This window comes from Urocitellus parryii, chromosome 3, assembly GCF_045843805.1.
Source record: "Urocitellus parryii isolate mUroPar1 chromosome 3, mUroPar1.hap1, whole genome shotgun sequence".
In the NCBI taxonomy this organism is placed as follows: domain Eukaryota; kingdom Metazoa; phylum Chordata; class Mammalia; order Rodentia; family Sciuridae; genus Urocitellus; species Urocitellus parryii.
Window position 1 is genome coordinate 198,451,009 of NC_135533.1, and position 140,493 is coordinate 198,591,501.

General features: G+C 46.0%; 5 protein-coding genes, 1 long non-coding RNA gene and 1 pseudogene across 13 annotated transcripts in view; 3 read left to right on the plus strand and 4 right to left on the minus strand.

Moving 5' to 3' along the window:
• Positions 1–1,014: 1,014 nt before the first annotated feature.
• On the plus strand, positions 1,015–46,313 carry Nktr (natural killer cell triggering receptor). Of its 4 annotated transcripts, none has more exons than XM_026408073.2 (17): positions 1,015–1,923; positions 2,087–2,164; positions 16,607–16,681; positions 17,897–18,004; positions 18,517–18,561; positions 20,289–20,376; positions 29,594–29,623; positions 30,157–30,302; positions 31,311–31,533; positions 31,963–32,118; positions 34,436–34,523; positions 35,028–35,173; positions 36,993–39,887; positions 42,222–42,317; positions 43,332–43,388; positions 44,341–44,445; positions 46,224–46,313. In XM_026408073.2, the coding sequence occupies exons 2-17, from the start codon at positions 2,107–2,109 to the stop codon at positions 46,309–46,311; spliced, it is 4,404 nt and encodes a 1,467-aa protein (XP_026263858.1). In that variant the 5' UTR covers positions 1,015–1,923; positions 2,087–2,106; the 3' UTR covers positions 46,312–46,313. The 4 variants fall into 4 exon arrangements, with proteins under 4 accessions (XP_026263858.1, XP_026263859.1, XP_077652409.1 ...); XM_026408074.2 differs by having other exon boundaries at positions 44,344–44,445; XM_026408076.2 differs by lacking the exons at positions 1,015–1,923; positions 2,087–2,164; positions 16,607–16,681 and adding an exon at positions 18,867–18,894 and having other exon boundaries at positions 17,965–18,004.
• On the minus strand, positions 13,789–15,079 carry LOC113196266 (high mobility group protein B1 pseudogene; annotated as a pseudogene).
• LOC113196276 (uncharacterized) lies at positions 31,327–54,639 on the minus strand. 2 transcript variants are annotated; one of them, XR_003302536.2, is made up of 4 exons: positions 54,211–54,639; positions 46,770–46,889; positions 35,041–35,142; positions 31,327–31,391 (listed from the first exon to the last, which is right to left on the minus strand). It is a non-coding gene; the product is annotated as an uncharacterized LOC113196276 (long non-coding RNA). The 2 variants fall into 2 exon arrangements; XR_003302537.2 differs by having other exon boundaries at positions 34,919–35,142.
• Positions 54,640–54,785: 146 nt separating this feature from the next.
• On the plus strand, positions 54,786–65,057 carry Zbtb47 (zinc finger and BTB domain containing 47). 3 transcript variants are annotated; one of them, XM_077796285.1, is made up of 7 exons: positions 54,786–54,958; positions 55,491–55,501; positions 57,965–59,536; positions 60,898–61,045; positions 62,135–62,250; positions 62,797–62,941; positions 63,233–65,057. In XM_077796285.1, the coding sequence occupies exons 1-7, from the start codon at positions 54,808–54,810 to the stop codon at positions 63,565–63,567; spliced, it is 2,478 nt and encodes an 825-aa protein (XP_077652411.1). In that variant the 5' UTR covers positions 54,786–54,807; the 3' UTR covers positions 63,568–65,057. The 3 variants fall into 3 exon arrangements, with proteins under 3 accessions (XP_077652411.1, XP_026263864.1, XP_077652410.1); XM_026408079.2 differs by lacking the exon at positions 55,491–55,501 and having other exon boundaries at positions 54,803–54,886; XM_077796284.1 differs by lacking the exons at positions 54,786–54,958; positions 55,491–55,501 and adding an exon at positions 57,434–57,452.
• Positions 65,058–82,778: 17,721 nt separating this feature from the next.
• Klhl40 (kelch like family member 40) lies at positions 82,779–89,433 on the plus strand. Its single transcript, XM_026408067.2, has 6 exons — positions 82,779–83,998; positions 85,258–85,418; positions 85,678–85,785; positions 85,972–86,157; positions 87,885–88,031; positions 88,890–89,433. Exons 1-6 carry the CDS (start codon positions 82,841–82,843, stop codon positions 88,999–89,001), a joined length of 1,872 nt encoding a protein of 623 aa, XP_026263852.2. The 5' UTR covers positions 82,779–82,840; the 3' UTR covers positions 89,002–89,433.
• Positions 89,434–89,663: 230 nt separating this feature from the next.
• Positions 89,664–98,601, minus strand: Hhatl (hedgehog acyltransferase like). 2 transcript variants are annotated; one of them, XM_026408068.2, is made up of 12 exons: positions 98,359–98,601; positions 96,557–96,675; positions 96,124–96,191; positions 95,486–95,599; positions 95,171–95,365; positions 94,607–94,816; positions 94,035–94,206; positions 93,521–93,665; positions 93,344–93,379; positions 90,604–90,805; positions 90,048–90,189; positions 89,664–89,869 (listed from the first exon to the last, which is right to left on the minus strand). In XM_026408068.2, exons 2-12 carry the CDS (start codon positions 96,660–96,662, stop codon positions 89,745–89,747), a joined length of 1,515 nt encoding a protein of 504 aa, XP_026263853.1. In that variant the 5' UTR covers positions 96,663–96,675; positions 98,359–98,601; the 3' UTR covers positions 89,664–89,744. The 2 variants fall into 2 exon arrangements, with proteins under 2 accessions (XP_026263853.1, XP_026263855.1); XM_026408070.2 differs by lacking the exons at positions 96,124–96,191; positions 98,359–98,601 and having other exon boundaries at positions 96,557–96,672.
• Positions 98,602–104,882: 6,281 nt separating this feature from the next.
• Ccdc13 (coiled-coil domain containing 13) overlaps positions 104,883–140,493 on the minus strand; it is a 37,781-nt gene continuing 2,170 nt past the window's right edge. Inside the window, exons 2-15 of the mRNA XM_026408107.2 lie at positions 140,485–140,493; positions 135,782–135,924; positions 134,020–134,109; positions 129,928–130,044; positions 128,577–128,681; positions 126,244–126,405; positions 123,086–123,262; positions 121,432–121,638; positions 119,117–119,256; positions 118,491–118,574; positions 116,247–116,369; positions 106,526–106,680; positions 105,602–105,716; positions 104,883–105,042 (exon numbers count right to left, since the gene is read on the minus strand). The exon at positions 140,485–140,493 is cut by the window's right edge and continues 140 nt beyond it. Of these exons, the coding sequence (XP_026263892.2) occupies positions 104,883–105,042; positions 105,602–105,716; positions 106,526–106,680; positions 116,247–116,369; positions 118,491–118,574; positions 119,117–119,256; positions 121,432–121,638; positions 123,086–123,262; positions 126,244–126,405; positions 128,577–128,681; positions 129,928–130,044; positions 134,020–134,109; positions 135,782–135,924; positions 140,485–140,493 (1,787 nt within the window). The remainder of the gene's footprint in view (positions 105,043–105,601; positions 105,717–106,525; positions 106,681–116,246; positions 116,370–118,490; positions 118,575–119,116; positions 119,257–121,431; positions 121,639–123,085; positions 123,263–126,243; positions 126,406–128,576; positions 128,682–129,927; positions 130,045–134,019; positions 134,110–135,781; positions 135,925–140,484) is intronic.

Consider the following 140,493-nt stretch of genomic DNA (forward strand, 5'->3'; position numbering starts at 1 on the left):
TGGTATATAAACACAATAACCTCAAAAACTGGAATTTTTACATGTAGCAACATATATGAAATTTGAAGACGTTTTGCTAAATGAAATCAGCCAGTCACAAAAGAAAAGTTCTGTATGATTCTACTCATTTGAGGTAATTATAGTAGTCAAATTTATAGACAGAAAATAGAAGGGTGTTTGCAAGGAGCTGGGGAGGGGGAGGTGTTTAATGGTACAGAGCTTCAATTCTGCAACGTGGTGGTGGTAATGGTTGCACACGTGAATGTACATAACACCACTGAATTATACACTTAAAAATGGTTAAAATGCTAAAATTTCTGTAATGCATACTTTACAATTTTAAAAAGCAATTTTACAAAAATAATGTGACACTGATATAGACACATGAATCTATGGAAGAGTCAAGAAATAGATACACCACAAGTCAAGGTGTTCAATGTATAAATAAAATTCAATGTATAAATAAAAGAAAGCTTTTTCTTTTCTTTTGTTACTGGGGATTGAACCCAGGGAGGCTTTGCCATTAAGTTACATTTCAGCCTTTTCTTGAGACAGGATCTCACTAAATTTCTAAGATGGCTTCAAACTTGCAATCCTCCTGCCTCAACCTCCCGAGTGGTAGGGATTAAAAAATATAGCCCTTTCAATAATTGTATATCCCTCCAGGAAAATGTGAACTCCAAATCCTGACACCATAAGAAAGATTAATTCTAAGGACTGGGTATGGGACTCAGTGGAAGAGTGTGCTTGCACAGCATGCGTGTGGTACTGGGATTGATCCTCAGCACCCAAACAAAAAATTTCAGCCGGGCACAGCGGCACATGCCTGTAATTCCAACCACTGGGAAGGATGAGGCAGGAACAGGATCGCCAAGTTCCAGACTAGCCTTGGCAACTTAGTGAGACCCTGTTTTAAAATTAAAAAATGAAACGGGGTGGGGATAAAGCGTCCCTGGGTTTAAATCTCAGTACCCGGGTCGGGTAGGGGTGGGGTGGGGAGGCAGCAGACTTAAACAAAAAGTAAAACTGAAATTTCCACATGAAAACAGGAGAAAATAATCTTCGTAAACTTGGGACAGGCAGAATTCTGAGCACAAAAAGAGCACAAACAACAAAAGAAAAGCAACTAAACTAAAAGCTTAAAGTCAAAATAATGGGAGAAAGTATTAGCAATCATGTGTCCAACAAAAGATTTGTATCTGGAACATACATATATCCACCTGATAAAACATTTGTGTTTAGAATTTTTACACTCAATAGGAAGACGAAGAGATAGATTTTTTAAAAAATGGGCAAAAGACTGGAATTGACCATTCACAAAAGCTGCAGAATTCTCAGTGAGCGTACGGCCAGGAACTACCCCCGACAGGCCAGAAATGAACGCACTCCTCAGTTGAAAGGCCTTTAAAGTGGGCCGGTCGACCTAACAGTACCATATAGTTATAACTACTACTCGCGAAAAAAGAAAACCGGCCACAATGCCACCTGCTTCATTAAACTTCATCGATTTTCTCCGCACATTCACAGAACTCTACCACCAGGAAGTCTCGCGATGTTAGGGAAAGCGCAGCCGCTCCCCCAGAGTAAGGAGCAGTAAAGAGCGCCGGCGCGTCCAAGCCTCCCAGATTGGCCGACTGGTTCCAAAGGGTGGGGCAGAAAGGATCCACGCAAATACTGGAGAGCCCACTAAAGCCTTCCGAAGCGCTCCCGCTACGCCCAGTACGGAACCGCCTCCGGCTGCCCCGTACGGTTATCCACCCACTTCTCGCGGTATTTTTTCCGTTTCTCGCGGGGTTTGGCGTGGCACTGGGAGGCCGGCCCGGGGTAGGGAGGCGGCGTTCCGTTAGTGGCGTTGGGGTCTGGCGGCGGCGGCAGTATTTTCTCCTTTGCTGACGCGGAGTGGTTCAGCCTGGAGCCAGCCAGGTGACGAGCCTATGAGCGCGCTCCTGGGAACTGGGAGGCTGGGGCTGGAGGGCCGATCTGGCCTCCGCGCGGTCGCGACCGGCCCGCGCGAGGCGACCGTGGCGCGGCTCCGCCCCGCCCCGCCCCGGCGCCCGCCCTGACTGCTCTCCTCCCCTCTCTCCAGCTCTTGCCGCCGCCGTCGTGATGGGGGCTCAGGACCGGCCGCAGTGCCACTTCGACATCGAGATCAACCGTGAGCCGGGTGAGCCGGCCGCCGTGGCCTTGCTGGCTAGCGCAAGGGGAGGGTCAGCCTCACCAGCCCTCGCCCAGGCCTTTTGGGGAGCGGGGAGCGCAATCAACTTTCCCTTTTCTCTTGCAAGAAAATGAAAGGAGAGGAGTCTAGCCCCGCTCAGCACACAGCCTCCAGCTCGGAGTTCGGGCCTCTTTCTCCTAAACCCCACGCCCCCTGCTCCTCCGGATCTAGTCCTCATACCCAGCCTGCCGCCCAAAATAGAAAATTTCTGCTTCCAAGTGACTCCAGGGGGCAAGCCTTGCAGATTCCGATTTGGGGTAGTTTGCTCTGTACTCGGAAGTTTGGACTCTTTTTATTCTGTATTACCTAGCGATTATATATCATTAATTCGTTAACTCCCCTTCTATTTCCCTTTAAGAATCTTTATACCTAGAGTTTCTTAGTTTCTGGAAAGATGGCTCAGGGATCGTTTTGTGTGATAAGCCAGCGAAATTGCAGCATGGAGGTGCTTAGCATTAATATTTTTTGTCTTTAGGAATACACCCATTCATTAGGTTTTTCTTTTTTAAAGTATTTTCGTTTAAAAGGTAGTCATTTTCATTCTAAGTAGCAGAGCGTGCAGGGTTCTAAACCGTTTTCTTCGCTCTTTTTGATTTCTGCCAGGTTTTGATTGGAGGCATGTATGCCATCGTTGTGCAACATCTTGTTCTGCACATTCTTATGAGATCCTGTTCCTGTTCTAGACTATTTAGAGATAGCAGTGAATAAAACAAAGGCATTTTCTTTTATAGTTTGTTTTCTGTTGAGGTCAGAGACAATAAACTAGGGGGAAGATACATGACTAGTAAAAGGGGTACTGAGATGTGAGATAAGGCCATTTTGGGAAGATAACATTTAAACAGATGAGGAAGTGAACCATCTGGATATCTTTAAGAAGAGCATTCCTGGTAGAGGGAAACAGTTCAGGCCCTGAGGAGGAGTGTACTTGGCCTTTTAAAGGAATAGCAAGGAGCTCAGTGTGACTGGAGAATAGGGAAGAGTTAGTAGGAAAAGACCTGTAGGACCTTAACCCTGTGAGATGGGAAGATTAAAAGTTTGGAGCAAAGGAATAATCTCAGAAATTTTGTTATCCCCTGCCTTTGCTAGAGATGGAACCCAGGGCCATCCTATGCATACTAGGCAAGAGCTCTACCACTGACCTACACCCCCAGCCCTACTTCTCTTTTTCTTTTCAAATATTTTGAGCCTTGCAGGATCTTTTTTTTGTTTATAGTGAATCCATGCTCCAGGTAACAGTGTTCTTTTTAAGAATTAAAAATAGCAGAACTCGGGCTGGGGATGTGGCTCAAGCGGTAGCGCGCTCGCCTGGCATGCGTTCGGCCCGGGTTCGATCCTCAGCACCACATACAAACAAGGATGTTGTGTCCGCCGAAAACTAAAAAATAAATATTAAAAAAATTCCCTCTCTCTCTCTCTCCCTCCCTCCCTCTCTCACTCTCTCTTTAAAAAAAAAAAATAGCAGAACTCTGGGGCTGGAGTTGTGGCTCAGTGGTAGAGCTCTTGCCTGGCATATGTGAGGCACCACATATAAATAAACCACATATAAATAAATAAATATTTCTTCTTGAGTGAGTTTTAGTAGTTTGGCTTTTAAGAAATTGGTGCATTTTATCTAAGTTGTTGAATTTATGTCCATAGTGTCCATAGAGTGGTTCTGCACAGCTGTACTGATATTTCCTTTTTCATTCTTAATATTGATAATTTGTACCTGTTTTGTCTTTTATCCTTGTTAATTTGCCTAGAACTTACCAGTTTTTATATTCAGATTTTGATTTTAACATTTTTTGTGTATTTCAATTTCATCAACTTCTGTTTTTTATCATTTCCTTTCTAATACTTACTTTATTTTGTTTTTTTTCTAGTTTAAGTGAAAACTTAGATCATTGACTTGATACTTTGCATTCTAATATATTTAATTGTACAATTATAGAAGAAAATTTAGATGCAACCCACAAATTTTGATATGTTCTAAATTCTCTTTGATACTTAGTCTTTGACTAACGAATTATAAATAAGTGTTTTAATTTCTTTTCTTTTTGCTACTAGGGATTGAACCCAAGGGTGCTCTATCACCCAGCTACATCCCCAGATTGTTTTTTATTTAGAAACAGGGTCTTGCTAAATTGCTCAAGCCAGCCTCAAATTTGTGATGCCTCAGCCTGCCAAGTCACTGGGATTACAGGCATCTACCATAATGAAAGGGTCGTTTCTTTAAAGAACTTTGACTTTGGAATTTCTTTTCTTTATATAGGTCTGAGAGTAATATCATAATTTCCTCAAAGTTTATCAAAATAGATGAAAATGGGAAGACAGTTGAATATAGTTTTTACTTTACTAAAACTCACAGACTCAAAATGTGCACTTAGTAAACATTGTAAAGTATTTGGAAATGATTCCAAGAAATTGGTTTTAAAAGGTAATATAGTAGTCAGGAATGTTTTAGTACCACTTGTATTTGACCTTGGTTGAGCCAGTTAACCTCCTTGTAAAATGGAAGTACTATATACTTTTGTCTTCATTGATTCTAAAGATAGCAGTAGGGCAGTTTACAATTACCCTTTAACCTTTAGACTCACATTGAAAATAGTTAAGATTTTGTAGGAGGCTTATAGAATCTGATTTGTACCAAAGGAACAAGAGAAATGCATTTCCCTGTCCAAACTTACCTTGGGTTATAAGTTTATGAATAGTGGATGTGATGGACTTGTATTATTATATTTAAATGACCTCCCACGGTTCTATATGCTCATGAGTTAAATAGAATTTCTATGTAATAATAGTGTCTATATAATTAAGTTGTTGAGAAGAGTTATTATTATTTTTTTTTTAAAGAGAGAGTGAGAGAGGGGAGAGAGAGAGAGAATTTTTAATATTTATTTTTTAGTTTTCGGTGGACACAACATCTTTGTTTGTATGTGGTGCTGAGGATTGAACCCCGGCCGCACGCATGCCAGGCGACCGCGCTACTGCTTGAGCCACATCCCCAGCCCATTTGAGGTTTTTTTTAATGGGATTTATTAACTAAGGAGCACAATTTTAATTAAGCAAATTATTATATAACACAATCAGATACCCATATGGGATACTAATGGCATGAGAAGAGAATGGCAGTTGGACAGCCCTGTCATTCTTACCCAGACGGCAATTTGAAGGCCACTATGCTTGCTAATGACCATGAGAGGAAAGGAGGCACACACAAGTGAGATGCAGTCAATTGTAGGACTTTCCTAGTAGTGTTCAGATTTTATAACATACACCTATAGCTAAAAACATGCCTTTATTACTGATATTCCTAATGAGAAATAATTCTTACTGTAACTTGAAATTCCCTTATCTTCCCCAACTTCCATTTTCCCATGGATATACTCAATTGTATATATGACTTTTGATAATGCAGCATTTCTTAAAATTCTGATTTCATACTCTTGCAAAGATACTGTTTGTATAAAGTACCTGAGCACAATATCTGATTTTTTTAAAGTTTTTTGACTTTTTTTCCAAAAATTGCTTCAATTATTGCATATTCACTGAGTCAGTGAAGGGCTTTTCTATGCAGTTAGACCCTTGTTGATTAAGCTGTTTCTTCACGTTAAGCAGAGGCTTGTTTTAGGTTTCTGTAAGAGAGAGTTTTAAAAAATTTTATTTTTTTAAAGAATCTGGCTTGGAGAGATGGGTATTGTAGGCAAACACATTAGTTTTTTACTGGAATTTTGAAAGGGGAAAGTTTATTCTTAATACCTTCCTTTTTCTTTCCCCTTTCTTTTTCAAGACTCCAAGAAATGTATAGTCAAAGATTTCTCTCCATTTCTACCTTTAATATAAAATGCCTGCTTTTCTTTATTTGACTCCCTGTGCTTTTATTTTTTGACAAAGATTGGTATTCATCTGTCAGGATTGTTGCAAAGGGAATTATGGCTTTAGTGATGCAGACTTTCTAATATGGTTCCTTATAGGAATTGTACATCATTTTGTAAGAGTTTGAGGAGAATGAAAACCAAGGTTTGTCTTGTTCTGGAGAGTCTTAAAGCATTCCAGAGTGTACAGTTCAGCCTGAATTCTTGGTAGACCTCAGTACTTACACAGATGGTCAGGTGTTTAGCAAATACTTAATCTACTGGGAATAAAAGCAGATTGAAACTAAAAAGATTTCTTTAAATATGTAGAAAGAGATCAGGCTAGAGGGGGAAAGATTTATTACTGACAAAGTTGTCTAGATCTGAGGAATACTTTAAAAATTATGTCAAAACTTGCATTCAAAATCCCTAATTGTGAATGCCTCCTGTGTAAGCCCTGTTACATATAGATCCCAACTTTAAGATTATATTTTTAAGATAATATCTTGAAGTTCAAGAGACTAATTGCTACAGAATAAAACCTTAAATTCCGTTTTTCCACCTTAACTATGTATACTTGCACAATTGAGGCCTGATTCATAATTAAGCGATGTTTATAATCAAACATAAATTAGGTATCATATAACCACTTTTATTAGCTTTGTAGCATAAGAAGGTACCTGGAGGATAGGGTTGATTGCTAACATGAAGACGAAATGTCACTGACTTAAACTAGATGCAAGTGTTAACTTTTCTCTGAAATAGCACTCACTCAGCATATCAGGGTTGTCGATGGACCCAGACTCTTTGCTTCTTGGTTAATCTTGACATGAAGCAGATGGGTGGTGAGTTTTTTGTTGTTGTTGTTGTTGTTTTTTGGTACCAGGGATTAAACCCAGGGGCTCCTGACCACATCCCCAGCCCTTTTTCTTTTTTATATTTTATTTAGAGACAGGGTCTCATTGAATTACATAGTGCCTTGCTAAGTTGCTAAGGTTGCCTTTTTGAAATCACCTCCCGGGCCGCTGGGATTACAGGTGTGGGCCACCTGCCCAGCTATTAGGTGGTGTTCTTAATAGATTTCAAGATGGATAAATATAGAAGAAATGATGGAATCAGAAGAATCATTATTTTGCAACCCCAAGTGTAATCATTAGTTCAGAAAAGGATCATCAGTGAAAAGCTTTTTTGGAATGTAACACCATTTGGTGAATAGTTATTTGGAATATAACGTGCTCATAGGTTGAAAGTATTATCCCACAGAGTAGTTTAAAAATGGTGTGAATACCTTTACAACTAGGACTTGGCTAATATTTTAACATTACATAATGGGTCAGACTGATATGGGCTTTCCTGATGGGGTGCAAAAAAATAGATGGAGATGGGGGACTATTTTAGATTAAGAGTCCAAAGCATGTAAATTAAATTAAAATGTAATGGTTGATCAGATTGCTGGATTTTAAAAGTAGTTGTAGAAGGGAGTGGGGGTACTGGTGGTAGAGTGCTTTGCTTGCCTGCATGCATAAAGGCCTTGGTTTGATCCGTAGCGTCCCCCCACAAAAAAGTATAAATAAATAAAAAGTAAAAAAACCTAGAAGAAACTCAAGTGCTAATCAAGTGAGGGTTGGTTGAAAATTCAGTTTAGCCAAACAATAAAATTCATTCAACCATTTAAAAAAAATGAGAAGGTTAAAACAAAAAGAAAAAAGATATAAAGGCCATTGTGGAGGGAGTTGGGTAAATTTGAATGTGGACTACAGTGAGTTTTTTCCTATAGCAATGAGTTCTTTAGTCCTCTAACACCAACAGTTCAATTTAATTCTGACGTTCTCTACCTAGAGTTGAAAGACTCATTCCCACAAGACTTCAGATGCCAGTGCCAAGTTCTGGGCGGCACATAGCTTATGGCCAACTAGCTGTAAATCAAGGAATCTTAACAACCCTCTGCTTGGATTTGATAATCTGCTACAGCAGGTCACAACTCAGCCTACTCCAACAACCAAATAGGTTGTTACTTGTACAACTCAGAAGCAATTTCCAAATAGGAGAGATACACATGGTGAAGTATGGGGGTAGGGAGTGTGTGGACCTTTTATGCCTTCTCTTTGAAGACCTCACTGAGCTCACCAACCTGGAAACTGCAAACTCTTATTTAGGTGTTTTAATGGAGGTTTCATCAAATAGATCAATAAATTATTACTTAATCTTGAACCCCTGTCCTTTCTTGATGGTTGGGAGTGGGGCTAAAAGTTATGGGTCTGTGGCGTAATCTTTATGGTAACCAGTAACCCTCCTAATGCTCCTGAAGCTGTGCCAAGAGTTGCCTCTATAGACCAAAAGATGCTTCTATCACCCAGAAAATTCCAAGGGATTTTGAAGCTCTTTATCAGAAACTGGAGAGAAAGACCAAATTATGAGGGTTTTAGGAGCACTTGGTCAGGAACCAGGGAAAACCCCAATACTTTATTCCTAATAATGCTACAACATGTGTTAGACTATATTGTGATTAGCATTTCTTGGACGTGATTATAGCATTGAGGTTAAGTAGGAGAATACCTTTCTACCTTTCTTTCTTTCTTTCTTTTTCACACAATATCTTTATTTCATTTTTATGTGATGCTGAGGATCGAACCCAGTACACCATGCATGCTAGGCAAGCACTCTACCACTGAGCCACAACCCCAGCCCAAGAGAATACCTATATTTTTTAGGACTATATGCTAAAGTAATTAAGGATGAATGTTGTGTCTTTAACCTTTGGTTTATTTCAGAAAAAAAAAAAGTATGTGTAGAAAGGGAGAAATAAAGTAAATATGGTGAAACATTTTTGTAGATTTAAAATTTTCAAAATAAAAAGTTCAAAAAGAAGGGGGCTGGGCTGGGTTGTGGCTCAGTGGTGGCGCGCTTGCCTAGTATGCGTGAGGCACTGGGTTCGATTCTCAGCACCACATACAAATAAATAAAATAAAGGTCCATAAACAATTAAAAAATATTTTTAAAAAATGTTCAAAAAGAAGGAAATTGCATGTTCATTTTTTCCCCCAAAGCTTTCAGAATAATTTTGTTAAGTTCCTCCAGAAATCTCATTAGTATTTTTGTAGGTTGTGATTAAATTAAAATGGGTTACTTTAGGGGGGTTTTGCCATACTTGCAATTTTGAGTCTTATCCAAGAAGAAGGTATTTCTTTTTTATTCAAATTGCCTTTAAAGCCTCTCAGTTGTTGTAATTTTGTCTTGTACTTTTATGTAACTAGAATGTTTTTTGTGGTTATAGAGGATGTGATTTTTTTTTTTATTCTGTTTTTTGATTAGTTCTTGTTGGTCTTAGGTTAAATAACAACTTCATTATCTCTTTTACTATTTCAATTGGTTCTTTTGAGTTTTCCAGGTATATAGTTAATATTCTTAAAATAATAACACAAATGCTTTTTAATTTGTATGTCAGTCACATTGTTCTTTTTTCTATTTATGTTGGCTAGAACTTCTAGAACATTAAATAATAGTATGCTAACAAGCACTTGTTCTTAACTTTAATAGAATTAATGCTAAACTAGTGTTTTACCAATAAATATGATGCTGGCTGATGATTTGAAGAGTATCTGAGAATGTGTGTTATACCCAGGAATGATTGTTGAATTTCATTAAATTCTGTTTTGGTTTATATCATAAGATTTTATAAAGTTTTTCCTTCATTTCAATTTTATTAATAGATTTCTTAATATAAATGGTATATCTTTTTAAATGAGATTAATATTTAGGGGGTTTTATTTTATTTTGGTACTGGGGATTGATCCCAGGGACTGTTACCACTGAGCTTCATTCCCGGCCCTTTTTATTTATTTATTTTCTAAATTTTGAGACGGTCTTGCTACATAGGGCCTCACTAAGTTGTTGAGGCTGGCACTGAACTTGTGATCCTCTTGCCTTAGCCACCCAAGTCTTAATTTGTTTTATAGATTGTCTTTGGTTTTAGTTCTTATTTTGTTTAATAAAATTTGTTAAGCTTTTCATCTTTTTCTATGCTCTGAAACAGTTACACTTTAGTGTTACTTGGAGATTAAAAATAGTTCAACGATTATCTGAAGTTATTTAACAGCACTCTTTTGAATAACAATTTTAATTTCTTTCTTGGGTTTCTTTTATAGTCTGTGTTAGCATGGAGTTGTAATCTGTGCTTTCGTATAATTCTTTCCCCAAATTTTGTTATTTCTCTTTATCTTCCTGAGTGATTAAATTTATCTTTAGTCTTATTTGCCAATGAAAATATTCTGGGCTTCTTGCACTGACTGGGACAAAGCAATGGTATTTACTGTCTCCTGAAACCTGGCAGCTCTAACATCTGCTCTTAATCCCTCACATCCTGGATCTTTAATTCTCTAATCTGCACAAATATCCTTGTTATCTAATTATGTGAGCCAATAATTTCTGAGTTTTTGTTTATATCATCTAAAAATACTTTTAAAGTCAGTATTGATTGACAAGTCATGAAAAAAGTTTAGTTGGCTGAATAATCACAGAGCTATTTTGGTCTTATTTCTTGTTTGTTTTCTTTTTTCCTTCATTTTATATAGGTTGGTTCCCCTTCTGTCATAGAAGCTGGAAAAATATGTAATATATTTTTAGTTCTAAAAGTAGTTACTTGTCTAAGTAAGTGTAATCTTTACTTACTCTGTCATCTTCAGCAAAGACTACCTGTTGAACTCCAGAAGTGTGAGATGGAGTTCAACAGGTAGTCTTTTTTCAAAAACTCAACCCCCTCTTGTTTTTTGACACTGTGAGTCCTTATTGCGTCCTTTCAATTTAACTTATTTTTTACATTGCAGATAAAAATAAGTTTTTCATGATTTATTATTAAGTAAATAAATTTATTTAAATTAAATTTATTATTAAATAAAACTTATTATATATGCGCTACTAAACAAGCTTTTTTTTAAAAGGAAGAAATACAAAAATAAATAATACTTTCTCGTGTATGAAAATAAACTGGAGGAAACACACATGAGATTAGTGAAAGCAAATACCTGTTTATGGGAATGGCAACAAGACTTCTCATTCTATATCCTTTTGGGTTGTTTGATTTTTATTATTTATTTATTTATGGCACCAGGGATTAAACCCACAGAGTCACATCCTTGGCCTAGTTTTTTAAAAAAATTGAGATGGGGTTTCACTAAGTTGTTTCGCTAAGTTGATGAGACTGACTTTGAACTTGGGATCCTCCTGCCTCAGCCTCCCAATCCTCTGGGATTTCAGGTATGTGCCACTGCGCCCAGCTGAACTGTTTGATTTTTTTTTTTTAATTTTTTTTTTTAGTTGTAATAATACCTTTATTTTTTGTGTGGTGCTGAGGATCGAACCCAGTGCCTCCCACATGCTAGGTGAGTGCTCTAACTCTGAGCCACAACCCCAGCCCTATATTTTTAGAATAATTTTCAGTTATTTAGGTTTAATTTGGTATTACAGTAGACTCAGTTCCCAATGGTACTCCTGTCCTATTAGTTCTTTCTTATTCATTAGTTCTTTGACTCATCTCAAAGTTACATATTCAAATATATTCTTTGAGATAAAATCTGATTATCATATTTCCTTTGCTAGTTATAAAATTATTGGTTCATAGCATATTCTTCCTTTGAAGATGGCAGATAGTGCTCTGTTGTCTCCAGCTTCTAATATAAAGTGTTTGAAACTGGCCTTACATTTTTTTTCTTTGCAAGCAATTTGATTCTACTGCCTAGATGTTAAAAAGATTCTTTCTTTTGTATCTCTGAAAATAAATAGCTTTATTAAGCCTTGTTTGGTGTTGCTCCACTTGTAATAATTTTCCTGGTAGTCAGTGATCTTTTTGATCTGTATATTTAAGTATTCCTTCATTTGTGAAAGTTTTATTTTATAAATCTCTGCCCTTGGGCTGGGGATGTGGCTCAAGCGGTAGCGCGCTCGCCTGGCACGCGTGTGGCCCGGGTTCGATCCTTAGCACCACATACAAACAAAGATGTTGTGTCTGCCGAGAACTAAAAAATAAAAAATAAATAAATATTAAAAAAAAATAAATCTCTGCCCTTGAATAATTTTGTTTCGAGTGTTATTCAAGTATTGAGTGGTAACTCAACACCCCCAAAAAAAATTTTTTAAAAAAGTGTATTTTCCATCCATGGTTGGTTGAATCTATGAATGCAGAAGGAAACTTTGTTCATCCCACTGATGGCTTGCCATGTTGTGTAGCAACTGTATTTCTATTTGTCATTCTTAGCTAAAATGTGAACTCCTTGGAATTTGGGTACTGTGTCTTGTATACTGTTGGAGTTTTTGAGATAACACAGAATTATTTGATCAACTGGCCTGATTTTATTGAAATGTTGCTCCTGTTTCTTAATTTCTTCCCTTTTTTTGCTCTTTGCCTAGCCAGTATGATCTTTTCCTACCTTTGCTCTTATCCTCAACCCTTGTTTGTAGTTAGTTGGGCAGTGTGCTTTTCTTGCCTTATATAATATGTCATGTCCTACAATATTTTCTTTTCTTTTGGATATACAATTTATTTAATAATTTGAAATAGTCTTGTATATCTTCAGTCATTCAAAATATTTATTTTTTTACATACTTTTACTCTAATAAAAATGAGAGATACATCTCAGATTGTAGAAAAGCAAATAATGTCTATTAATGTCTAGTAAGAACAGTATAGGCTCAACTAGTAAAGCATATGAGCCTTAGCTCTATCACTAAGCCATGTGATGTGACTACTATGATGTTTTCTAAACAATCCTTGTTATTCTAGAGTTGCTTGACTAGAAAAAAATATTGCAAGGTGATGTTCAGTTTTACTTGGTCTATGTACTTGCTGATTTTATTCCTGACACCTAGTGGTTGAATCAGGATTGACAACCTGACGTAGATGGATCTTGGTTTTTCCTGTCTTGTTTTGAGGATCTGCATTTTGGTAGTTTGTCATTGTTGTTTGTTTGTTTTTGAATTTAAAAATGGTGTTTACTTCAAAACATTCAGAATTTCAACAAAACTGTGACAACTTTTTTTTTTCAATTACAGAATGGTATTCATTTAATAAAAACAACACTATAAACTGTATCAAAGATACCTGAAGATGAAAAAGCTTCCCATACATAATTTGTTCTATGCTCCAACAAGAACGTGCTTTAAATTTCTATGCTAGTTTTTAACATGCATACTGTGCCAGACAAAGTTGGTGTCTATTGAAAATACCACCAGGAAGCTGGGTAGGGTGGCATGTGCCTATAATCCCAGTGACTGGGGAGGCTGATGCAGGAGGATCACAAGTTCAAGACCAGCCTCAGCATCTTAGCAAGACCATGTTTCAAAATAAAAAATAAAAAGAGCTGGGGATGTACCTCATTGGTAAAGCATCCCTGAGTTCAATCCCCAGAACCAAAAGAAAAAATACCACCAGGACAGGACTATCTAAAGACACATTTGGCAGTATGTATACAAAAAAGGACCCTGTATAGTTTTAACACAAACCTTATACAGCCCTACACTTTTAATTTTTTTCCTTAAAAAGAGTGACTTAGAGGCTAGGGTTGTGGCTCAGTGGTAGAGCACTCGCCTAGCATGCGCGAGGCCCTGGGTTCAAACCTAAACACCACATAAAAATAAACAAAATAAATGTATTGTGTACAACTAAAATTTTTAAAAAAAGGAGTGACTTATATACAGGGGGGTTAAATACTTTGTAGACAAGAAAAAAAAACCTGTACTAGAACCAACTTAGTCATATTCCTCTTTATACTCTTTATCTTCTTTGTCTACTGTTCTTCCTTCTTTCTCTTGCTTTTTTCAACCTGAAACACTCCCTTTTTTTTGCCCTGTCAGGTTTTCCTTTAGCTTGGTAGGCAGAAATATCCTTTTCATATTTTCCCCTCAATTTAGCAGCTCTCTTTTCATAGGGCTGCTTGTCATCTGCAACAATGTTATGCTACACCTCTTCCAATTTCTTTACGACATCAGTGGATAGACAGGCCAGGATGTTCTTCTTTGATTTTTAGGTGATACTTAGAACAAGAAAGCTGATGGAGATCTCTTGGATGCATTAGGATCCTTGAACTTTTTTGTCTCCCCTATAGGAGGGAAAAAGGTTTTCATTTCTCTTTCATAAAGGGCCTTGTCTGCCTTTACCACGTCTTCATATTTTTGTTTCGTCTTAGCAGATGTGGTCTTCCACCTCTCTGAGCACTTAGAAAACTCTGAGAAGTTGACTGCAGCATCTGGGTGCTGCTTCTTGTGCTCCTCCCGACATGTTTGCACAAAGAACGTGTATGATGAAATTTTGCCAGAGATTATAAGGATTGATGAAAATACTTTTGTTGGGCTGGGGTTGTGGCTCAGTGGTAGAGCACTTGCCTAGCATGGGCGAGGCACTGGGTTTAATTCTCAGCACCACATATAAATAAAATAAAGGTTCATTAACAATTAAAAAAATACTTTTGTTATACTGGTATAAAATATACATAAAAGTGATATTTAATATAGATACATAGATTTTTCAAGATTCTGACATGACTTTATATACATTATTCCTAACTTAAAAATTTTCCCCTTTTCCTCCGTTATTCAAGATCAGCTTCAAATTTTTGAAATTGCTTCAGACTTTGGCTTCATTAAAACTATAGGCTCAGAATGTTGACAGGAAAATCTTGTCATATGAAGTCATTTATGATACCACTTATCCATTAGAGATATTTGTTTTTTTTTAAGAGAGAGAGAGAGAGAGAGAGAATTTTTAATATTTATTTTTTAGTTCTCGGCGGACACAACATCTTTGTTGGTATGTGGTGCTGAGGATCGAACCTGGGCCGCAGGCATGCCAGGCGAGCACGCTACCACTTGAGCCACATCCCCAGCCCGTTTTAGAGATATTTGTAATGCAGTCTGTTTGTTTTGCCCTTAAAGTAACTGAATGAGATGGTCAGGAGTAAATTAAAACCATAATGATTCATAGAGTAAATCAAGTGATTTCGTGTCTGTACCAAATATGACTTATATTTGACCCACAGTTCATTCTGACTCTATTAAATCTGAATAAATAAAAATATTCATACAGAAAAAGATTTTGTTAAATAAGGGGGAAAGGGACTCCGAAGACTAATTATAAATTAAAACTCCTTTTCCAATTTTATTAAGACCCTTTCAAGTAAGTTTTTTAAAGTAAAACTTTTTATGTTAAGATAGTATTAGCTCTCATTCTCTCCCATTTTCTAGCAATCACACCACTTTTAACTTGTGGCATCACTGCTCTCACAGTGAATGGAATGTGTGCTTGTGTATTGTGTTCTAAACTTGTCTTGAGTTTTGGTGTATAATATGATAAATAGCATTGGACATAGTCTACATATACAGTCTCAACTGCTTTGAAGAGTTTAAAGGAGTACTTATTACTTCTCAGCCTTTGGGCTAAGATCCAAATGTAAGGGAGTCACTGAGATCAAATTTGTGACTTATTTCTCTGTGGCACGGTTAAATCAAAGTTGCAGACTTCTCATTTCTTAGTTATTGCAGAAAGTATTAGTTCTTCTGGGGAAACATGATCTGTTCTCTTTCTGCTTTTTTGGGGAATAGAATATGAATATTAAGTGTGGGTGGTACAGTTCAAGAAGCTGGTTCTGGGGATTGAATCCAAGGCCATTTAACCACTGAGCCACATCCCTAGCCCTTTATTCACTTTTTATTTTGAGACAGGGCCTTGGCAAGTTGCTGAGGCTGGCTTTGAACTTCAAGTTCTCCTGAGCTGCTGGAATTATAGGCTATGCAACTGTTAATTAACAATATTCTGGGAGCTGGAGTTGTAGCTTAGTGGTAGAGTGCTTGCCTAGCATGTGCGAGGCACTGAGTTCAATTCTCAGCACCACTAAATAAATAAATAAAGGAATTATGCCCATCTACAGCTAAAAATATTTTTAAAAAAGGAATATTCTACTGGTTGCAGTGGCACATGCCTCTAATCCCAGCAACTAGGGAGACTAAGGCAAGAGGATCATAAGTTCGAGACCAGCCTCAGCAACTTAGTGAGACCCTGTCCTGAAATAAAAGAAGGGCTGGGGTTTTGGCTCAGTGGTTAAGCTCCTCTGGGTTCAATCTCTGATACAAAAAAAAAAGATGGCTGTGGGGTATGGGTCACTAGTAGAATGCCTGCCCAGTATGCATGTGATCCTGGTTTCAGTCCCTGGCACAACCACCACAAAAAAGCCTTGAATATGGTTCATAGTTCAGGTAAGGTACTAAAAGGGATATGATATTCAGGGCCCCTGAAAAAGACACTTAACATTCTATAGTTTTAGGACTGGAACGATTTTGGCTTCATATTAATAAAAAGAGCAAATGGATTTGATCTCCAGCACCACAAACAAAAACAGTGGAACTCTTTTTACTTGGTATCTCTCAGTTAAATTCTTCCCCACTAACTCTTTAGAAATTAAAAAGAATTAGAAAAATGGACTTTCAAATTATTTATTTTCTTTCTCCTATATATAATTTGGTATATATAATCAATTTGCTTATTGGTTTTTCTTCCCCATGTGTTTTATTTCAGTTGGTCGCATTATGTTTCAGCTCTTCTCAGACATATGTCCAAAAACATGCAAAAACTTCCTTTGCCTATGCTCAGGTAAGTGAATTTTTAAATTATTTCTGATGAGAAGTCATGGCATGTAGTCTTACCTACCTTTCTTTCTTCCTTCCTTCCTTCCTTCCTTCCTTCCTTCCTTCCTTCCTTTCTTTCTTTCTCTTTCTCTCTTTCTCTCTTTCTCCCTTTCTCTCTCTCTCTCTTTCTCTTTCTCTCTTTCTCCCCCTCCCTCTCCCCTCCCCTCCCCCTCCCTCTCCCTCTCCTGGCATAGTATTACCTTTAACAGAATAGATATTTTCCTGAAAAAATACAGGTCTTTGGAAATGGCTTTTGCAACCAAAAACATAATCGTACTACCCTATGTGAGATTAAGAAAGCATTTCATAAGAGGGAAAAGAAAGAAATGGTCTTAAAAATGAAAAAGAAAGTAAGAATCTACTTCATGTGATGGAATCTTCTATACATTGTAGTTTATAAAATAATAGACACTTTAAAATTGATTTGTTTTGGTAGAACTTTACAAATTTTAGTATTTTACAAATTTAGCACTTCAGATTTCAGAAGCAGTATAGGGCTAGTCAAGTGTAATGGCATACACCTGTAATCCCAACTACTTAGGAGACTGAGGCAGAAGGATTGTAAATTTGAGGCCAGCCCTGGAAACTTAGTGAAACCTGCTTTAAATAAAGAGTAAAAAGAGTTGGAGATCTAGCTTAGTAATAGAATGAGCTCTCTGGATTCAATCCCTAGAAACATATACACAGAGAAAGAAAAGAAAAAAAACAAATTTAAGGCTAGAAGATGGAGAGGTAGAACATAATAAAATTGTTCTTTGTTGTGTATAACTGGATTTATGTCCTAAATAAGTAGAAAAATGGAGATAATATTAGTTTAAAATGAGAAATAGCAAACTAAAAATGTAAAATTCATACTTCTTCACACACACACACACACACACACACACACACACAATCTTTGCATCAACTTCCTTGATCCCATTCTTTTATAGAGAAATAAACATCCCCAGTTTTCTCTCTTGTAGCATGTAGAGTGTGAGCTAACAACTGCTTTGTATTGTTTACTTTGATTTGTGTGTATACGTATGTTTTTAAATTGTCACATCATTTATTTATTTTTTTTATCTCTTAAAATACCAACTACACAGGAGGGATTTGGCAGTGGAATAATTGGTTGGTTCTTTTCCTTGGAAGGATGGGTTTGTAGCTAAACTTCGATTTTTTTCTGTTTTCCCCCCAGGGGAGAAAGGCCTTGGGAAAACAACTGGGAAGAAGTTATGTTATAAAGGTTCTACATTCCACCGAGTGGTTAAAAACTTCATGATTCAGGGTGGGGATTTCAGTGAAGGTAGAGCTAAAAGTTATGTTCTCAATTCCATCTGTCAGTTTTTAAAGCATCTCATTATTGCTTTTTAATTGAAATATCTTATCACAGAATAATTGAAATGTTATATGGTTGGTGCATAGTTGTGGGATGGACAAATGCTATGGATCCAAAATGTATGAAAACATAAGATACTATGACATTTAACTTCTTTTTATGTAGTTTATTTTAGTAATATTACAATTATGTGATAAATACCCTTAAAATGAATGCCAAAGTACTGTCCAATTGAATTTACTCTAGAATTTTGTTGGTGTGATTAATGCTTGAAATAGTGGGTCCTAGAGTCATTTTTTAAAAATGATATTATAATATTTTAAAGATGAAGTTAATTGAGGACTCTTTAAGTTATGGTTATATGTACCACTTATAAAGTTCACGGTTTCCTTCAGCAAATTAAAACCATTCAAAATAATCTATATGTATTAGTACATTTTTAATTTTCAGGATGGCTTAATATAGCTCATTATTTACAGGTAATGGAAAAGGTGGAGAATCAATTTATGGTGGATATTTTAAAGGTAAGGCCTAATATTTTATGGTCTTTTGTTTCAGTTCTGATATTAAAGCAAGTTTGGTCATATACTTTTAATGAAAAGAGGTTTACTTATAGTTCACTTTTTGCATGAAACTAATGCTGCATGAAAATACTTTATCTGCATGAATTTGGGGATAAATTATATTGTAATATAACTTTTAATTGACAAGATTAATTAAGGCTAACTTTATGGTTAAACATGACTTTCAGCATGGAGGTTAGGCAACTATATTCATGAAAACTCCTATCTTCCTGCCTAAAACTGTCAACATATTCTTTTGTTTATAGAGAATGTGGTCTTTTGCAAAATGAAAAGGTAAGAGAACAAAGCTCAGTAACACAAACTCCAATTCTGTTCCCTTGCACCCTTCCTAATAAATTTATGGACAGTCTGGGTCAGGTTGTGGCTGGATTTCTATATTGCTTGAAGACTTGGAAAATAATTTTATGTTATTTCATAAGTGTATGTGTATCTTTTTTTTCCTTTCCCAATGAGTTATTTGTTCTATATCAGGGGAAAGAATCTAGCTGGTTTTTTCCCCCTAAGCCAAGCAATTTCTTTGAATAAAAATTGGTATTTTCTTCTTTCTCAAAGGTTTGTATGTTTTCTTTTGTATACTAGAAATATATGATGGTATTTTATTCCTACAGTAGTAGCATTTGCATAAATCTAACTATTGCACTTGCCCCAAAAAGCCTTAGAAAAGTCAGTTGCAGAAATTTATAATGGGATCCAATTTTACTAGGTTTTAATGCTATAAAAGCTTCAGTGTTATAATAGTCTTTTATATTTCCTTTGGGAGAAAATGGATTACTACTCTTTTTCAGAAGCCTGTTCCCAAGGTAATCATGTTTTAAAGTTTTCTATGTTTCTGTTTGTTCTAAAGAAAGATTTGTTTGTATGAATGTCAGAAGGAATTTTAAGTTAATAAGGGTGTTTCTGCTGGAATTAATATGATCTCTAAGTGATCTTTATGGTGATTTTTTTTCCTCTGAATTAGTAAGAAACAGCTCTTTAGCTGGTTCTATCTGCATTTAGCAATTTAAATTTAATGCTGTAGGCCACTTTAATGTGGTTGTTCCTGTGGCAGATACTTTTATATCTTAAAATTGTATTTTGCCATTTCAATTTTTATTTTTACAAAAGTTAATTCCTTAGATAATTTTGTGATCTGATTGATAATGCACATACTTAATTTAGACATGTCCTTAAAACTTAAAATATCTAATTCTTTTTGCTTTTATAATATAACTTCAACTCAGTTGAATAATAATTTACCATATGAAAATTAAACAAATAAAAGGATTATTAAACACCCATATATAGTACATTTGGCAGGCTAATTGGAAATTTTGGAAGAAATGAATTTTACTGTAGAGATTTATCTAAAAATTTCCTTATTAGTTTTTCCTGCAAGTTAACAGCTTATGTACTGCTTAGCCAAGTATGTTACTACAAAAAGTGACTATTCTAAGGCTGTTTGTATAAAATATTAAATATATGTTCTTTTCTTTAAGGCTTTCATTAGTATCTTTTGGCATTTTTATGCTCTTTTTTGATTAGTTGAAAAATTTTTTCCTAAATATTGTCAAGTATCTGTACTGACCAGAAGAGGAATTTCATCCTTTGCTTTCTATTTATTACTTGAGCATTACTTTAAAAGTGTCTTATAATTGGGAGACTGACGTATTTGTGTTTTCTTCAAACAGATGAAAACTTTATTCTCAAACATGACAGAGCGTTCCTTTTGTCAATGGCAAATCGAGGGAAACATACCAATGGTTCCCAGTTTTTCATGTGAGTAGGCATAATTCAGAGATGAGCTTTTCCTAAACAGAGAAGCGCTGTTCATGAGAAAGATGGTATAGTTAAAGCAACTTTAATGCTAAAATTCTGTCAGCTTGGGTTTTATTATTAATTTCTAATGTTATATAGTAACTGGTAATCTTTAACAACCACCTCAGCATTCAGCATATATCCTGGATTTGAAGAATGGAACTTAAAAAATGTAACTTAAAGATATATATTATTTATGCTGTTGATGTGAGAAAATAAATTGGCTTTGGCCCTTACCAAATTTGAGAACTTGGTTTATGAAAACTGGATTGGAATATAAACTATTGATGCACATTTAAAAATTCTTCATAGTATAGGACCAGATAGATGTACCCTCAGCATGGAAAGCAGTTGGTTTTAGTAAACCATTGTATACCTGTTTTTCTCTCTTACTGTTGCTCTTTGAGCTAATTTTCAGAGAGGTACCATTATTTCCTGATGTCATATGGAAGTAGGTGATTTGCTGTTGAACCAGCATTTTAAAAAATTTAAATTTTTGTCTAAATGTATTCTAAAACCTATTTTTAATTACAGTCCCATCATATGGAATAAAGATAGTTGTGTGCAGCATGAGGTTTAATGCTTTTGATTGAAAGTAAATCTCACTTATCCTGTATACGTTGTAGAAATATTTTATTCATGGTTTATCAGAAAACATTTTCTTTGACATCTTTCTGAATGGATGAGTATGAAGGGCGCTTCCCTGTCTTTAAAGGACCAAATTATTCATATAAACTCATATTTTAAATTTGTCTAAAAAAATAGATTTTCAACATGATCTGATAATGTTCAGATAAGGGACATTCTATTCCTAAGAATGTCCTAAAAATGGAAAGCTGATAAAAGACGATTATGCTTGAAGTTATACAGGAAAAAATCCTAAGACAGTTGTTCCTGTATCTTGTTTTGATCCCATAGCTTATTAGTTATAATATGTGTTTATTAGAGTAGTTTTTTATTCTTAACATTCTTAAGGGCCAATAAAAAATAGAAATATTTTTAAAACTTTTTTGTAATGACTTAATGTATAAACTGTTTACTCTGAGGTTTCCCATTTCCATTTTTAAGCTTATCTGAACTCTGAACATGAAAAACTATTCATTGGTCAAGAAGCTACCATCTGAGGGCTCTAAAGTTTCTTTTAGATTTCCTTTTTTTATATTTTTACATTTAGAATTTGATTTATCAGGTAGCAGCAGCTTCTTGCCATTATCACAACATGTAGATGAGTTTGTCTACAAAGTGAATTAAAGATGCTGTACTTCACATAATAATTAAGACATAGTCTGCGAGATTCTCTTCAAAAAACACAGAAGTATCTTATTTTTGTGTTATTTAGTTAATAACTCTTTTCTAGGAATGTTTAGTAAAAACCATTACTATTTTCAGTATGGCCTACTTTTATATTGGATTGCTATTTTTGAAGAGGACTGTCAAATATTTAACATCAATAAGTTAGGATTAAAAATTGTAAACTCATTTTCATGTGGCACTATGAACTTGTGATCAAAAGAAAATTTTCACTGGGTACAGTGGTACAAGCCTGTAATCCCAGCAACCCGGGAGACCAACCGGGCAACTTAGCCCTGTTGCAAAAATTTAAAAAAAAAAAAAAAATGCTGGGGATAGAGCTCAGTGGTAAAGTGCACCTGGGTTCCTCCACTACCATTAAAAAAATTAAAAACGAAAAAAGAAGAAGAAAGAAAAGAAAATTTTCTCCTTATTATTATCTCATGAAAATTCAGGCTGAAGTTTATTTCTGGAAAAAAGTTTGACAGTTAAGAGTAATTTTGTACATGTGTACACAAAATCCTCATCCACCTTTTTTTTTTTTTTTTAAGAAACTTATGCTTGGGCTCTTTCCTTATGATGGCTGAAAATACCAATATCATGAGTTGCAGGATAAAATCAAACTAACATTCATATTTCTGAATAAAACACATCTTTGCATTTGTGGAAAGAGTAGGTAAAGTGGATATGGTGACCCATAAAAAAACAAATCTTTGAAACTTCATGGTTCACAAGCCCAAATCCTTTTGGAGTTGAAAGTAGTAAAAAAGTATATGGTATAGTGTTTAAGTTGTGTTATGTTATCACAGATAATAGCTGTGATGGTCATAAAGCTAAGTGATGGTTTCCCACTGGCTTTTATCCTATTACCACACCCCTTCCTAGGGACACCTTTAGCAGCAGTTCTGAAATCTGAAAAAGAAAGGATAGCTAAAGAATCGATGTTAAAAAGGACTGCCTTTATAGTTCATGTTTTAATAGGCTTAATGAGGACTTTTCATATATTTTTGCTTAAGTGTAGCTTATGTTATAAACCTATTGTTCTGCATTTCCTACGGTCTAAATTTGGTGCTGTTAGTGTGATTCTTGGCACAATGTTGCACAAGGATTCATGTGCTTTGTGAATTCTTGTTTTACACAGTTAACAACTCCCCTTCTAAGGCATACGTCATTTTTATTCAACATAATTTTGCATATATTGCTTTCTTTGACTGGGATAATTGTACATGTGATGAAAGTCAGATTTTCTTCTATAAAGCTATTTGTATATTTTATAATAACTGCTTATATCTGCTGCTGGTTAGTCTTAATGACTTTTGCTTTTGGGGGCTTATTTAGAAGAAAACGAATTCTTTTTGGAATAGTTCTCAAACATGAAATAAGTGGTATATGCCACTGTCTCCACAAATCATTAAGGAAACAATGATTTGTTCATTTGAAGCATTTTTTAAAGGAATTCAAAGACCTCAAGCTAGGTGTATGACACATACCTATACCAAGCTGCTTGGGAAGCTGAAGCAAGAGGATTGCGAGTTAGAGGCCAGCCTGGGTATCTTAGTGAAATCTTGTCTCAAAACAAAATAGAAAGGGTTGGGCACTTAGCTCAGCAATAGAGTGCTTAATTAGCACGTGTAGGGCCCTGGGTTCAATCCCCAGCTCTGCAAAAATAAATAAATAAAAGCCATAGAATCATAGTCTTAGAGTAGAAATAGAATTAGAAATCATCTAAAACAACCTTTTCATTCTACAGGTAATGCTAAATAAGGAAGAAGAACCATGGAAAATCCAGATTATAGAAACTTTATTCATATTATGAAAGAAATTGTTAGGGAAAGAATGCTGCAAACTTTAAGCTACATAATTTTATTTATGTCTCTGTTCTGAATTTAGTTAAGTATTAGAGACAGCAAGCATTTTGCTCAGAAAGTGATATTTGGGGAAACCTTTTTCCTTTTTGCTGGTTAGTAATAATTATGGATCTAATTTTTACTGTTTTATATGCATTATTTGAAAAGGTAAAGATGTGGAATAAGACAGAATTAAGATTAGGTACATAGCTTATATTTTGTCATTAAATGACCTTTTTAAGATAGGACACTAGGTATCAAAAGCCTTGGTTATGTTTTGTTTCCTATATACCTTGAGTTCTTTTTTATCTTTTCTTTTTTGTTAAGTATCTGTCCCTACTTTTTAAAAGTAGGGTGGAAGTTGTCATAAAAAGAATAAATCCTTTGTAAAATGCTCCCAAGTTTCTGAATATGTGGAATGTTTATATGCAAACATTGTCTTGCCAGAAGGAAATGTTTATATTTGCCTAAGTTTCATCAGTCTGAAAGGTGTCTCAAAGAAGCTTAAGGCCCATCTTATCTAAATCAGGAACAGCAGTCCATGAGTTGCTTTAAGAATATTAGTCTGTGCAGGCTTTATGTTACAGCCATCGAGTAAAGAAACCTGCAGAACTTTAGAGAACAGTTCCTGTTGCTGGCTACTGTTAGTAGTCATGATAATTATAAAAATATAAGTAAACAAGATAATATAGAAAAGCCAAGCTTTGACCCTTAAACAGTTTGGGAGACAGGCAATATTGGGGATTGAAGCCAGAGCCTTGTGCATGCTAGGCATGTGTTCTAGTCCTGAACTACACCTCAGTCCTATTACATTTTATCCGTCACAAAACGAGAGAGAGAGAGAGAGAGAGAGAGAGAGAGAGAGAGAGAGAGCGAGCGAGCGCGCGTGCGCGCGCGCGCGCATATGTGTGCTGGGGCAGTGGAATTTGATGCTCTAGAATTGTTTGACATCATTTAAAAAACAGACTTGCAAGAGGCTACCCACCTGAATGAGAGGCGAGTGCTCATCATTTCAGGATACCAGAGCAAAGGGGGAGGTAAGGGCAGTTGGTTTTAAGGCATTTTTTAAAGCTATGTTAACATTTGGGGGTAGATTGAGGATAGAAATGTTGTTTTTACCCACTTATCATTAATTTATGTGAGGAAAAAAAATGCTAGTAAGTGTTAATAATCTGAGAAATTCTAACTTTTTAAACCTTCCTTTTTGGGGGTTGGGGATTAAACCTTTGCATGTTAATTTTGGAGTTTTCCATGAGCTAAGATGTGTGTGAATCTTTTTTTCCTTTTTTATTTGTCAGATGTGCATGAGTCTTAACCTATAAGCCAGCTTCTCTGATTATCAAATATCATCCCTAAAATTCAGGCTTAATATTACTTAGGGTTTATGTGGCACATGTATCAGCAACATGGAAGAAATTTTGTATCTAGTAGTTTTTATGGTTTTGATTACCTTAATACTAGTGCCGAATTTTAGAAAGCTCTTATATTTTGGTGACTTTGGGATACATAGGTAGAGCACTGTGAGGTGACTATGTTAGTTTCTGTTGCCATAATAAAAGCTTCATCATTAGATATAGTTTGGTTCCTCTTCTGTTCAGTGTCATAGTTTCAGGAATTGAAATAAGAGAATTGCATGTTAAAAGCTAAATTAGAAGTAGGTTATCTTTATTTCCTTTTTTTGTACTGTTTTATACGTGGAGTACTTATTTTTTACAGTATTCATGAAACCCCACATTCTTTCAAACATGTTCTTTTGACACTAATCCATGTGTCATTTACAAGAAATTAAAACTTATTTTTAAATATTTCAGGAGTTAATATGTCTAAAGCACCCATCAAGCTTTTTGTCCATGGCAGAATAGGGTTTTTTTTTAATCTAAGTAGTAGTAGTAGATACATTTACAGTTAAAATTGAGCAGTGTGTTTTCTTTGAAAAAGTCTTTATAATATGGAAAATCAGAGACTAGATAGGAAAACTATTTACTATAGCCAAGATTATAGTTTATATTATGGTGTTCAGTCTCCTTTCAGTACACTCTTATACTTTCTTTTTTTTTTTTTTTTTTAAATAAAGAGAGAGTGAGAGAGGAGAGAGAGAGAGAGAGAATTTTTTAATATTTATTTTTTAGTTCTCGGCGGACACAACATCTTTGTTGGTATGTGGTGCTGAGGATCGAACCCGGGCCGCCCGCATGCCAGGCGAGCGCGCTACCGCTGAGCCACATCTCCAGCCCCCACTCTTATACTTTCATCTCTCTTGCATTTTTATCCTCTGAGAAAATCCCTAAAATTCTAGTTATGCTGCTTTATTATTTTTTTTTGGTATGTTCAGTGACTTGACTTAAAAGTGTATGTTACCTTTACTCAACACCTCCTGAAAGTGGTCTGTTGTGATGTATGTATAACTGACAAAAAGGTCAAATTGTACAAACATGGTTGATTCTTTAATTATTAGAAGTGGATTAGTAAAAAGTTCCTTGAAACTTTATTTTGAATTATCTTAACTCAGTTTTTTCCAGTGAATTTTTTTTTTTTTTTAACTTTTGACTAGTGTTAATTGTTCCTGGGCATATTTATGCTTATACTCAGTAATTTTATTCTCATTTGAAGAAGATGTTAGTTGCCTTATTTAGTTTGGGGGACTTGTGAAAGGAAATGTAATGTTTTGTTAATCACTATTTATCTATCAGCACTTTTATGTTAGACTATTAATGATCTGAGCAGATTCCTACTTTAACCACAGTGCTTTTTTTTAAGCATAAATCATCTCTACATAAATATCCTTTGTGAAAGAAAATTTAGAGCCCTCCATTTTAAAAAGCTTTCTTGCTTTGCATTAAACTCTAAAATATTTAATTTCAAAGTTATATTGATATTAAAACATAGATTCAGTCTTGTCTTAAAAGTGTATTACAATTTATTTCTTGCCATTTTTGTGTAAAATTTACAGAAAGAGTGTTACACCGTGCGCTCCAAAGGTAATGTCTCATTACTCTAAGGCTCTCTCTTTCTCTTTCTTTGCCTTTATCTCTTTAAGCCTGTTGTTATGTGCTTTGAAACATTTTAAGAAAATAAAAATAAAAAAGCTTTCTACTTGTTCTGTAAAGCAGCATTACATGTACAACAAGTATGTTTTATAGCTCATGGTTAATCCTGGGAAGTGTATTTTAATATTGGTGGCTTGTCTACTCTGTTTCTACAACATCTTCTGGTGGGAGAGTAGAGGGATTATAGTTTATATTATGGTTTTCAGTCTCCTTTCAGTACAGAACTAGTAATTTCTATATAAGGTCAAACGATTCTCTAATAGTGTAAAAATGTAGATTGTTCTTTGGAGTAACAGTGATATTTTTTGATTTCTAGGATTTACAAGGTTTAAATGAACTCTTGCCATGTACATTTTTAAGTAAATTTTAAGTGACAGGAGAAAATGGAAATGTATATATGTTGAAAAAAGGTTTTATAACTGAAATGTTATTTGTGCTTGTTTCTCCCTTAGGTATGTTTTAATAAGCTTGTATAAACTTACACATTTATTATAGTCTCTGGCCTTCTTAAGGTTTTCACTTACTGAGTGTGTCACTACTACTTGGTTCTTTAAAGAGCTTTATAGTTTTGAAAGATGAATACAGTTAAGAGTTAGAGGGATGAAGACTGACGATGTGACCCAGTGGTAGTGCACTTGCCTAGCACTAGCATGTACATGGCCCTGGGTTCAATCCCTAGTGCCACAAACAACAACAACAACAAAAAGTTAATGGATAAGATCTCTTTGCCTGTTTTTGTAGTCTACACTGTACAAAATCATGTCCCCTGTCTTCTTATACCCCTTTTTTTGTAATTTAGTTAATGTTCTCAGTTCGTTCTTATAGACTTCAGCCCAATGCCAGTCAGCCTGCTTTACCTTGGGATTTCTACTCCTGGGATGTAGGCTTTAGAACCCTAGAAGGCTTCTTTTTGGTAATTCTTAATATGTAGTCCAGCCCAGTTAAAGTACACATTTACATTTCTGGATTCCAATTCTGGATCCCAGGTGCAGATGTGAGTAAATTAAATTATTTACATCACTTTAGGCACCATGGGCAGGCAGGCTGAAAGTTGTCTTCAAAAGAAAGAGGCAATTCTGTCTTTCTTTTCTTCACTACTACAAATAAAGTACCAAGTTTATTTATCCTTCAGTTTTCATTTGAATTGAAAACAAAACTTGGGACTGGGAGTATGGCTCAGTGGAATAGTGTGTGGAGGACCTGGGTGCAGTCCCCCCACACCAAAAAAAAAAAAAAAAAAACTTAAATGTCTTAATGATACGTATTCTATTCTCAAGTAGTATGTAACTGCATCACAGTAGTTTGCTAGGTTGTCTTATCTCACCAAAGGTTTGCCATAAGGTGGTTTTTTATTAGCCAAGATGGCAAATGGAATAGGACTTTGTGTGTTCTAGAAAAATCTGTAGGCTTTCCCCAATACTTGAATATCTGAACTATGAGAAAGGATCAAGTCAGGAAGAGGAACGTATCTAATCAACAATCCATTCATTGCTTTCATTTTTATGTATTTGAGACTGATCTCTTGAGAAATTTTTACATTTTTAGAAGCACTCTTTACACCTTTTATATATTGGAATCTGTCTAGCTTATGTAGTAGTCTCTTATTTTTAGTGTGCTTGGTAGAGTTTTATAATTATGGGAAGTACATTTCTATTATAAAATGATTATCCATTTTTAATGCTAGTTTAATGATTAATAATTTAGGCATTAGTGGCTCACAATTCACTAGATTTTCTTTTCTTTTTTTTTTTTGCTGCCTGTTTTCATTTTTATAATTACATGGGCTTGAATTTTTAAATTCTCATTCTTCTAAGGAATATTTGAGACTTTTAGTTTTAAAACTCAAGATTTCCTTTGAAAGTTTGAAACTTAATTTTGACATTTAAATTTTTAAAAAATAACTGTAGTCATCTTACAGAACTGAATATGCTTAATGTAAGTATAAGCATTAAAATTTCTTTTACAGTAAAGTTTGGCATTGTTGCAAAGGCTAAATTTGTGTTTTAATGTACTTAGATGTCTTACACTTCCTCAAAATGAACATAGAAGTTTATATGGATGCTTCTAGTACAATTCATTGCTTTAGTGCAGCCTGATATCCAGTGACCTCTCTCTCAGATATCTGCTTTTCATTCTTATAAACTAAGATACTTGTGGTATATAATTCTGATTATCTGCTTTTGGATTTTTGCACTGCAATTCAAGCAGTTTGAAGATTTGTGAAAATGCTATGGGAAATCAGCTTGGGTTTAAAGTTCCTTAACCAAATATACCCCGTAGACTGTCCAAGAAGTTTGTGACTGTAGAAGAAGCTGATTGAGTATTTTCTGAGCAATAGAAATTTAAGGTCTATAGTGTCCATCATGACTTTGCTATCAAAATTGTTAGATGAAGATTTTTCTCCCCATTGCATTTTCAGAGTTACTGTAAGTGGCAGAATCTCACCTTGTGTGAGGAAAGGGGCAGGAAGTTCTGAAAACAGGACTCTGCCTGCCTAAAAGCTGCAGACTGACTCAGTATGAGAAATAATAAATAGAAGAACTCATCTAAATTTGTGCGATAAGTGTTGATCCCACTTTGCAATCCATAGGGGACACGATAGGTGCTTTTCCTTAAAAGTTTTGAGGTTTTTTTAATGTTTGTTTTTTGTTGTTTTGGATTTGAAAGTATTTTTAATTTTAATATGTATTTATGTTAATATTTGTGGATATAACTCAGATGAAACTTATTTCATATGTTCTACATATGCATATTATCTAATAGGTATGATTTTATAATTCATTATAATCTTGCTTTGATTTTTTTTTTCTTAGTAAAGTGGCTATTATTGCTGGTTTGGGGTCTTTAAGGTTAGATATTTATTATGTTTAACTTTTTCTCCATCTTTTTATCTTTACTTCTTTGTTCTCTACATGCTGTGTTTAAACCCTTCTGCTCTCTTCACCGGAACACATCGTTTTTGACATCATCTTTGTGTTGATGTTTATTACACAGTACTACAAAACCTGCTCCACACCTGGATGGGTAAGAGTTACATTCTTATGATCTTGGTGGTGGTTAGGGTAGCCAGTCATAAGGACACATTAGACTCTAGGTGTGTCCTCTGTGGATACTCTTGATGCTTGGTTCATCTCTTATAACCTTGCTCTTCAAGCATCACAAGGTGCAGTAGTTTTGAGGCACTATGCCTCTTATGTCACGGAAGGAATCTTTAACCTGTGCCTGTGGATGGGCTTCTTAGCCATGCAGTATTGAATATCCTTGGAAAGACAGTGTCTCAGTATTAAGTGCAGACTTTTTACCCTAAAATGGTTAAGAGCCATTATTAGAAAAGGAGAAAAACCCAGACTCAGTTTAATTGAGGCCAAATTTTTTTGTTGTTTCCTTTTATGAAACAGATTTCAAGTTTTCTTCCCCTTCTGGTGGCTTCATGCATCAAATACTTTCATTTTATTTTCAGGTCTTTGGCTGTGTCATTTATTAACAAGTTATCTTGATTACTATTCATAGGTTAGCTGTCATCAAACCAACAATTTCTTGAATTTATATTGTGACAGGGTACATGTTGTCTTTGGACTGGTTATTTCTGGATTTGAAGTCATAGAACAAATTGAAAATCTGAAAACTGATGCTGCAAGCAGACCTTATGCAGATGTGCGAGTTATTGACTGTGGGGTGCTCGCCACAAAATCAACAAAAGATGGTAAGAGCTTTGGGGACTAGAAGAGACTAGGATGCAGTGAAGAACTATAAAGACTAATTTATTTAAAGATACCTCCTTGATTGAAGGAGTGGACAAAACATATGAGTGGCATAACAATAACACTTGAGGCCTCTATATCATACCCTATTCCAGTCCATTAGCAAATCCTATCAAGTCTTACCTCCTCTTATTACTTTCCTTTGTTGCCAGCCGGATCCAGACCACCACTGTCTCATGCTGGATTTATAGCAATGGCTTCCTAATCTTTCACCTTGCCTCTGTCTCCATGTTCTCCTGTAATCTTTTCTCAGCAGCACTACCCTAACTAGTCTCCTTGATTATATCCTTCTGTGGTTTGTTTGTAACAGCAACTAGAGTGATCCTTTTAACCACATTTCACATCCACGCCACTTTCACTCAGAACCCTCCAAAGGTTGCCTTCTCAGTTAACAGAACTGAAGTCTTTGCAGGGGTCTGTAAGGCTATGGACAATCTGCCTCTGCTGTCTTTTTGACCTCCTCATTCATTGCCTTTTAGCCACATTGACCTTTACTCAGACATGCTAATCACTCAAGGGTTTTGTGCTGGCTGTTCTCTCTGTCTAGAACACTCTTGGTTAAGATATGCACCACCCCTTCCCTTCCTTTAGTTCTGTTCAGATGTCATCTTAAATTCCCCCTACTCTCTGTATTCCTTTTACACTGCTTTTTTTTTTTCCTCAGTATTATCACTTGTTATAATACACAATTATTTATTTTCTTATCTCTCCTATTCTAATGTAGACTTCATGAGAATGAGGAACTTCATTACTTTAGAGTCTTGCAACCAATTGTATTATCAACTTATTAAAAAGTTTATTTAAATCTCTTTTTTAGTTTACTATACATAAAACAACTAGAATCGTATCTGATTTATTATAAACTATCATAATTTTACATAATCACATTTTTTACTCTTAAAGGTAGACAGGAATTCATTACTAATATTTTTGTTAATATTTATTAAAAGTTTTTGAGAAAAAAAGGAAGAAACCAACACATTCAGAAGACTCGGATTCCTCTTCCAGTTCCTCTTCATCTTCTGAATCATCTTCAGAAAGTGAAATTGAACATGGGAGAAGCAGAAGAAGGAAACATAAGAGGAGGCCAAAAGTTAAACATTCTAAAAGGAGAAGAAAGGAAGCAAGCAGCTCAGAAGAACCAAGGAGCAAACATATAATGAGCCCAAAAGGGTAAGTATGAAACACCAATTCAGTCTTAACTAAAACATCCGCTCACCCTGGAATGGGCAAAGTACATGTGACTATGTAAATCCAGTTTATTTCTAATGGATAACAAGGATAGCATTTTTTTTTAATTGTAACTAAATTGAAATCTGACATCTTGGAGGAGCATACGCGTTTATATTCAAGATTTGTGTTTTTCCAGGTGAAAATAATTCCCGAAACTTGTAAAAAGAAAAATAAGTTAAGATCATTCAATAATTTTATTGTCAAAATTGTATTTCTCTGGGTTGATGTTTTATATGTTAAATTATACTACCCTTTGAGACTTGTAAGCTGTCAGTAGTTTTGCCATTAATGTCTAGTTTTCTGTGCTTTTATTATTTTGAAATTCAAGCATGACTCATCTTATTTGGTGACTTGTTTGATCCTTGACAGTCACTCTGAGAGGAGTGATACAAATGAGAAAAGATCAGTTGATTCAAACGCTAAACGAGAAAAGCCTGTAGTCCGCCCAGAAGAGATTCCTCCAGTGCCTGAGAACAGATTTTTACTGAGAAGAGATATGCCTGTGGTCACTGTGGAGCCTGAACCGTAAGTAGGATGACTAACTTTTGTACTTTTATTTCTCTGATAGACAATTCTTTTTTTTTTTTCCCTCGCTTTTAACTCTTTATTCTTTTTAAATTTTTTTTATTTTTAAAATTTTATTTATATGTGACAGCAGAATGCATTACAATTCTTATTACACATATAGAGCATAGTTTTTCATATCTCTGGTTGTATACAAAGTATATTCATACCAATTCGTGTCTTCATACATGTACTTTGGATAATAATGTTCATCACATTCCATTATCATTTCTAACCCCATGCTCCCTTCCTTCTCTTCCCACTCTGATAGACAAATTTCCTAGGCATATTACAGTTTCACATTCATTGACTGAATATAATCCATGTTCAGAACACTTTGGAAGATACTATAGGAGAAGCCAGATTAATAAATGACATGTACCTCACCTTTTAGAATTCACATTTGATGGTGCTGGGGTTGTGGCTCAGTGGTAGAGTGGAGAGGTTTTATTGGAGGTCTAGAAAAGATTTTATTACTGATCTTTTACCTTGACCTTTCATTTAAAGGGATGAGGTTTTAGTTATCAGAATAGAGGGTTAGTTGGACTCTGGGTCCAACTGAGGGATGAAATGTATTTTAACTTTAATACTGCAAAAGTAATAACATGGTGATTGGAGATAAATTTAATATCAGGGGCCAGGGTTGTGGCTCAGTGGCAGAGCACTTGCCTAGCATGCATGAGGCACTGGGTTTGATCCCTGGCACCTCATAAAAATAAAAACAAATAAAAATGAAGGTATTGTGTCCATTTACAACTAAAAACAAACCAAAAATTATTAAAAAATTTAATATTTTGTTACAGTTGTTAAATTGGCTCATTGATAACTTGTCTGCATTATAAAAACTAATCTAAACTCTTTAGATTTGGTCTAAAAATACTAATGTATTTGTATATTAGGCTTGAATTAACAATTATTTAAAGAATTCATTGTATACAGAAATACATAATAGCTGGTGTAATTGATAAATTCTATATGAATAGTTATTTTGAAAGCCAAGAATGTATGTAAGCGACCCTGTTTGTAGTTAGGTCTTCACATAAGGTTATTGTTCCATTCCTTTAAAAAATTGCGGCAAGGGCTGAGGCTGAGGCTGTTGGCTCAGTGGTAGCCCACTTGCCTGGTATATGTGAGGTACTGGGTTTGATACTCAGCACCATATATAAATAAATAAAATAAGGTCTATCAAAAACTTAAAAAAAAAATGGGGCAGGAAGGGATGCTAGAGATTGAACTCAGGGGCCTCACACGTTATGCAAGTGCTCTACCACTGATCTATACCTCCTGCTCACCGCAAATGTTGTATCAACAAAATGCAAAATATAATATAAAAAAACTTAACATCTCCCCCGCACCGATTACTGGGGATTGAACCAAGGGCCTAGCACATGTTAGGTAAGCATTCTATCACTGAGCTATGTCCCCATTCCTTTTAATTTTATTATAAGATAGGGTCTCGCTAAATTGCTCAGGCTGCTCTTAAACATATGATCCTCCTGCCCCATTCTGCTAAGTACCTGGGATCACAGGAGTGCACCACCGTGGCTGGCCTGAGTATCATTCTTTTTTTTTTTTTTTTAAGGCAGGTCTTTTTTATGAGAAGAATAGAATTCTTTTGTGGGGGAGTGACTTCACTTAATTAGGGTCCAAAATTTCCTATTAAAGTAGATAATAGCATTCATCTGGTGATGCTGATTTGAAGTGAGATTTTGTACATTTCAACTTTGAAAACATTTTTCATAAACATGAGTGATAGGCATAGTACTTGAAATCCTATGATGTGTGTGTGTGTGTGTGTGTGTGTGTGTGTGTTTGTGTGTGTTTTGCTGGGGATTGAACCTAAGGCCTGTACATGCTAGACAACCACTCTATCACTGTGATATACCTCAGCCCTTTTTTTTTTTTTTTTTTTTTTTTTTTTGAGACAGGGTCTTGTAAGTTGCCCAACCTGGCCTCAAACTTGTTATCTTGTCATGTCAGCCTCCCTAGTAGTTGGGGTTACAGGTGCGCACCATTGCACCTAGCCTGACATACTCCTTGTAGCAGTGTAAAACAATGAGAGCACCACATTAGAAACAGCCTGAAAAAATAGGTGAAGAGATGGAAGTGGCTGTGTTTCAATAAATTTTTTTTATGAATATTAAAATCAGAATTTCAGGTGATTTTTCATGTTACAAAGTAATAGAAAACTGCACAAAAGCATAAATTCTGCATTGAAACATGGAGGGGGGAATGCCTAGCATTTGCTAATTTTTAATTTTCATAACTTCTTTTCTAGGAAGATTCCAGATGTTGCACCCATTGTAAGTGATCAAAAACCATCTGTATCAAAGTCTGGACGGAAGATTAAAGGAAGGGGTACAATTGTATGTGTGTTACGACTTTTCTTTTTTCAAATTACTTACCTAAACAGTAACTTTTTTTTAACCTATAAGTAAAATCCTAGCTTTGATTTTTGATTATAATACAAAAACCGTTCAAGGACTTAGTTGTAATTTCCATAGTTATGAGAAAGTACTGCTGTTGGGTCAAATTTTATGGCTGTGTTTGGATGAAACAATTAATTAAGGATGAAATGAACATGTGAAACAATTGTTGAGAATGTTGAGAAATCTTAGTATATTGAGTAATCTCAGGTAATGAATATAACTGTTAAGACTTTGAAGAGGAAGATTTCATATGGGTTTACAGGCAAACATCTGCCTTTCCCATCTCAAGGACTATGTCTGAAATAACTTCAGATCATTGTTTTAGTACTTACATGATTGCCTTTGAAGTAATCTAAGATTGGATCTTTTACATGTCTCTGTCCTATAGCAGATTGTAATTGAGAGGCATTTTAAAAATAGTTTCTCTTCTTTTGTTTAAAGCGCTATCACACACCTCCAAGATCAAGATCCTGTTCTGAGTCAGATAATGATGACAGCAGTGAAACTCCTCCTCACTGGAAAGAGGAAATGCAGAGATTGAGAGCCTACAGACCACCTAGTGGAGAAAAATGGAGTAAAGGAGATAAGTAAGAGCTTTGAGAATAAGCACAATCCAGTGTCTGCTTTATTTAAATGTTAAGGCAATTATAGGCCTAATCCTGGACTTTTCAGTAAGATTTGTAGTCAGAGTTATACTGTGACCAGAGGGTGAAAGTAGTGCTGTTAACTAGGTGAGATGAATGGCTTTGGGAGCTTTTAAATCAAAATTCTGACTTCTCTCTATTGAATGTTTAAAGAACCCTTACTCAATTTTAGAAGTTATCAGGACTTCAAAATTATATTAGCTGGGTGTGGTGGCACATGCCTATAATTCCAGCTGCTCAGGTGGCTGAGGCAGGAGGATCGCAAGTTCAAAGCTAGCCTCAGCAACTTAAGTGAAGCCCACAGCAAAAAAAAAAACAAAACAAAAACAAAAACATGTTCTTTCCTAGCCATGTGTTTTAGTCACTGATGAATTAATTGGTTGATGGGAAAACCTATACCCAGTGTGTGCATTAATTTCTGTCCCCAGAGATGGTTGCATCTTTAGGAGTATACTTATCTCTTCATCTCAGAGATAACATCACAGTGGAATATCTGTGTTAGAAATGAGGCTGGTCCTGTAATAGCTAATGAAAAAATATACTGGGCTGGGTGGGTTTGTGACTCAGAGGTGGAGCGCTCACCTAGCATGCGTGAGGCGCTAGGTTTGATCCTCAGCACCACATAAAAATAAAGGTATTGTGTCCACTACATCTAAATAAATATTTAGGGGGAAAAAATACACACACACACACACACACACACACACACACACACACACCCCAAGGGGGCCTATGTAGTTCTTTGTGGGAAATTCTCTTTTTATTTGCAAGCATCTGACAGAGTCGCTTGCATTGGTAGAAGTAGAAAAAGGCAAACACCTGCTATGTTGGAGCAACGCACTGGAGCTCAGAGCTCTCAATTTTAAGCCCTGACATTACCACTAAAATCGTAAAGCCTCTGTCAGTTTTCTTATAATTTTTTCTTAATTTTTGTCTTGCATAACTTAATTACAGTCTTAGGGGATAGTCTTGATTACCTTTGTGAGGTAGAGAAAAAGCAAGTCATGCTAGCTGCTTAAGAAAAAGAGTTTTCTCTTAAAAAAAAAAAAACTATAAGGGCTGGGTGTGTGACTCACTGAGTGGTAGAGGTCTTGCTGAACTGTGAGATCCAGGGGTCCCTCCCCAGTACCACACCAAAAAAATTAGATATCTTTCTGGTATCTGCAGAGACTCAACAAAATTGTTGGGGAACGTAGTTTGACTCTCCCTCAAAAATTGCTCTTAGTGCCCATGTTGGTGGTGCATCCCTATTATTCCGGTGATTTGGGAGACAGAGACAGAAAGATTGCAAGTTCAAGGTCAGCCGTAGCAATTAGCGAGACCCTGTCTCAAAAAGAGCCAAGGATATAGCTCAGTAGTAAAGTATCCCTGGTTTCATTCCCTAGTCCCCCCCCACTCCCCCAAAAAAAAACATTGCTCCCAGTGAAAGAGTAGTGTTGAGTAGATCGCAGCCAGGAGCTTGGTATGTCACCTCTGCTCCTATGGTTGGTTTGATGGTTTGATTTTCATAGACATTTTCTATCAAATAGGAAATTCCTTGCTTAGATTAAAAAAAAAAATTTGTAAGTGAATCTGTTAGTAGTTGTCATTTTTTTTCTCTGAAAGTATAAGGTCAAGACAAGGCCTGTAATTCTGATTCATGCTTTTACATGTGTTTAAAGTGTTGATGGAGTCAAGTACTTTGATGTCAACAGGAAATGTGTTTTAAAACATAGAAATATGCTTATAAATAACTACATGCATATTATGACCTTGTCTCTAGGTTAAGTGACCCCTGTTCAAGTCGATGGGATGAAAGAAGCTTGTCCCAGAGATCTAGATCATGGTCTTATAATGGATATTATTCAGATGTTAGTACAGCAAGACACTCTGATGGTCACCATAAGAAACGAAGAAAGGAAAAAAAGGTTAAGCATAAAAAGAAAGCAAAAAAGCAAAAACATTGCAGAAGACACAAACAGACTAAGAAGAGAAGAATTGTTGTACCTTCTGACATTGAATCCTCAAAATCTTCCACTCGACAAATGAAGTCCTCTTGTGATAGAGAAAGAAGATCTCGATCTTCCTCCTTTTCATCTCATCACTCATCTAAGAGGGACTGGTCTAAATCTGACAAGGATGACCAGAGCACTTCAACCCATTCCAGTAGAGATTCCTACAGATCCAAGTCTCATTCACGGTCTTATTCTAGAGGAAGCTCAAGATCAAGGACTGCATCAAAATCTTCATCACATTCTCAAAGTAGATCAAAGTCCAGGTCAAGTTCCAAGTCAGGGCGCCAAAGGACAGCATCAAAATCACCAAGAAGAACAGCTTCTCAGTTAAGTGAAAATAAACCAGTTAAAACAGAACCTTTAAGGGCAACAGTACCACAAAGTGAAAATGTAGTAGTACAGACAGTGGTAGCAGAAAATATTCCTGTAATACCGTTGAGTGACAGTCCCCCCCCTTCAAGGTGGAAACCTGGACAGAAACCCTGGAAGCCCTCTTATGAGCGAATTCAGGAAATGAAAGCAAAAGCAACCCATTTGTTGCCCATTCAAAGCACTTATAGTTCAGCAAACATTAAAGAGACTGGTGGTTCATCATCCTACCGTAAAAGAGAAAAAAATTCAGAAAGTGATCGGAGTGCTTATTCAAAATATAGTGATAGAAGTTCTGAAAGTTCACCAAGGTCAGGTAGCAGATCTTCTAGGAGTAGATCTTATTCTAGATCATATACAAGGTCACGTAGTCTAGCTAGTTCACGTTCAAGGTCTAGGTCTCCATCTTCTAGATCTCATTCACGAAGTAAGTACAGTGATCGTTCACCGTTCAGTAGATCATCTTCATACACTTCTGTTAGCAGTAATGATGAAAGACGAGCCAAGAGGAAATTCAGATCCAATGGGAAAAAAAATAATACTTCAAATAAAAGGCACAGCAGCAGCTCTGAAAAGACACTTCGCAGTAAATATGTCAAAGGTAGAGAGAAGTCTTCATGTCAGAGAAAGTATAGTGAAAGCAGGTCATCTTTAGATTATTCTTCAGACAGTGAACAGTCAAGTGTTCAGGTTACACAGTCAGTCCAAGAAAGAGAGAAGCAGGGCAAAATGGAAATAATGAACGACAAGCAGGAAAAAAGCAGAGATGAAGAGAAACCCAAGCCTGAACGGGAATGCCCTCGTACCAAAAAAAGAACTTTGAAAGAGAATCTTTCTGATCACTTTAGAAATGGCAGTAAGTCCAAAAGGAAGAATTATGCTGGGAGTAAATGGGACTCTGAGTCAAATTCAGAGCGAGAGAGAACTAAAAACAGTAAAGACGATTCCCGACGATCATCTGATAAGGAGGAAGGTGAGGCCACATCAGATTCTGAATCAGAGGTTAGTGAAAGTCACATCAGAGCAAAACCCAAGACAAAATCTTCAGCAAATACTTCACTGCCTGATGATACCAGTGCTTGGAAATCAAGTAAACGGCGGCCATCAACTTCTGATTCTGAGGGGTCCTGTTCCAACTCAGAAAACAATAAAGGAAAGCCACAGAAGCACAAACATGGGTCAAAGGAAAATCTTAGAAGGGAACACACTAAAAAAGCAAAAGAAAAACAGAAAGGGAAAAAGGAAAAAAAACACAAGGCTCCAAAACGAAAACAGGCATTTCACTGGCAGCCTCCACTAGAATTTGGTGAAGAGGAGGAGGAGGAGATTAATGAAAAGCAAGTTACTCAGGAATCAAAAGAAAAAACCCAAATTTCTGAAAACTGTGAAACCATAAAAGATCATATTCCAAAAACTGATAAATCCTGTGACGAGGGCAGCCTTTCAGGTAAACATAATACAATGACTACGTCATCGGGTCTTGACCAGCTTACTAAAGGTGATAGTAAACCCAGCACTTGTCCCACTGCTTTAAATGCTGAGGAAAATGCTGCCAGTCCACCCCCAAACACCCAGCAGATTGAAGAAGGTGTTCCAAGTGGAACAGAGGATGTGCTTCAAACAGATGATAACATGGAGATTTGCACTCCTGATAGGAATTCCCCAGCCAAGGTAGAAGGGTCTTCCCCTCTAGCAAATTCAAGGCTTGACATCCCAGAGATAAGTGTGGTTCTAAAGCAGGACATACATATAGAACATCCTGAAACAGAGGAGCCAAAACAAGAAGGTAGTGTGTCTGAAAACAAAACCTTAGGGGAAGTGGGGAAACAGGACGGCAACTCTGTCAGCTTGCCCAGTGCTGTAGAAAGTACTGGGAAGAAGGAGGTAGCTGAGAAGAGCCAGATCCACCTCACAGATAATAAATGGAAGCCTCTGCAAGGTGTGGGGAACCTGGCAGCACCTACAGCCACGACATCTAGTGCCATAGAAGTAAAGGCGTTGACTGCTGTACCTGAATTGAAACCTCAGGGCTTGAGAATAGAAATTAAAAGCAAAAATAAAGTTCGGCCTGGGTCTCTGTTTGATGAAGTAAGGAAGACAGCTCGCCTAAACCGGAGGCCAAGAAATCAGGAGAGTTCAAGTGATGAACAGACGCCTAGTCGGGATGGTGATAGTCAGTCCAGGAGTCCAAGTAGATCTCGAAGTAAATCTGAAACCAAATCACGACACAGAACAAGATCTGTCTCCTATAGTCACTCTAGAAGTCGATCAAGAAGTTCTACATCATCTTATCGGTAAGCAGTATTCTCTTTCCCTTTTTTTTCCCTTCCAAGGAAAAACGTAGCTGGGAAAAAAACGTAAGAGTTAGGGAAGAGATTACTATTTCCAAATATCTGAAAAGGAATAAGAAGTCTTATTTTGCAAGATCCATAGAATCTGGGACTTAGGGCATTTCAGAAGAAATCGGGGCTCAGTTTAAAACACTATTGTTATAGAAAACTATCAAAAGTGGAAATGAGTTGCCTAACTTCCACTTTACTGGCAAGGTGAGTGGGAAGGTGAGTGCCAGAGAGTCAAAAGTTATCTTACCAAGACATGCATCTTGGCATGTAGCATTTGTGGCAGTAGGGAAGAAGATGTCAAAATCATCTTTAGATTTTTTTCATCTTCTAGGTTGCTCTTACTTTTTGTCATTAGTGTAGACAGGAGAGAGCAGAGAAAGAGTTAAAAACAAAACAAAAAAAGAAAATTGGTGGTGGTAAGAGGTAATAAGTAGTTACATTGCATTTTCTTTTCCTTAGAAATATTTAATTGATTTACCTATTTTATTCATATCCCCTATTATATTGTGATTGCTTTGTATCATTTGTACTGAATTAATTTAATTTTTTTTTTGTAGTTGTAGATGGACGGAATACCTTTATTTTATTTTTATGTGGTGCTCAGGATCGAACCCAGTGCGTCACGCATGCTAGGCATCTGCTGTGCTGCTCAGCCCCAGCCTCAGCCCTGTACTGGTTTTTTGATCATTTTTTTTCCTTTTTTTTTTTTTCTGTATTCATCAGCTTTTCTTTTTCCTTTACTCACCCAGACTTCTTATAAAAGGAGCCACTACTTGCCATCTATAGTGACTTTCTCTACTTCACTCCTCCATTGCTTGCTTGCTGTCTTCTGTGCCTTCTCTCCACACTGTTCCCTGAACTCACTATTTCCCCACCTACTGGAAGCCCTGGGCCAGTTCTCCTCATTCTTCTCAGACCATTTCATCCTGTGTCACAGGCTCTCCCTCCTCCTGTCCCGACTCCTTCTAGGCCCAGAGAGCTGATGAATCCTGGCTTTTTCTCTCTGTGTTCTTATCACTGGATGGTGGCTGCCTGTTCAGCTACTCGAGCTTCCTGTTTGCTCATGATCAGCTTTGCCATTTTTACTTAGACACCTATGATCTATTGCTGATGCAAGCCATTCTTCTTCATTTGCCTTTCTACCCTTGACTTTGGAGTAGGTGGTATCTCATTTAATAAATGGAAACAATAGGCATAAAAATGCTAAGGAATTTGCTCAGTGGGTAGTAGACTGAGATGGTTAAGCCTGGGAACTGCCCTCCCTTCCTTTCTGGTTACCCACCTGGGCCTGGCCCCCCCAACTATGCTGTAAACTGCTTGAATTTGAAGACTATGTCTTAATTCTTTTTCAGTCACCTCATAGGATTTATCTGTAATTTTTGTTTGCATAAATTGACTAGAATCTCATTAGAACATACTACATTCATTCTCTTGCAGATAAACTGGAAGCAGGTCGTATATTCCAAAACATAAGTACATCATGAATAAAATCTATGGAGATATTGCATAAGTAGCTATACACACTATTCCTGAATGTCAGGTTTAAAGTAGATCAAGAAAGGTAGGGAACCAAGTGAATTCAGAGGAAAAGAACCGGGGTTCTTAAATATTTTATTAAATATTTAATATTAAAAATAAGACATGATTAAAGTATAAAAGTAATACAATGGATAACTTTGTACCTGTCATCTTGAAAAATAGAGCTCTGGGGTGCCAGTGCTGTACCATCCTCTGGTTGTTGCTGAGTTACAACCCCAGCCCCTCTTTTTTATTTATTTTGAGACAGGGTCTTGCTAAGTTGCTGAGGCTGGGCTTTTTTCCTCTCTCCTAGAGTTAACCATTATTCTAAGACTTGTGTTATTGTTTTATTTTTTCTCTTTACATTTTAATCACAGATGTTTTTATTCTCACACAGTGTTATTTTTATGTGTTCTAGAATTTTTTTATAAATAAAAGCCTTTTACACTTGTGGATATTCTATACTTGCCCTTTTCACTCAGTGTTGTAGTCCTGACCTGTATCTCTGTTGATACACATAACTGTAATGGAGATTTGGACCATCTCCTCTTTTGGTATTACAACTGGGGCTCCTATGAACACATCCATACCACCCTTTTATGGTTCATTTCCAGATTGTCCCATTAGCAGTGTCACTGTCATGTCCACTATGAAGAGTTTGTGAGAGACCTTTCTTCTTGTTTATATTCCTGTCCTTCCCCACCTGTAATTAATTTTAACATTATGAGTTAATATAATCGTGTGTTTTCTCACTTGTTTTAATTGTAGATCAAGAAGCTATTCTAGAAGTCGGAGCAGAGGATGGTACAGCAGAGGTCGAACTCGAAGCCGGAGCAGTTCCTATCGGAGTTACAAAAGTCACAGGTGAGTTTGTGGTCTTGCCCCACACTGTGGTCTCTATCAGGACTGCTTTTGAAGGGTTTGAGTGGGCAGAGTGGTGTAGCCATTAAGAAGAACCTTATCATTGCTGAACACCAGACTGGCCTATCGTCTCCTCTAGTTTTTTATTTATTTATTTATATTGTTTTAGTTGTAGGTGGGCACAGTGCTTTTATTTTATTTATTTATATTATGTGGTGCTGAGGATGAACCCAGTGCCTCACATATGCTAGGCAAGCCCTCTACCACTGAGCCACAACCCCAGCTCTCTTAGCTTTTTATTTTAAAGACTTATGGAATTCTTTTGGATAGTCCTCTGATGGGACCTTATCACAGTGAGGCATGAGAAGAAAAAAAAAAAGAAGCCTGTAACCACTACTTCTGCCTTCTCCAAATGCATCTCCTTAACTGTAGTCTCTAGCTATAATCACCCCTTGCCTTGGGTTAGCATTGTGATAGAATTATAGGGAGGGGGCCAAGAGGGAGAAGTCTGTGTTAGCCACATTTCTAATTGACCAGCTTCTGTCCCCCTTTGGACTCTGAGGTGTGCTCCACTGCTGTAACTTCATTTATGAGTGACCTATCTATTTGGACCTTTCCCCCTCCCCACCTAGTTCACAGACCCTCTCCAGTGACTTTATGTACATCTCATGGAAGAACTGTATAAACTTAATCTTTCTTCAGAAACCAATGGGCTTTTAAAGATTCTAGTGTACATGGATATAAAAAGAATATATAGTTGGGGTTGGGGTGGTGGCTCAGGGGTAGAGTGTTTGCCAAGTATGTGTGAGGCACTGGATTTGATCCCTGGCACCACATATAAAAAGTAAAATAAAGGTATCATGTCCATCTACAATTAAAAAAAAATATTTTAAAATATATAATTACAAGATGTTGCTGTATTTTCACTTTGATGGACAAAAAAAAAGTCTAGAATTTTTATATTGCCTGCCTTGCCCCGATCCACAAGGTGATGGTCTTTCCTGTGATTCATACTAGGACATCTAGCAGGAGCAGATCCAGGAGCAGCTCGTATGATCCCCACAGTCGGTCCAGGTAAGGACAGGAATTGGGTACCCACCCACAGGGGCAAATTGGAGAGGCTTCATTTTATAAACTCTCAGTTCAAAGTGTGGTGGACATTTTTTTTGTTTTGTTTTGTTGTGATTTTAGTGTCAGGGATTGAACCCAAGACTTCACACATGCTACTAAGCATATGCTCTACCACTGAACTGTACCCACCACCTAGCATGTTGTTGGTTTTTTTGTTCTTTGTTTTTTGTTTTTTACACTAGGGATTAAACCCAGGCACTTAACCACCGAGTTAAGTCCCCAACTGTTATTTATTTATTTATTTAAAAAATATTTTTGTTGTTGATGGACGTTTATTTTACTCACTTATTTATACATGGTGCTGAGCTACAACCCCAGCCACCCCCCCTTTTTTTTTTATTTATTTTGAGATAGGGTCTTGCTAAGTTGCCGAGGCTGGGCTTGAAATTAGTGATCTTCTGACCTCAGCCTGCCAAGTCACTGGGATTACAGGCACATATCACCATGCCCAGGTCACCTTGAATTTTTTATTGAAGAAGTTAAATGTATTTGTGTCTTCTGTAATCATACCATTTGTAAATGAGATCTTTTTGACAGTTTTTATCTGTCAGCCCATTATACTTCAGTGTCAGGATTATAACTAATATAAAATGGTAATACCAGGTGTTTGTTGAATATAATTGCCTAATAAGATCAATGAGATTCAGTCAAACTAACTCAGTGTTAATTTTGTAATATTTTTCAATGCAGAAAAGAAACATTTTTCTCTTTAACATGGTAAGTCTGATTTAGGGCAATTACTAAATGTTTCTAGTACTTGTTATACAACTGTGTCTTCACACTATCATTGAGTGCCTGTGTTCTAAGTTAAAACACTCTTAGAGACCTACAAAGAAATGGAAATCTCTGTGAATATTTGAATGGGAAAATTTAGTGTGTGTTGTTGCTGTTGAAGCAGGTCCTACACTTATGATAGCTACTACAGTAGGAGTCGGAGCCGAAGCCGGAGCCAGAGGAGTGACAGTTACCACCGAGGCAGAAGTTACAACAGGCGGTCCAGGTGGGTCCTTCCTTTAGAGCACATCAAGTTCTTAAGGGCACTTGGTGTGTAAGGTGATGGAAGAGGACAGAAATACTCCATTATCTTCTCAAATTTCCAGAATCCACAGGTAGCTAATAGAAGTAGCTTTGTTATTATGAGTCGTCAGGTAATATCTATTGGTGGTGGTTCATGTTTGAATCTAAACTGGGTTCTTTAAGTATTCACATATCATTGAACAAATACTCTTTTAGGAGTAAAGGGAAAAAACAACGAACCATGTCCTACTTCCTTAAGTTGGGTTACTTGCTAGAAATAGCCAATTTGTCATATTTTAAAACAAAGACATAAAATAAATGTTAATATCAAGCCAAGCATGTTGGCACATGCCTGTAATCCTAATGACTCTGGAGGCTGACAATCAGTCATTCAATCAACAGTCAGCAAAAAAGGGCTGGGGATGTAGCCCAGTGGTAAAGCACCTCTAGGTTCAATCTACTGGACACAAGGGAAAAAAAAGAAATGTTAATCATCATTTGTTCCAGCGGCAGAATGGAGGTTTAGAGTCAATTATTTAGTAAAATATATTTTTCATGCAAATACACACACACACACACACACATATAACATATATATGTAATGTATTTTGGCTACTGCAAAAGTCTTTATGGTGACTTTTGTAATGTTTCCTTACAGTGATCTGGACATTCTATTGCCTAAGATGGTTCAGGGACTCACTGCTGTCTTCAGTTAGGCTCAGGCTCCTTGTCATTGCATGCAAGGTTCCACCACTTATGAACACCATCTCTGACTCTTGATCCCGGTGTCTCTCCTTTGATGTGCTGAAACCTTTCCTTCTGCCTAGAGACATAAGTGCCCTCTCCACCATCCCCCATTTTGCCTCTTAAAATAACTAATCCCACCTACCCTGCAGGTCTCTACTGCAACTCCACTGCCCCTGGGAGTCAGGAAATACAGCCCCTCCAATGTGCCTCTGAAGCAGACTTTGCTTCCCTGGGGTTCTCATTGCCTCTAACTTAATTGCTTTGCACACTACTCTATATTATCCTTGAGCCCCAGAAACTATATTATAGTCACCTGCCCCACCTCCCCTTTGATGCCTACTGTGACAATATATTTTTTTAACTAACTGAAGGGTGACTGTGACCAGGTCCTCTTGAGTCAATATCCCAGTGGCCTCGTTCATGTGCAGATCCATTTCTGAACCCCATTGGGCCCAAATTTTGGTGTCCATTCCTTCAATGAAACTATTTATGCATCTTCCCCCTACTTACTTCCTTAGACTAGCTAATCAAATATTGATCATTTTGGGTAACACAGAAAATTATTTTGCTTCTCAGCATGAATGGATTTCAAGTAAATGTCACAAGCGTGAAGTTTTTTTGTTTTGAGTTTTGGTACTGGGGATTGAACTGAGGTATGCTTTACTACCGAGCCATGTCCCTAGGCCTTCCTTTTTAGTTTTTTGTGCTAAATTGTGAGACTGACTTTGAACTTGAAATCCATCTGCCTCAGCTTCCCAAGTGCTAGAATTATAGGCCTGTGCCATTGTGCCTAGTTCTTTATTTTTATCTTACTCTTGATATTGCTACCATATATCATTTTAAACATCCTGAAAAGTCCATAGTAAAAGCCATAGTCAGAACTGTACTTGTCTATCCCCTGTGCTTGCTGTAGCAATAGTGTATTAAAGTCACTCATATCAAAAAGGAAGCTCCAAGAGGAACTGAAAGGGTGGATAGTTAAAAGGTTTTCATATGTTTTGTTTTGTTATACAGGAGTTGTAGATCTTATGGCTCTGACAGTGAAAGTGACCGAAGTTACTCTCATCACCGAAGCCCCAGTGAAAGCAGCAGATATAGTTGAAAATGTCCTTTTTTGATACAAATTATATCGTATTTGTAAATATCTGATAACTTAAAAAAGTTTAAGAAACTTAATGGCAGTCTGTTGTTCTATTTCAGTATTAGAGATGAATTTCAAAGACAATTGTTATTCATTTACATGTGTAGAATAATTTAAAATACAGATGTCTCCTAGAAATATTTTTATGCCACATTTTACAGTAGCCAACTTTGGAATTTTCATTTTCTTGAATCAAGAAATTGTGAAATCTATGTAAGTATAATTTGCAATATTATTTTAGGTAGACTATTTCTTTCCATCTCATGTATTCCTAAGAATACAGACTCTTTTTGCCCATTTTTCAGGTTTTAGCATACATGCTGCCAAGCATAGAACTGTGAAGAAGAACTGTTAAAGGCGGCCAAATGTTTATATACCAGTTGTACAGTCTTATAAAAACAAACCACCCGAATCCATACCAATGGTAACCAGGAGCATAAGGCAGTGTGGCTCTGGGGTTCTTAATTCATACATTGCTTCTTTGCTGGCTCAATCAGGAAAGCAGTCATCATGCTGCCCACGGTCTGCATTATTTCAGGCTGGTGGACAAGGTTGAGAAGAGAAAATCAGCCTTAACTATAAATACCTGCACTGTCTCTAAGGAATTAGTACTTTGTGTGCTTTTTAATAAAAAACTATCAGAAGTTTAGATTATAAAAAACAATTCTATTCCAGTTCATGCTTTGGTGCTTGGTACCTTTTGGTGCCTCTCTAAGCATTATTCTTACATATTCCACATAATAATACTATGAGAGAGAATAAGGAATTTCTTTTTAAATCACTGGCACTGAAAATGGTTTCTTCTGAGCTGTCTTCACTTTGAATATTGGGGGGCTTCTCTCAAACATGTGTGGGTTGGGGGTCCCCTGGAGCAGGCAGGATTGGCAGTGGTGGGGATGGCCACTTAGGTCTACACATGTGTGTGCTTGTGGAAGAGTGGATTAGAAAGGGAACTTCAAGAATAACACTGGAACCTTAGCTGCCACCATCCTGGAGCCATTTTACAGGGTTTTACTTTGAAGTCTTTCAAGTAAAGAATGTACCACAGCGGCAGCAGAACAGTTCCAACAGCATGTTTTTCTCATTTGTGTTGCAACCCACTAGTTCAGTAAAGCCTTGCTTGACCTGAGTGAACCAGAAGAGAGGGCTGTAGAGTACTGTATGTCATATTTCCAAGGCTTTGGGTGTTCCTCCAAAAATAATTGGACCTGTGAAAACTAGTGTTGATTTTTTTTTTTGTTTGTTTTTTTTAATCTTCAATTTGAATTCCCCCCCAAGTGTACTTAATCACCTTAGTGCCAATTTAATCCAGTTATGCAGGACAAATTCATTTTGAATGTTGGTGTAGAAGTCTGTGCCATCCTGCCCCAGGCCTTGCCTGGTGTATTTGGGAAGTGGAAAAGAGCCCTCAGATGAGGGATATGACAACCCTGGATGGATGGGAGGGCTCACTCACCACATTGGAGGTACTGTAATTCTTATCCAAGGGTTGGGGAGTGTAGCTCAGGGGTGGAGCATGTGCTTAGCATGCCTCCTGAGTCCCAGGATTCAGTCCCCAGCACCAAAAAATATATACAGCTGTCAACCATGGGAAGTAGGTAAACCAGATTAGGTGGTCCATTGTTTATCAAGTCAGAAGATAGAAGTACATTAGGAAACAGAACTAAATAAAAAATCAGTACTTGATCACACATACAGAACAATGATTGATTCATATTAAGGATTTTCAAATATTGCCTTCAAAGGCGGATACTGTTTTAATAATACTAGTCGGTGGGGGAAAAATGCATTCAGAACCCAAAAAGAAACTACTAAATCTAATTAGGTTCAGAAAAGTTACTCTTGGGCAGTATATGAGTTGTTACTGTATGACAAATTCTTCCAAATTTAGTAGTTTAAAACAGCACCCATTTCTTTGGTTCATAATTCTGCAGCTTGCGGGTCCAGCATGTTATAGCTGGATTTTCAAGTCTCACGGACTGAAGTCAGGGGTGGGCAGGGCAACTTTCCTTTATGAAGACTCTGCTTCAGGCTTGTTCAGATTGTTAGCAGACAGAATACGTTTCTTGCTTGCCTCAGAAAGGGGCCTTTTGACTCCTTTAAGGCTGCCCACAAACCAGCAGTGGCCCTTCCAGTCCTCCTGCTTCTCATGCTACAAATCTACCTTCCTCGTGTTTTAAGTTCCAGGTGATGAGATCAAGCCCCAGATATAATCTCTTTTAAGGTCAATTGTGCCATAGAAATGATGTAATAAAAGGAGTGGTATCATATTCATAGGTTCTGGGGGCTGCTAGTGTATAGAAGGCAGAGAGGCAGTGACTTTGCCTACGCCTTAGTTGTGGGTTGGATTTTATCCTAAAAGGGTAGAAGCCTCGTGTGTTTTCTCTACAGACAAGGATGGCCCTCTGCTCAAGTGTTCAACTTGTGTGTTTACTGAAGTGAGCTACAGAAATAGCTTTTCTTCCTAAAAGGGGATTGTTCTGTATTTTGAAGTTATTTTTTAATAAAACTGAATTATGTCATATAATGTGCTTCCTAATAGAAAATCATTATTGGACTGGTTTTGTAACGTCCTGTTTACTGCAAAGGAAATAGCTGGTATTGTTCAAAAAATATAGAAAATACTTTTGTACATACTAGCAATGTCTAATTTGTATACACCTCAATTTCCCTAAAACTTGAAAGAGGGACCTTGTAGAAATTAAAATATATACTTAGTCTAAATCTGTCTGTGAATGTTTCATCTTTTTTTTAAGTATTAAGTTTTAGGTGGACACAATATATTTTACATTTATGTGGTGCTGAGGATCGAACCCAGTGCCTTGTGCATGCTAGGCGAGCGCCCTACCACTGAGCCACAACCCAGCCCCCCTGTTTCATCTTTCTTTACTCACCCAGATTTCAACTAGTTTGTCTGAAATGGGAAAAATAAACCACTGAGCATCTTGGCTGACCTAGCCAGTGAAGAGACCTTCTCTCTGTTTGCAGCTTACTGTCTTCTAGTTAGTGGTGGGGCAAGAAATGGAGCCAGGGAGAATGTTAGACAGAGCTGTTACCCTACAGAGATAGGCATCAATGGCACTTGCTCTCACTCTGGAAATTCCAGATTTCCTTTAGGCTTTGTCATCCAGCTGAAGTGACCTGCATACAGAGGTCTCTGCTGAGGAGGAAAGATGCCCAACCCATCTGTGATTTGCTGCCTAGGGACGGTCTGTGTACTTACGAACTCTCCATCCCCCTCCCCCTTCCCCAGTAGCAGTTTACCAGGCAGCCAGCAAGTGAGAGCGAGGGGCAGATTCTCACTCACCTCCAGAGACAGCATTCGTGGTGATATTTTTAACACACACATGAGAATTTCCCAGGCAAGTACAATTAACTTTCTCCTCAGAGCTCAAAGGAGTGTGTGTTTTCTTAGTGAATTAGCATAACTTTTCACTTGCAGATATCGAGTTTTCTAAATTAACACTGGACTCCCAAGTTCAACAACCAGAAATTGTCAAATCTGAATGTTTTGCTTTAAATTTTAAAGAAAATGGTAGAGTGTGTTAACTGTGGGGAAATCCCCTCAGGAAGTTCTTCATGGTCTTATTTTGCAGTGAGTTTTTATTTACATTCTGATATACTGATAAGCTTGATTAGTTGGGCCATATTGGGAAATGTGTCAGGGGCTTTGGTCTTGACTTCTGAATTAGCTAGGCATTAATTGGATGGAAAGAATTCAAGGAGAATTGGGGTTGTGGCTCAGTGGCAGAGTGCTTGCCTCTCACATGTGAGGCACCGGGTTCTATTCTTCACACCACACAAAAATAAACAAATTAGGGCTGGGATGTGGCTCAAGCGGTAGCGCGCTCGCCTGGCATGCGTGCAGCCCAGGTTCGATCCTCAGCACCGCATACAAAGATGTTGTGTCCGCTGAAAACTAAAAAATAAATATAAAAAAATAAACAAAATAAAGATATGTGTCCATTTGTAGGAGGGGGAAAAAAAGAATTCAAGGAAAATGCCCCTTTTTGCAGTCATAATACTGAAAGAGAAAGGAGGCTCTGCTTGGTATTAGACGCCTAGCAGCAAGTATTCAGCCTTGAATGACTTTTGTAAACTAGTGTGGCCAGGTGGCAGCCTTGGAAGCCATGCCTCACAGGGTGGCAGGGATTGGCTTCGGATTTCCAAAAGACACTGGTTTTAGCAGTTGGAATTGATTGCTGCTACTGCAGATGAGAGAGGTGAGAGCACACATTCCCAGGAGGGGCTTAAGAGTGAGCTGGCAAGAGTGCTGGGGGGACCTCAGCTAGGCACTGTGAAGGCTGGAGCCTCTTTAGTGTTGGGAGGGAGCTGGATACCCTGAAGACACCTGATCCCTGTATTGCTGAGAAGCTTCAGTGCCTGAAGGCACAGGCAAGAGCCTTTGTGGCCACACACAGGGACCAGGGCTTTCATGGTCTGTTTTCTTTCAGAGTTCTGACAGCACAGTGCCACCCTGCTGCAGCCTCCCCTCCTTGTGGGTCAGAGGCCCCCTGTGGGTGCTCACCTCTAGGGGTAGCAGCAATCAACACCAACTAAAAACCAGTGTGTTTTGGAAACCTGAAGCCAGTACTGCCACCTTGTGAGGTGTGGCTTCCAAACCATGCTAGTTTGTGGCCAAGTTAGGGGGCAGGGACAAGCACTCTGCCTCTTGGAAGGCCCAAACCCACTACTCACCATTTGTGGTCCATTGGGCTCCATTTAGCTCAGCTCTACAGCATGCAGGAAAGACCCAGGCCAGTGAGGGGGATCCCTTCAACCAGGCAGAGCCGCAAAAACATGGAGTGACCTGAGGTCTCAGGGACAAACTCCTGTACTCCGCATCTTGGGCCCTGACCCTGGGCCTCTGATTGCACGTTTGATCTGCGGTCAGTGGCCCTCTTAACTCATGAGCACTAAAAGGGTATGTGTGACTGGTACAACCAGATGTGATAGATAACTAAGGGTGCTCATCTCAGACCTGCCTCCCATTAGGCCAGGCCCAGAGTGTTTCAACAGCCCCAGGTCCCCCAGCAACTAAAGTCTACCACCAGGCCAGATTTCTAGGGGAAGCTGAAGTAAAACCCTACTGACCTCACATTTCATGCCTGCAGGATCTGTGGTGGATAAATGCTTAGAACTATTCATCTATCAAAGTGGCCCAGGGGTCACCACCTCTAGGAAGCGTGGAGTCCTACCACATTCATGGTGGATGGGCCAGGCTGAATCCCTAGTGAGAGTCTGGGATCTCCTCTTGAACCAGCAGGGCAGGAGAGGATTCTAGAAGCTGCCAGGAAGGCCTGGAATGCCAAGGTCTTGATGTTGATGCTAGGAAAGAGGACCAGGCAGGCTGCTGGTTTGCATTAGGCCCCACCCTGGGGCAGCTGTAGCCTATTAGTGCTGGGCCCAGACGATGCAGAACAACACAGGCACAACCCCACACCCAGGAGATCTAAGGCCCTGGGTCAGCTCCCAGTGGGTGGCTTTGAACTTTCCTGCCGCCCCTACCAGCCCCATGCTGTGTTCCTTCCTCCCTCAGCTCAGCTCCACACAGCTCCATGTCCTGGAGGGAGGCTGAGCCCTGCACTCTGCCCTCCCTATCCCAAACAGAACCTGTTCTTTCCAGGTTCTGGGGGGGGGGGGGTGAATCTAGCCAAGCCTGGGGATACTCCAAGCACAATCTGGGGCATGGAGCCTCATCATGAGAGAGAAGCTGAGGGCTAGGTACTTGGGAAGTTTCAAGAAATCCCAGGAGCTGTACTCCAGAGGCAGGGATATGGCTTTACTGACCACCACATTCAGCTCCAGGTGGCTTACTGAGCTCTGCCCTTGCCAATTCAGTGTTTCTGCAGACTCCGGACTCCCTGGGGCACACAGTTCTGGTCTAGGATCCTCCTCCCTGCAATTCAGTCCCACCCACCCCTTCAGGAGGTGAAGTTCCCTGTGTGTCCCTCACCAGGCCAAGAACGGTGCTGCCTGTCCGCCAGCCACATACTCCTACTCAAAGAGTGTGTTGACCCCGCTGCACCCATCTCTCCAGTTGCCTGCAGTGATACTCTGTTTCCTCCCAGGCTCTGCAGTAGTACAGCTGAGGGGAAGCAGCCCTTTGGGTCTACCAGACTCGGCTCACACGGCTTCTTGACAGGTCTGGTGTACCCAGGCACCAGTGTCCCACAGAGCTCAGGCTCTGCCTGGGGCTCCCCAGCGGATGACCTGCAGCCCCAAAAGCAAGAGGAGAACAGCTGGGGCCTTTGGGGACACTGAGCACTTCTATCTCCCTTCTCACCAACCTCCAGTCCCTCCTCCAGCCTGGTTGCCATAGCCAAGATTATTCTCAAAAGGACCAGCCTCCCTCCCTTGGTCACACTGGCCACTCTTGGCCAAGCTGTGGCTGGATATGGGTCTAGGAGTGTCCCACACAGCCCAGCTAGGCTCCTTCCAGCCCATAGGAGGTGGCACTCAGCCTTTTTCTTTTGTTTTGGTACCAGGGATTGAATCCTGCGGCACTTAACCACTGAGCCACATCCCCAGCCCTTTTTTGTATTTTTTTTTCTGTAGAGACAGGGTCTCCCTGAGTTGCTTAGGGCCTCTCTAAGTTGAGGCTGGCTTGGACTTGGAATCCTCCTACCTCTCATCCTCCCAAGTCTCTGGGATTACAGGTGTGCGCCACGGTGCCCAGCTCCCCAGCCCCACTTTTCTTTAGCTTCTGACTCTGATATCTGTCTGCTTGACTTATCTCACTCTGTGCCTCAGTGTCTACATCTAACCAAACAGTTCAAAGCCCCTTCCTTGCCATCTCACAGGTAATGCAAGGATCCACGTTGAATTGGATGAGGAAGCGGGTTGGGAGGGAAGAGACAATGTAGGCCAGGGGCCTCCTAGATGCCCAAGCTCCAGGGACATGTCCAGTTTGGGCCCCTTCCGTTCTGATCTCATCTCTTTCTACCCAGTGAGTGTGTCTTCTCATCTCCATTGACCATGTGCACTCCTCCCCTTATCCTGGGCATTCTATTGACCCCATCTCTGTCCCTGAGACATTTTCTCCTCCTCCTTCTTGAGGGTCTCCCCATTCTGGCCCTTGCTATCTTACAGGACAGACCATCAGGCTGTTTCACTGAGCCAGCCTAGGACTCTGCCTCTGCTCCATTCCCTCTCCCAACACCCAGAACAAATCATCCCGGAGCAGGCCCTAGATTCCCTGCTCACCCATGAGCAAGGTGGCAATCCCTGGGGATACTGCTGCAGCTGGCACAAGCCTGTCGGTGAACCAAATGCACTTGTGTGGGAGGGCTGGGGTGACCCAGGGTGGGGCAGCAGTCAGCTTGGGGTCAGGGTGGGGATGCAGACAGGCATTAGAGTGATGACATGGGGCAAAGGAGAAGCCCACAGAGGCCTCCTCTCCACAATGGTAGCCCCAGTCACCACCTGGACTCTGCCAGGCCAGTACCCCATGGTCCCCACCCTGCTGCCTGCTCAGTCTGGCTAGGTTCCTTTGCAGCCTCTGGCAGAACAGCCAGCCCCCTGCCCCCACGGGTGTCCGTGCCAGAGCAGCATTCCGCAAGGCTGGCTGCATCTCCCCAGCAGAGGCTGGGTAGGGAGGCCACTCAGCAGTGATCAGGTCACAAGGCTGGGGGGACACAGTGGGGCCTGGGCCTCTGGCCCCCACCTCTCTGGTCCCACCATCTCCTCCTGGTCCTGGGCCAGTCACTTTAAAGGATTTAATTACTGCAACTGTGCTTGGGGGTCTTACATCTGCTGCTTCCAGAGTAGGCCACCAGGTAGGTATGGATCAACGAGAGACAAGCCTTGGAGGCACACAGTAAAATGAGCCCTGGGCTGCCCTGGGGACCCAAGACTCACCCCCAAGTCAGTAGCCCAGGCCACAGGATGGGGGTGGCAAGCGAGGCTGGGGTGCGGGGCTCGGTCCCTCCGCGTAGGATCGCTCTGGGGGAGCAGGTGTAAGTCTTTTCAGCGGCGAGTTGGGGGCCAGGCGCGCCCAGCTTCCCGATTTCTAGGCAGCCTCCTACCCTGGCCCCGCCTCCGTGGTGCAGCTGGAGGGCATCGAGGTTAGATTCCGGGACGAACTTCCCGACACAAGGGGTGCTCGGCGCGGGAGGGTGAGCCGGGGTCAAGCTGCTCGAATAGGAACGGGGGGGGCTAGTTGGGGGCCGGCGGCCGAGGCAGAGGGGGCTGCGCGGGACGGCACCCACCACGCGCGTCCGCGCCCCCCGCTGGAGCGCAGGACGGCCTGGCCCTTTAAGCGTCCAGACGGCGGCCCCAGCTGACGCGCGGGCTCCAATCGGCGCCCCGCGCCCCCCGCCCGCCGCGCCCGAGGCTCCGGGCCGCAGCTGCTCGGCGTCCGACTCGCCGCGGCCCTGCGCCTCCGCCCGCCCGGCCGCGCCCCCGGGGCCATGGTCGCGGGGCCCTGCGCGGGGGCGGCCCCCAGCGCGGCGCTTCATGGAGCGGCCCCGGCCCGGCCGCCGGGGGCAGCGCGATCCCGCGGGGCCCTGTGAGCCCCCAGCGCCACGGCACCATGGTACGCAGGGCCCTGCCTGTCCCCCCGCTTATCCGCCCACCTGCCAGCTCTGCCTTCCCGAACGCACGGCCCGCGGGCTCGCGTGAAGGGCTGGAGCGATCTTGCCCCTCCCCCGGTCTTCCCGACCCCATCTGCCGGGTCCCCGCGGGCCGGAATGCAGCGCTACGGCGCCGCTCTTGGCGGGGAGGGGGTTAAATTCCTGGGGTGGGGGCACCGGCGGGAGAGGCAGAGGTCTTGCTAGGCACGGGCGGAGGGGGCGCTTCCCTGCGCCCGGGACGGCGCCGCCCTCCGGCTGGGTGATGGGGGGAAGGGGACTCGGATTCCCGCCCGGGCCCTGGGCCACGTGGGCGCTGGAGCCGCCCAGCCTGGGGATTGAGGGTGGCTCGGGCCAAGGGCTGGGGGTGCCCCTAGCTGCGGTCCAAACTCCTGTGTGACCTTGGGCCAGTCCCCCGCCCTCTCTGGTCTGCTTGCCAGGGGAGGAGGAGAGGCAAGGGCAAAGAAGACTGGCAGAGTCACCCCACATCCAAAAGCAGGATCCTAGAGGTCACCAGCTTGTGCCCCCTTGCTCAGCCTGGGCTCACCCACTGCTGCCCAGGGATGAAAGGGTGGACACCAGCTTAGGGGGGCACAGATGGATGCCCCAGGTGTCATTCCGGGGCCTTCCTGGAAGTGAGGCCAGTACCCCTCAGGTGTAGCTCTGCAGCTTCAGCAGGTGTCTTCTGACTTGGGAAGGGCTTGAGGGCATGAGATCCCCTGGCCCCAGGGTGCCTGACCACTCTCCTGGTCCTGCATCTTTGCCAGGAGAGTGGCCTGGGCTGGGGCTGGGGTGTGTGGCTGCATCTGGCACAGCCAGATGGGGAGGGGCATCCCCAGCTTCAGAGTACTGGCACATCTGGCTGGGGAGGCCAGCACAGCTGGTGGGCACTGCAGAGGAGGGGCCATACAGGGAGCAGCTGTGCCCTGCTGAGGGCTGCCACTCAGGGATTCCGGCAGCATCTCTGTGCCCAGGATGTGACTATCGTGACCGGGCGGGACAGCCTTAGGATGGAGTCACTGCCCTCCTCTCCCTCCTGAGGCCAGAGGGCTGGGGTGCACAGAAGGGTGTTTCATAATGGCCCAACAGAAGGAATGGAGCCTCCTGATCTGAAATGGGCTACCCCTAAATGGCCTGGCTGCTTTCCCTGGAGGCCCTAAGGAGACCCTGTCCCTGCCTAAGTGGTTCCCTGACCCTTCACTGACGTGTGGGGGCAGTGGCTCTGGGGAAGAGGTGGCAGGTGGAGGGTTGAGTGGAGTTTGGGAAAGTACCACTGGTCCCTGGCTGGGAGATACCTCCTCCTGCTTAGCCAGTCATCTGACCACAGGAAACAGTGCCCCGTCCAGCAAGGCAGACATGGCTTGGCCAAGCTGGGAGGCCAGGGCTCTGGACTGTGGACCCTGCCATTCTGAGCCTTGGTTTCCCCATCTGTGCAGTAGAGGTGGATCCCAGAAGATGAATCAGAATGAGTCAGAGGAGGGAGATGGGAGGGGCTTGGTGCCACGTCCCAGTTAGATTGGCCAGGCCTGGACAGGCCAGCAGGTCTAGGACAAAGGGGGGGCCGATGGTGGCTTCTTGGCTGGAGGAAAGGGTATGGTGGGAGAACTCAAGGAAGATGGTGTCCATGGCTTGGGGCCTGGCCAAACTAGGATCTGAGAGAGCGCAGCGTGGGTGCTGCCCTGGACTGTGGCTGCAGGGGGCAGGGTCCAGGGTTTGGCTAGAAGCAGGTGGCCCTTGCAAGCTTGTTAAGTTTCATCCCGAGGCTGTACTCATTCAGGTGACTGTGGAGTTGGGCTGGACATCACCATGCCTGCCCAGTCTGGGCCCACCCGCTGCTGCCCCAGACAAGGAAGGATGGCAGGAGGCAGGGTCCATCTCGGGTCCTCTAAGGAGGTGCTGGTTTTGTGGCTTTGGGGCAAAGTACCTCAAATGAGGGAGGCTCTGCCCAGCTGGGAAGGCCTGAGGCCAGTCAGAACCTAGAACCTGTGGGGTTGGTCTGTCCAGCAGGGAGTCAGCAGATACTAATGGAACATCTGCTGTGCACTGGAACTGGGCAGGCTGTCCGTCTGCACCCCCATCTTCTGGGGAGACAGTCTGCTAGTGTCGGGGCCACAGATGGTGGGTTGGCCCCTATTCAGGACAATTCATATGTTCTGGATATGGCTCCTGTGCCTCAGAGTCTGACCTATCAGACCTTGAGGGCCTCCCCAGGGCTCGCCACGTGGGTGGCCTCCAAGGTAGGGCCATCCTGGAGCCTCTGGGCCTGGGCTATCCCTGACTGGGTGAAAGCAGGGAGCTGCTGGGCCGTGGGCAAAGGGGCGTAGCAGAGCAATGAGTGAGCTCTGGAGCTCTCCAGCCTCCTTGGGAGGGCTGCAGGACCAGGGTGAGGGAGAGAAACGTCACAAAGTCTCCTCTTCTGCAGCCCTTGGGCCTGGGCCCACTACTGACGAGGGAAGGGGCCCTCGGTGCTGCCTGGTGGTCAGCAGAGGCCGGGCAGTGAGTGAGCAAGCTCGCCGGACTCCTGTTCTTGAGGTGCTTGGGTTGGGCCAGCTTTTCTCCCCATGTGTCAGTAGTTGAGGCGGAATCCACAAGGCTCAGGAAATGCTGAAGGGGTGGGTTGGAGGAAGAGGAAGGGCACAGTGAGCAGGAGCCTTCTAGGTTTGCCTGGGACTCTCCTGGTTCTAGCACTCAAAGTCCTGCCTCCCAGGACACCCCATCTGCCCTGCAAACCTGAATGGGTGTCACCAAAGTCACCTTTCCTCCTGTTCCCTTCCTATCCGACTCTTCCCATTCACAGAGGAAGAGCCCCCCAGGCCCAGGAAAGTTCCTGGCTGGCCCAGGAGCTCATCTTCAGCCTGGGGGGTCTGAGTTCTGCAGGCAGCTGGCCCAGGCTGGCACCAGCCCTCCACCTCCTTGCTCAGCTTGGACTCCTTCCTCGCAGGGTGGAGCCAGGAGATGGGCTGCCTCCCTCCCTGATAGCGGGCGCGGCTGTGGGTGGGCAGGGGCCGCTGCCCTTGACCTCTGCCATGCCTCTGCCTCCGCAGTTGCTGGTTGAGAAGACGACCGACTCACCAGCGGTGGAGTTCTCGCTGGTGGAGGACGTGGCGCTGCACTTCGCCTGCTTGATGGGCCGTCTGAACGAGCAGCGGCTCTTCCAGCCTGACCTCTGTGACGTGGACCTGGTGCTGGTGCCCCAGCGCAGCGTCTTCCCGGCGCACAAGGGCGTGCTGGCCGCCTACAGCCAGTTCTTCCACTCGCTCTTCACCCAGAACAAGCAGCTGCAGCGCGTGGAGCTGTCCCTGGAGGCGCTGGCGCCGGGCGGCCTGCAGCAGATCCTCAACTTCATCTACACGTCCAAGCTGCTGGTCAACGCCGCCAACGTCCACGAGGTGCTCAGTGCCGCCTCCTTGCTGCAGATGGCCGACATTGCCGCGTCCTGCCAGGAGCTGCTGGACGCCCGCTCCCTCGGACCCCCGGGCCAAGGCACCGTGGCTCTCGCCCAGCCGACGGCCAGCTGCACCCCGGCTACGCCACCCTACTACTGTGACATCAAGCAGGAGGCTGACACCCCAGGCCTGCCCAAGATCTATGCCCGTGAGGGCCCCGACCCGTACTCCGTGCGTGTGGAGGACGGGGCTGGGACCGCTGCTGGCACAGTACCGGCCACCATTGGGCCAGCCCAGCCTTTTTTCAAGGAGGAAAAAGAGGGAGGTACTGAAGAGGCCAGAGGGGCCCCGGCCAGCCTCTGCAAGCTGGAGGGTGGCGAGGAGCTGGAGGAGGAGCTCGGGGGCCCTGGCAGCTACAGTCGCCAGGAGCAGTCCCAGATCATCGTGGAGGTGAACCTTAACAACCAGACGCTGCACGTGTCCACAGGGCCAGAGGGGAAACCGGGCACTGGGGCAAACCCGGCCACCATGGTGCTGGGCCGGGAGGACGGGCTGCAGAGACACTCGGAGGAGGAGGAGGAGGCGGATGAGGAGGAGGCGGATGAGGAGGAAGAGGAGGGTGGTGGCAGTGGAGGGGGAGAGGAGGAGGAAGAGGAGGAGGAGGAGGAGGGTGGCAGCCAGGGAGAGGAGGAGGACGAGGAGGAAGAGGCGCACAGCGAGCCAGAGGAAGAAGAGGAGGAAGAGGAAGGGCACAGTGAACAGGATCCAGAGAGCTCAGAGGAGGAGGAGGAAGACGAGGAGGAGGAAGGAGAGGCCGAAGGTGGGCAGGGGCCAGTGGGGACTGGGGGGCGCCAGGGCAGCCGAGCAGACCCCCCTGCCCACAGTCGAATGGCCACGAGGTCCCGGGAGAATGCCCGGCGCCGGGGTGCCGCTGAGCCTGAGGAGGCTGGGCGGCGGGGTGGGAAGCGGCCGAAGCCCACTGGAGTGGCCCCTGCACCCGCCCGTGGGTCACCAGCCACCGACGGGCTGGGGGCCAAGGTGAAGCTGGAGGAGAAGCAGCACCACCCGTGCCAGAAGTGCCCACGGGTCTTCAACAACCGCTGGTACCTGGAGAAACACATGAACGTCACCCACAGCCGCATGCAGATCTGCGACCAGTGTGGCAAGCGCTTCCTGCTGGAGAGCGAGCTGCTGCTGCACCGGCAGACGGACTGTGAGCGCAACATCCAGGTGGGCCTCAGGGCGGGCTCCCACACCCCACCTTGCTGGCGGCACTGCCCAGGTGGTCTGCGGAGACCAGCCCAGGAAGGAAGGCAGGGCCCAGGTTCTCAGGGATAGCACTGGGAGTTTTCTGGGAGAGGTGGGTAGAGCTGGGCTCTAACATGGAGAGGACAGGCATAGACAGTACCCTTGGCCAGAGGAGCAAAGGTGAATGTGGACATGGGAGGATGTGAGCAGAGAACTGAGCACATGAGGCCATGGGACAGCCAAGTCTGAGGAGCATCAAGTCAGTGTTTTAATAAATCCTGAGGGCTGCAGAAAGGCCATCCGGGCCGTTTTGTATGGTTTCACAGGTTGTGCACTGCACACAAGTACACATGAAAGAAGGAGTGGTTTGTCCAGTAGAGCACTGTACAGATCAGGGGACAGACCAGCCAGGGATAACACCTGTACTCAGCTCCTCGGCTGAGGAAAAAGGGATTGATAAGAAGTTTGGGAAGAGCAAGGCCTGCTGGGGCCAAGCTGGAGAGCTGGGCTGGTTGCCAGGTCTTGTCCAGTATGAGTCTGTGCCAGTCTAATTCCTCAGGGTGGGTGTGGCACAGGGACAGCCCAGTTCCCCCCACGTGGCTTTTACCTTTTCTGGCGCAGAAGGGGGAGAGGAAGCAGTAGGTACTAATTGTCTGTGCTAATTGCTAATTGCAGTGCCCCGAGGAGACAGCACTGTTTGGGAGTTATGCTGGGACCTGGCCCTACTCCTATGCACCTGTTCCTACTTGCCTACCCCCGGGCTGCCCTTTGGCTCTACCTGCCACACACCTGAGCCCCCTCCCCACCTGGGGATCCTGACAGCCAGCATCCTGGCCTAGCCATGAGTGCTCTGGGTGCTTTGCAGGGATGGGTAGGGCAGGGTCCAGTGGAACGGCCCCTCTGTGGCCTGGTAGGACTTGGCGCCTCTGCCTCCGACAGGCCTCCCTGGCTGGCCCCCTAAGGACCCATCCCCTGGTGGATGGACCTCCATGGTGTCAGAGCCAGGTCCCAGCCAGGGCCAGCAGTGATCATGCCTCAGCTCTGTCGGGACGCATCCTGAGGGGCTTCCCCATGAGCTGTGGAGCTGCCCACCTCAGGCAGCCCTTCAGCCAGTGGGGTCTCGCCTCTGCAGAGAAGCTCTGTCCCCTGAGCACAGAGGGGTTCCTACTGGAAGAGGTGACTGAGGGAAGGAGGAGGGCCCGTGGGACCCTGGGGGTGTGAGCCGGCAGGTGGCAGGGGGTCGCCTCCCAGTTCTGGTGGGCTGCAGGCCAGAGAGGGACATCTTGTCTACCACCATAGGGTCCTGATAGGGACCCAGGGCCTAAAGTCCTCTCACCCTGCAGTGTGTGACGTGTGGCAAAGCTTTCAAAAAGCTCTGGTCCCTTCACGAGCACAACAAGATCGTGCATGGCTACGCGGAGAAGAAGTTCTCCTGTGAGATCTGTGAGAAGAAGTTCTACACCATGGCCCACGTGCGCAAGCACATGGTGGGTAAGTCCAGGCTGGTGAGGTGCAGGCTGTGGAGAGAGGAGGCTCAGCTACTAGGTGTGCTGGGCAGGACTTTCCATCCAGGTGGATGGGAGGACTCCAATTGGAGGATAATGTGAAGGGGTAAGGAGGTCCTTCTCAGCAGGAAGCTTGGGAGGCTGCTGTGACCTAGACAGGCTCTGGAGCCAGGGGTTTTATGTACAGTTGGCCAGGTTGCTTATTGCACAAGGATGGTTGGATAAAATGGCAGGTGAAAACTGGAATCCAGCTGGCATGCTGCTAACCAGGCTGTGTGTCCTGGCAGGGGGTTATGTCCACCCAAGGAAGGGAACACCTTTTTCTAAATTATACAAAGTGCCACATGATCGGGCACAGGTCCTCTCTCGGTTTCACAGCAGCTGTGCCTCTGATTTTTTTTCTCAACTTCTGGCCCTCACAGGGCTTCAGTCTTCTCTGAATGCAACCTCCCCCCAGGGCTCACACCTGGACACAGTAAGGAGGCTCCTTGGGTGTCTGTTGGCCACCCCATTGCCTTGGGAAAGGCTGCCCACTCCCTCTAGGTGGGCCTGGCTGGGTGCCTAGTGACCATATGGCCCTCCCTGCCTTGACCAGTCTGGGCCCAGGGTTTGAGGAAGGGTGGTCAAGGTGGAGCGCAGGTCTGTGGCCAGGCCCTGCTTCATTTCTCCACTGGAGAGTCCTGGGGGCCTTCCATTGTGAACTAAGGGAGGTACCCCTCACCCCCAGGGTCTAGGCCAGGAGCATGCTGGGTAACCCCGAGGCTTAGTGAGCTCTGAGCTCAGAGGGTGGGAATGGAGGCTCTTCTCTATCACCAGTTGCCTCCTCCCAGATCGTGTTGAAGGGTGTTTTGGACCTCATCCATCCACAGGTTTGGTGGGTTACTATTGAGGTCCAGAGGCGGGGGCCTTGATGCATGCCATCTCTGGTAAAGCCTGCGGTCCTTGGAGCTCAGTGCCACTGTCAGTCCCCAGGAATGGGTGGTGGTGCGGGATGCCCCAGGAAGTGGGGTGTGGCCCAATGTGGGGGTGCTCAGGCAGGCCCCTGAGATGTGACGGCCACGGTGCCCACCTCCAGCCCACACCAAGGACATGCCCTTCACCTGTGAGACCTGTGGGAAGTCCTTCAAGCGCAGCATGTCCCTCAAGGTGCACTCCCTGCAGCACTCGGGGGAGAAGCCCTTCAGATGTGAGGTGAGCACATGTCTCCTGCCTGTCCTGCCCAGGAACCATCCAGGAGGGTGGGGATCCCAGCAGCTTAATACCAGAGGTGTTTGTGGGGGGGACAGGAAATGGAATGCAGGAACCAGAGATGCCCCCCCACCCCTCTGATGGCAGGGCCCCTCCCCTGCTCCACCCACACCTTGCCTTTTCCCCACCCCGGCCCCGCCCACATTGGGGGTTGGAAGTCTGTGGGCTTGGAGGATAGGTGGGCAGGAGAGGTGGAGAAAGGAGCCTCCCTGCTGGGAGGACAGATGGAGATGCAGAGCTGCAGGTGGGATGAGGGGCTTTGGGCTTTAAGCTCAGGTCTTTATGGCTGGGCCCTCTGCTGTTTCTGACCCCCGATCTCAGCCCGACTCCTGCATGCCCTTGGCCTCCCCTAGTACTGCCTCAGCGCCTCACCTCCTTGCCCAGGAGCCCCTGCCCCATGTCTATCTTTGGCCCTGGGGCCAGGGGTAGCTGGTCCCTCCCTGAAGGCTGCTCTTCTCTGTCCCGGGCCTCACCCACCCCTACCCTCAGAACTGCAATGAGCGCTTCCAGTACAAATACCAGCTGCGGTCACACATGAGCATCCACATCGGCCACAAGCAGTTCATGTGCCAGTGGTGTGGCAAGGACTTCAACATGAAGCAGTACTTTGATGAGCACATGAAGACCCACACAGGTGAGGCCGCCCCCAGGGGTGGGCTGGACCTGCCCCCTTCTGGAGATGCCTGAGATGGCCTTGGCCGGGCTCCTCTCAACTCTGGGTCTCAGTTTCCCATTCTGTATAAGGCTCAGCAGGGCATCCTTCCTTCTGCCCAGGCTTGGCACAAAAATGATCCTAGGTGGGGAGGACCCGAGAGTGCTGAGGTTGTCCCCCCGGGGTTCGATGGGGCAGAGAAGCTGGCCCAGGCTTGGGCATGGCGACCACCCCCCCACCCCCGTGACACCGTGCTGCCCACCCCAACCCCAGGGGAGAAACCTTACATCTGCGAGATCTGCGGCAAGAGCTTCACCAGCCGGCCCAACATGAAGCGGCACCGGCGCACGCACACGGGCGAGAAGCCGTACCCGTGCGACGTCTGCGGCCAGCGTTTCCGCTTCTCCAACATGCTCAAGGCGCACAAGGAGAAGTGCTTCCGTGTCAGCCACCCGCTGGCCACCGACGGCGCCCCGGCCCCCGGCCTGCCCACTGCCCCGCCCGCGCACACGCTGGCCCTGCTCCCGGGGCCACCGCACCTGCCACCTCCGCCACCACTCTTCCCCACCACGGCCCACGGCGGCGGCAGGGTGGACGCCAACAACTGACCCAGCGCTCCTGCGGGACCTGGAGCCCAGGGCTGCTCCAGGAGGGTCCCCGCTGCCCTCCCCTCCTTCCTGGGGCCGCTGCCCCGGAGGCCCTGACCCCGAGGGGCGCGCAGGCTGGCAGCCCCCCAGAGCTGGTGGAGGACACCTCACTCCGAAGTGCCCCCCTTTCTGCAACTTTTTGAAGCCTTTACTTTTTTTTTTTTTTTTCTTTTTTGAAAGTGAAGGATAAAAGATAGTTTGCAGCACCCCCTCCAGGTGAGGGGGGTGCTGGAGGCAGCAGGTACAGTGGGAGGGAGGGGCCTGAGCATGAGCCGCAGGTATGGCTGGTCATGGCTCTGAGTCCTGTGCCAGGCTGGGCCTAGGTTAGCCTCAGTAATTCATCCTCACCTCCTCTGGGTCCCTAACTTGCCCCATCATCTTGGAGGCTTTGGGGAGAAGTTGGAGTATCAACTCCCCTTGGAGAAGTTGTGCACCCAATCTGAGGGATGTGGACATAGAGGCAGGGCCTTGAGATTGGACATCTGTGGGCATGTGGGGTGGGAAGTAGCCAGGTGCAGACCCAGTTCTATTCCCTGTGTAGTACGCCAGGTGGGGGCTGGCCCCCAAGGATTTGCTTTTCTCAATTATACCCTTGCTATCAGGCACAGAGATCCCCAACCTGCACCACACTGCACCCGGGGCCCCAAATCTGGGAGGTGTCCCAGAGTTGCTGGACCTCAGTTGCTGTGGGCCAGGCCCTGGGTAGGCAGACAGGCTGACTTTCTGCAGTCAAGAAGTCCCTGCAAATGGGTGAGACCCCAGGGGCAGGGCCCCAGGAGGCTTAGGCAAACATTTTAGGGTTCCAAGGTGCTATCAGTGGGGAGGGGAGAGGGCTGCTGTTCATAGAGCACCCCTGTCCTTTCCCAGCTACCCTGGCTATATTGCCTACACCAGGAGACGTGCACATATGTCTGAGTCTGTCAGCTCCCCAAAGGCTAGCTCCAGGCCTCATTCCCTCCCAAGGCCTAGCCACGACCTGCCCAGCTGGCTCCTTGCCCCTCCAGGGTCTCTGCACTGATGGGTGGGCACCCACAGACCTGCCTTTGAGAGGAGCCTGCATGTTCAGGCCCTGGGGGAGCCCAGCCTGTGCCCAATGCTTGCCCCAGGAGGCAGGCACTACTAATAGGATACCTTTTTTGTTGTCATTTAACGTCTTTATTCCTACCTTTGAAAGTGGGAGGAAGGTTCCATAAGCTACATGTTTCCTAGTTAAGCTCTTTCCTATTGTGTTTCTTAGATTTTTGTCTGTTATACTCTTTGCACCTTACACCCCCAATTCTCCCCCCACACCACCCACCACCTTCCCAGTATGGCTGGAGTGGGAAGAGGCCTGGGCCCAAGAGACTGGTAGAGGAACTGAACCCCTCTGACCTTCTTGGAGGCCCATGGCGCGGGGGGGCAGAGGGCTGGGGACATTTTAATCATCAATAAACGAAGCACTTTATTCTGTACAGATGTGGGCAGGCCCCAGGTGCCCGAATGATTTGAGGATCTATAGTCCAAGCCACACCACACTGGTTATTTTGGGCTTGGAGGGGCAATTCCTGCAGTTTCCTGGTACTTGGGCCCTTCCCTGGCCTGGTTGAGTCTGAGACTGCTGTTGGAGCAATACCAACCAGAGTCTATAGATGGACCCTCAGGCACCCCTGTGTGTCCTCTGGGAGAGAAGCCCCTTCCCGGGGATGAGATTCCAGCAACTTGCAGAGTCAGGGCTGAGCCTTGCAGCCGCCTGCTTTACATAGCTTTTTTTCCTCCCCCATCCCCCTTGATCTCTGGGCTTCCGTGATGTCCTCAGGGTCCCCTTCCCTCCCACTTGTTATTTCTAACCTCTGGCCCCAGTGCCTGGCAGCTCTTTAGAGCTGGCTCACGTTTCCCCCCAAAAGTGGATCTCCCCATGTGGGCTGTAGGCAGGTACCCCATGGCTTCTCCAATTCATCACTGACACTAGGGTCTTCCATGGCCCTCCTCCAACCTGAGTCGACCTGCAGTCTGTCCCGCTGTATTTTAGCAGGCAGAGGTCAAAGGCAGGGAAATGGCAGAGAAACCGTGTGCCAGGAGCTGGATTTCCTGGTCTTGTACGTGTCCTCTGTAGAGGTAGGCAAGGGGGTCCAGGCAACTGGCTGGGCACTTGTCAGAATGGTCACTGTAGCTGTAGGTGGGCATGGCCAGCCCCTCTCCTGGGAGGCCCTGTGTTCCTGGTGCTAAACGCTGTCTTCATCTTGGGCCCGTGTTGAGGGGAACACCTTTCCAGCCAGACCACAAGGCCAGAAGCAATAATGGAACCTCAGCAGTGCTGGTGTGGATTGGGGGTTCTCGTTTTACCACCTTTACGTTTTCTTTTTAAGACAAATTGCTGAGTACCCAGGTGTTGGTGTGAGGGGGCTGGGGCATCATACCTGCTTCCCAGGGCTGGGGAAAGGGAGGCTGGGGATCGTCACCTGGGGTGGAATGCTGGGGTCCCTCTGTGCAGCTGGTTTTTTTCAGTCTGTTGGACCAGATCTCAGGTGGCAGAGCCTGGGCCTGCCACCGCCTCAGCTTCCCTGGGAACTGTGGTCTTGGGCCAGCTGTGGGGGATGGTCAGCGTGAGAAGTGGGCCTCCAGCCCCTTGACCACAGTTCTAGGAGCCAGAACTGGGGTCAGGACCTGAGACCGTGACCCTGGCTTGTGCTGCCACAAGCTCCACAGTGCCCTTCACGGGGGCCTAGGTGTGTGTGCCCTGCAGCCCCAGAATGTGGGGAACAGCAGGGTGCGAGTGAGAAGAGCGAAGGGGAATAAAGTCAGTACAACTCCTGTCCCTTGGCCTTTTCTTTACACCTTGCTGCCCCGCTGCCCCGAGCAAACGCAATACGTCATCCAGCAGCTTGGCACACAGGCTCCGCTGGCATCTGCACCCTGGAGCACCGTGGGCCTCATCTCCCTCCTTGTCAGCATGGGCTCAGCTTCATAGAACCCCAGAGCTGAGTCAAGGGCTGGGTCAGATAAGAAGGGGACCTGAAAGAGGAGAGGCTCTGTGGCTGCTGAGGTCCTAGCAACGATGGCGATGTCCACAGGAAGCCAGGGCCCTGCCCATGTAGTTTCCCATGAGCACCAGGCATGGAGCCCTGGGCTGGCAGGGACCAGTGTCTCCCATCCGTGTGCTCAGCCCCAGGGGTGCTCTATATGAACCTATCCCTCTCTCATCCCTTCAGTCCCTGGGGAACTCTGAGGATTATTTTATTGCACAGCTAATATATGTAGCATGCTCTCTGTGCTAGATGGAATTCTAGGCCCTGGGGACATACAGTAAATGAGACCGCGACCCCTGGATACTTAGAGCAGGGTCAGACAGGACCTCCTGGGACTGGGAGAGAAGTGTTGTGGGCAGGTCCATTGACGGGACAGAGAGAAGGCAATGGGTCCCAAGAGGTAGATGTCGCCTTGCACAGTCCCATTTCTTTGAAAGCCACAACCTCAAAACGAGGCTTGCCTGGGAACTTCTGGTGAGGATTCTTTAGCTGTTTTCCCCCTCTCTTGTCTCTCTATGCATCCCTTTTCCTTCAGCTGTCTGTCCTCTGCCCCTGACCCCACCCTTCTACCTCCTGCTATTTTCACAATAGTTCCAACTTCACACTCCACAGAGCCTTGGTCTCTCACTGGGCCACGGCACAGACTGCTGGGTGACAGTGGGTTGCGGTTGGTGGCCACAGTGATCGGCATAATTGGAGCACTCACCTTCACCCAGTTTTGCTCTTTGGGTCTGCATAGCTCACAGACCCCTCCCACCCAGAAGCCTAGGTGAGAACAGAAGGGCCCCTGGGGGAAGTTGAACTTTCTGTCCTAAAGCATGGTAGGCAGCCATGAGAAAGGAAGTGCACCCCGCCTGGCCTTGGGCCTACACCCCAATTATGTGGCTTTCAGAGCCAAGGCTGGTAAAGAAGCGGTCAGGCTGGGTTCTGCTGCAGTGACAAACCACCTGCACATCTCAGGGGCTCAACACTCCTGGCTCCGGATGCAGATCCAGAGCAGGCATTCTCCACGAGGAACCTCTCTGTGGCTCCATCATGTTGACAGAGTGACTAGAGCCAGGGAGGACACATGCCGGGGAACGACACCTTGACCTTTCAGGGCTGCCATCCAGAGGTGGCTTAAGAACACTTCTGCTTGTCCATCTTTATCCAAAGTTCCATGGCCATGCCTCAGTTCAAGGGAATGTAGAGATGCACCTCTGCTGAGTGGACGCAAAGAGAAGAGTCCTGGAAACACGGATGGGCAGCAACATGCTCTCCAGCGGCCAGGCTGCTAGGTGACCAGCCTGTGGAGCAGATTTCTAAAGTCCCTGGAGGGTCAGCAACAAAATTGAAGAGCAGCATCTAACAAGGCTCTGGGCAGCTGGAGGTGGAATGAACCTACTTGGGTCATCCACAGATAACAGGCTTGAGGCCTATGCAGAGCAGGGAGGAGGACTGGTCCATCCATCCTCTAACCATATCTCCAGGGAAGAAGCAGCAGCTCAGTTGGAGGACTTCTTGAGCCTATCTTCTCATCCCTGCCTGAATCCAGCTGAGATAGAGCCTCTGGAAAACCCTGTGGCCAAACCTATCCCCATGCACCCTGAGGCCTCTGCCAAAGACAGCAGCTGTCACAGACTGAGAACACTGTACAGTCACGCCTTACCCTGCAACCTTCGGAAGTGTCAGAACCTAAGAATGTAGGCTCAGAGACATAAAGCCTCAAAAAGCAGTGGATCCAGGACTTGAGCTCAGGTCTGTCAGGTACCATGGCCACATTCTCTAGGCACTGCACAATGCCCCTTCCTCCTCCATTCAGGAGAACTAGGGATGTTGTTTGCAAACAATGGAGCCCCTCTAGCTAACTTAAGCAGAAAACAACTTCATGGAAGGCATCAATTAAATCTGAACAGAACCAGAGACTTAATCTCTGGAAAACCTGGGCTAAGCTTCTCCAGAAATCTTCACCATAATTAATTTTAGGACTATCAGCAAAAAGTCTCTATTAAAGAGTTCAGTGTAAGTGAACTTCCTATTTTCCTGTTGCTCTATTTTACTTGGCTACTGGCCTGGAAGAAATCAGCACTCCAGGTGCTGAATGCCTCTTTACTAGTTTTTCACAAACATTTATTCAGTATAGTAGTTTGTAGAAATGTGTTTGCAAATGTGAAATGTGATAATAAAAAGATAAATCCTTTAACAAGGCCTCTGGCCTTGAGCTGAGGCTTCACAGAGATGTCTACATTCTTAGATAAGAGAAGTTACCAATTGGGCTCCTTGGTAACAGCTGGCAGGGGGAGGAAAGAAAGGGGAGAAGAAGCTCTCCCCTTCTCAGGTGTTGTCCTTGAAGGGTTTACTTGCCCAGAACAGTGAAAGAAAAAAAAAACAAAAAACTGCTTTTATGTGAACTTCTACAGACTGTGAACTTCTGAGCCCCTCCCCTTACACACTGGGTATAAAGTTCTGAAACTACCTGAACTTGGGGTTCAGGGGATTGCTTGATTACAACGAAAGTTATGCCCTCTGAACCTGGCTGCAGCCAAATAAAACTGTTTCCTGCTATCTTTGGTGCTCTGCCTCGTCTGTCTCCTACAACAGGATTACATAGCCAAGAACAAACCCAAACTACTCTGCAGGACTTGCCCCAGGGAGGTGCAGCTGCCTCGCCCACTTGAAAGTAATGGTACTACTGGCTGCACACAGGAAGCTGTCTTAGCTTGCCCCATCTGAATCCAAGTCTCACACAGGAGTATCTAATTGACAGATCCAAGTCACATGTTTATACCCTAGCTGCAAGGCAGGCTGGGAAAGAGTTATGCCTTCCACTTTGGACAGGTGGTGCTCACTGGGCAGTTCATTCCCAATCAGAACAAGGCTGTCTCAACTTGTTGGGTGCCAGGAACTGTAACATGAAACCACCATCTAGCATCTTACTGCCCAGTGGCAGCAAAATCCTCCTCCATACAACAGGAACAATATTCACACACACCAAAAGTGCTCTTGACTAATAACCTTCCTTGTAGAAATAAGAACAGATCCATCTTCTCCCCCCAAATGGGACCATGTAATTTCTCATTGAGAACTGTGTCTATCTCCAAACCCAGAATCTGCTGGCAATCGCTGCTCCTATTCTAGCTCAACTGTGATCCTGTTTCAGTGTTTAGAAATGTGTGGACTCTATTTAAATGTGAACATCACCAACCAGACCCTTTATAAATCAAAAGGGAAAAGGGAGGAGGAAAGAAAACACATTATGATAAATACTTAAAATAACTAAGCTACGAAACCAACATAAGTGCCCTCAACAGATGAGTGGATAAAGGAAATGTGGTACATATACACAATGGAATATTGCTCAGTCATAAAGGAGAATGAAATTATGGCATCTGCCAGTAAATGAATGGAACTGGAGACTATCATGATAAGTGAAATTAGCCAATCCCCAAAAAACCAAAGGCTGAATGTTCTCTCTGATATGCACATGCTAACACACAATAAGCAGGTGAGGGAAGGATAGGAGTTCATTGGATTAGACAAAGGAGAATAAAGGGAAGAGAAGGGGGATGGGAATAGGAAAGACTCTGGAATGAACTGGACATAACTCTACTATGTTCATTTATGAATACATGACCAGAGTAACTCACATCATGTACAATCACAAGAATGGGAAGTTATACTCGATGTATGTAAAATGTGTCAAAATCCACTCTACTGTCATATATATATCTAAAAAGAACAAATAAAAAAATTTAAAAAACAAGATAAACATTTAACTCTTATCCAGTGAAATGTTAATTTTAGTTGTCATCTTGACAGAGCTAAGGGATGCCCTGGTTGCCCCAGGGAGGTGCAGCTGAAAAAAGAAAATTCTCACCAATGTGGATGGGCATCATCCATTCCACTGAGGGCCCAGACAGAACAAAGAGGCAGCAAGGGCTGGGGGTGTGGCTCTGGGGTAGAGTGCTTGACTCCCACCTGCAAGCCCCTGAGTTTGATCCTCAGCACCACATAAAAATAAATTTTAAAAAATGCAAAATGTGATAATAAAAAGATAAATCCTTTAACAAGGCCTCTGGCTTTGAACTGGAGCTTCACAGAAATGTCTACATTTCTAAGATAAGAGAAGTAACCAATTGGGCTCCTTGGTAACAGCTGGCAGGGGGAGGAAAGAAAGGGGAGAAGAAGCTCTCCCCTTCTCAGGTGCTGTCCTTGAAGAGTTTACTTGCCCAGAACAGTGAAAGAAAAAAAAAAAAAAAAACTGCTTTTATGTGAACTTCTACAGACTGTGAACTTCTGAGCCCCTCCCCTTACACACTGGGTATAAAGTTCTGAAACTACCTGAACTTGGGATTCAGGGGATTAATTGATTACAGTGAAAGGTATTGTGTCCAACTATAACTAAAAAATAATTTTTAAAAAAAAGAGGCAGCAAAAGCACAAATTCTAACTCTGCTACGGCTGGAAAATCCATCTTCTCCTCCCGATCTTGACCTTCAGTCCTGGTTCTCAGGCCTCTGGTCTTGGGCTGAGAGTTAAGGCATTGGCTCCTTTGGTTCTGAGGCCCTTAGACTGAGCCCAGATAATACCCCTGACTCTCCTGGGTCTCCAGTCTGCAGATGGCAGGATGCGGGACTTGTTAGCTCCGAAGTCATGTGAGCCAATTTCCATAACCCCCCCCCCAATATACATACATACATTATATATATATGATTCTCTGAAGAACCCCGAGAAACACACCTGGGATGGTCATAGGAACTCACCCGGAAGGGTGTCCCAACTCTATAAACTTGAACCATAAGAGCCCCTAGTGGTCCTGCAGGGAGTGGCTTTAGTCACCAGCTTACCTTTTTACAATTTTTCCCCAATTTTTTAAATTGAAACGTGATATGACTTGGGTACGAGGCCTCCCCCAAGTAGCTCATGTGTTAGGCAATGTGGGAATGAAATGATTCGATTATGAGAGCGGTAACTTCATCAGTGAATGAATCCATTCTACAGATTAATAATTTGAATAGACTACTGAGTCAAAACTGTAGGCTGGGGGGCGTGGCTGGCGGGAGGAAGTAGGTCCCTGGGGGTGTGGCCTTGGGATTCTATCTTGTCCCTGGCTTCTTTCACTCTCTACCTTCTGGCTGCCACGAGATGAGCAGCTTTCCTCTGCAGACCCAGAGTCTGACGATCATGAGCTAAAACTCTGAAACTGAGCCAACATGAACGTTTCCTCCTCTAATTTGTTCTTGTTGGGTATTTTGGTCCCAGTGACAGAAAGCTCACACAAGGTGAAATTCACGTCACATAAAATGAAGCATTTTAAAGTGAACAATTCAGTGACCGTTTAGTGCATTCAGAATGTTGGGTAAGAACCACCCCTCTCCAGTACCAAAACGTTCTCACCACCTTGAAAGGAAACTACCTGTCCCCATTCCCTCTTGCCCCCAGCCCCTGGCAAACACTGATCTGCGCTCTGTTGCTGGGGGTTTGCCCATTCTGGATATGTCATGTAATCGGACTGTATTTAGCCATTTGTCCTGATGTCTCTCACTTAGCAGGTACTCTGTAGCACAATTTCATTCTTTTTTTATGACTGACTAATAGAATCTGTTGCCTTGGGTCTTTCAGGATGGGACAAGACTCCTTCTTTGGCTTGTTCTTGCAAATCAAATGGTCCAGTGGCAGTCTCAGCTTCCAAAAGAATGGAAAGACGCTTGTGCTCCCCAGGGAAACAGTCCTCTCTCAGGTACCATGACCTTTTCAATCAGCAGAGTCTAAGACACAAGGATGTGAATTCCCTGTGACTGGGCCTCTGGCTATGGGAGAAAGAAGTCCCTACCCCACTCCACATCCTGGTTCTGGGGCTCAGGCATGCCAAGAAAAACTGAGCCACATATATACCGGGTGCAGGTTTAGAGTATATTTTGTGACCTGTAGACTGCTCCCCAGCCTGGCAGGCCCAAGTCTCCAGACTGGTGCCTTGTTTGATCCTTTCGTGGACAGTGGTGTAGGAGGCACCTGGCCATCGTCACACAGCTGCCAAGTAGCCACACCCACGGGCAATGTCATCATCATCATAACTTGTGAACAGCGCAATAAGAGGGCTAAAATTTGGAAACTTGAGAAGCTGCTTAAAAACAACCCTCCCAAGCCAATTCCCTGTTAACACTTGGCTAAGACTGTACCCTTTTAAATTCATGGCAGAAATCTTTATCTTTTATGGTTTCTGTCTTAGTGGACTGATTTTTTTTTCCCTAAGCCTACAACTTATCTCCTCCTTAGGATCCTTCAGAGGATTAAATTTCTGGAGATAGTGACTGCTTATTTTACCCTGACGCTGGAATGAGTTTGCCTGGGTACAGAATTCTAGATTGGATATTACTTTCCTTTAAGTGTAGATGTTATTTTGATTCTGGATCCTGTATGTTGGCCTGTTCCTCCACCCCACTCCTATCCTGTTGTGACCTGTTTTTCTCCCTTGGAAGTTCTCAGAATCTTTGCTTACAGTCTCCAGTTTCATGAACCTTCACAACGCTCTACTTGGTGTGGATTGTTTTTCCTCATCCATTAAGCTAGATACTTGGTAAGCTCTTTCAGTCTGGGATGCATTCTTGAATTCTGGCTGTAAGCAGTTCCTTTCCATACTTTAAGATGTGATCTTGAAGGCAATAATCTTTTTTTTTTTTTTAGATTGGATCCCAAACACACAGGCAACAAAAGTCAAAATACACAAATGGGATTATATAAATTTAACTAAGGAACTTCTACACAGCAAAGGGAAAAAAAATCAACAGAATTAAGAGACAACCTACAGCATGAGAGAAATTTTTTTGCAAATGGTACATCTGACAAGGGATTGACATCCAGAATATATAATGAACCAAAAAAGCTGAAGGAAAAAAAAAAACTAATTTAAAAAATGGGCCAAAGAACTCAACAGACACTTCTCAAAAGAGACATGCAAATGGCCAAGAGGTATGTGGAAAAAGTGCTCAATTTCACTAATCATCAGAAAAATGCAAACCATAGTCATTATGAGATATCACCTCACCCCGATTGGTATAGCTATCATCAAAAAAACCAAACCAAAACAAAATGCTGGCAAGGATGTGGAGAAAAGGGAATTCTCCTACATTTTGGTGGGATTGTAAATGAGCCCAGCTGCTATGGAAACTAGTATGGAGATTCCTCAAAAAACTGAAAATAGAACTATCAAAAGATTCAGCAATTCCAGTTTGGGGTAAACATCCAAAGGAGATGAAATCATTATGCCAAAAAGATACCTCCTCTCCCAAGTTTACTGCAGCATTATTTATTGAGAATTTTCTTTTTAATATTTACTTTTTAGTTTTCGGTGGACACAACATCTTTGTTTGTATGTGGTGGTGAGGATCGAACCCGGGTCGCATGCATGCCCGGCGAGCCACATCCCCAGCCCAACTGCAGCATTATTTATAAGCTAAACTATGTGTGAGGTTTTTATCGGTCAAACTTCACTTTCACGTGTCACACTTTTGGTGTTGTGTCTGAGAATTCTTTCCCTATCCCTAAACACTGATGATACTCTCCTGTGAGATTCCTTAGAAAACTTGGAATGGAACCACCATTTGACTCCATTATCCCACTCCCCAATCCTTGGTATATAGCCAAAGGACTCAAAATTAGCACACTACAGTGACACAGCCACATCAATGTTTATAGCAGCTCAATTCACAATAGATAAGCTATGGAACCAACCTAGGTGTCCTTCAATGGATGAACGGATAAAGAAAATGTAGTATACATAGTCAATGGAATATTATTCAGCTTTAAAGATGAATGAAATTATAGCATTTGCCAGTAAATAGATGGAGTTGAAGAATATCACGCTAAGCAAAATAAGTCAATCCCCCAAATCCAAAGGCTGAATGTTTTCTCTGATATGTGGATGCTAACACACAATAAGCAGGGGGAGGGAAGAATAGAAGTTCATTGGATTAGATAAAGGGGAATGAAGGGAAGGGGGATGGGAATAGGAAAGACAATGGAATGAATCAAACATAACTTTCCTGTGTTCATATGTGAATACACGACCAGTGTAACTCCGCCTCACGTACAACCACAAGAATGGGAAGTTATACTCCATGTATATTTGGTATGTCAAAATACACTCTACTGTTATGAATAACTAAAAAGAATAAATAAAATTTTAAAAGGTACTCTCCTGTGTTGTTTTTTATCACGTGTTAACTCTTTTTTTTTAAATTAGAGTATTATAGTTACATATAATAGATGGATCCTGTGGTTTTTTTTTCTTAAAAGCTTTATACTATCATGTTTTGCATTTAAAAAAATATTCATTTATTTTATTCTCTGAGTCAGCCCCTGACAGGACTGCCGTTTGTGTTTGTGTGTGTGTGTGTGTGTGTGTGTAGTTGTGGTAAGACACACATGCCCTATCGTTTTAACCATGATTGAGCATACAGTTCTATGGCACTATGAACATGCACAATGTTGTGCCGCTGTCACCACCATCCACCTCCAGAACTCTTTGTCATTCCAAATTGAGATTTTGTGCCCATGGAACAATAATTTCCCCTTGCATTCCCATTCCAGGTCCGGATAACGTCTGTTATACTTTCAGTCTGTATGAATTAACTACTCTAGGAAACTATATAAATGGGATCATACAATATGGGTCCTTTTGTGACTGGATTATTTCATTTAGCCTAATGCACTCGAGTTTTGTCTGTGTTGTAGGATTTTCTTCCTTTTGAAGGCTGAATAATATCCCATTGTTTGTATATACTGCATTTTATTTATTTATCCATTGATGAACATTTGGATGGTCTTGACATCCTTTCTGAAAATCATTTGATGATACATGTGAGGGTTTATTTAGTGGCTTTCTATTATATTCCATTCCTTTTCAGTCTATTCCACAGTTCATATGTCTGTCTGCATATTAATACCAGACTGTTTTGATTACTGTAGCTTTGTAGGAAGTCTTGATACGAGGGAGTAGGAGATTCCCAACTTTGTTCTTCTTTCTCAAGATTGTTTTTAGATATTTTACATCTCAAGCTTATGTCTCATCTTGAGTTTATTGTTTATATGTGGTGTGAGATCTAGCATTAAAGTCTGTTTGTTTTGGTCTACAGTTTCTCTAGCACCATTTGTTGAAAAGGCTGTCCTTCTTCCATTAATCTGTTTTTGCACCTTTGTCCAAGATCAGTTGAGCATATTTAAATTCATTTCTGGGTCCCACTGATCTGTGTCTAATCTATGCCAAAACCATACAATTTTGATTACTATAGCTATATAGGAAGAATTGATATCAGATAGAGTGATTCCTCCTACTTTATTCTTCTTTGTTAGGCTTATTGTATTTATTATAGGGCCTATGCCTTTCCATATAAATTATAGAATAAGTTTGCCTAAATTGATTAAGAACTTTGCTGGCCAGGTGTGGTGGTGCATGCCTGTAATCTCAGCCACTTGGGAGGCAGAGACAGGGTTATCTTAAGTTTGAATCCACCTTGGAAACTTAGCAAGAGTCTGTCTCAAAATTAAAAAAAAAAATAACAAGATCTGGGGATGTAGCTCAGCAGCAGAGCATTTGCCTAGCATGCATAAGGCCCTGGGTTTGATATCTGCAATATCATAAAAATAATAACAAAATTTGCTGGGAATAATTGATATCTTTACACTGTTGAGTTTTCCAATGAATATTGTATACCTTTCCATTTATTTAGATCTTTTATGATTTCCTTCATCAGCATTTTGTAATCTTTGGCATATAGATCCTGTATGTTTTGTCAAGTTTATGCCTAGTTTTAAATTTTTTTTGGAGTAACTATAAATAAATGATATTGTTTTAAATTTCAGTTTCTACACATTCATCATTAATAGATAGAAATGCAATTGATTTTTGTGTTGATCTTAAGTCCCCTGACCTTGATGAACTCATTTATCAGTTTCCAGAGTTTTCTTATTAACTTTCTTGGATTATTTAATCTTTATTCCTGAAAGATAGTCTTCTTGTATATAGAATCCATGAGTGACAATTCTTTCAGTCTTTGAAAAATGTTGTGCCACCTCCTTCTAGTTTCCATAGTTGCTGGTGAGAAATCTGCTGTCATTTGAACTGGCAATTTCTAACTCCACTCCTACCCCATAGGTAATGTATTGCTTTTCTTGCTTTCAAGATTTTTTATCTGTCATCAAGTTCAGTGATGCATACCTATAATCCCAGCATCTCAGGAGGCTGAGACAGAAGAATCACAAGTTCAAAGCCAGCCTCAGCAACATAGTAAGGCACTAAGCAACTCTCTAAATAAAATATAAAAATGGGCTGGGGATGTGGCTCAGTGACAAAGAGCCCCTGGGTTCAGTATCTGGTACCCAAAAAAAAAAAAGATTTCTTATTTGTCTTTAGCTTTTAGAAGTTTAATTATGATATGTTTTGTTATGAATTTATTTGGGTTCATCTTGTTTGAGATTTGTTCAGCTTCCTCATTCTGCTTGTGTCTTTTGGTGGTTTTCAGCCATTATTGCTGCAATTACTCTTTTAGCTCACTTTCTCCTTTCTTGGATTACAATAATATACATTGGATCTTTGTTGCTGTCTCAAGTATCCGGAGACTCTATTCACATCTCTATATTTTCTTTCTGTTTTTCAGATTGAGAAACTATTGCTCCATCCCTCATCACAGTTATTTTATCCTCTGTCACTTCCTCTCTTCTAGTGAGGCCACCCAGGAAGTTTTTGTTTTTGTTGTGTTTTTCAGTTTTATCATTTCCATTGGGTTCTTCTATGTATTTGCTGAGATTTTCTATTTTTAAATTTTTGTTTTAGGAGAATCTTTAAATTATCATTGAAGTAGTTTATGACAGCTGCTTTCAATTCCTTTCCAGATAATTCTAACATACAATTCATTTTGGTGCTGGCCTCAATTGATTCTTCCATGTTCCAAATGTGGTGTTCCTAGTTCTTGGTATAATGGGTGGTTTTCAATTGCATCCTGGACATTTTGATCATCACGTTAGGAAATTCTGATTCTCCTGTCGTTCTTTTATTGTAAGAGGCACTCATCTTGCTTAAGTGTCGAATGCAGGTCCCAGCCTATGCTTGTGGGCTAAGATTCAATTGTCAGAACCTGTGTAACGTTGCTTTCACTTGCTTGGTTTATCTGAGGGTGCTGTGGCTCACACTGGCTCCTGCTGGTGCTGCCTGACAGCCAAAGGAGCTTCCTTAGGAAAGTCTGCCCAGTGTCTCCCAGTGGGGGAAATAAGTCTCTGGTCCCGTGTGAAAGGAGAGCACTTCTCATGGTTACTTATTGTTAGTGGAGCTTTTGATTAATCCCCCTTGTTGGTGGTACTGGCCTGGAGTTGTTGGAAATATTCCTGTTCAACTTGCAGGAGAAATGAGCCTATCTGGGCTTCCTCTGTTGCCAGGTTGGGGGTCAGGGTCATCTTCTCTTGGGGGGCATGTAAAACACATGGCTGCTGAGTAGTTCCTTCCTTCTCAGGTCCCGAACCAATTCATTATCCTCTTGTCAGAGTTATGCTTTGATGCCATTATTTTACGGTTTATATTTATACATTATCTTGTCTAAGATATAAGTTGTCTTTTCAATTATTTTTAAAAGCGGAGAACCAAAAAGCTCATTGAAAATTCAACATGTGTGAAGGGACAGCGTTCCTATAAGGTGATCTGGCCAGGTTGTCTTTTAGAGGTCCCTCAGTTTTTGCTACCTTTTGTTTTCCTCTTGGGCAGTCATATCACTCAATTACGATTCCCTGTCTGCAGGGCATCACCAGGCTGCCAGCTTTGGGGGAACCGAGTGGGAGCAGGAGCTGTCCAGTTAGAACATGGAGTTGCTCCTTGTTGGGTGTGTGGGAGACCCCCCCCCTTCATCATGGAATCCCTTACCCCTCCCCCTCCTCTCCAAAGGGCGCCAAGCCCAAGAGCGCCAAATTCAAAGGTTTTCTCAACCAATCCCCGCAGGACACGGTGTCTGATCGCTGTTCCTGAGTCACCCTGCCAATCAGCACCCGCCACGTCACCTAGGCAACCCTTCTTAAGCCCAAGCTTGCAAGCTCTCTGTCTCTGCCCTCTTCCTCTTCTTTCTCTACTCTCTTTCTCTTCCTTCCTCTCCTCTCTCTGCCCTCTGCCTCTCCTTTCCGGGCATCCCCCCAATAAATCTCTTGGTTGAATCTCTGTCTCGGGTGAGTCACTCACCTTTCACTCATGATCACCCTGTTTTCACATGACACGGCCACCGCCAGCCCTCCTGGGTGTCTGTCAAGAGCTCTCTAGTTTGTCTTCTCTAGAAATGAAACCTTTAGCTCTGCCCAGGTGCTTTGGTGTGTGTTGTGTCTCACTGCTTCTTAACATATCTTAAAACCAATCCTCCTATTTTCAGCCTTCTTTACTTTCAGGCTCTGGCGCTGCCAACTCTGGATCTGTTCTGGGGGTTCTAATGAAGTAGGGGCTGCACCTGAGTTTCCATTGCTCTCTCAGGTGGTAAGCTGCTCTTCACAAATCGCCCACTTTCCACAGTCCATGGTGTGTTGCTGGTTAGTAAGTCCTGGGAGTTCCCATTATGTATTTTTTTTTCTTTTGATTCCTCTACTTTAATTCTAGTAAAGTTCCAGGAAGAAGCAAAAGAAATGTGTGAATTTAATATGTCATCATTAACTGGGAGACTTGCTTCACTTCTATCAAATGAGAGTGTAGGTCAGAAGCAGTGTTGAGTAGGTTCCATGAAAATGAGTAAGGCATTACGTCCATGAAAGGAGGATGGTGAGCTTGAGCCCGGCCAGGGCAACTTAATGAGACCCTGTCTTGAAATCAGAAAATAAAATTATAAAAGGGGAGGGGCTGGGGTTGTAGCTCTGTGGTAGAGCACTCACCTAATGTGTGTGAGGCCCTGGGTTCAACCCTTACTACTGCAGGGGGGAAAAAAAAAACAAAGAAACCAAGGATTTATTTGCAACCCACCTCCCCAAAAATCTCTAAGGTCAGATCTCATTACCACCCATGATTTACACCCTGCTCCACCTCTTAAAGTCCACCACCACACTGAGGACTAAGCCTCCAACATAATCTTTAGGAGGACATATAAGGACATATCAAGCAATGACTTGATAGTTGCTGAAGCAGGGTGACAGGTACACAAGATGTCTACTTTTATATGTTTCTGCATTTTCTATGATTATAATCTAAAATAAACAGTGGATCTCCATTTCATTCAGAGAAAAAAACCCAAAGTCCTCACAGTGGCCCACATGGCCCTTGTTTTAGTCAGATTTTTTGCTGCTGTGACTAAAAGCCCCCACCAGAACAATTTGGTGTGTGTGTGGGGGGCTGCCGAGGATTGAACACAGGGGCACTTGGCCACTAAGCCACAATCCCAGCCCTATTTTGTATTTTATTTAGAGACAGGGTCTCACTGAGTTGCTTAGTCCCTTGCTTTTGCTGAGGCTGGCTTTAAACTTGAGATCCTCCTGCCTCAGTCTCCTGAGCTGCTGGGATTACAGGCATGTGCCATCGTGCCTGGCCCAACCAGAATAATTTTAGAGGAGAAAAAGTTTATTTGAGGGCTCACAGTTTCAGGGATCTTAGTCCACTGAAGGCTGGCTCCATTCCTCTGGGTTTGAGGTGAGGCAGAACATCATGGCAGAAGACTATGGTTGAGGGAAATGGCTAACATGATGATCAGAAGCAGAGAGACAGAGACTCCACACTCCAGATACAAAATATATACCCCATAGCCACACCCCCATGAACTACTTCGTCTAGCCACATCCCACCAGCTTCCAGTCACCACCCAGTTAATCCCATCAGGGATTAATTTACTGGTTAGGTTACGGTTTAACATAATCTTTTCTCTTCCAAACCTTTCACTGTCTCACATGTGAGCTTCTGGGTGACACCTCACATCCAAACCATAACAGCCCTACCTGACGTCTCCACCCTCACCTCTTCCCCAATCTCCTCCTACCTCTCTCCTCATTCACCGCTGCAACCCCACTGGCTTCCTGGAAAACACCAGGTGCCTCTCCTGCCTCAGGATGTTGCTTCCTCTGCCTGGAAACCTCTATGGTTTGAACCTAATCAAATGGAGTCCTTTCAGGGAGTCCACCTCGAGTCCTCCATGTAAATTTCTACGACTTCAATCTATTGCTCCCCACGTTCCCTTCTCTGCATCACTTGTCTCCACAGCCGTCTTCATCATCCAAAGTCCTATATCAATTTTTTTATGTGTTGCTGTCCCCTCTTAAGATCCACTCCCAACAAATGCAAGTTCCATAAAGACAGAAATTCCTGCCCAATTCATTCACTGCTCAGTCCTCAGCATTTAGAACCGTGCACAGTAGGTTCTCGAAGAATGAATGTGCAAGTCACATATAAATATTCTAGTGGAACGCCTCCTAGGGAGTGAGCACTATGGGATTCATCATTCTCTAAAAATACCTCATTAAGTCATTTGATAAGTATAAGTGAATTCTTTAGTCAGTACCTTTGATCTTGTATATATATAAGAGGAAAATAAGGTCATGATTACTGGAGATTTTTGTTAATCTTGGGAAGCAGTACTGTAGAAAAGGATTCCCCCAGCCTTCAGAGGTGGGCAGATCTGCTTTAGATCCTGAGTCAGTCATGTGGTCATTGTGTGACTTGGCTAAAATGCTGAGCCTTTAAGGCCTAGTCTCCTCATTGACAGTGCTTGCTAGAAAGGCTTTTCAGTCCAAGGCTGGGTTGGGGGCTCACCACAGGTCCTCCCTGAGTGAACCCTTGCACTTTTAACAAGGTAGAAAGGATCCCCTCTGGGACCTGCTGGTGATGTGAGTGATGGTCAGATGCACTGCTCAGAAGGGACAGGCAGTGGCATTTCAGAGATCACAAAAGGGGAGGTGACTCAATCCTGGCCCAGCCTGAGGTCCTCTCTCCTATCCCCCTGCCAAAGCACAAGGTTATAAACAAATGACTCAGAGGAATGATGGGGGAGTGCCCCATAACAGTTCATACCAGTGTCCTGAGGCTAAATTTAACCTATAGCTGCAGCCTCCGGCAATTTGGGAACAAGTTAATCTTGGTGGTGTGTGTGTGTGTGTGTGTGTGTGTGTGTGTGTGTGTGTGTGTATGCGCATGTGCGCTTGTGCTGTGGGGGGAAAGGATGATCAGGAGTAGGGTGGGCATTGAGGCTGACTGTCCTGGGTCTCAACACTGATGCCTTGGAGCACAAGTGGGGGCAGGAAAGGACAAGCCTAGTAGGGACCAAGGAAAATGAGCCCAACAGCCAAAGTCCTGGAATATTAAAGATTTAGGCATTACTCTTTTGACAATAGAATTCACAATGGCACTCCCCTAGAATGTCAAACCCCTATGTCTAAACACCTAGAATAGTAGATCCTAGGGAGAAATTTTTCTAGCATGCCTGACCACTTAGAATGCTAAAAACCATCTGTGCACCCCAAGGAACACAGGACCTCGGTGCTTCCAACCCTCATCAAACTGGACTGAGACCCTTAGAGTCTAATTCTCTATCTTCTCCTTGTATGGGAGGGAAAACAAACGCTTAACAGAGAAATCCATCCTGTCCCTAGCTCCACAGGAAAATGGTGGCTATCTTCAAAGCAGGAGGATCTCAGAGTTGGGGAAGAAAAAAGGAAAAGGTCTTCCCATTTTATAGGTGAAATTCCACACCCAGGTTCTTGGAGCAGAAAACACGTTGGGTCCAGGGTTTTCCAGAGTTAGATATGCTCCAGAGAGGGAGGTGGAAGTACAGAGAGTGCCCAGGCCCCAAAGGCAAGAAGAAAAGGAGACCCTTAAAGAGAGGCTCTCGTGCTTCCCCATTCTCCCAGAGTCACAGCTTGAACCACCCTCTTTCCTTGAGGAATCTCCAGACCAAGAAATCCAGAGTCAAGGTCTGGATGTGCATTTTTTGGAAATGAGGCAGGAAGGCCTACATCTTTCCAAGAAAGCCCAAACACCCACCTTTGCAGCATGAGCCCCCAGGGTTGAGTCAAGGCTTCTCCAAACACCTCACCCTTGCCCCATGAGCCCCCAGGGCTGAGTCAAGGCTGTTCCAGGAGGGGCCTCTGTCCAGCTGTCTCCTGTGCGTCATGTGCAGGAGGCCCAGCAGCTCATCTTACAAGCCAGGGCCACCTTTATATATAGCCCTGTGAGGACAGCTGCGCAGTCTGAGGGCTGCCCAGCAGAAAATCAGGGGTGCAGAGAGGAACACTTGGCATTAAGGGCCCCCACCATGACTCTGGGCTTGGAACAAGCGGAGGAACAGCGGCTGTACCAGCAGACGCTCCTGCAGGATGGACTCAAGGACATGCTGGACCACGGCAAGTTCCTGGACTGTGTGGTGCGGGCGGGCGAGCGCGAGTTCCCATGCCACCGCCTGGTGCTGGCCGCCTGCAGTCCTTACTTCCGGGCGCGCTTCCTGGCTGAACCAGAGACCGCTGGCGAACTGCGCCTGGAGGATGTGTCCCCAGACGTGGTGGCCCAGGTGCTGAACTACCTGTACACGTCAGAGATCGCGCTGGATGAGGCAAGCGTGCAGGATCTGTTCGCCGCAGCGCACCGCTTCCAGATCCCGTCCATCTTCACCATCTGTGTGTCCTTCCTGCAGAAGCGCCTGTGCCTAGCCAACTGCCTGGCCGTCTTCCGTCTCGGCCTACTACTCGACTGTGCCCGCCTGGCGGTGGCTGCCCGAGACTTCATCTGCTCGCGCTTCACGCTGGTGGCGCGCGACGCCGATTTCCTTGGGCTTTCGGCCGATGAGCTCATAGCCATCATTTCCAGCGACGGCCTCAATGTGGAGAAGGAGGAGGAGGTGTTCGAGGCGGTGATGCGGTGGGCTGGCAGCGGTGACGCCGAGGCGCAAGCAGAGCGCCAGCGCGCGCTGCCCACGGTTTTCGAGAGCGTGCGCTGCCGCCTGCTGCCTCGCGCCTTCTTGGAGAGCCGCGTGGAGCGCCACCCTCTCGTGCGTGCCCAGCCGGAATTGCTTCGCAAGGTACAGATGGTGAAGGATGCACACGAAGGCCGCATCACCATGCTGCGCAAGAAGAAGAAAGACAAGGGGAAGGAGACTGCTGGGACCAAGGAGGCTGACAAGGGCTCAAATGAAGCCAAGACAGGGGAGGATGAAGAGGATGAACGTGTCCTGCCTGGGATTCTCAATGACACACTCCGCTTTGGCATGTTCCTGCAGGACCTCATTTTCATGATCAGTGAGGAGGGTGCAGTGGCCTATGATCCAGCAGCCAACGAGTGCTACTGTGCCTCTCTCTCCACCCAGATCCCCAAGAACCATGTCAGCTTGGTCACCAAGGAGAACCAGATCTTTGTGGCTGGGGGCCTCTTCTACAACGAGGACAACAAAGAGGACCCCATGAGTGCTTACTTCCTGCAGGTGCCTGGCTGATCTTGGGAGGGACCAGCTAGTGCTGGGTTCTGGGCACTGAGGGGCAGTTTTGAGGCCCAGGAGAGGTCTGTGTCTACTTGAGGGCATTTTACTACATCTAGAGTGAGATAGTAGACCAGGGATGTTTGTTGACATCCACTTGCCTGAAAGTTGAAGATAGTTATAGGCAGCTGCACAACTTTGGTACCTCGGTTCCAGATGGATGTTAGGTCCAGATTGGAGCATGTTGGGTGTTCTAGCCCTGCACAGGGGTTGGGTTCAGGCACAGTGACTAGGAGGAGCAAGGTCAGTGTAGGAGGAGCATTTGCATGAGCATTTGCAAGTCGTGGGACAGGACTTGGAGTATGAAACACATAGTGTCCTAGATTGACCATCCTGCCTAATCCTCTCATGGTACAAATGAGGAAACTGAGACTGAGGAAGTATCAGGACATGGAATGCTTAGTCCAAGTTGGGAGGTTGTGACTCTGGAATCTCAGGGGGCAGAAAGAATTTCCTGGAGACTAGCAGTATAGGTTTGAGCCTTTCTAGTTGGGTGGAATTTGGAGATGGAAAGGGGAAGGTGGCAGTATTCCTGATCACAGAACGGTGAGCAAGGGACAGAGACAGGACCAGGATATAGAAAGCTAAGGGGGTGAGGGAAGCCTGGTGCCAAGGTTAAGCTCACTGGCTTAGATTGAGCCCTAATCATGGGTGTGAGGGGCAGCTCCACCAGCCAGGCCAGCAGTGAAGTCACTGTTTATTTTCACTGAGCCTCTGTTTGTCAATAGGAATTATTCTTCCTGCTTGATAAGGTTGTTTGAAGGTTAACGATGCTAATGAAAGTGCTCATCAGCACAGCCCTCAGCTCTCAGAAAACGTTCCAATAAGATGAGCCACTAGTATCTTTATTGTAAGAATATGGAGGTCGACAGGGCTGAAGACTGTAGATTTTAAGGAGGTAGGGTTACTTTGAAGTTTCCAGAGCAGAGGGCAGGCAGGCCTCGAAAAGGAAATGGCACTAAGGAAGGGCCAAGATCACTGTCGGACCTTTCTCCTCAGTTCTGTGCCCTGGTGCCCCATTATGGTGCTACTTCTCGGCTGCTCTCTGCCCAATGATGGGATGGCAGAGGGGCACCGCCTCCAGGGCCGCCTCCAGACTGCGTTGGCCCGCAGGGAGTCCCTACTCCTTTCTGACCCGAGGTGGCTGGGCTGGGCTGGGGGCGGGAGCGGGGTGGGCGGTGGTTGACTGGACGCCCCGCCCACAGTTTGACCACCTGGACTCGGAGTGGCTGGGCATGCCGCCGCTGCCGTCTCCGCGCTGCCTCTTTGGTCTGGGAGAGGCTCTTAACTCCATCTACGTGGTCGGCGGCCGAGAGCTCAAGGATGGGGAGAGCAGCCTGGACTCGGTCCTGTGCTACGACCGGCTGTGAGCGTGGGCTGGGGCGGGCCGGGTCCTGGGGAGGGGCTGTGGATCGAGGTGGGAGCCCGGAGTCCCTTACAGTCGCTGAACGCTGGGAGGGGCAGAGGAGGCGAGTCCCGGGCAGGGGCGTAGGTGGGTGGGGCCCAAGGGGAGTTCCTGGAATGCTTTGGGTGCACCCCGAGTGAGTGTTGGGTGGGAAGGTGAACCAAAGGCCGGGATTGGGCGCACCCTTGAGTCGGGCACCCGCCCCTTGCGTCTGCTCTAGGTCCTTCAAATGGGGCGAATCGGACCCTCTGCCATACGCAGTGTATGGCCACGCTGTTCTCTCCTATATGGACCTCGTCTACGTCATTGGTGGCAAAGGCAGCGACAGGTGAGGCTGGGTCCCCGAGCATGTCTGCTTCAGCAGAGTTGTAGGTTCCAGCGAAAGCAGAATTCTCCTGAGGCTGGAGGTTTGTCCCCACTGTCCTGGGAGGCGGCCAAGGGCGGGGGTGGGGGGGGTGGGGGGATGGGTCTCTATTCAGGCCTCCCTCTAGGCACTCATCCATCCACCCCACAGGAAGTGCCTGAACAAGATGTGCGTCTATGACCCCAAGAAATTCGAGTGGAAGGAACTGGCACCCATGCAGACTGCCCGCTCGCTCTTTGGGGCCACCGTCCACGATGGCCGGATTTTTGTGGCAGCGGGGGTCACCGACACAGGACTGACCAGTTCCGCAGAGGTGTACAGCATCGCAGATGACAAGTATGTGGCTTTGGGCCTGTGACAGTCCTCCCTGTGTCTGCCCTGGCAGGAGTCATAGCCCCTGTCTTGGGTCCCTGCTGTTGATTTGGAACATCCCCACAGTAGTCCCTCTCTGATCAGCAGATAGGTGGGGAGGGGGCTTCCCCATGAGGTAGGGCAGGGTTATGGGCGGCAGGGTCTGCAGGAGGGAGCTCCCAGGTGGAGGAGACAAGGGATACCAGGTTCCTCACTCAGAGACTCCTACCAGGCAATGGCCTTGTGCTAGTGAAAGACCAGTGAGGGAGACAGGAGCTGCCCTGCTGGGATGTCAGGAAAGAAAAAATGGAGCTGACCTCCAGCTGGGCTCAGCCAGCAATAGTGGGAGAAGCCAGTTCTGGGGCCGGGTAGGTGACCAGAAGGGCTGAGACACTTTATTCTGAGACTAATGAAATGCTTCTGATGGGTTTTTTAAACTCCACCTGTTTTTCTAACATGCCTCATGGCAGCTGATGTAGAGAGCAGATCAGGGATTTTCTAGGAGGCAAGGGGGCAGGGGTCAGGGGTGCAGCTGTAGCAAGAGGTGATGGAATCCTGGAGTCTGGAACTGGGGTGCAGTGGGGAGGAGCCACTGGAGGACTTAGGCCAGGGCCTCTCTGGCTGTAATACCAGAAATCTCCCTAGTGTCATGTTAATATGCAGATTCTGGATTTCAGATATGGGGAGGGGCTTGTATTTCTAAGGATACCCTGGTAATGTTGGTGCTGCAGGCCTAGGGACCACCCTCTGAGTAGCAAGGGTTTAGGAGATGAAAGAAGGAGGGCATAGTGATGATCTGGATGTTGGGGCAAGAAAGAAGTGGATGCTTTTGAGTGAGAATGGGAGGCCATTTGTTGGGGAAACATTGGGGTTTAGATGGCAAGAGTGAAGGTCCAGACAGGACATGTGGACTTGAGATGCCTGCCTGAGGCTGTCCAGGAGGAGCCTACAGGGCCAGAGAGAGGGCTGAGGTAGAGGGAGAGATTGAGGGCCCAAGAGTACAGAGGGGACAAACTTCATAAGGAGAGGGGGTGCCCATGGCAGGAGCAGAGGGCCAAGCCCCAAGGAATGATGGGAGAGATGCATTATCCAGGAAGAGTAAGAGAAGCTGACCCTGGAGAGGCAGGAGGTGAGGACAGTCACCTCTGTAGTGGCAGGCCGTGGGCCCTGGATTTTACAGCCCTGGGGTGGATGGGGCTTTTGGAGGGTGGGAATGAAGGCCCAGCTGCAGGAGCCAGGAGTGAGAAGAGTTAGGCTGTGAGAGGAGACAGGAGTGCAAGGGAACAGGGGCTTAAATGGCCACTGAGGAGCCAGGGGAATGTGTCCAGGGAAGTTCTGGGGGCCTGCCGGGGGCTGGGATCCTGAGTTAGCAGCCAGAAGTTAGTTCAGGAGAGAAGAGGGACATGGGAGATCCATGGAGGACTTTGCTGGGCCAGTTGGATAAATGACAAGCGGGCAAGGAAGGGAAAAAGGAGGAGCAAGAGAATGGGGGAGGAGGTGAAACCGGAGGGGCCGGGAGAACAGGGTCAGGATGAGCTGAGGCCCAGGCAGGGGCACCGGGCAGGCACCCAAGAAAGTCGGGAAACAGGAAGCTGCCCTGGGAGTGTGAGAGGCTAGGACTCAGATTTCAAAGGGTGCAGCTGGAGTTGGGAGCACCCAGATAGCAGGGACAGGCCCCCTAGGTGATGCACCTTCTCACCCCACTGCCACAGGTGGGCACCCTTCGAGGCCTTTCCACAGGAGCGCAGCTCACTCAGCCTGATTAGCCTGGTGGGCACCCTCTATGCCATTGGTGGCTTCGCCACACTGGAGACTGAGTCTGGAGAATTGGTCCCCACAGAGCTCAACGACATTTGGAGGTGAGCCTGGCCCCAAGGAATCAAGGGGGAATTCTGAGCTAGGCTGATTTCCCCCACAGCCTGGTAAGCTCATGTGTGGGCAAAGCTGATCCCTCTTCCAGGGAATCTTGGGGGGAAGGAATAACAAACACACCCCACTTGCCCCATTTCTCACCAGTGGGTCTAGGTTTGCACATGTGGTACCTGCCCCACTGAAGAGCTCCAGCAGTGCTGCAGATGGGAGCTGACTCTCAGCTTAGGGTACAGACCCACAGACACAGGGCCCAGGTAGCAGCCAGGCCTCTCACCCCCATTTTCTGGGTGCTTGGTCTAGAGGAGAGGGAGGCCAAGACTAGGAAATAGTTGGACCCCAGCCTCTCAGCCATTGCTTCCCACGGCTGGTCCTTCATGGGGGTAGGTGGAAGAGGCTCAGCCACCTGGGGCATACCTGAACCTTCAGTCACCCTGGTGCTGCAAGTGGCCTCTGGAGGAGTAGGGCTGCTAGGGGAGTGGGTGTGAGGGACTTCTGGAATGTTGAATACGGAACTCTCGGGAGGACAGGGTTGGTGTGTGTGTAGGGGGCCAGTGTAGATCCTCCTGGAGGGAGGTGGATTTTGAGGAGTGTGGGAACCCTGGAGAGGTGGCCTTTCCTGAGGAGGTAGCTCTGGATTATGGGGTGGATTTTCTTGGTGGTGACTCTTTGGGAGACCCCCTTCCAAGAGCATGGGAATTTCCAGGTATCTAGAGATAGACCTGGGCTGGGGTACACTTCCTGGAGATGGGTGTAGTGTACCCAGCCAACCCTCCCTGCTGGGTCCCATTTTGGACTCAGCTGATGAAGCTCTTCACCCTTGTCCCCACTCTTTCCCCCCACCCCAGATATAATGAGGAGGAGAAGAAGTGGGAGGGCGTCCTGCGGGAGATCGCCTATGCAGCCGGCGCCACCTTCCTGCCTGTGCGGCTCAACGTGCTGCGCCTGACTAAGATGTGACCAGCCTAGAGGGACCTACTAAGAACCCCTCCCATCCCACAGCCCTCACAGTCCTGACCTTGTGGGGTTCTAGGGAGGAGGCTGGGAGAGGCAAGAGCCCACCTGGATCCGGTTATGGTGCCCGAGGGGCTGCTTCAGCCAGAGAAGGGCTATTGCTGCCCAGTGTTAGCCTTTCAGGCAGGGATGAGAAACTCAGGGCCCCCCAGGGTTATCATATTTCCCCTGGGTCCTCTTGGCTCATAAGCCATTATCACAGGGGGGTATCCAAGGCTGTGTCCTGGCCATGCCCCCAGTCTGGCCATGTGTGCAGGTAAAGTTTCCCACAGGACACGGTCCACTTGCCCATCTGATGGGAGTGTCCCCATCAAGTGCAGCTTGCAGTGTGGGTACGTCTCCTTCTTCAAGAAGAATAAAATACCTTCTAAGCGAGTAGTTCAGGGTCTGAAATCAGGTTCTCCAAGAGTCAATCATCAGGTGGTTTGAAATTTCGGGCCTTAATATTCTGCTTTTGGGTTGTCAAGGTGGGAGGTCTTCTCCTCATGTGCTGTCCCTTTCACACTGTGTGGGACCCCCTCCCTGAGACCTGGAAACTCCAGCTCTTCAGCCATGTTGGACAAGGAGCCAGGAGATTGCTGGGAACAAGGGGAAGGGAACAGTCCAACTGTGGTAGAAAAGTCTTTTATTCTGTCAATGAGGCCCTGTCTGGCCCCGCCTGGGCCTAGGACCCAGGAGCCCCCTCCCACCTACTCTAGCTTCTCTTTGTCCTGCCTCTGCTCCTCCTCCAGTGCCAGGGTTCGCTCACGTTCCTTCACCAGCTGGACACCACAGTAGGTAACAAACAGGATGGCCAGCGTGGTCTGGGGGAACCCTGTTGGGGAAGGAGTCATCAGTGCCCACAGCAGCCCATCCGCAATGACTTTTCTCTTCCCATCCCTCTCCCCATTGGATGGCCCTCTTTGCCAAGTCCCTGGGGTATTGGGGTATGGAAGGAGCATTTCAGAAGGTCACAGTCCTTGAGGTTGATATATCCCAAACCCATCTCTCACCTGTAAGTAGCAGACGTCGGGCGACCAGTTCTGTGAACTCGAAGCTGTTCAGGCTCACAAGGTTGTACATGATGATGGCCCAGAAGTTTATGGCCCCACAAAGAGCCCGGACCCTACGGGACATCTGCTCTGACAGACGGGCCTGCCCAGTTCAGGAGAGCATTGGCAGCAAGGTGAGAGGCCCAAAGGAAAGAGGACATGGTTGGTCAACGGCCTGGCCTACAGGGCCACTTGTCCTGGGGATATTCATGGGCGTCTGGGAATCCCAGGCCAATTCTTCGTCATTATTAAGCATGGGGAAACTGAGTCCTGGGGAGAGGATAAGAACTGGCAAACAAGGCCAGGCCTCCGTGTATTGGGCCTGATCCACAGTAGGAAGAAAGGGACAGATTCCCACAGGACAAGCCATTGCCCTGACAATCTGGAAGGCGGTGGTGAGAAAGTTCTAGGCTGGAGATCAAGTGTGTCTGGACTCCTCCAGAAAACAGCAGTGCCACCCTGTCCTGTGGGTGACCCTACCAATCTCAGCCCATCCTAGTCCCACTCCTCTGCTTACCTCAACTTGTGCAAGAGGCCCGTGCTCTGCCAGCTTCTGTACCCACAGCTCAAAGTTGAGGCCAAAGCAGTTAAGGAATGACCACAAGTAGACAATGTCACAAGGCCCAAGCCACAGAGTGGTGATGGCAAATGTGGCCACTGAGGCCACCAGCTCTGGGATCACTGCAGAGTGTTCCCCACCAAGGTGGTCATACACATATCTGTGGGAAAGATGAAAGCAGAGGCCCGTGGGAGGGTGGGAAAGGACAGATGTGAGGCCAGCAGAGGATGCACAACAGGGGCAGCCCTCCTCCTGCTGTCACCCTGAGGACAAGACAATGTTTTGGACTTAGGTGACTGCTTTTCCTCTGCCCAAATCCAAATTGCAGAGGGCTCAGCCTTGGACTTTGTGTCTTCTCTAGCTGTGTTCATTCACTCCTCCAAAGATCTCATTCAGACTCAAGACTTTGAACACTGCTTGTTTATCCCAGTCTCTCTTTGATTTGTGTCTCCAATTGCTTCTAGACATCTCACTTGAATGACTGATTTCCCCCTCTCTGCCCAAACCAGCTCCATCCCCATCTCCATCATCCCTTCAGTTGCTATAAGCCCTGGTACCATTTTGCCTTCTCAGTTTCCCTCTTCACTCACATCCAAACCAGCAAATTCTATTGACTCCGGTCAGTCCTGACCACTGCTCACAGCTTCTACCCTCCTCCCACTCGAGTCCAGGTGGACTAGACCACTTAATGACCTTCCTACTTTGGCCTTTGTCCGCCGTCCCCCAGCCCCTTCTTCACACAGCAGCCAGAGGCTTAGCTCAGATCACATCATTTCCATGGTTAAACCACGCCCCCATGACCTCCGGGAATTCCATCACCCTCCTCCACCCCACACATCTCCTTATCACTCAAGTCAAATACCTCCTCACAGAAGGCCGCCCAGACCCCAGCTAAAGAAGCTTCTACCCTGTAACCAAATTCTATCCCCTTACACTTAACCACTCTCTAAAATTATCTTATTGATGTTTGTTTGCCTGTTTATGGTTTACCTGTTTTTCTCCCCCACTAGACTGTAAGCTCCATGATTTCAGGGTCTTTGCCATATTCACTGCTTGTATCCCCAGTGCCTAGAACAGTGCTTGGCACACAGTAGGTGCTCAATAAATATTTGTTAAATAAATTCAGTGGAAGACTCATTGACTAAGCTGCCTCTCCATTCCTTGACCTCCTCATTTCCATTGGTTTCTTCTCCATGGCACCTCAGCCACCCATTCCCATGGTCAGACCCCAACTCTGTCACCCTTTGAAATTTCACTCCTTGTTAATTCTCACTTTTTGCCCAACCCCTTCTGACACTTGGCTCCCCAGCTCGTTCTTCAATCCCACTGATCCCTCCCATCTTTACCACCCTCTTTAACAGGCTTATGCTCAAATGAGTCATCATTATAAATAACCCCATTATAAATAGCCCCTTATTTTTCAATTCTTCCTTCTTGACCATCTGGGAGAGCCGATTACCAGCTTTCTCTTGACCTGCACCCCCGCAGCTAAGCCCTGATGGGAAAGCCTCACGTCTTCACACGTTGGAGGCTGAAACCCACTACCTCCAACCCCACCTGGCCTCTCGGAGCCCAGCTCTCTATAGGCAGGTGCTTCTCCCACATTGCAATGGCTACTGCACCCCTCTTTCTCCTGCAAGTATGAGAGGGTGTGGTGGGCACTCGGGAAGGAGGGCCTATATGCTGCCTCCTCAGCTTATAGTGGCTTCTCTTCTTCCTCCTGAAGGTGGGCCTCTGCCTGAGAGTGGACACATCACCTCCTCCCTCCTCAGGACCTCAGTCCACCAATTGCCCCTCCATCCTGCATTTACCAGCTCTTCTGTTGAATAGTTCCCCTCAACACCAGGGGTGTCCCAGTACCTCCTACCTTTAAAATACCCCACAACTCCCTTTGGTTACCCCTCTGTCTTACTCCTTCAGTCCCAGGCTTCTCCCAGAAGTTGTCACACACTCCCCCACAGTTCCTCGATTCCCTTTCATTGCCCCTGCCTCCCCAGGGGAAGGCTGAAAAGCTCCATGTCACCAATGCTAATCCTCAGCCTTCAGCTCCCTTGAACCTCAGCAACACCTGGCCCCGTGGCCCCCTCCACGCCTAGATGGTCTTTCCAAGCTTCCAGGGTGTCACATGGCCTTGATTCCTCTCCTGCTCCTCAGTTCCTTCTCCTGGCTCTTCCTTCTCCCTCCAACCAAAGTCCTTGCGGGACCAATATTGGCTGACCCCAACTCTCCTCGACCTGTACCCCATGTTTTATGCACTCCCGAAGCTGCAGCACAACTACCATCCCTCATGACACCCACAGTCCCACCAGTCCTTCTGACTTCTCTGAGTCCCTGGCCCTCAGATCCAGGCACTTCCCTGGATCTCCCTAATGGTGCCCCTCCCCCAGATTCCATCTAGATTTTTCTCAAATAGAACCTCTCTCTAGAAGTCACCCCATTCTTCCAGGCTGAATATAGGGGCCCAGAAGTCATATCCTTCTTTTGGATGCCTGTACTGAATGCCAGCCCCTTCTCTCCACTTCCAGGGCCCTCAGCCAAGTCCAAACCTGTCTCTCACCTAGACCTCACTCGTCTAAGACAGACCTACTGTCTCCTTGCTTTCCCTGGCCTAGGGGTGATCTCTAAAACTATGGGTAAATCTTGGCACTGCCCAGACATGTGGCACTATAGCTGTGGCCACCCCCTCGCCCCAACTCACTTGCAAAGCCAGTCATTGATGCCCCGGTCAAAGTGTCTGTGTGGAAAGAGCAGAAGGGTGTGAGTCCACCTGACACAGAGCTCCCATGGCACAGCGGGAAGGGACATGGTAGGATGGGAAGAGGCTCAGGGGCGGTGGGCATCCAAGGTTGCGACCCCCTCCACTGCTTGTACTCACGTTTCCCCAAAGACATAGAGCGCAGTGATGCACTTAGGAGGCTGAGGCGGGTCCAGGTGGTCCAGGCGCGCCACGGTGTTGACGACACCAAAGAGGACTGCAGCCTTCACCCAGTCATACACCAGGTTTGAATAGGCTAGGCCAGCTGGGGACAAGGTGCTATCACTACCCAGGGCCCATCATCACCTTGGCCTCCCTTGATGACCCTCAAGTCCCAGGGGAGGTGCTGAGCCCTGCCTTCCCCCTGGACACTTCTCTCCAAAGGTTGGGGGAGAGGAGAAGTCCTTGCCACCTGCAGCCCACAAGGAGAATTTGCCTCTTCCTGGGGGAGCACCAGGCCCCACATTCCCCATGGGGACCCCCATCTCCACTTGTGAAAATCAATCACAGCCCTGATGAAGGGCAGGCTGTTGGAGATACTGCTCCAGCCTCATAGGACAAAGCTAAGGTCAAGTCCCAGGCATTTCAAAGAATAAGTCCCCGTTCCTGCACCCTTGGTGATGTGGGGACCCACCGAGGGCGCTGTCTGGGAGGCGATTGGCAAACTTGAGGTCATTGGGGATGGTGAGGATGTAGAAGAAGTGAAAGAAGATGTCCACTGCTATGATGGCCACCACGCTGAGACCTGCCTGGGCCCTGATGCGCCACAGCTCGCCCTCGGGCCTCACTGGTTCCACCTCGCTCACCTGGAGGGATGCAAAATGTCTGGGGGAGTGCCAAGTGAGGAGCCCTGCCCCAGTGGGGGTCCCCCTGGGTGGGAGGAGGCAGGCTGCACCCAGGAATTCCGCCCAAGGGTGGAGACACCCTGAAGTCTGGGGAGGGTTCTGTCCGACAAGGGGAGACCAATCCTGTCTTGGGAGCCCCATTTGAGCAGGAGGGGAACGGTCATAGCCTGGGAGTCCTGTCTGAGAGAAGACACACATCTCCACCATGTGATCCTTGTCTAAGGCGGAAACGTGGCTGCATCCTGGGGTCCTACCTGAAGATGGGGTACAGCCTGCTTGGGGAGTTCTACCTGAGATAGGAGCCTCTGTCTGAAAAAGGAGACCTAGCCTTGTTCTGGGAGGCCACAAGATGTCCCCTCACCTGAGTGTGGAAGCGATCAAAGGTCATGATGGGCCCAAAGAAGAAGAAGGGCAGGTAGAAGTTGTACTTGAGCAGGTCGGCTAGGGAGTAGCGGCGGTCAGGGCGGGCACAGCTCTCCAGTGCGAAGCTGGTGCAACGCAGCACGGTAAAGCCGCAGCCCCCATGAAACAGCACCTCTTGAAGATCAAAAGTGCCTGTTACAAACCCGCTCTGGAGGGGAGAGAACAGGCCGCCAGCTCACCAGGGGGCCTCACACCTCTGAGGAAAAGCAACCCCTTTCCAGCTTCCCAGGGGGGCCCCAGCCTGGTCCCACCATTCCCCTCTTCCAGAGCCAGTTAACATTGACGATTGCTCTATCCCAGCAATGTGACAGAACAGAGGACCGGCTGGACACACCTGTGCTGCAGTGCAGGTGACCGCCTGGTTGTCAGGGCACACTCAAAGGCTTGAAGATGGGTAGAAAAGTGAAGGAAATACTTGGGGATACTTGGGAGGCAATGGCTTTAAATGAAGCAAAAGGCTTGGGGTCCTATCCCTGTACCTTTCTAATACCCCAGTGCATACCTGCCAGGAGATGAGGGGGTCCATCTTGAAGGAGGCCAGGCTGGCTAGGCCAAGGCCAAGACAGAGCCAGGGTTGACCCAAGAGTGAGGCCACATAGAGGGCCACACAGTGGCCAAGCAGCAGCAGCAGGTACCAAGGGCCCATGGTGCCCATCACAGCCAGGGCTCCGTACACAGCATACATCCAGGAGCGGAGCTGTGGAGAAGTGAGGTTCTGGTTTTCCTATGCTCCTGGGGGTAGGACCCCTAAATAGATTTCCCACAACCTTTGCAGCTAAGGAGAAGCTGATGAGGGTGGGGGGCAGATTCAGCTCACCTGGGGGGCAACCATTGTGCAGAGTTTGGCAAACAGCACGTGTCCAGAGAGGGCGAAGATGATGACATTTCGAAAGGAAGTGAACCACATCACCCACTCAAAGTCAGCTACATCCTGCGACAGCCAGGGACAGGAGGTGAGGAAGGTTAGGGTGGGTGAGGGAGGACAGTAGGTGGGTGCCCCAACTGGGCAGAGCCCTAGCACCTTCCCAGGTCCCTTGTTCTTCTCATGCATTAGAAGAGGAATAATGGCTCCAGGTCCCTGCAGTCCCCTCTGAAGGAAGTACCCAGGTAGAAAAGAAGGGAGGAATGAGGGCACCACTTGGACAGCACTGTCCCTCAAATCCCTCTCCCCCTCTGCTCAGCACAGTGCCTGACACTCTACCACTGCTGCCCTATTCCTGGGAAGGGTGGTGCTGGACCCCGCTGAAGCTCATCCTGCTTATGAACCTGTTTTCTAAGTGAGTGGGGCTGGGGAGGGGCCGTGGAGAAGCTGAGGTGCTGAGGCTCAAGCTAGAGACCCCCTTTGTGAGACGCCAGAAAATCTGGGATAGCAGAGAGTGGGCAAGAGTTAGGGATGGGGACACATGCCAGGGGTCGAGGACCCTAAGCAGGGACCCTGGGATGTGGGAGACCTACCATCTTCCGGCCAATGTACTCCCAGCCGGGTCGCACAGACTCCCGGAAGGCCTTCCTGTGGGCCCCATCTGAGAACAGAGCGTGGCCTGAGTGGAAGGGGTCTTTCACATGCCCTTCCAGGCCTGCCCCCAAGGACGAGGCTGCCCCCACCTGGGGAGAGGGGAACAGGTCTGCCAGGTGTCTAGCTCTGGGAACAGGGCAGAAGTTAGGGGAATGTGGGTCTCTTGTTCTGCCCCGGCCTCGCCCTGGGTCTTGGTGTGTATCTATCTGGGTCCAGGTCTCTGTGTCTCTGAGTGTCTATGAATGTGGGGGGACAGGCTCTGTGTCCATGTCTCTAGGTCTGGAACCTATATATTTCTTGCCTTGCTGATTAGAACCCTGAGGCCCCCAGGGGAAGATAGCTCCCACCCCTGCCTCAGGGCCCGGTTGTTACCTTGGGATGCTTCAAGGAGGCCCCGGCCAGCATAGGCCAGGGACCCACTCAGCACCAGGAAGTAGAGACCCAGCTCAGCTGCAGGCAGTGCTGTCTTGATGCCCATAGCCTGGACAGGGCTGGGGAGACAGGCAGGTGAGGGCCCAGCCTCCAGCCCCACCTGGACCTCCACAGGGGTACTAGGCCTCCATTCTGAACAGAGACCACTCCATCCACCCCTTGGGGTCTGGGGGAGTGCGGCATCACTCTCCCCACCGCTGTGTGCCCTTCACTCCTCCCCTCCCGACTGCTGCTCCAGTTCCAACCCCTCTCACTGAAGGTTCTTGAAAGTCTAGTCTTCACTCAGTCGACCTTTGTCACCTGCCTTTACTCCTTCACACCTTTCGGATGGATTGGTCTCCACCCTCTGCCAAGACTCCTGCCAAGGCCCTCTTGAACTTTCAGGAGAGGAAACCCTATCTCTAGCACCTCAATCAGGTTTCTGGCCTCCAGGGTCCCCCTACCTCCGTGAGACTCCCTCAGCTCCTAAGAAAGCCAAACTCTCTCCAAGACCCCTTCTCTGACTCCTACTCACACCCTGAGTGGCCTTTCCTTCTCTGAGACCCTGTAACCTCCCAGGTCCTGCCCCCAGCACCAAGCCTCCCACCCTGTCATTCAGCCTTTTATCTTTTGCAGACCCCACACCCAGCAAGCCCCCCCCCCCCCCCGCGCTCTAGCCTGCCTCGTCCCTGGTCCCTGCCTCTGTCTGCATACTGTCCCATCCGCAGTGCTCTATGTCTCAGGTCCTGGCCGGTTCTGGAGGCTGTGCTATTTGAGAAGGTGCCCTGGAGAAGTGGGTGTGGGGCCAGGCAGGGCCAGGAGGGCACAGGGAGCATGCTGGCTGCTGTCCAAGGTGCTGATCAGTTTAAGGGCCAGGGTGAGTCTAGCCACTCCCTCCCGCCAGCACCCAGCTTGTTCCCAGGAGTCCTGCTGGGCCAACCCTGGGAACTCAGCTAGCACCTATGCTCTTTCCACCCTACTTCAGCCTGGCCCAGTGTCTTCCCAAGGGACCCATAGGTACAGACTCAGGGCCTAAATGAATGAGAGGAACATGTGTAGGTGCTCCTTGGGCTGAGTTGGGCCCTGTCTCCCACCTCAGTTCCTCCCCTAAATCACAGGCCAGCCTTCCCCACCCTGCGGGCAGCTCTTCTGGACCCCCCAGCTGACATTCTCCCCAGATGGAGGGGGTCACAGGCCAGAATGGGGAAGGGACCCATTAAAGCCACAGGACAAGCCTGGGACAGGGTTCGTCTCCCCTCAAGACTAGATATTCTCCGTGAGACCCTCTGGAATCTTAGATGAGGCCACTGCTGCCCTGCCCGTGTCAGGGGGCTGCCAGGGGGCTGTCATCGGAGCCCGAGGGTCAGTATGCCTCCTCATCAGCAGGGTCGGGGGAGGGAGGCCCCGGGGATCAGGTTAATGGAGCAGAAGCTTGAAACCGGAGCACAGCGAAGAGCCCGCAGAATAGCTTTGTCAGCTGCCTCCCACTCGCCACTTTCCAATTTTAGCTCCCCATGGCCAGTGCAGAAGTGTCCCCAGTGAGGCCTCAGTGAGGAGCTGGCCCCCAGCCCGGGGCCTTTCCTGTTAGACCCCCCAACATGGACCGGCCTGTGGAAGCAGGAGTGGTCCCTTCCCCCGGTCCTGTCTCAGGTGCACCTGGAGTAAAGCCCACCTTGGGGCCTGTGATCTGCAATCAGGAGCCTGGGGTGGGCCCCACAGGTCTCCAGGGCCCCAGAATGGCTGCATCCCCAGCTGGCACTGACCTTGAGGAGGCTGCGAGGGACCCTGGCACACTGCCCACCTCGGGGCTCCTGGGTCCTTGTATCCGACTGTGCGTCTGTCCGACCAGCTGAGCTCTGGGGCCACGGTGGGGTGTGTCCAGCCCTGGGGTCCCCACCCCCTGGAGGCTATGAGCGGTGAGTGGTGACAGCAGGCAGAGGAGGGGGAGGAGGAGGGTAGGGAGGAGGTGGCCTTCCTGGAGCGGAGCTGAGCAGAGTGCTGCAGAGCTGCTGGCCGCAGGGAGCCGCAGGGAGGCTGGGGGGGGGAGGGGGTGGCCAGAGGCACAGACTCAGACAGGGACACCTGGGTCTCACTTTAGTCTGTGCCCTTGCCCCTAGAGATCCTCTGTCTCTCTCTCTTGCTACTAGCCAGGACACCCTTCTTTCAGGAAGCCTTCCAGGTGGCCCCATGAGCCTCTCCAGACTTGTGAGCCCTGCCACCCAATGTAGTATCACATTCACACACACGAAAATGCTTTCCCATCTCTGCTCTGTAGACTGTAGCTCCCACTTTACATGTCACCTCCCAAGGGCTGTCCAGGGAAAACCTCTCGTTCCTTTTTATCAAGCCAACTCCTGCCTGGACAGGCACTAGTACCTGGGGGAGGACCGACTTGCCTAGTGGGATTGGAACTGGCACGGGGTGTGTTTGAAAGGGGCTCCCACCCCCAAGCCCTGTCCTATAGGGAGTTGCCTGGATGGAGGGGTGCTAGAAGGGTCACTTGGCAAGCCTTGAATGGGTACTTGCAATGGCTGGCATTAGCATTTTTTTTTTTTTTGTACCAGAGATTGAACTCAGGGGCACTCGGCCACTGAGCCACATCCTCAGCCTTATTTTGTATTTTATTTAGAGACAGGGTCTCACTGAGTTGCTTAACACCTAGCTTTTGCTGAGGCTGGCTTTGAACTCCCAATCCTCCTGCCTCAGCTTCCTGAGCCATTGGGATTACAGGTGTGCGCCACTGCGCCTGGTAGCTGGCATCATCTTGATGGCAGAGTAGAGCAGACAGGAAGAAATGTCCCTAACCAACTGTGGCTCCTGGAGAGAGACAGCCAATACCCAAACCCTGGCAACCTGATGGGAAGGGGTAAACTGATGGCCCCATTGAGAGGTCAGGATCTTCCAATAGTTCCCCTTTGGGATGAGGCCCCCATAGTCTGGGGAAGCTGTATGTATTTGTGTCATGTCTGTGGGGACCTGTTCATGCGTATGCTCCAGAGAACGGGGTTAGGGAGGCCCCACTGGACCTGGTTCAGCTGATCTCCTGAACAACCCCCCTCCAATAAGGTTCAGGTGAGGATGGGCAGTAGAGCCCTGCAGGGGCCCGTGCAAGTCCTAGAAGGGAGAGAGAGGCTGCACTAGGCAATGGATCCTCCCAACCTCCAGACATGCTGGCCCAAAGGAAGCCACCATGAGAAGCAACACACACTCTACAGAGAATGACACAGAGGTGCATGCCACTGATCCCTGACCCTGAGAATCATGAGTGACAGCCTCGACACAGTGTGGGGTCTGGGTTAGGGCTACAGCTGGGATCATGGGCACTAGAGGAGGCCAGTGTCAGGGAAGGAAGACTTCCAGTCTGGAGGAGGAGTCAACAGTGAGGAGTAATCGTAACAGCCAGGATTAACATACATGGATCAATTTTTTAATGTCACTGCAATCTGTAAGGAAAGAGTTACCATTATCTCCAGCTGGTAGAAGAGGAAACTGAGGCACAAGGTGGTTAAGTGGTTGGATCAACCCCATAAGCTTCTGGATCAACCCCATAAGCTTCTGGAATTGACTGTCCTTCAGACTGAGAGCCAAGCTCACCCTCACCCGCTGTTGGGGAGGACCAGCCTGGGCCAGGTCTCCACCTGGTGCCCTCCAGAGGCTCCAAGAGAATGGCTCAGGGAGGCAGACAGGGTGGTTTGTGCTGGGATGGAGAACATGGTTGCAGCCCACTGACAGGAGCCAGAGCTTCAGCCTGCTGCTGTGTGCTCTGGGCCTCGTGTCCTCATTTGTAAAATGGGCACACTGCTGGCCTGGCCTCCTGGGTTCTTGGGGGGATCCAGTGACTCACCCCATGACAGAGGCTTGATTCACTGCTTATGAAGAGAGGCTGTGAGGGAGCCACAGCCCCCTAACTCCAGAGCCCCAGAGAGGCAGGGCCCACTCAGCAGAGATGTTCCCCAGTGACCCTGCACTGCAGGACCTGCAAGGAATTTGGCACATGCGGATGGCAAGAAGGGTGGAGGCTTAGGGAGGCCAGCTCCACCCTAAGTGTGGGGTATAGGATGGGGGGCCCCTGGCTTGGTCAGCCCACAAAACAAGGGACAGGAAGCTGACTGGGCTGAGAACAGCACAAGGACCAGGATCAGCTTCCCAAATGCGATTCTTCCCAAGGTCCACTGGAAAAGATGTGGGGAGGGAGGCCAGTTCTCTCAGATCAGAGTCCCTTTTCACCTCTCAATTTTTTTTTTGTTTTGTTTTTGCTCAAAATGAAAATGTGGGCAAGTTTCCTCTGTGTGTGTGCATGTGTGCACATATGCATGTGTATGCAGTTGTCTTGTATTGGTTCTGCATAGGGTCTGGGGGTATACACTTTGTGGTATGTTGTTTATGACAGGTGCTTAGTGTGTGTGTGTGTGTTGTGTGTAGCAATGCACTGTGTGGTGTCTGAGTGTGATGTGTGTTGTATGGGTGTATATGTGTGAGTATGCAAGGCTTGAGAACTGTAGGTGACACTACGTTTGTGAAGGTACACTTGAGGAGAGGGGGTGGGCAGGTGGAGACTTCCTTGTGCTAAGGGCTGCCTGAGGGCTCATTTGGGGCAGGGGGAAGAGGCTAGTTCTGGCCACTGGATGTGGGGGTGCCCAGAGGAGCAGGGAAGGAGCCCAGTGGCAATGGAATGTGTTTGAGTCAGCCAGAGCCAGCCTGCAGTGTTACTCAGCTGAGCTACGGTGTCCCAAAGGCCCCTGGTGGACAGTGGCCAAACCATATCAACCAGGTCTCCCCGGTCAGTGCCGGAACCTGAGCACCCAGAATCACAGCACCTTCCTATGCCTAAGGTGTGGCCAGGGGATCATCATGTGAGGTCACTCCACCTGCCTTTTACTTGCCCTGTCCCTTGGCCCCCAAGGGCACCTGCCCCCTCCATGCCTGAGGCCCTGGGCAGGGGCCTCAGGAGTTCTCATTCAGCCCACCTGCTGCCCACCTACCTGAGAGATGGGGAAGCCTTCCTCAGGGTCTGAGGATAGTTGGTGCTGCCAGGAGGGGCTGTGGGCACCAACTTGTGCAGACCAAGCTCTACTCCTCCCCACCACCAGCTGGGTTAGATCTTTCAGGATCCAGTCCTTGGCCTCCTGACAACTCCTCCTTCCCTTAAAAATCCTTCCAGATTATCCCATGACTCCCCTCTCCATCCCTGCACCCCTACATGGGAGCTGGGATCGGGGGCTCTGTGGTGCCACAGCCTGTCTCTGCATCCTTCCCCTTCCCCAGCCCCCATCATAGCCCCATTTCCCACACTTCTCTAATGGGACAGGGAGCTCCCAGAAAGAAGGAAGTAAGTCACTTTTATCCCCACTCCCACCCCCACCCAGGCCTGGTGAAGCAGGCATGCAGTTGGCACTCACTGTCTGGTGACTGGCCAGCAGAATGGATGGTGACCTGAAAGGAGTCTGTCTCCCCAGGGGCCTGAGAGTTCCTGGAGTTTGGGGGCCATGTCTCAGCACCTTCATACCTGGGCAAAAGAGCTGCTCAATAAATATTTGCTGACCTAACACAGGGTTATTAAGAGCGAACATTTATGGTGTGCTTACTGTATGTCAGCAGCTGCTCTAAGCATTTAACACTTTTTAACTCCATGAATCCTAAAGAGGGTTGCGATGATGGAATGGAGTGGATCTGGTCTAACTAAGCTGAAGGTGCCTGGTGCAAGTGCCAGTGGGTGTGATAAAGCCCTGGAATATAGCCCCATGGTAAAACTCTCAAGGTTGAGCCAGAAGCAGTGGCGCACACCTGTAATCTCAGTGATTCAGGAAGCTGAGGCAGGAGGATCACAAGTTCAAGGCTAGCCTCAGCAACTTAGCAAAACTCTCAAAATAAAAAAATAAAAAGGGCTAGGGATGTAGCTCAGTGGTAGAGCACTCCTGGGGTCAATCCTCAGTCCAAAAATAACAATAACAACAAAAATGCTCAAGGTTGCCTATAGAACTTGAAGATTGTATAAACTAGGTTTTATATCCACAGGTGACCTAAGTAAGGACTGAACTATGCGCAGACTGACACCGAAAGATGCCAACTCATCAGTTTATCTAAAAATGTGTAAACAAGATCACTGTGTCTGGCTAGCAGCAGCTTTTCTCCCCACTCTCTTATTATAAATCCTATTTTTATTGTAGTGGAATTAAATCAATCTATAGATACATGTTCCTTGTATCACAGTAAACAGCAAGGCAATAATTAGCCTTTTGGGGTATTCTTTGACACCTATTAACAGCCCTTAAGGGAGGTTTTTATTATGGTCCCCATTTTATAGATGACATGGAGTCTCAGGGATGTTGCATGATTTTCCCAAGGCCACACAGCTGGCAAGTGGAGAAAGAGAGTCACACCCTTTGATGGGATGCTCCTTTCTCTCTCAGCCCAGCCCCAAGCCAAGAAGGACGGCAGAGGTGGGTGTGGATCACACCCTGCCTGCTCTTCTCCAACGTGATCCTAAGGGAGGATGGTTGGTCCTGTGCCTCCTTCTGTCCCAGGGACTCTGCTGAGGACTGGAGCCTGGGTCCCCACATGCTCAGATCACCCTCAGGAGGCTCCCCACAGCCTGAAGAAAGAGCCAGTTACTTGACCTGGTGTCCACACTCTGCATTTGGCCCACTCCTCACTGTCCTTCACTGTCCCCTCCCAGCACAGGCCCTCTTGCTCTTCTCTGGCTCTCTTCTTGGCCATTGCCCTTCACAAGGAACCAGGAAGAAAGTCTGCCTTCCCAGAAGCCCTTAGAGCCCATCAGAATTGCCACTTCATTCCAATGGGCTCTGTGCCACCTTACTGTGGGAGCTCTAGACTGTGCTGCCCTTGGAGGCTCCCTCAGGGGGGTGAGGGCAGTGGGGCCAGCTCTGATCCCCTCCATTCCCATCTCTGAGGGATGGCCTGAGCAGATGTAGTCTCAGGACCTCCAGGTGGAGGAAGGAGACGAATTGTCATAGTATGTGCTCCTGCATTTGTGTCACTATACAATCTACACACATAACTGTGTCTCACGTGGGGACTGTCTGCATCCACATCCACATGTGCTCACTTGTGCTTGCATGCATGTCTACCTGTGTGTACACAGCTACATGCTCCTGCACCTAGGTGTCTGTGTGTGTCTGCCTCTGTGTGTGTGCCTGTGCACCTGTGTGGCCAGTGCGTCTAGGGTGGTGTGTGTAGCTATAGGCTACTCATCCTCCCTGGAGTCAGCCTTCCCTGTGGCTGTAATTGCAGCCAAGAGGATGATGCTGTGACAGTCACACAGAAGATGGGGGCTCCCAGGGTCACCTCCCCAGCAGCCTTCCCAGCTCACCATGGGGAGGGAGGTGCACCACACCCATGTCTTCACACACTTCCTCAAAACCCTACTGCCCAAAGCTCCAGCCCAGCCCCACTTCTGCTCTCCGCCACCAGCGCCCACCCACCCAGCCTTTTGGGAGCAGCAGGAGGTGCCCTCTGGAGCAACCAGTGAGATGCAGAGCTGTTCAGCAGTGAGATGGGCATCCCTGCCCTGGGGAGCTGCTCAACTGGGGACTCTGGTTTTGGAGGCTGACCAGAGTGAAATAATAGCTTCAATCCTTCGAGCCCCATTTTCCCCATCTGTGAAATAGGGAGGCAATCCCCTGTATTATGAGAGGACAGACGGGTGGGGTCAGGTTTCCATGGGAGATGACCACTCACTGGAAGATGCAGCAATTATGAAAATAACAATTATTATTACAAGTCCAAGCTTGGCATCTGAGCAGCAGGCTGACAAAGAGGCCAGGAGTGTGCTGCCCTACTCTGTGGATGGGGAGGGCCACAGATGGAGCCAGGGCAGGGCAGGGGGATGCCTAGTGAGGAGGACCAAGTAGGTGGGGGAGGCTGGGCAATGTGCCCAACCCAGGGCACCAGGGGTTCTGCTGTGCGTATGGAGCCTGTGGGCATGCAGGGGCCCCCAGGCAAGTTCTAAGACAAGGGCCATGAGCACCTGCTTGGGGAACTGCATCTGTCCATCCACAGCTGGCTCGTCCCAGAGCTCTGGCTGATGCTGGTGGGCTGCTGGGCCTCCTTCCGTCACAGCCACATCTGCCCAGTGTTCCTGCATGGTTCTGCCACGGCTTCTCCTCTGGCTTGAAGTGTGGGCTGTGGTCATTCTGAAGGAGCTGCTTTTGAGGGCAGAGCTGAGCTGGGGCCCGGATGGCTTCCTGAATCGGACGCAGTCCTCAGACAGCCTCATCCTCTCAAGGCCTGAGCTGTCCCACTGGCCTGGCTGACACAGGGCCACATCCTAGTGCTTGTCCGCTTTCTGCTGCCGCAGGGCCTGCAGGAAGACCCCTTTCACCTGGCTAAGGGTCTCATGGTACATGCGGAAGTCCTCCTCCTTTCCCCGCAGGGCATTGCCCAGGGCGGCTTTCAGCATTTCGTTCTCCTCCACCTGGATGGCCAGCCTGGACCACAGGGAGACAGGGCTGAGTGTGGTCTGAGTAGCACATGGGTGGTGGGGTCCAGGGGGCCCTGGATTGCAGCTCCAGCATGGCTGCTGTTTAGGCTCAGGGTTTTCTCTGACCCACCCCCTCCCCTGCCCTCCCCCCTTCCCAGGAGGAATACCATGCTGGAGTCCTCTCTGGGCCCGCCCACAGCTTTGGGTCTGGTGCCCAGTAGCCTCAGCATTATCAGCCATCCCAAGCAGGAGCCTCATTTGTAGAGGTGCTTTCTCCCCTTTCCCTTTGCATTGTCTTATAAGGCCCAACTGAGGGAGAAAGTGGGTCCAGCAAACCCCGCTTAATGAAACTTCTCTTGGGACTCTGGGGTCATCAGGGAGTACCTGGGCCCCTTGGCCACTGCAGGGAGATCTCTGAATTGGAAGCCTAGAATCTAGGACCCAGCAGAACCAGCCCTCTGGGCAAACAGAAGTCAAAAGTGCGAACAGGGAGGGACAGTCCCTCTGCCCTTCGTAGCACCTCTACCTAGACTACTACCCTTTCAGGAAGAGGGGGCAGGAAGCACCTGGTGGCCAGCTCCTCCATCTGCAATTCCACAGGTACACTGGAGAGTTGGGCAGAGGATGGGTCCTTTTTCTCACTTCCTGTTGGGTTGGGCTTGGTGTTAGAGGCTGGCAGACCTGCAGGGCAGTCTTCTGGCTCTGCCATCCTGACCCCTAGCTCACCCCAGCCCACACCGTGCTCTCGTGGCTGGTCTGGGTCCACCCTTGAGAAGCAGCGTTACAGCGATTGGCCTTTCACTTAAAGACAACTTCCCCCAGCTTCAGCACAAGCCTGGAGTGTGTTCTTCTGTCTAGGGTCTGGGTGTGACCACAGCACAAGTGACGCAGGCCACCTTGCAAGGTGAGAGGCAGGTTGTCCCCTTCCTTCCTCCCCTTCCTGCTGCTGGCAGGGAAGCTCCAGTGGCCCCCTTGGACCAGGAGTTGGAGCTGTGCGTTGAGGATGGTGGAGCCACAAGACAGAAGAGCTTGGGTCTCCCAGCCTGTGGAGAGGCCACGAGAGCCCTCATACAAGTTCACCTACGTGGAGGCAAAAAGGGTCTCCTCTGCTGTTTCAGCCATGACTACTTTTGGCTGGCCCAGCAGAGCAACTGTGAACAAGGTTCACTCGGGACAGCAGGTAGAGGGCTGCTGGGGAGGCAGGAGGTAGTGGCTGAGGACATTCAGCAGAGGTACTGCCCCCTCATGCTAAGGGCTAACACGAGGCTGGGCCAGGTCCAAGTGGGCCCGTGGGTCACTGGGGCTCCTACTTCTGGCTGGGAGCTGGGAGAGGCTGCACAGTAACAGAGGCAGGCAGAGCTCCGCCCTCATACAAACTCCACTTCCCACACTCCCTGATGAAGGCCAAAGAGCAGAGTTAATTGCTTTTTCCTCCCTCAGCAGCAAGGCTGCCCCTACTTCCCACATCAGGACTCTTCCTTGGTCCCTACCTGGTTTATTTTTGGGGGCTGCTTTCTGTGAGGCGGATGCCTTGCCAGGCTCCAAGCGCATCTTCTCCAGATGTTGCTCCAGCACCACAGTGTGGTGCCGCTCCCCCTGCAGCCTCCTTTCCGCCTCCAGGAGCTTGCTGTTGCTCTCCTCCAACCTGGTCATTATAGAGGGGCTGCACACGCCCTGGCAGGCAGGGGCAGCCCCTGGTCCACCTACTGAGGCTCCCAGAGAGGTGGGCATATCTTACACTGGGTGGTGGGAATTGTTCTGGATTTTCATTGCAGTAACACAGAAATGTGCACTGAAAAACCACATAGTTCTCTTCAAGGCTTAAAATGAAAAAAATTGGCAGCCCATCCCTACGCCCTTCACTCCGGATTCTTGTTCCCCAGAAGCAACCACTTTTAGCATTTTAAGCTGCTTCTTTGAGTGTTTACTGCCACATTTCTACAGATGCTTGTGCTGCTTTTTTTTTTAAAGGTTTAAATATAATCTTTTGACTTCCTGTCATGCGGAATCAGAATTTGGTTTTATTTTAGCACTCTCCCCCTACCCAACAGAACCTACTTTCCTCTTTTTGACTGAATTGATATTAGGTGGTGTGTTAGTTTTCTGTTGCTACTATAACAAATTACCACAAAACAGGCAGCTTGAAACCACACAAACGCATTGTCTCACAGTTCTGTTTATCTGAAAGGGAGCTGGTTCTTTTGGGTTCTCTGCTCCAGGTATCACAAGCCAAAATCAAGGTGTCAACTAACCTGGGCTGTTATCTGGAGGTTCTAGGGAAGAACCTGTTTCTAAATCCATTCAGGGTGTTGGAAGAATCCAGTTGTAGGTAGCTGAAGGACTGTTTCCTGCTGCGGTTGGCTAGGGGTAATTTTTAGCTTCTAAAGGGCACTTTGCCCCCTCTGCTTCATAGTCAGCTCTGAATCTTTCATGTGTGATGCCTTCTGCAGCATAACTCTTGAATTACCCCAGATGGAAAAATGTCTCTGCTTTTTTGGGCTCAAGTGATTAGATTTGGCCCACCTGATAATCCAGGATAATCTTCCTATCGTAGAGGCCATCATGATCATTACATCCGAAAAACCCTTCTCAGGCATAACAGCAAAGGACACAGGCATCAAAATCCTGTCTACCACAGGGGATATATTGGACAATTATTCAGAGCTCACACATAGTTCACTAATGATTACATTTCCTGGAGTTAATGTTTGTCTTATGTTTATTGTTTTGTTTTCTATATGCCTGTCATAAATCCATGGGCCTCAAAGACCTTGCTGTGTGGTTATTTCACCTGAAAAATTTGTTTAATCTTTTTAAAGTATTGTTTTTAGTTGTAGTTGGACACAATACCTTCATTTTATTTATTTTTATGTGGCGCTGAGGATTGAACCCAGCACCTGGCACATGCTAGGCGAGTGCTCCATCACCAAGCTCCAGCCCCAGCCCCAAGATTTGTTTAATCTTTAAGTCCCACTAACAGGGAAAAGATAAATGGTGACATATTCATACTATGAAACATGATAGAATATGACAGAACCATTATACTATTCAACACAGTGGCCTTTCATCCACATGAAGCTGTTAAAATTAAAGTTATGATAATTAAATAAAATTTAAAATTCAGTTCTTCAGTCATACTAGGCACACTTCAAGTTCTCAAAAACCACATGTGGCTAATGGCTACTGCATTGGTCAGTGCAGATCTAGAACAAATCCATCATCTCAGAAACTTCTATTGGACAGCACTGGTCTAGCAACGACAAAGAACAAGGTAGAGCTATACATACAAACATGGCTAATCTCCAAGTCATAGAAAAAGAGCAATTGCCACAAGAATACATATTATACCATTTATATAAAAAAAGCTCACTAAATAATGACATGTCCAAGGCTACATATTCAGGTCTGTAACTTCAAGAACAAGGGTCAGGAGATAACAGGGTGGAGTGGGATGACATAAGGAGCAAGACTTGGAAGTGACACACACATGAACCTGACCTGTTGTCTACAGTGGTAACAAGGAGACTCTGGTCCTATGTCTGTGTTAACAGGGGTTTTTAAGAAGACTGAGGTGCTTTCCCCTGTGAGTGGTCAACTGGAGGCCAGTGAGTGGCAAGAGGTGGGTCTGCTTCTCCCACCTGCCTGGGCTTCTTGAAGAAAAATGCTGCAGTCATTGAAGGTGACTGAGCAGTGATGGCCCTTGGGGCTGATATCCTGGGCTGCAGAGGTCAGCCTGAAATCAAGGTGTCAGAAGGGCTGCTATGCTAGCTCATCTTGGGGTCTTCTTCCAAGCTCACTCCATTTGTTAGCAGAATTGAGTTCTCTTGTGGCTGTAGAACCTCATTTTCTTGCTGGATATTGACTAGGGGTGGTTGCTAGCTCCTAGAGTGCACCCACCATTCCTGCCACGTGATCTTCTCCACAGCAGGGCAGTCTGCAGGGGAATGTCTTCAAGGTCAGGAGGAGACTAACTCTGCTGCTTCAACTCTCTGGCTTCCTCTGTCTCTGACCTCTAGACTCATGCAATGAAGTCTGCCCTCTCTCTCACTTTGATCAACTCAGTCATCTGACTAGTAAACTTAATTATATCTGCAAACTCTCCTTTGCCATGTAAGTTAACATAATCATGGCAACAATATCCCACCATATTCACGGGTTCTGACCACACTGATGGGGATGGAAGTATAAAAGGCCTGTATATAAGGGGGCAGGAATTTGGGGGATAATATTAGATAATGTTCTGCCTTCCACAGTGAAAACACAAATTTTCTTTTTTAAGAAAGAAACTAAAGCCCAGTGGTATTGTTAGAGAATAATACAACATTGTTCCAGGCACACTAGAGTCAACATCAGAATTAGGATTAAAGGAGAAAAATCACATGGTCCTTCAACAGATGCTGAAGAAACATTGGTAAATCATTCCTTATTTCTGATTTTAAAAACTCAAAGTGACTGGAAATATAGCCAAGTGGTAGCCTGCTTGTCTAGCATGTATAAGGCCATGGGTTTGATTCCCAGCACTGCAAAAACAAACCAAATCAAACAAAATGCTTCAAATAAAAAGGAGAACAGAAGGAAACATCTTAACACAATAAAGTATTATAAATTTAGAAACCAATAACTCATGAATAGAGGAATGGTAAATCAATCGGTGGATTTACATGGTAAGATACTCTGTAACCATAAAAAGAATATGTACTGACATGAAGAGAAGTTCTGCAATATGTTACTAAATGAAATAAGTAGCTGAAGATTATGCATAATATATGATCCAATTTAAACATTTATAACAAATTAAAAATCTAAAAACAAATAAATATAAGGCTAATATAATTCAGTGGATGAACTGAAAACAAAGAGGAACAAGCAGAAGCTACTAAAGCACTGTCTGTGGGGTGGGACTTTCATTTTTCTGTTATGGATTTCAGTAACAGTTTCCTTTTGTTTAACTTTGTATTCCATTCATACTAGGCAAAACAATAAAACAGCAGCAAACGCCATATTAAAACGATAAAAGCATGTTATGAGTTTCCTCAAAAACTTAGGAGCAATCAAACTCTGGATTTCTTCCCCAAATTGTGCCTTCACCATCTTAATACACATCACCATCACTCATGTAATTGCTCAGCCCCCAAAGCTGAGAGTCATGCTTGCTTTCTATCTCACTTTCGGCTTCCACTCTATCAGTAAGTGCTACAGCTTTCCCACAAACACACCAGAGTCAGCTCCCTCGAATTCCTCCTCCTGTGGCCTGGTCTGAGGCTGCTCCTCAGGCCTGGATCCACAGTCTTTGCCCTCAAGACTCTCAGATCCTTCGGATCTCCAATTATTCTCTTTGGGCCAGGCTTTGTCCTCACCAATGTTCTCTTCCTCAATTGTTAACTGGTCTAAGACAGCCAGACCCTCATTTGTCAATGGCTTGGAGTGTGATTCTAACAGTCCTCTGACATCAGGTGTGTCAATTACATGAGATTCCAAATATTTTGAAAGACTTGTCTTGTTATTTCAAAATCGATTGTCATTGTATTTCAAGAGTCTGACCAGATTGGCCCAATGCCAGTGTAAAGTGAAGAATATTAAGTGGTCAAATTATTAGTAAATATTTTGATATTAAAATTTTTGCTTTTGTAAGGTTGTGGCTCAGTGGCAGAGCACTTGCCTAGCATGTGTGAGGCACTGGGTTCGATTCTCAGCACCACATATATATTAATAAAGTCTATTAACAACTAAAAAATATTTAAAAATTTTACTTTCATGTGTGCTGTAATTGTGAGTATTTGATAAACAATATTCAGGAGATTCCCCAACCCAACAATTAATTTAACATAAATGATACAAGGTTTTTATGAAGGTAAACAGGCATAACATTATATACATAATATTATATGTGTAATACGTAAATTGATCTTCTATAAATTAAGAAAAAATATCAACAATTTCAAAAAATGAGCAAGGCACAAATAGGTAGTTAACAGAAAAGAACACATACCGGGTTGTGTGAAAAACATGCTCATCTTCAATGTTTTTGTTTTTTTAAGTTTTTTTTTTTTTTTTTTTTTTGTGGTACTGAGAATTGAACCCAGGGATACTTAATCACTGAGCCACGTCCTCAGCCCTTTCTCTTTGAGAAAGAGTCCCACTAAGTTGCTTAGGGACTCACTAAGTTGCTGAGGCTGGCTTTGAACTTGCAATCCTACTGCCTTAGCCTCCTGAGCTACTGGGATTACAGGTGTGCACCACCGTACCCAGCTCCTCATTTTTGGTCACAGCAAAACAGATGAAGATAATAATGAGATATTAGTGTTCCTTTATGAGTTTGAAAAAAATGTTAATGACTGATAAAACTTACTATAGAAGAGACTATAGGGAAAGGATCAAGAGTTCACATGATTGGTAGGAATGCAAATTTGACTCATTTTAAAAGGGCAATTTGCCATTATTTGTAGAGATGTTTAGTGTGAAGCTACTTTTTGATAATATATGTAATATATGTGTTGTCCATATGGCTGAATACACACATATACATATACACATGTATATACATATGCATGTATATATTATTGGATGTGGAAAGAAAAACTTTAGTAGTTTTAATAGTTCTTATTTATGAAGAATGTGGAATTGGGTGTTGGAGAAACAGAGACTTTTTGCAATAAGTAAATATACATTTCTAGTAGAAAACCTAGCAAAACTTCCAATAGTGTAAGGCAGGGGTTTTAATGCCAACATGAGGGCAGCTGATATAAACTTGTACATCTCTAAGGCAGCAAGTTACTTACAAGTGAGTTAATATAATTCTAGACACTTCAACAGAATACCTTGGTTGTGATAATCAGAGTTAAGATAATCTCCATCAACAAGTGCAGGGAAGTGGTGAGGAAGCTGTAGTCCACTGGGGCCTGGGGCAGGGCAGGGTGGAGGCTCATCAGTCGTGAGAAACTGAACACAGGCAGCACTCCTGTGTTCCGGAAACCCTAAGCCAATAAATTAGCATAAAGCACTGATCAGAAACCACTGAAACCTCAAGGGCTCCATAGAAACAACCGTAGACTCACGCTCTAGGAGCACTTTCATAGCCTAAGAACTGCCACAAGAAAATCCCCACTGAAAATGAGATGAGCTCACACCACCAGAAATACAAGCCACGTGGGGAGAACATTCATCCCAAGTGAAGAGTCAATCAACAGACGCTATTTACATCCCTAGGTAACAAAGGTGATACAACTATTTGAAAGGACTAAGTTAAGTTTAAAATTATTGAAAAGAGAAAGACAATACATCTTTGTTTGTTTGGTTATCATGCTGGGGATCAAACACATGGCCTTGCACATGATAGTCAAGCTCTCTGCCACTAAGCTACACCCCCACTCTGGAAAGGCAAGAAATCTTAATGAAAGGACAAATGCTATAAGCAAGAGAACAGGACAAATGCTATAATAGCACACAATAGTTATTAAAATAGGTTTCATGGTAGATGAAGTGCAACTCAAGAGATTTATTGAACTGGAAGATAGATTTGGAGAAATCATTTGGAATTCAGCCTAAAATGTAGAGTTAAAAATTATGAAAGAAAGCAAGGAATTCTAATGTGTGGTGGCTGAACATTTTAGTAAAAAGAACAGGGAAAATCAAGAAGCAACAAATAAAGAAAAGTCCTTGGCAATACATAGATTGAAGTCCTTGAATTTAAAAAGTACACTAATTCCTGAACATAAAAATAGACTAATAATAATAATATATAGGAAAATAATATATATAGGAAAAATGTATAGAAAATACATACAGGAAAACATCATAGAAAATATATAGGAAAATATATATGTATATATAATTGGGAAAATATATATAGGAATATATGTATATTTATATATGTATATATATGTGTGTGTGTGTATCATATTTTTAGACACATCACAGTGAAACCTTACAATATAAAAGACAAAGAGAATAAATGAAAAAGTATCCAGAGAGAAAGGACATCTACACAGAGATGACAAACTGCTAGCAGATTCCTTTTAAGTAACAGTGGATGATAAAAGATGAAATAATGGCCACAAAGTACTGAGAAAAAATACCCGTCTACTACTCAGAATTCTATGCCAAAGTTTCTCCTAAATTCTCATTTAAGAGAATGGTACAATAGAAACACTTAAAAGTAAGGATTCAGGGAGTTGACCATTTTTATGGCCCCAATGAACTAACACATGCACCTCAGTAGGGAAACTGAACCCAGAAGGAAGACTGAGGTACAAGAAGCAACCAAGAGGAAAGACATCTGTAAGCATGCTGCCAAAGAGAAAGGAATACCACATCAGCCGCAGTGGTGCACCCTCTTATCCCAGCAATCTGGGAGGCTGTGGTCGGAGGACCTCAGGTTTGAGACTAGCCTGGGCAACATAGTGAAACTCTGTCTCAAAAATTTAAAAACATGAAAAAAGGTCTGGGGATATTGTTGAGTGGTAGAAAGCTGCTGGGTTTAACCCCAAGTATCACAACAAAGGAAAGAAGTACAATCTACTTAATATTTTCAGGGTGTTTAAAGAAAGAATGTGGACAAGACTGTTAAAAAACAGTCACATGGGGGCTGGGGTTGTGGCTCAGTGGTAGAGCGCTCGCCTAGCACGCGTGAGGCCCTGGTTCTTTCCTCAGCACCACATAAAAATAAATAAAGAAAATAAAGAAAAAAAAACAGTCACATGAAAGACACAAGTGGAAAAATTAGAGTTAAAGCATTCATACACACATACACACATACACACACACACACACACACACACACACACACACACGGGATTGAACCTAGGGGTGCTTAACCACTGAGCCACATCCCCAGCCCTTTTCAATTTTTTATTTTGAGGCAGGGTCTTGCTAAATTGCTGAGGCAGGCTTTGAACTTGCAATCCTCCTGCCTCAGCCTCCTGAGTTCCTGGGATTTATAGGCATGTGCCACTGCACCTAGCTAAAAACATTCTTAATTTATTCTAAGGCTCACAATGATGTAAAGAAACCTATTGATTTTTAAATCTCCTGAGCTGTGTTTTATGTTAAAAGTTAAGGATCACACCCAAAGAATACAGATAAAATGTATAACTTCCAAACTTGTATAGAAGAAAGGGAAATAAAACTTGGTCAGTCTAGTATCAGGGAAAAGAAAGGAGAAAAAGGAGCAAAAATCATTGCAAGTAGAAAATATTACTTAAGATGATTAAATACTATAAAAACGAAAATAGGTTAGACTCCTCTACTTAAAACACAGAAAATTTCAGGTTGAATTTAAAAACAAAGCCAACTACATGCTTTTTTTAAAAAAGAGACATATTTAGTAACTTTTGCTGTGGTAGACTAACCATACCAGCCCTCCTATTGTAAACAATTAGAGAAATGAACACAATCTAAGAAATAACTTGTTTTCAGACAATAGGTAACAGGACAATAGGCACGGAACTCAATACTTGAGAGAAAGGAAACAATGACTTGAGTTCTACTGTCCTGGATTTTGCCTGAGGTCTTTTCTCAGCATGAGGGAGAGGGAATCCCAGCAGAGCCCAGCAGTCTTACTGGGATAAGGACAGGAGACTGGTCAACAGGACAGAGGAGGGGGACTAAGGCCCCTGGAATTTGTAGGGCAGAGTACAGGAGGGGGAAGCTACATAAAGACCACTCCTGTGTAAGCTTGTGACAAACTCTAAGGATCAAGAAAGGAATGAACATTGAGGATCTCTGAGAAAGGAAGTCCAGTGCTTTGGGATCAGAAGTCCAAACAGATTAGGAAGTTTGGAGTGTGGAATGAGCTCCATTTTCTTGCTAAAAGCCCAGGGAGAGGGCAAGCCTCTAGAGTAAGGAAAGTGATGTGTCTTGGTTGATGGGCCAGGGCCAGCCTCACAGAGTTTCCTGGCACCCTCCAGTGACACCGGGGAGCAGAATGACTCTGAGGACTCCAGAAGGTGTGAGCTGACAGAGTGTTGTCTGTGCATGACTCTTAGAGTGACAGCCTCCTTAGATCTGTGTCATGGGTGCCATGGTTGTGGATACTCTAATCCCAGCACTGCATGGAGAGGCCCCAGAAGATGAGCTCTCTTAGGGAGAGATTGCATGTAGAAGAACCAAGGTGGCCCTGCTGGGCTTCCAGCTGAACGAGGCCATCTAAGTGAGCCAGTAAATTCCCAGTGAACTCACAGAATCAAGAAAAAGAACCAACCATCGTGTTTTATGCCACTAAATTGTGGGCAGCTTGTTAAGCAGCAACAGATGACTGAGTCACCTCCCAATTGCAGGTGTAACTTAAGGGAAGTGGGAAAGAAAGCTGGTGTTGAGTATGTGTTTGCACCCAGAGGTGCTTTAGTCATCATGCCCCCTCATGAGGGGCAGACATGGGGGCTGTACAGGCCAGCTAGACCTTGTTCCCTAGAAACCACTGGCACAAGAACTAAAAGTCATTCCCATGCCCCAGAAAAGACTGCCCAAAGATTCTTGCTTCCAAGATCCCTGTATCTTCTTGGGCTCCCTGCTCTTCATCTTGGAGTTTTCCAGTACCTTCCAAAAATTTAATTCAGCCAGAATTGGTTTCTATTATCTGTCATCAAAGAAACTTGACTGATACATGATACAGCCTGTTAGGACAGAAACTCAATGGTGTCTTTTGTATTTTTCAGTGTGGGTCACATGGCTGGCCATGTGTTGGCCTGGGCATCTGCAGTTCTTGCCAAAACGGTCACTTGAGCAAGAAGCACTGATTTATTTGAGTGGAAGTCTGTCAACAACCCTTTGGAGGCCACTGTACCTCCTGGTCCACTGCCTCCCCAGAGAAGTCTCAGCCCCTCGTCTCTCTTGCTCTTGGTAATTCTAGACATCAGCCCAGCCTGCGTCTTCTCCCCTCCAACCTCCAACACGACCAGGTGCAATGCCGGTCCTGCCACAGATTTTAATTTATTGCTGGATTGATTTGACCGACTTAACTACTCCAAAGAGTCCCTCCCTGAGAATCCCACCTCGAGTCCACGTGCCATGATGCGGTCCTACTGGGTGCACATAGGATAGGGTTGTGGGAAAACCACAGCGTGATGGCAGGGCCCCAAAGTCATGGGGCATTTGGGTGGGCACATGAGTGACATAGCCTGGACCGACACCACAGGAGCCAAGCTCTCACATGAGGTAGATCCAGTTCCCACCACATGTGGGTCTAAGGGAGAATCCCTGGGTGACAGGTATTACCGTTTCTGCAGGACAGTAACAAACTCAGTGAGCCGGTCTCGCTCCACCTCGGTGGCCTGCCAGAGGGCCTTGATCTCTGTCACTTGTGCTTGCCAGCCTTTTTGTTCTGGGGAGTCCAAGCACCTGGGACTAGGGAGGAGGGCAGAGGGCAGAGGTCATCTGAAGCCTGAAGACACACACTTACCCCTGTGATGGTGGGAGGGAGTGGAAGGACAGTCAGAGGTTCTCAGAGACAGCCAGAGAAGGAACCCAACCCAATCCGTCCTGGTCCATCATTCCTAGCCTTACTTAGCTGCTAGAGTTACACTGACCTCTGTCCATCCCATTACTGTGGGGTCTGAGATTAGTCGAGCTGCTATGAAAGCTGCCCAGGGTACCCATACCTGTGTGGTCTCTGGGGTTTGGCTACTGTGCCCAATGTCAGGAGGCCCTAATCTGTGGTCCTGACAGCTTGTCCCAGACCTTCTGCATCTCCTGGTTTGGCCCTGAATCCAGTGCACTCTCCTGGAGCCTGGACATTGGGCTTTGTGTCTTGGCCAATGTTTTCCAGTCCATCACTGCTTTGCTCCTTACCATTGGTCCTGTCTACTGGTTCCTTACCTGTTGCCTGGGGCCAGGTCAGAAGGTGGACTCTATGCTCCAGACCCCCAGAACCCATGAGTAAGTTCCCTGTTGTTCTCTGCTTGTGCCCTCACGTTTCCTAGTGTGATATTGGGTGACCCTGGACTTGCTCTTCCAGCAATGTTGGATATAGGGAGGTTACGGAAATGGGCAGCATCTTGAAGCTGGTCTGGCATGTGAGCCTGAGGGCCAACTCTCTCTGGGGTGTTGGGAAGGCCTCTTACCCTCTCTTGGCCCCAGTTTTCCTCTGAATATTGAGGGGGTTGGTTGAGATGGGTTCTGAGGACTGCAGACCCCTCTGTGTTCTGAATCCTAAAATGCTTTAGGGCATTGCTACTCAAATCAATGGCTGAAACTACTCTGGATCAGTGACTTTAGCATGGCCTAGAAGCTTGTTAGAAATGCAGAACCCTAGTCTCCATCCCAGACCTGCAGCCTCAGAACCTATATTCAACCTAGTAGATCCCTAGTGACCTATGTGCATGGCACAGGTTGGAAGGCCCTATCTAGTCACCTCCATGATTCTCGAATGCAGCAGAGGAGATGCAGGAAGATGGGGCTGACCCCCAGCTCTGTCCTATTCCCAGGCATCCCATTAGAGTCACCTGAAGAGAGTGGGTCAAACCATGGCAGCTCTTTCAGATACACTCTCTGCCCCATGAACTCCTATCCCTTCACTGATGGGAAGGAACTGTAAGCTCCATGAAGGCAAGGCCTATCTGTGTATTGTAGAAGAAACAGGCTTGAAAACCAGCAGTCTGGGCAGCCAATCCTGTGTCCCTGGGGAGTTCAGAGGTCATAGCCACATAAGTTTGGAAGGAACTTAGAATGGTCATTTTGCTCATATCCCTACTTTCAGAACTGTGATTGAAACCTCACAGAAAGAGTCTGCCCATCCTCCTTTTGCTGTGATGAGGCCTCCCCACCCTCAGTAGTGGCATGTGCCCTGTGGCTCTGTGTCAGTCTACTTGCCTCTAAGTGCTCTTGTGACCACAACCTGATGGGTGGGACAACTGCAGGTCTGACCTTGGTCCAGACATCAGGCCAGAAGTGTCTCAGGTACTTTGGGGGAGATGATAGCCCAGAGAGAGGACCAACTTGCCAAGAGCCACACAGTGAGTCAGAAGTAGGACAGAGCCCACTTGGGGACCTCGCCTGGAACCTGAGCTGACCTGCCTGAGGGGCGGGGGTGTACTGACAAGCAGGAGCATGGCTCTAGTGGACAGTGGGCAGGGCTCGGGACAGGACTTAGAGGTAGGACAAAACCATCCTTTGTCTATGAGCTGGCAGTAAGAACAAAAGGCCCATTTAAGCCCTTAGGCTTGATTCTATCAACAAAGAGAGGCCAGAGAGCTGAGGGGATATCAGTGACTTAAAGTGGGAACCCATATGAGGTGAAATTCTCCCTCTAGAGACTGATTTTCCATGAGGAAGAGAAGGACAGTGAAGGTACTGGGAGCCAGGCCCAGGAAGATAAGGAACACAGTCTGGCATCAAGAGGCCAAGGTTCCAGTTCTCTACCAACTGGGACCTCAACTTCCTTGACCCTCCACATCCTTACTTGAGGAAGAGTCCCTAGCTTTCGCCTGGCCTCAGTTTCCCCTCCTTTGAATGGGCTCATACCTGGGTGAGGTCCTGTGGGGGCTGGACAGGGAAGGCCTGGTGAGAGCAGATTCCACCAGCGTGTGACCCAGGCTGCTCACAGAGCTGTGCAAAGGCAGAAGGGACCCATCAGCAGGGAAAGGCAGACTGGGCATGGCTGGGGCTCACCTCTGTGTGTGAGGTAGAATGGGGGCCAGCAGGGCTCCAGGAAGCCTGTGGAGGTGACCAGTGTGGGCCTTACAGCAGCCTGGGCTGGGTGGCCCTGTAGATTTGCTGCTCTTCTTTGCAGCATTCTTGCTTGCTCAAAATGAAACAGAACCTGGTGATATCAGAACTTTGAGCAACTATCCCAAGTTTGTTTGGGGGTCCTAGAAGCAGATGCATTCTGAGGCCAGCTCAGAGAGGCCATTATAGGGAGCTGCAACCAGTAACCAGCATGCTCTTGAGGTAATAAACCTGGACCTAATTGGTTCGTCCTGCAGAGGCAGAGCAAAAATACTGGGAGAGGCCCACGTATTGGAAGAACAACAGCCCGGTCATCTTAAACTTGTTCCTATGGTTTCCCATCAGGGGCAGCAGGAAGCAACTTTTCTTCTGAATAATTAATAATTCGCTCTCCAACCCCTCTCTTACATTTTTTTTCTTACCGAGAAGATCCCAGCCTGCCGATGTGGTTGCTTGCTGAGGCTGGAGGCTTGGCCAGACCCTGGTCCTCCAGGAGTCTGGTGTGGGCTGAGTGGACCTCAGGCCCGCTGGACTCCTCACCCATTACTTTATTCTGAAGATACTGTAGGGGACAGATGTGGTTTCAATTCTCAGAGCTTTGGCACAGTGGCCTGGAAAAGGCAGGAGGGGGCCTTGGCTCCCTTTCGGGGCTTTAGGGGAAGTGAAAGAGGCTTCTTTTCAGAAGTGAAAAGCCAGGCCTGTGTGGTGAAGGCACTACTTGCATGATAATGACATCTAATAATGCCTCTCTTCAGAAAGGGAGCTACATGGTATGAGCTCGGTAGCTGGGCCAGGAAGTTGTCCCAAAGGGAGGTGTGCAGCCTTATAATTGGGGCAGATTGGAGATTGATATCTGCAAGCAGGCCCCCTTCTCAGGGCAGCTGCACATAAATGCCAGGCATGACTGAGGCCAGCCCCCTTTGGCAGTTGGAATACCTAGACCTTTCATACACACCTGGAGCCAGAGAGATTTGCAGGGTCTCGGCAAGCACTAGAAGCCTTGGGTGAAGGCTGGGCTTCCAGGTCCCCTCCTCTCCCACCACCCCCTCCTCTCCTGGATACTTGGAGGGGCCAAGCTGAAGAAAGAACATTAGAGGACTCTCCACAGGAGGTCAGGCTGTCATTAAGGAGTGGACAGTTGGTGTGAGTTCCTAACAAACGGGCAAGACCCCACTCCTAGCCATTCTGAGAAATCTTGCAATAGATGCCTTCTTGTCTATGGGTAATGCTTGGTCCCCTACTGGCTGGTGACATCTGATATAGGATCTGTCCTCTCTTGTATGCCTGGAGCAAGGACAGTGATGTGAAGATTCTGGAATGTTGCTACGTGCCCTTTCAGAAGTCCCTCCCTAGTGAGCTGGGGATGGAAAGCTGGGGGGGGGCTACAAAGCAATATGCCCCCTCCCTGTCACACTGATTCTGTTCCGGCTTTCCTCCTGCTCCAGGCTCTCCCTCAGCCCTTAGGGCTTCAGCATTTTTTACCACAGCCAGTCCTATGGTCCCAGGCTATTGTGGCCCTGGAGATGGACTGCTATGTAGGACAAATCAGGCTGGACCAAGCTCTCACACCTCTGACTGGACCATGAATCCCTAGAAATAAAGGCAGGGCTGCTCTGTGACACACCTGTGGCTTTGCCAGTCAACCTCTCAGTGAACCAGAAGCTATAAGTCTTCTTTGTCATTGGGGGACCTTCATGCCTGTCACAGAATCTTTGTCCCCAGAGGCCAGTGATTCCTCTCCCCACACCTCAAGCTGGAGGTGCCTGACTCCTAGCAGCCCCAGCTGTGCCCTCAGGCACCTGCCATGGAGCATCCACTGTGTGCTCGATTCAGGGGCAGGCACCAAGGCATGATGGGCTGTGCCCCCTTGAAAAGGTTTAGCTCAGGGCTGCAGAGGGAGTTGGAGAGTGCCTGGGAGGGCCACACAACACATTCTGGGGGTCTGGCGCTTCCTGGAGGTGCTCAGGACTAACAGCTGAGGAGTAGAGCTGGCCAGACAGAGGCAGCTAGGGAGGAAGTAGAGGTGCGCTTCAGGTTGGAACAGCCCTGGAGTGAGGAGAAAGCAGTCATGTGAGGAGCGAAGTGGCATCTGTGTGGCAAAAGGTAGGAGGAAGGGGAAAGGTGATGAGAAGATGCAGGAGGAATGGCAGCAAGAACAGGTCACGCAGCTAACTGGAATCTGGATGAAGTGGTGTGGTCTTCTGGGGTTGGGGTTGTAGCTCAGTGGTGGAGCACTTGCCTAGCATGTGTGGGGTACTAGGTTTAATCCTCAGCACCATGTAATAATAAATAAAATAAAGGTATCGTGTCCATCAACAACTAAAAAAAATATTAAAAAAAAGAAGTGTGCCTTTCTTTCCGCTCTCCTACTGACTGCAACGTGAACATAATGGCTGGAGCTAGAGTCGCCATATTGGATTAGGAGAATGAGAGCCAGAGCTGGGGATGGGCGCCCTGGATCCTTGAGCACTGAATAAAGCTGAGGGGATGGGAAGCCATGGGCAGATTTTAAATAGAGTAAGTACACAACCAGATTTCTTTAGAAAGGAAAGGTGTGTGTGGAATGAGACAGGGAGCCAGATGGAAGCAGGTGGCTGAAGTGGAGCCAGGAAGGATGTGGTGTGGCTTCGCTAAGGCAAGTGGAAAGAAATGGAAGAAGCTGAGATTTCTCTGGATGTGGGATGGATTTACCAGGGCTTGGAAATGGATGTTGGGGCAGTGCCAGCACGCTACTCACCTGCACACCAAGTTGCCCGATCTCTAATTCCAGCTGCCGCACCTTGGCCTCTCGCTCAGCCACCATGGCCTGCAGCTGGGCCACAAGGCTGCTGCTCTGTTGGGCCTGGCTGTTGAGATTCTGGTCCATTTGGTGCTGGGATGTACGCATCTTTTCCTCCTGTAGATTCAAGCTGCCCAGAATGTCCTGTAGCTGCTTCAGCTGGTCCTGGTGGGTGGGCAAGCAAGAGGACAGATGAGGGTCAGTGGAGGCTGCTCTGGGCAGGTAAGGATAAGAGGAGACTGCTTCCCCACCTGGAGCAACCCACCCCTCCCCCTAGCCACTGGGAACCTAGTGGTGGGACACTAACTGTCCCACTGAGAAGGAAGAACACATTCCTTGCCTGCCCTGGGTGGGGCTCAAAGCAGACAAGTGGGAAATGTACCCATCTTCTGTCCTTAAATTCCTTCTTCCTAAGATGAGGACTGAGAAAGATATCGAAAGAGCTCTTGAGGACAAGAGAAAGTTCTCAGAAGGTGGCTCCTCAGCTGGTAGGACAAATATCTGGGTAAAAGAAAGCCTGATCCCACTGGTTGGGAAAGTACCTTTGGAGGCAAGACTTAGACTCTCCCAGGAATTCTTTAGCATCTGGCTGAGGCCCCCATCCCTGAAAAGGGAGACTGGGGTGGGGGCAGGAACCTCCTGCCTGGGGGCCAACAGGAAGGACAATGTCAGTGATTGGGAACAGGTTGGAGGCTGTCGTCCTCACCTCCTAGTGAAGGAAACTAAGGCTCAGAGAACCCAAGGACACATTTGTGGTGAGTGGATGGAACTGATTTACAGCTCTTATTATGCCATCTTCAGTGCAAAGGATGGTGGCATGCATGGACTTCAGGGGACATCTGCCCTGTACCCTATTTTAAAAACTGGTTTCTGAGACTCAGAAAGGAGATGCACTGGGCCCCAGGACATCCAGCAAGGTACCAGTGGAGGCAAGCCTACCTTACTGTTCTACAGCAAGCCAGGCATAACATGCCTGGGGTGTGTGGGCACAACTTAGAATTGAGGCATCACACTCTGGGGGTACTTCAGGTCCCACAGAGAAAAGCCCAGGCTGTAGGAAAGCAGTATGGCCTTGCTCATCAAGGACAGGTTTATAGTCAGGAAAACCTGCTTTGAGCTGAGCTGTGTATTCTTGGACGAGTTATATGACCTTTTTGAGTTTTGGTTTCCCCGTCTGTGGAAAGGGATTACACTACGTGGCTCTAGAATCAACCATTATTCACACAGGCAAGGGTCTGCACCGGCCCCTCAGCTGTCCCTTCATTCCTTGTTGAAAAATAACCCATGGTGTGATCCTGTCTCTTCCTTCTTCCCCCCATCCTTCTCTTTATCCTTTGAGGTCCATACAGCCAAGGCCTGAGCTGGGTACTGCCGTCCCAGCCCTCTTCATGCCTCAAGCAACCCCTCTAAGCTGCTTCCTGTCCCAGGGGTAAGGCCCTGGTGGTGCGGCCCATCTGAAGGCAACACCTTCTGGGTTAAGCAGGTGGCCCTCTGTGGGAGTGAGGGCTCACTCAGGCTGCTGGGGCTGGGTCTCAGGTGTCTGGGAGGCTGGTGGCCCATCCTTTGGGAATCAGGCCCTGGCTCTTGCCCTGCCCGAGTGGCTGGGCCATACCATGAGGGCATCAATGAGCTCGTCATCATGTCTGCCCTTCTCCACCAGGGTCCCCATCTGGCTCCTGAGGGTCTTCACTTCGCTCGATAGCACCTTGTTTCGAGACTTCACTCCCTCAGACTTCTTTCTCAGCTCTTCCAGCTCTTTTTGGAGGGTATCCCGCTCCCCAGCAAGTTTCTGTAATTAGAAATTGAGGACAGGGCAGTAGGGCTGGGTGGGGCCTTGGCACATCTGGTCCCTGGCTCCCACTCACTGGGGAGGCAGGGGCTGAGGCTAGGGGCACTGTTGAAGGCTGTAGAGCAAATTAGTAGAGCCGGCTCTGACTCCCACCCCCACTCCTCAGGAGTGTCAGGTGGGTCCATGCCTCCCAGCTTGCCCTAGCACTTGACAGACAGCACTCATGGATGACAGTGCTCCTGCCCTCAGCCTGAGAACTCTGCCTTCCACGCACATGGGAGAAAACCCACAGGCAAATCTTGGTGTGACCTCCAAAAAGCTGCCCCACCTCTTAGCCCCCTTTCCAGCTAGAGAAAAGAAAAAAACCACACTTTAGGGAAGAGCACTAAGTCTAGGGTTCAAATGGAGGCTCTTAGCCCCTCAGAGCTTGAATGAGAAGTTGCCCTGCCTCCCCATCCTCCCACCTCCTCCACCAGCACCCAGCACAGCACCCCAGACTGTGCCTTGCTTGGTCAGTGATAAACTGGAGACTTGCATGCTGCACACATCTTTGAGGCTCTCATTCCTTCATTCCTTCATTCTCAAGTGTTTCCTGAGGACTCACTATATGCTTGGCATTGCGATAGGTGCTAAAGGTACAGCAGAGGACAAAACAGAGTCCTCGTTCCCAAGGAGCTGACAAATGCTAACTGAAGAGTGGGGGAAAGGGGTGGGAAGATGGAATATGGTCAAGCAAGGGCTTCCCCAAAAGTCATAGCTGAAGAGAGACTGAAGACAAGAGCAAAGATCTGGGGTGGAACATGTGTGGGTGGAGCACCATGAGTGAGGGGGCAGCTCAGGGGCAAGGAAGGGCAGAGAGGCAGAGGCCAGAGGAGGAAATTCAAAGTTAGCTCTGAGACACTGAGGGGGAGTTTGGGATAGGGGGTGACATAATCTGACCTGGTGCTGAGGCTCATTTAATGCTGGAAACATGTCTTCAGATCCTCAATGGGGTAAATTATGGAAACACAAAATGAGTAAAACAATATAAACCCACAGGACCATGAGCCCTGTGCAGGGAGGCAGCCATTGTTCACCTGTGCTCTGATGTCACGCTCTGGGCTCTAAGGGACAGCTGGCCATTTCCTCCCACTAGTATTGTAGCTTATGGCTGGTCAGCCATTCACGATGCTCTCTGGTGTGTGAATGTGCAAGCCCAAGCTGTGTGCATTTCAAATCTAACATTTCCAATCCTCACCTCCCCTTTGCCCCTTGAACCTACTTCTATTTCCCCTAACCACATGTGACACTCTCTGAAAGTCCTTTATGATTCTACCTACTCCTTTTCCTTCCACGTTCAGTCACTCACAGAGTCCTGGAGTCCACTCTTAACGTCCAGGTGTCCAGCCCTTCCACTACAGTCCTATTATCTTGTTGTAGGTCCTTGGTCATGTCTTGAGCAGATTATGCTCTGCCTCCAATATCTCCTCCGCCTCCCAACTATGTGATATTTTCAAAAAGCACAGTTAGCCATGTTCATTCACAGCTTGAAACCCTTTGGAGATGCTCCACTGCCTTCAGGATAAAAGCCCGCCCCCCTGGCTGGCATTCAAGGTCCAGCAGGTCCTGGCCCTACCTACCTCTCCACTCTCACTGTTCCCCTCCTCATAACTGATGGTCTAGAATGCTGGGAGGAACACGTGATGATGGTCACCAGGTTCCCAGCACAGGGTCCAGCCTGGAGTTGACACAAACAGAAGCCTCCCAGTGAAAAGTTTAAGGCTTCACTATCAGGAAGGACACTGTCTCAGGGTCACTAAAGTGGGCCAATTGTTTGGCCTTCTGGCACCTCCTCCTGCTTCCTCAGCTACTTTCTTTGAAGTAGACCCTACTTCCTACTCTCAGTCCAAATCTGGGGAAACTGACTCAATACCCAAACTTGGTACAGGTATCTGAAGCCTGACCAATAAAACCCCTCGTATCCTTGGCCACAAGGATTGGCTCAGGGATGGGCACCTGACCCAAGCTAGGCCAAACTTTGTTGGAACTACTGGGATAGGTGTTGGGAAAAGTATAAACAGCAGCCGTACCCCAGAGAAAAAACCCCAACATGGCGCCTAAGGACTTCTTTTTCCTACCTTCTTCTTCTCTGCAGTGGCGAGAAAAGTTCCCGCCCTTGTGAATTCTCCCTTCGGCGCCAATTTCAAACCTTGGCGCCAATTTCAAACCTCGCTGGCGGGGAACCTTAGCCCCAATGAGAACTAATTCCTGGGCGCAGGAACTGATATCTGGAAGAACTTGCCAATAAACGGGTGGCCTGCCATTTATCTAAGCCCTACCATCTCCCCTTTAGTTCTATATAAGCACACAGCTTTTTGCAATAAAATTGGAATTCTCCCTGCGAAGTGTCTTTGCGTGGGGAATTCTTTCAATAGGCCCTTTGTCTGTGGGGGCTAGGTTAGAATAGAGAAGTCAGGACTACCAGGGATTCCCATGGGAGCAAGTGAAGTCAATCCAGGAGAGAGTGTACTAAGACAAGATCTAAAAGTCCCTGGATCTATCCATACCTGAAGCTAGGGCATTTCTAGACTAGTCATTTACATGGGGTAATAATTTCTCTTTGATGCTTAAACCTGGTAGAGTTAAGATTTTCAACACCCTCAAGCTGCAGACTCTGCTGCTGATTCCAACTTGCCCATCTCTTTTATTAGCCTGGAACTCTCTATCCTCCTTTAAGACCCATCTAATCTTATTCCACTTTTGGAGCTATGACTCTCCTCCTTGCTCCCTTTCACAATCAAGGTTACTCAAAATTCACTGAATGGTCCCTGGGTGAAGCCCCATCAGGCAACTAGAGCTGGGTTGATACGAAGCAAGGAACATGCCCAGAGGTGACCCAAGGCCCCAGGCATCTCCTGCCTGTGGGGAATGCCTCAGACCCTCCCGGGAACTCCGATGATCTTCCCCCTGTCCACCTCACCTCCTTACTGGGCATGCATTACCTCCCAGCCTTCCTGTTTTTCCCTTTCCAGGCTGCGGATCCTCAGTAGGTTTTTCTCCTGTGCCGACAGCTTCTTTGGGTCTGGGTAGATAGGGAGCTCATCATTGGCTGTTCCTGCAGACCTACTCCGGGTCTGTCCCAGCTGCTTCTCAAGCTCTCGAACCTGAGGGTGGGAAAACTTGTTCTACCATGTGTCTGCAGTCAGACCAGCACTCTGAGGTGCCATGGATCCTGAAGACGGAACCACTGTTCCAGATGGCTGTGGGAGCCCCAGACAAGGGGGCCTGGAGAGAAAAGATCTGAGTTGGTATTTTGAGCAAAGCAGGAAGACACTCAAGAGGTTTAGCTTAGAAAAGACACACTTCAAGGTTAGAAAATCACCCCACTTCTGAGGGGCTGTTTGAGGGCAAGAAGCAGAGGTATGGCCCCAGAAACCTGGAGGTATAGGAAGGCAAGCCTCAGTACAAGGAAGAACTCTAACAGACGGTGTGGAGGGAGGGAGGTTCTTGGGAGATGGTGGGCCATAGGCAGGAGAAACAGCAGAGGGAAGGCAGAGTTTGGAAGTGAAGAGCCTGGCTCAAATCCTCACTGGCTGTGTGATTTATGCACACCTTACTTAACTTCTCTACATCAGATCTCCAGGGCAAGGGTATGGGAATCTGCATCTTAAACCAAGGCTATGGGTGACTTTTAAGATTAGGCAATGTAGAGAAACCCCAAGAGGGCCCTGGTGAAGCCCTCAACACAGAGCTCAGCACACATGGCCTCTCACAAGTCACAGGTAGATGGCATCCCACAGAACAACATCTTTATCACACTGGAATTTAATCAGAGAACTCCCAGAGTCCTTCTTATACTGGTTTCCATGTCAACACAACCAAATGATGGAAGGAAATTGATGAACTTGAGCCAGGAGAGGAGGCAAGATTCACTAGGATCACTGGTAAAGGGCAGGAGCATTGCTTTGAAAGCACAAATGAGTGCCCTCCTGTGGCACTGTATGGTAGCTCCAGTTAAACCTTAAAGAGTGCAGTGTTAGCTGAAATTATTTAATATACTACTTGAGTGCTGACTGTGGCAGGCACTACACCCAGTGCTTTACAAATATTATCATTATTATCATTATTGGTACTGAGAATTGAACCCAGGGGTGCTTAACCACTGAGCCACATTCCCAGCCCTTTTAAAATATTTTATTTAGAGACAGGGTCTGGCTGAGTTGCTAAGTGCCTTGATAAATTACTAAGGCTGGCTTTGAACTCATGATCCTCCTGTCTCAGCCTCCTGAGCCGCTGGGATTATAGGCATGCAATACCACGCCCAGCCAAATATTATTTCATTTAGCCCTATGACACCCTATAAGGGTAGTATTATGATCTCTTTGCAGATGGGAAAATAAGACCCAGAAAAGAAGTGATTTGCTTGAGGTTACAGACTAGTAGAGCAGTGAGAGGCCAGATTCAAACTCAGATCTCCAAGAGATCCCAAGGCCTTGCACTAATCAGCAACCAGAGGTTTTGTTTATTCTTTTCTTTCTTTCTTTTTTTTTTTTCACCTTCATGTTGGCTTCAAGTAGACCCTAAGAATAAAAGCCACTAGTCATGACCCTTATGTTGTTGGGAATGAAAGTGATGTGCTCATGTGTTTTTCAGTTTAAAGGTAAAAAGAAAAAAATCAGTGCTGCTAATCTTTGTCCAGGTCTTTCTCTGGGCCAGGGACTATGCCTAGCACTCTGTACACACTGACTTATTCATTCCTCCTGGCAACCCTGGGAGTAGGTGCAGTTATCCCCATTACACAGTTGAGGAACTGAGGCACACAAAGGCAGAAATTTGCTTGAGGTCACCCAGCCAGTGAGTGGAGAATGAGGGCTGGAATCCAAGCAGCTGGACTCCGGAGCCCCTGTTTTCAGCTTCCTTTGGTCTGATCCAAAATATTTAGAAAACAAAGAGAGAGACAAGGCAAAGTTTTTATTGGGTAATGAAAACTTTCAAAAGACAACAAGCATCTGGATGAAACTGGAAAAAGCCTACAATTACAACAGTCACGCAATCTTACGTGAACCAGGAAAAAATATGCCTGGAGAAGAAGAAGTCAAACCAAAGGCATTGGCATTCATTAAGTGCCAGTGCCTGGCATGTGGTGTTATGTAAGTGCTTGTTCATTAAATAACAAATTAAAATCAGGCTGGGTGGAGAATGTAAACACTGGCCTGAGAGTACGCTCTGCAGGACGTGGGCCTTTGGAGCTCTGAGTGCTCACGTCTCTAGCACAGGTCTCTGGGCCTTTTAAACCCTCTGTTCAGGGCCAGGAGCGGGGTGATGACACACTCACCTTGCTCTGAAGAACGAGAATTTGTTGAGCCCTTCCCCTCCAGGTCCCCGGAGAGGACAGGAGCTGCTGGATGTTCACATCTTCCCCAACCTCACTGGACAAAACCTGCAATGAGGCAGCGTGTTCAGAGTGGCAGGAGACAGGGCTCCACCAGGCCCTGACACAGCTGCATCTTCAGAAGCGGTGCTGGTGTGTGGGACTCCTGGGGGCAGCCTGCACCACAAGCCCCCCTCCCACCTCAGGGTGTAGCCCTAAAGGCTGGTTTGCCACTTTCCTGGCTCAGCTCTCCAGGGAAAGTAGCAGATCCATCATTGCCAGAGTTTCTTCATGATGCTTAGAGGAGCCATTGCCAGGAACTGCTAGCAATGGCCAGGTAGGTCCCCTTGCTCATGGCACATTCTGTAATGAGTGGACCACAGAGCTGACCAACACCTGCTTCCTTAACCCATTCACTTATCAACTAGACCTGAGAGAAGTCTGGATGGCTACAGGAAGTACATGGCCTCAGGGTCTTGACCTTTGAGAAAAGCCACAGACCAGTGGCCATCTGAGTGTAGCAAGGAGGAGTGCTGGAGTGGCACTTGAGGGTGCTGTGCTTCAAGAAGGGCACAACTCTGTGGCTACTGAAGTGCCGTGTTCAGCTCCACCTCAGGGTCTGAGGCGGAAGCAGGACACTCCAGCTTGTGACCTGAGCTCTCTGAAGCCCAACAGGAAATCCCATTCGGTGCACCAAGTTACCAAGTCCTTGGTGCTTGTTTCCACAATAGAATGTTGTTTTGGAAATCTTGGCTGGTCTGAGAGGTTCCAGCAGGGAAGACAAATGCCAGAGAATTCACTACATAAATAAAAATAAACAACAAACCAGCTGGGCCTCCAGGGCCTGTGCCCTATGTCTGAGTGCTTTCCTTTGAAAGGGCCCTTTAATGCACAAACCACCTGTTCATTTTCTGATACTACAGATAGCAGAGGGCAGGGGGAAGGTCTTGGCAGAATTTTGAGTCAATGGTGGCTTATTAAGTGGAGACCCAGGATCTATTAGGGCACAGGGAATGTAGGGAAGGCTTAAAGGAATCCCCCTGGGTGGAAGGGGTATCCTCCCTTAGTCCGGAGCTAGGCAGGCACCACAAAGGAATAACCCTAAGGCAGCTGGTGATTGTCCATCAGATGGGACTATACCAAGGAGCCCTGAAAGGAAGTTACTGGATGTGGAACCTGACCCAGAGCAAGCAGGATGCTCTCTGGCAGGGCACTCCCTGCTCCTGGACGATGGAAGCTGTGTGCCAGCTGTGCTCTTCCCAAGGCCAGCCCCAGCCCTCAACAAGTCCCAAGCTGAACCCAGGTTCTGAAAGACCTTCTGGGTCATCCGGAGCTCCTGCTTCACGGACTGAACCTGGTTGCGCAGATCACTCATCTTCAGGTTCATGGTTGCCAGCCTGTCCTTCAGGGCCTTCACCTCTGGGGTCTCCGGCTGGTTGGCAAGAACAGGGAGAAAGCAGTCACTTGTTGCCTGAATTGTAATAGCAATCAGCCCCTATTTATCCAAGTCTGCACTGGGCACTGTGCTGGGTGCTAGGTGCTTGGTGCTTCCTAGCATGGACTCTCTCTGCTGTGCTCAGAGATGGCATCACAGCTAGTTTATCTGCCCTTAGAAGAGGGAGGGAACTTGTTCATTCACAGAAGGCCACTCCAACTTTGCAGGAGGGCCATGACCTTCCTAATTCATGGTCTCCCTCTCCCAGAATCACACTGATCAATCTGGGCCTTGTCTCTGACAGATGAGGGCCTTTGGGCTCCCTTGAGGGCAGTGTGCTCACTGAACAGAGAAAAGGACCAGTTTCCCCCCTAAACACTCCATCTCTGAGACTTAAAAAGCTGCAGCAACCATGGAAACTGACTGTTGGACCTCTTAGTGATGTCTTTTTCCTTTAAAAAATAATGCTTGCTGCTGGGGTTATAGCTCAGTGGTAGAGCACTCGCCTAGCACATGCAAGGCCCTGGGTTCGATTCTCAGCATCACATAAAAATAAATAAATAAAGCTATTTTGTCCAACTATAACTAAAAAATCAAATATTAAAAAAATAATGCTTGATGCAATGTTGCAATGTTTGGCTACAGCTTTTTCTCCAATGAGCTGACTACCTCTCTGTCTTCTATATACACTGAGGAAGCCTCCAAGATCAGCCCATTCAAACTCCTTCCATCAATGATGAAAATAAAATCCAGAGAAGGGAAGTAACTTGCCCTCGGGCACACAGCTGGTTGGGGGTGACCTAAGTGGGAATAGAACCCTGGAATGGACCCTGTCCTGGTTGATCTTCCCAATTTACGCAGTTGCTGCTGTCGCTGTTGCTGGCAGCAGTAATGTTTGTTGGTGGACTGAGCATCACCAAGCAATGATGCTGGGTCCCTCTGCTCCTGCTCTAACAACTCAGAGTGCTGGTCTTCTGGGAAGCAGGGTAAGGGTACAGCGACGTTCTAAATCTTTTTCAGTAGGCACAAACAAAATCTCCTGTGGGTGCCATTATGAAAGACAGTATGGGAAGTTCCATGGACCCCAGAGGCTCTGAATAGTTCAACTGAAAACCAGCAGTCAAAGAAATTATTTGGACACATGGTCTAGAAACCCTGATGGTATTTTTTCCTCATCTATGGAATGGGTGTCCTGCTTCCTCACAGCACCATCATGGGGCTAAAACAAATAACCAGTGTGGACAAAATTTATGAACTGGAAACTTATGTGAAATACAAGTATATCCTTTTGTAAAAAAGACATTTTTCCCATGTCCTCCTGCATGTCTGGCTGCCTGCCATCCCCTCATTGCTATTGGGCGCCTATCTTCTTGCCTGTTAAATGTGTGGCTTTGAATCTGTCCTGAGCTGGAAAGCAACACCTACTTCTGCCTGTCAGATCTTCATGCCATGAGTCCCAGTGGTCCTGGCAGCCCTGATGCTGAGAGCTGAGGGAGTACATGGGCTTCTCCTGGGGCTGCTATGACCCTGCAGCATCTCTCTGGTCAGAGCATGAAACTAGCACCCAGGTTGAATCTGGCTCTAGATCCTGGTTAATGGTGCCCTCTCAGCCTCCTGTCCTCACCTGTAATGTAGGGGTATGTGATATTCATTTCTGTGTACCTGCAATGGTTGATGGGATAACTCTAGTGAAGGGCACTATCTAGGCCAGGTTCTGACAGAGGGCAATGCCAGGGGCCCTTTCTCAGCTCTGGCAGCCAGTTGGCAAAGTGGACTGAGGCCAAATGATACTCTGGAAAGGGCTGGGCCAGGGCCTAGTCCTTTTGGGCAGCTGGGTCCGGCCTACTTTGCAGCCATTTTGGACCTCTTTCTACCCAGAGTGAAATTCTATAGGCTTTAGGGGGGACCTGGTATAGGCACATCTGCAGCCATCCTGGGCTGTTTCCTTTGAGGGAATAACTGGAATGCAGTCCAGGAGAGCAATGCCAACAGTGCTCATGCCTCAGCCTCACGCAGCCCCATGCAGAGCACGGGGCCTCAGCTCCACTCTGGAATGTACTTTAGAGGCGAGGCCAGAATGTGGCAGCCTGGGCCACCCCACAGAGTGATGAGGGGGAGCATTGCTCTTATTCTCACTCTGATCATAAGACGCCAGGGAAAACATGTGGTATGGATGAACTGAAGCTTGCAGCCCTGCACATGCTCTTCTGTCAGAAGCTCCCCAGGCTGCCCAAGGCCACAGAACTGAGTAGAAACTCCTGCTCCACTACCTTCTGAGGACCCCCTCTCCATGGGTGACCCTGCCCCAGCTCTTTTTGGCTCACATTCCTTTTCCCTGCTGTGGGCTCTGGGCTGTAGCCCAAATGCTATCCAGCTGGCATCCAGGTAAGCAAATTGAATGGGAAGGCTGAGTGCTTCCTAGCCTTGGCCCTGGCTTGCACTGTGCTCCTGGAAGGCCCTTCCTGTTCACCAGAAAAGCCAAGTTCAAGGATGCCCCCATCTCTCTTCTAGCTGATTTTCCTGAAGGATATACTCCCTTTGTGAACATAGTGCCCTGGGGCTTTCTCTGAAGGCCCTGTCTGTCCTTCTTTCACATGGCTATTTCTGTCCCTCTTGGATGCCTCTGGGGACAGAGGTCCTGTTTTGATTCCTATGTTACAGGGCTCAGAAAATCCCAACAGGCTCAACAGGTGACTGAACAAACAGTTTCTCTTTTAGGGATCTCTCCAGGGAACATGGAGGTGCTTGATGTTCTGGATAAAGCAGGGGCAAATTAGCAGCATCCCTCAGAGCCAGGAAAGGCCTGGAAGAACACTCAGTCCAGTCCCTGCCAAGGGCAGAGTCTCACTTCCGCCTCCCCAGCAATGAGACAAGTTTACACAAGGCTAGACTTAAGGGGACACACACACTCCACACTGGGGGACTGAGTCCTCAAGACAGGACTGAGGTGGACTAATCCTGCAACACGGCAGACGGGGCAGGAAAGGGAGCACCAAACTAGGAGTTCTGGGTTCAGCTTCCGGTCACCAATTGACCTGGTTTCCCAAGAAAACCCTGGTGAGTCCTCCCATTATATTATGTTTTTGTTTTGGGCACAGAGGATTGAACCCATGGGTGTTTTACCACTGAGCTACAACCCCAGTTCTTTATATTTTATATTTGAGGTAGAGTCTTGCTAAGTGGCTGAGGGTCTCACTAAGTTGCAGAGGCTAGCCTTGAACTTACGTTCTTTTCCGCCTCAGCCTTCCGAGTAGCAGGGATTACAGACATGCACCACTACATCCAGCTCCTCCTGGGATGTTCTTGAGACTGATGCTGTTTCTAGTCTGGCTTGGGCTACCTGCCTCTGGCAACCCACTGGGTTGGCTTCCTTTCATAAAGCTACAATTTCTACCTCCTGGCTTTATGGACTGTGTGCTGGTTTAGTAAAAATAAGATCTGGGGAACAAGCCCCTATTCCCCAAATTTACTCTTATTCTGTAGATTTGGAGCTCTGCAAAAAGAAAGACTCTTCATAGTATGATTGCCCATAAAGAACAGGAACCCATCGGGCAAGGGTGAATTCCCTGTCCCTGGGGCAAGGTAGAGTTGGATCTCCCTAGTGAGGAGCTATAAAGGTGATGATTGGACTGTAGCAGAGGCCAGTTAGTCCAGGCCTGCCCTTCTGGTGCTGAGGTTCTAGGATTCCAGGGGCCTGAGGTCCCTCCCACCTGCCCTCTCTGGAGAATGAATCAGAGCTAGATCCACCCTGGGGTGTGGCCAGGGCATCCTGGCCTCAGGCCATAGGCTGCCTAACCTTCCTGATAGCAGCTCTGAGGAGGCTGCAGTGGTAGACAATGAGCCCCTGTCTCAGCAACAGGTGTGTGTGGGTGGGCCCTGGCAGAGGCACCTAGGCTCTGGCTCTGGTGGAGGAGGGGAGGCCCTGGCTGATAGCTACCTCATGCACTCCCCTGTACAGAAGAGAATTCATACCAAGGCTTTGTCTCCCAGCTGGGCCCTCGGTGGCTTGGCTCCTGCATCGGTGGACCCCTTGGCTGGCAGCCTGGACAGGGCTGTCTGCAGCTGAAAAAGCAAAGCATGCACTTAATGTTTAATTCTGCTCCACAATTGCACAGCTCAGCTGAAGTGCTCTGAGTGTGTGGTTACCTGTCTTAGAGGTTTGTCCTTTTAGTTCACTTTAGGATCATTAATGGAAGAATTCTCCTTTACTAACTGCTCTGTGATGGGAGAGGGTTTAATTGATTGCCTCCCCCACTCCTCAATTGAATGGTAAGAAAAGTTTTAGGCTAATAACTTAATAAATAATAATGCTATAGTCATAATCTGTCTCCAGGAATTCTATCCAGAGCCAAGGAGTGGAGAATAAAGGAATTATGGACTTCAGGTTATAGATGGGACAACAGAAGTAGAGACACAGAGATGCTGCCACATTGGCTCATGGCCTCATGGCGAGACTGCTGCAGACATCCAGACAACTGAACCTTTAATTATTTCTTTATTGTTCTTTGCACAAAGACCATACCCTATCTGACACTGTGAGGCATGACCCACTCTCCAACCTCTCTGACCTCATCTTGTGTCTGCTCTTGACCATATTCAGGCCTTCATTTTGCTCAGGGCCTTTGTGCCTGCTGAGCCCTCTGCCTGGAGGCCGTTCCCCACCTACCTCTCTGAGTCTTGAATGTATGTACCTACTCCCTACATGATCTCTTTAAGCAGCTCCCTTCCAGGCCCTCATCATCTTCTTGCCATGGCCATTACTCAACATGTTGCTCTCCTTTACCTCTGCCATGGTTTATTCGTAGTCATGCACAAATCTGTATTGGTCTGTCTTCCAGGAGGCCAGGAATCATCCTTCCCTACAGTCTCCCCCAGGGCCCAACAGAGACCTTACATGGTTCTCAAAAAATACATCACAGAAAAAAGGAGCTCTTATTCAAGGTCAAGTGTGATGACTGACATGGATTCTGGAAGGGTCTGGCATGGAACATAGCCTAATACTACCCCATCTGGTGTGGCCTGAGAAGGCCTCTCAATCTCTGGCAGCTTCAGCTTCCCATGTTACACTGGGAGAAGCTGTGAGGTGTCCCTCTAGCCTCTGGATCCATTCTAAATCTCCTAAGGGACCCTGAGCCATTTGGGCTGTGCCTTTGATTGACCATCTGTGGGATCATCTGTGGGAGGGCAGGAGGCTGCAAAAAGGAAGAGGAACATCAGCGAGACCTACTGATGGAAGGTCTCTGGCTCTGGCTTCTGATGAGCAAGGATCTCTGTGAATTTATTTAGCAAATGTTTATCTAGTGCTTACTAGGTGCCAGGCAGTGTTTAAGTACTTTATAATGTGAAATCATTTAATCCTCATAAAGCCTTAGAGTGGGTACAATTATTGCTACCATGTGACAGATGGAGGATGCTGAGACACTGAAAGCTTATGACGTGCTCACAGTCACAGATCTATCAGTGCTGGAGTTGAGAGCCACACCCTGGTAGTCTGGCTCCAGTTCTGTACCCTTAGCCACTCTGCCAGGCTGCCTCTCAATGGCCTGTGTCCCCTTGCTTTCCCTCTCTGGATGTGACAAAGACTGAGGAACTCACTGCAATTTCAAGCCCTTCAGAAGAACCCAAAGAATCTAATGGCTCTCTCTCTGGACCAGGGCACTAGGAGTGTTCCCCCCACCCCCCCCCACCCCCCCCCCCCCCCCCCGCCAAAGGAAAAATGACTTAGGCCCCTCACTTCCCGCTCCAGCTCCTGGATCCGATTGGTCAGCTGCTTCATTTTCATTTTCCCACCCTCTGACTCTGCCATCAATGCCCGATTCTTTTTGGAGAGTTCCACAATTTTGGTTGCGACTACATCTCCAGCCATACCGGCACTCCCTAAAATGAAAGAAATGGTGAGGTCAATTAAAAACACAGGTCTGCACATCAGACTCATGCCACACCTCCAACAGCACCAGGGTTTAAAAGCCAAAGTACTGGGAATGAATGGTCACAAAGGGTAGAGGTCCCGCAGAGTCACCACATGCCAAGGAACCCTAGGAAATGCAGCCACTTAGATTCAGTCTTTCCTCAGTTGTTCTAGGAAAATTGTAAGATCAGAAAGCAGACTTTTACTACACTGAGATTCCATCTCACTCCAGTCAGAATGGCAATCATCAACAATCCAAGCAACAATAAATTTTGGCAAGGATGTGGGGAAAAAGGCACACTCATACATTGCTGGTGGGACTACAAATTGGTGGAACCACTCTAGAAAGCAGTATGGAGATTCCTCCAAAAACTTGGAATGGAAACACCATTTGACCTAGTTATACCACTCCTAGGTTTATACCCAAAGGATTTAAAATCAGCATTCTACAGTGACATAGCCACATCAATGTTTACAGCAGCTCAATTCACAATAGCTAACCTATGAAACCAACCTAGGTGCCCTTCAACAGATGAATGGACAAAGATGTTGTGATATATATATATATATATATATATATCTCACACATATATACATACATACACACACACAGACACAATGGAATATTACTCAGTCTTAAATAAGAATGAAATTATGGCATTTGCCAGTGAATAAATGGAACTGAAGAATATTATTCTGAGTGAAATTAACCAATCTTAAAGAACCAAAGGCCAAATGTTTTCTCTGATATGTGGATGCTAATTCACAATAAGACGGGGGGGGGATAGTGGTACTTTGGATTAGACAGAGGGGAGTGAAGGGAAGGGAGGGGTATAGGAGTCGAAATAATAGTCGAATGAACAGACATTATTACCCCATGTGCATATATGATTACATGACTTGTGTAACTCTACATCATGTACAACCAGAAGAATGAGAAGTTATACTCCATTTATGTATGATGTGTCAAATGCATTCTACTGTCATGTATGACTAATTAAAACAAACTTTTAAAAACATTTTAAAAAGCAGAGTTTTAGTTCTGTGGGAGGTTTATTGCTCTTCACATAATCTCAGTGATGGGATTGTAATTCACACCCTATGATCTGTGATTTTCCTGTGTCCTCAAACCATCAGGGTGCAGTGTCCTCAACCCTCCTATATCTGCCTGGCTCTGGGCTTTGGCTGATGAGATGCCAACAGCTGAGGTGTGGGCAGAGGCTTGGAGAGCATGCGTGTAGTTAAGCTTGCTCTGCTCACATATGCCATCTCCACAAGAACAAATCCATGCCAGCTAGTTGATCCCAGGAGGAAGAGGGGCACATGAAACAAAGCTGAACCATTACAGCCAAGCCTGGCCTAGCTCAACCAATCTCCAATTAACCCCTAGATGTTTGAACTAAATAAATTATTTTTGCCAAATGCTGCTGAAATTATGTAGTTGTTTCTTACACAGAATTCTGTGGTAACATCTAATCAATATACATTCATACATTCACTCAGCAAATGTTTACTAGTTTCTACCAAGTACTTGACCCTTTTAGAGATTCAGGGGTGAATAAAAAAGACGGATGGGATTTACATTGTAATTAATTATCTGTAGGGAAGACAGATAATAAAACATCAAACAAATAAGTATTAGAAGATCTGGAAGGAATAAGTGATATGAAATAAAAAGAGAGGCTGAGCAAAGGATGTTAATGATGGGGTGATGCTACTTTACCCGGAGCAGCCAGGATAAGGTAATATGTGAAGAGACCTGAATGGATAAAGTAAGGAATCAAGCCAAGAGAAAGCAGGTTCTCAACTAGGAAGAGTGTTCTAAGTAGATACAGCAAGTGCATAGGCTTGGAGATGGGGGCATGCACGAGGAATCTGAGGAACATAAAGTAGGCCGCAGTAGCTGGAGGGCTACTTGCAGTGGGCAAGAGAAGTAGTTGGTGAGATGTGAATGGGGGGAGTTGCATGTTGTGAGGGCTGTGCAGAAGGCAAGCAGTGAGAGCTAGCCCAGATTGGCCACTGACTGCCTGGGTAGCCTTGGTAGTCACTTGTCTTCTTTGGAGTACAGTTCCTCTACCTGTGCAATAACAGCTCCCTGAATGCTTTTGACACTCCAGAATGTGTGACTGGCAGGTGTTTTCTCAGTTCTACTTTTTAAAAAGACCATGATATGCTGCAGAACAAGACAGAAGGTGACAACCAATGAAAAGCAAATGGTAGCCCTTGGTGGTTTTTGAATTACTGCAGTACAGGCCTGCTATGGGTAGTTAGGAACAGCAGCCCTCAGAACCTCCCATCTGCTGGAAAGGCCAAGCACACATCAGGAGAAAGAGCTCAGAACAGACCTGGAGCCCTGGAGTATCTGGAGGGAGACAGGAACTGCTGAGCATCAAGAGAGCACACTGGCTCCCTAGCTCCTTTAACAAGGGCAGGGAGGGGATATCAAGGGTCACTGGGAAAATCATCAACACTAGCAGTTTAAGAAACACTGTTGTAACACCAGTTTGGTTCTGGTTGAGACAGACTCAGCACACTCTTTCTTTCTCATTGAATACAACTAAAACCCTGGGACAGTATGTGTGAAGCCGCTACCTGAGGGCTCTGGAAGTAAAAGGCAGCAAAGCATACGGGGGTAGGAAACCAGACCTAGAAGCACAAATGATCCAGAGGGGAGTTTCTTTCCCAGGACTCAGGCAGCACAAATCCTAGAACCAGCCATCAGAAAGAGGTCAAGGGAAGCCCTCTTTAGTACAAAGTGAAGGAAGAAGAGCCTGAAGTGAATGAAGAAAATTATCTTTTGTTCCTTTTGTCTCCCAATCCTGTCTCCAGGCCAGTCCCACTTCTGGGGCTGTCCCCTTGTTGATAAATGGGGGCAGTAGGAAATGGGAAAGCACAGAAATGCTAGTAGCTAGGTAAATAAAATAGACTAATTTCATCTCTGTAAGTTTTTAAGACTTATAATGTTCATAAGCCAAAGCTTTAACAGTGATGGAATTACCAGTTTTGTAGGTGTAATTCATGTAAAGGCTGCAATTTATAAGTGGGGAGGGTGAGGGACCTATGTGGTGACAATACTTCTATGTTCCACTTGACGTGGTAAAACACTAATCCTAAATAGACTCTAAAAAGGTGGGTATGTATTTTGTAATCACTAAAGCAATCACTGAAAATCCAAAGAAAAATAGTCCATCAGCTGTCAGTAGCCTGTCACTTGTGGCTTGGTTTAAAAACATGAACTGAACCAGTCAGACCTCTCTCTGGATTTAAGCAGTCCCTGTTATCCTGATGAGGCCATCAAGGAGTCTTGAGAATTGGCCAAAGCAGCTTGTGGCAAAGGACAATGGACAAACCCAGAAGGAGGGAGCAGCCCAGGTCCTCCCTCCAGGCTCTGCTGGGATGAAGATGGGTCTCCTGCTCCCCCTGGTGCCCATCAGCTTCTCGACAGCCTTGCAAAAGTATAAGCAAGCTGCCCCTGGAGCAACTGAGTCTGAAACCAGGTTGTGTCTATCCTCACAACACAAAACTTATCTACAGGGTTTTTGTTTTAGATAGAAAAGGCCAAAGAATGGGATATGCACCAGGGATTTTAGGAGATCAAATTCCTCTTGTTTTTAAATTCAGCACTGACTGATCAGATCTTAGTTCTGAGCATTTATTTTCAAAAGCAGAGAGTGATGTTGGCAGGCGCTGGGTCAGCTCTGTTGCTCTCTATGATTGGTAATACCTACTTTCTGGTATTTTGGCCTCTTGGGAAATGTTCAGTGAGTGTGCACATGACAGAGCAAAATCGGGACCAGAACTCCACCAAATCTGCAGGGCTAAGGTCAAATTTATATAACCGCAGGGCCAATGTCCTGCTCACACCCACAGGGTCAAGTTCATCCCCAGCCCAACAAAACCAAGGACCACAGGGCCAAGGTCTCCACCAACTGAGCCAAGGTCCAGCATAGACTCTGCTGAGAGAAGCTGGGTCCCAGGAACTTCTCCCAGAATGACCAATGTCCTTCCTGGAAGCAAGGCAGATGCTGTAGAGTTAAAGCCTGCTTCTATTGGGCCTTCTTTTTTTTTTTAATTTTTTTTTTTTTTAGCATTTGGCGGACACAACATCTTTGTCTGTATGTGGTGCTGAGGATCGAACCCGGGCCTCACGCATGGCAGGCGAGCGCGCTACCACTTGAGCCACATCCCCAGCCCTATTGGGCCTTCTTAAACATCCTTGACGTGATGTTTGAGCCAGAGCACCAAGGAGAAACAGATCCTAAACAGGCTGTGAACATGATGGAGACCCTGGCTGGGTCATCCACATTGCCTTGATGATTGCCTACTGCCTTTGCTGCCCCTACTGTTCCTTGGCATGCAGGCCTCCCTGGCTGCTCTCTTCTTCTACCCTCTGCCTCACTTCCAGAATTCATCTGGACAAATGTCACCACAACTGACTCTTGGCACTATTTCTTGGGCACCTGCCTTCTGGAACCATGCTAAGTCCCCTGGACTTCAGGGCAGGACTGTTGCAACAGTGGTGGAGCTACCTGTGAAGG

What these genes read in the sequence shown, in the direction of transcription:
- Nktr (XM_026408073.2), top strand. Translation starts at nt 2,107, where the DNA reads ATGGGGGCTCAGGACCGGCCGCAGTGCCACTTCGACATCGAGATCAAC. An exon ending in CGAGATCAACCGTGAGCCGG is followed by an intron (nt 2,165 to 16,606) that starts GTGAGCCGGCCG and finishes GTTTTATTTCAG; the next exon opens with TTGGTCGCATTATGTTTCAG. An exon ending in CTTCCTTTGCCTATGCTCAG is followed by an intron (nt 16,682 to 17,896) that starts GTAAGTGAATTT and finishes TTTTCCCCCCAG; the next exon opens with GGGAGAAAGGCCTTGGGAAA.
- Zbtb47 (XM_077796285.1), top strand. Translation starts at nt 54,808, where the DNA reads ATGGAGCGGCCCCGGCCCGGCCGCCGGGGGCAGCGCGATCCCGCGGGG. An exon ending in CGTGCGCAAGCACATGGTGG is followed by an intron (nt 61,046 to 62,134) that starts GTAAGTCCAGGC and finishes GCCCACCTCCAG; the next exon opens with CCCACACCAAGGACATGCCC. An exon ending in AGAAGCCCTTCAGATGTGAG is followed by an intron (nt 62,251 to 62,796) that starts GTGAGCACATGT and finishes CCCTACCCTCAG; the next exon opens with AACTGCAATGAGCGCTTCCA.
- Klhl40 (XM_026408067.2), top strand. Translation starts at nt 82,841, where the DNA reads ATGACTCTGGGCTTGGAACAAGCGGAGGAACAGCGGCTGTACCAGCAG. An exon ending in GGTGGCAAAGGCAGCGACAG is followed by an intron (nt 85,786 to 85,971) that starts GTGAGGCTGGGT and finishes TCCACCCCACAG; the next exon opens with GAAGTGCCTGAACAAGATGT. An exon ending in GAGCTCAACGACATTTGGAG is followed by an intron (nt 88,032 to 88,889) that starts GTGAGCCTGGCC and finishes CCCCCACCCCAG; the next exon opens with ATATAATGAGGAGGAGAAGA.
- Hhatl (XM_026408068.2), bottom strand. Translation starts at nt 96,662, where the DNA reads ATGGGCATCAAGACAGCACTGCCTGCAGCTGAGCTGGGTCTCTACTTC. An exon ending in CCTCCTTGAAGCATCCCAAG is followed by an intron (nt 96,192 to 96,556) that starts GTAACAACCGGG and finishes CTCTGTTCTCAG; the next exon opens with ATGGGGCCCACAGGAAGGCC. An exon ending in CCTCCCAGACAGCGCCCTCG is followed by an intron (nt 93,666 to 94,034) that starts GTGGGTCCCCAC and finishes CCTTGTCCCCAG; the next exon opens with CTGGCCTAGCCTATTCAAAC.